Source organism: Culex quinquefasciatus, chromosome 2, assembly GCF_015732765.1.
Source record: "Culex quinquefasciatus strain JHB chromosome 2, VPISU_Cqui_1.0_pri_paternal, whole genome shotgun sequence".
Taxonomy (NCBI): domain Eukaryota; kingdom Metazoa; phylum Arthropoda; class Insecta; order Diptera; family Culicidae; genus Culex; species Culex quinquefasciatus.
Genome location: NC_051862.1, coordinates 27,397,357 through 27,516,038, shown reverse-complemented (window position 1 = coordinate 27,516,038; position 118,682 = coordinate 27,397,357). Strand labels below are relative to the sequence as shown.

At 37.2% G+C, this 118,682-nt stretch overlaps 6 protein-coding genes and 1 long non-coding RNA gene across 11 annotated transcripts; 3 read left to right on the top strand and 4 right to left on the bottom strand.

Annotated features, from left to right (window-relative positions):
• Positions 1 to 28,570: 28,570 nt before the first annotated feature.
• LOC119767944 lies at positions 28,571 to 29,599 on the bottom strand. The gene is made up of 2 exons (XM_038258002.1): positions 29,273 to 29,599; positions 28,571 to 29,215 (listed from the first exon to the last, which is right to left on the bottom strand). The coding sequence occupies exons 1-2, from the start codon at positions 29,542 to 29,544 to the stop codon at positions 28,696 to 28,698; spliced, it is 792 nt and encodes a 263-aa protein (XP_038113930.1). The 5' UTR covers positions 29,545 to 29,599; the 3' UTR covers positions 28,571 to 28,695.
• Positions 29,600 to 30,140: 541 nt separating this feature from the next.
• LOC6048571 (syntaxin-7) lies at positions 30,141 to 36,201 on the top strand. 3 transcript variants are annotated; one of them, XM_001865435.2, is made up of 5 exons: positions 30,141 to 30,320; positions 34,496 to 34,785; positions 34,846 to 35,011; positions 35,067 to 35,331; positions 35,393 to 36,201. In XM_001865435.2, exons 2-5 carry the CDS (start codon positions 34,529 to 34,531, stop codon positions 35,569 to 35,571), a joined length of 867 nt encoding a protein of 288 aa, XP_001865470.2. In that variant the 5' UTR covers positions 30,141 to 30,320; positions 34,496 to 34,528; the 3' UTR covers positions 35,572 to 36,201. The 3 variants fall into 3 exon arrangements, with proteins under 3 accessions (XP_001865470.2, XP_038112054.1, XP_038112055.1); XM_038256126.1 differs by having other exon boundaries at positions 34,493 to 34,785; XM_038256127.1 differs by having other exon boundaries at positions 34,459 to 34,785.
• Positions 36,202 to 42,757: 6,556 nt separating this feature from the next.
• LOC6048567 lies at positions 42,758 to 44,855 on the bottom strand. The gene is made up of 2 exons (XM_001865436.2): positions 44,534 to 44,855; positions 42,758 to 44,468 (listed from the first exon to the last, which is right to left on the bottom strand). The coding sequence occupies exons 1-2, from the start codon at positions 44,561 to 44,563 to the stop codon at positions 42,888 to 42,890; spliced, it is 1,611 nt and encodes a 536-aa protein (XP_001865471.2). The 5' UTR covers positions 44,564 to 44,855; the 3' UTR covers positions 42,758 to 42,887.
• Positions 44,856 to 46,911: 2,056 nt separating this feature from the next.
• Positions 46,912 to 58,828, top strand: LOC6048568 (NADH dehydrogenase [ubiquinone] 1 alpha subcomplex subunit 9, mitochondrial). The gene is made up of 3 exons (XM_001865437.2): positions 46,912 to 47,125; positions 47,191 to 48,260; positions 58,607 to 58,828. Exons 1-3 carry the CDS (start codon positions 47,086 to 47,088, stop codon positions 58,700 to 58,702), a joined length of 1,206 nt encoding a protein of 401 aa, XP_001865472.1. The 5' UTR covers positions 46,912 to 47,085; the 3' UTR covers positions 58,703 to 58,828.
• Positions 58,829 to 58,909: 81 nt separating this feature from the next.
• Positions 58,910 to 61,085, bottom strand: LOC6048569 (synembryn). Its single transcript, XM_038253700.1, has 2 exons — positions 60,342 to 61,085; positions 58,910 to 60,285 (listed from the first exon to the last, which is right to left on the bottom strand). Exons 1-2 carry the CDS (start codon positions 60,972 to 60,974, stop codon positions 59,296 to 59,298), a joined length of 1,623 nt encoding a protein of 540 aa, XP_038109628.1. The 5' UTR covers positions 60,975 to 61,085; the 3' UTR covers positions 58,910 to 59,295.
• Positions 61,086 to 69,810: 8,725 nt separating this feature from the next.
• Positions 69,811 to 117,625, top strand: LOC6048570 (zinc transporter 10). Of its 3 annotated transcripts, none has more exons than XM_038252662.1 (6): positions 69,811 to 70,423; positions 95,783 to 96,197; positions 110,719 to 111,352; positions 111,418 to 111,549; positions 116,346 to 116,524; positions 116,592 to 117,625. In XM_038252662.1, the coding sequence occupies exons 2-6, from the start codon at positions 96,009 to 96,011 to the stop codon at positions 116,850 to 116,852; spliced, it is 1,395 nt and encodes a 464-aa protein (XP_038108590.1). In that variant the 5' UTR covers positions 69,811 to 70,423; positions 95,783 to 96,008; the 3' UTR covers positions 116,853 to 117,625. The 3 variants fall into 3 exon arrangements, with proteins under 3 accessions (XP_038108590.1, XP_038108592.1, XP_038108591.1); XM_038252664.1 differs by lacking the exon at positions 69,811 to 70,423 and adding an exon at positions 75,529 to 75,602; XM_038252663.1 differs by lacking the exon at positions 69,811 to 70,423 and adding an exon at positions 95,595 to 95,687.
• Positions 112,875 to 113,435, bottom strand: LOC119766801. The gene is made up of 2 exons (XR_005277140.1): positions 113,275 to 113,435; positions 112,875 to 113,200 (listed from the first exon to the last, which is right to left on the bottom strand). It is a non-coding gene; the product is annotated as an uncharacterized LOC119766801 (long non-coding RNA).
• Positions 117,626 to 118,682: the final 1,057 nt, after the last annotated feature.

Here is a 118,682-nt window from a genome sequence, read left to right as displayed (position 1 = left end):
GAGCGATTTTCTCTGTGTTTGACACATGTCCTAAAGCGTGAGCGTTTTCCTCTCTACACTCTGCTGTGAGTGATGCTGCCAACCAGGATTCGCACTCTTTTTCAAATTGATACAGCGTCGTCTTTTCGTTCTCAATCTGAAAAAGCTATCATAATTGGATGAATAATTCGCCTCATCAAGAAAACGGAACGTGCCACTCTCGTGAAAACGACATCAACTCCCAACAAAAAAAGAAACTGCAACTCGATGACAGAGACACGATGAATCCCGCTCAGTCATCGTGGCGCGACACTTGGACGAGACGACGGCTGTGAAGCTGGAAATGCAGCATGTCCGTCCAGATTGGAGTCAATAGAGTCAACTGATCGACGACATCGGCGCGGCACGGAGTTTTGTAGGTCAGTCCCCGGAGTCGTGACATAAAGTGTAAAAGTGTGCCTCCAGAGAAGTCAGGAAGTTTTGTGGCCAGACTGTGGTTTAGTTCCAGATTTTTTTGCTGGACGGTCGAGGAAATGTGATACCGATATGTACCACGAGACTGATGGCGGCGGTCAGCGCAACTAACAAGCAACTACCGTCCGATCGAGAGATTGAATGATTAATGATCTCCGCAAGCTGAGTTGTTCGAAAATAAGGCTTCAATTGTCATGCTGTTGATACGCGCGCGTACACAATTGACACTTAAAAACACAGACACGAACTTCAAATGGAAAACACTCCTTAAATCAGACCATCACTCGAAAGTGATTCTGAAACCCGCGACCAGGATCAGAGGCAGCAGGTTCCCGGGCCATGTGTGTGACAAGTCGATACGATGAATTGGCCATAAAACGTAAACCGTAAACGGCGAACGCGAACGGATATAAACGTTGGCCATGTGCCGTGGCCAAATTATTACTTTTGCGTGCCACAGCAGATACAACTGCTGGCGATGATGTCGAGTGCAAGCGAAACTCTTTTTTTGCATGTTGTTTATTTTTCTATTTATTTTTTTACCAATTTGATACCGAAGCAGTAACAGTTTGTTGACTTTATTTGATAATTAAAATAACGTATTGCCCAAATATATTTTAATTGTTACTGAAGATGGTCTCTAAGCTATGCAGAAATGTCCTGAACTGCAAAATCATCAAGGTTGTCGAACCAACATTACAATAGAATGAATATAATGAACTTCACATTATTAACCACTAATAAACATTTGTTCTGATTTTGGCAGAATTTTAGCAAAAAAAAACATGTATATGTCCTATTCTGAAAATATTTTTTTCAATGAACTGACAAAATATTTTATTAATTTTCATTTCTTTGCAATTATAATCGCACTATCAGTTGCTGGTATTAGAGCATTGCATAGTGTTGTATCAGAGATTTTTTTTTAAATTTTCATCTGAAATTTTTTAACAACTAAAAAAGTTCCGAAAAGCATAACCTCTTGATACAAGTACTAAAAAGTTGTCATTTTTGGTGATGTTTGTACTTTCAAAACGGATTTGAAAAAAATAAAGGTTTTTTGAGAGATCGGAAATTTTTACAGTGTCATTTTAACTGATTGAATAAACTTTAGTAATTATAAGATGTTTTAGGATGTGCGACAAAAGGTTGAAAGACATAAGGTCTAATGGAAAAAAAAGTGGACAAAAGGTCGAATGGACAAAACGTCGAAAGGACAAAACGTCGATTGTGAAAAAAATTAAACAAATAATTATAAACTTCTAAAAAATTCTTGAAAAAAATATTGTCTTCCAAACAAATTTGTTTTTTTTTCTGTGAGTTCATCCTCGCTTTATCCATCCTTTTACTAATGATCTATTTTTAATAAACATATAATAAACAAACAAACAATAACTTTCAAATCATTTTTTGAAAAGATTTTCATTCTTTTAATCATGAGCTGTTCTTCCAAAAAAAAGTTCGACTTCTAAAATATTTTTTTGCAATTCCGTCGTCAAACTACTTACTTTTCCTGTCATTCTTGAACGACGAAATAGCCTACTTTTCTGTACCAAAAATAGCAACACTTTTCAAAATAAATGCTGAAAAGTAACACTTTTCAACATTTTTTTTGATTTAAACGATTTATTGACAAAATACATGAAAATTTGACATAAAATTTTAACTCAGTGTGTGTTTTTTGGAATTGCAAAAAATTTTGTATGGAACTCGTTGCAAAACTTGATTTTTTCAGCACTCTTCGTATTTATCCAACTCGGTGAACCTCGTTGGATAAATGTACGACTCGTGCTGAAAAAATCCTCTTTTTGCAACTTGTTGCATAAACTACTATTTTACTTTTTATATTAATTTTAAAAACAAAATTTTCTTGTTTGTCGTAATATTTTTGTGAGTTTCTTTTTCCATTCTTTCAAGCATGAGTTCGATTTCTAAAATATTTTTAAGTTTTTATTTTTGAAACAACCTATTCTTGATTGTCAAAATATTATTGTGAGTTGAGCAGCGCTTTGAAAAAGTTCGACTTCTAAATTATTTTTAAGTCTTTATTTAATTTCTAAAAACAACCTATTCATGAATTTCAAAATATTTTTATGAGTTTTCCATTCTTTCAAATATGAGCAGTTCTTTTAAAAATGGTCGACTTCTATAATAATTTTAGCGTTTTCTAAATAAAACGACCTCTTCTTGACTGTCGTAATATTTTTGTGAGTTTTTACTTTCTGTCAAATTTAAATTAATACGAAAAAATAAAAATTCTTGCTTCTTTAATATTGTTTAAAGTTTTTTATGCTTTTTCAATCTATCTTTCATGGTCACAATAGATCCTAAGAAAAATCTTTCAGAAGACCTCTAAATTATTAAGAATACAGAAGTGAAATTAAATAAAAACAAATCATGCTGCTTTTCAGTATTTGTATTTAGGCACACATCAGAAGTTTTGTTTTGTAAAATGTTTTTTTTTTTCAATTCGACCTTTTGTCCTTTCGACGTATTGCCCATTGGACCTTTTGTCCATTATCGACCTTTTGTCCATTCGACCTTTCGGTATTCGACCTTTTTTATATTTTTAATAAAATGAGAAGGATAAATAATTTTCACTTTCTTCATTTTAATGAGATTTTCTTACGTTTGTTTCAACTTTGAAAATAAACAGAAATATCCGTCATTTTTATTTTCTATGCAAAATCACAACAATAAAAAACTCTAGATAAAGTATAAATCGTACATCAATTTAATAAAAGAACAACGTGACACTGACTTAACAAATGCTGTAGTCCTCAATTACAAATAATCTGTATCCAAAAATGCAATAAATTTCGCCGACTGCAAAAATAAAAAAAGTTCTTACACCTCAATCAGTTTAAAACGGCACTCCAAATTCATTCCAAGAAGTTACGTGACCCAAGCCGCGGTCACTTTTATCTGTATAATGCAACCAAGTCAGCATGACTGACTTGAAAGTGCACTGTCCAGTGGCAGTTGGCAAGCACCTGATCGAATTTGACACGCCTGTTATTTGCGCTTGAAATCCACACAGTAGCAGCAGCAAGTCTACATGATAGTCTTGCATCATGGCTTAATATACCGATCCAAACTCCAAGTCGCCGCGGTGAAACCCGAAACTCTCGTCAATTTTGAATTAAGTTTTTAATGTGCTTTTTAAAATCACATTCGTCAGTTTAATTGAAGTTGTTAAAGTGATTTATTTGCGTATACATGGAACCGCCGGCCGCCACGTGCGCGTGGCCATCAGTCGATGGCAAGTGGACATTCCGCGGAGAAAAGTCCATTTGTGTGAAAAGTTTGGTTTGTTTTGGATCGAAATGCGCCAAAGTTTGCGCGGAGTTTGAGATGGAGACGAGCCGCTCAAATTGCTGGCATTTGAGATGGTAATTGAAGGCGGTGTTGATCATGCAATTTTTCTATGTGAATTTGAGTTTTTTATAGAAATAAAAATCCTGTAAGTAAGCAAACATCATATTGAATCACAAAAGTTTAAGATTTTAAAGCTAAATGTGTAAAACTTTTAACTGTATCATAATGATGTGGGTGGGGAAAGTGCATCAAGTGATCACTGATAAATAAAAATGCAAATTTCTGTTTATAAAACGAGTATTTATCGACATAAAAAATTTACGACAAAACAAAATCTGAAATAAAAGTAAAAGCAGATCCACCCAATCTGCTTAAAATGTACAATAAAAACAATTTCATTACACCCATGCAAACATCGATTCCAACCCGTTTTGTTCATCCCCCTTCGGGTCTTCGTTCGTTTCGTTTGGCTTGCTGATTTTCCTCCGTTTTTAGACTATTAATAAAAATGGTTAAATTATCGGCCTTTGTACCTCGAAATCCACTCTAGTAACTCCCAACTTGAGCAGACCCAAAAAAATAAAAATAAAGTAAAATTAAAATCTCCATTCAACCAACATTTCGGGGGGAAGAATTCAGACCGTAAAGTGATTTAGATTTTCGATTACACACTGAGAGAGGAAAACGGGCAAAAAATCGCGAATTTCAGCAACAGGTGATGAACGATCATAATTTTGGCCACGGTTGAGCGCAAAACGATGATGATGATGCTTGCGAATCGGCCAAAAACAATCACCCTCTCTGCTCGAGGTGGACCAGCCCCAAATAAGAAATTGAGTCTAACCTATTTGGAAATTAGGCTACTTAGCCGATTGTTTCGGTTAGCTGCTTTATTGGTCAGTTTAGAGATATTTTTGGTTTGTGTTAAGCCTTAAATTTACAAACTAATGGCTTTGGGAAAAATATATTAGAGAGCTTTTCCCCCATCATGTTTTATACAGCAATTCCCCACGAAAGTTGCGTCTTTTAATTAGGAAAATTTTGGTACCCTAACATGTATACTGCCCCTGATCGCATAAATGTCCCATATGCATTTTCATCGATTTTCAGTTATTGATGCAGTTTGGTTCAAAATCGTGTGCTCTTTCAAAAGAGCCTATAACATCCAGTACTTTGTTCTAAAAATCAGGAGAAAATCCAGTTTTTTCGCGAAAACTTAACACGTAGCCTTATGTATGGGACAAACTTCAAATGCGTTTTTCTCAGCTTGCTGTTTTTGCATATGGGACATATATGCGAACATGGGCAGTATAGGTCATCGCTGAAATTTTAAAGTTATCGCAGTTTTAGTGAAAAAAGTCGATTTTTTCCCGTTTTCGTCATTTTCCCATTTTTGCGCGTGGCGCGTCAAAAAACCCAGTTTTTATTTTCAAAAAATCTTATCCCAGAGTATCGAAAACATAACTTCACCATTTTTTTATATGTTATGTGAAATTTTCCGAGGAATCCGATAAAAATATTTTCAGACATAGGCTCTTTGGTCCCGAGACCTTCAAAACAGCATTTTAAGTTTTCATACGACCTTTTCAAATGTTAAGCTAGATTTTTGAAACTTCTTACTATTTTTCCCAAATAGCCAAACTAATCACCTTTCTTTTGCGTCCAGGACAGTTAAAATCGGATGAAATGGCGCGGAGATATGACTTTTGAAAAAGTGGTTTTTGCGAAAATCGACGAAAATTGCCATTTTTCGGACCACCCTAACACGGCGTAGGTCACCCTAATGGCCAAACAAAAAAATACGGGTCTAATTATTTCGGCCAAGGATCCCCCAAAAAAAAATGAGCTGTTTTCGTGGGGAATTGCTGTATATACAACCATTATTGGTAGTGAAAGAGCTGTCCACAAGTGACGCAACAGTTTTTAACGGATTTTAATTTTGATTTTTTATTTTTTTTAATTATTATTATAGTGTTTAATTTCCTTTTATGATTTTTTTGGTTAAATAGGCTATAGTGTAGGTAAGCTTACATCAAATTCAAACAAATCATATCTCTACCCAATTCTAGAAATTTCAATAAATCAAACCCGTAACAATGGTCATCAACCCTTTAAAGTTGAACCTTAAGCATGGGCTACGACGTTACATCAGCCCTGTTACATAGACTCGGAAACATTCCTCAAACGAACCATTGAACCACATTTCCACATTTTTAACCCACTGCACTGACCAGTTGCAGACAACAACAAAAACGCAAAATTCCCATTCATGGAATTTGACACTCTCCGTTACACCGCGCCGCCGTCGCGTGACACCCCACACTTTCCTACAGACTTCAGGGCGGTGACGACCCGCGTCTTCCCGTAATTGGGCGCCGTAAAAAAGTGCAGTCAAGTCAATGAAAAACGGAAAACTATTCAGCCCTGGGTGGTGGGTGCCTTACCGGCTTATACCTCAACGGAAAAGCTCGCTCCATGCTGCTGCTGCTGTGACTTTCGATTTCTTTCTTTACGCACTCTCGGAGCCAACTCTGCTAATAGGTGGATTGTAACTAGGGGCGGGATGATGTAACACAGCAAAGGTAATTCAATATTGGATAATAATTTGCAGCTTTTGAAGGATAGACAGATAAAGAGGTGTATAGACAATTTGAGCAGTCACGAGATAAGTTCATGCTGGGTGTGATTAGAATTGGCCAAGAGACTGGCAATTAAGGCAACGAACGTTGACTCTGCTGAAACTCAACAGAAGGCATACTGCCCAATTACACGCCCTGACGCGAATCGTGGTCACCAAAATCAACCGCAATAATCTCATTTGCGTTGGCATTAGCGCCCATGTCCAGGCGAATGGCCGCTACAGCAGTCTTGTTCGATCCGTTCACCAATTGGACGCTTTAGTACGAAAAGCCAGTCTAATATTAGACAAAAATGGTTTTTGTACGCGGTGAAGGTTGCCGATCCAGGCAAAGTTCATGATCACACCACCGTGTCGTACACGGTCCTCCTCGTTATAATTTGCTGGTTCCAGCTGGTAGCTTGCCCAAGTCAGAACTGGACAATAAGGGGATTCTGACCGCAACTAGGAAGTAACGTCATGATTCGAAATCCGGACACTTAGTAACAATTCATTTTTGTTATAGCTGGCAAAAAATCATGTAATAAGTTGGAAATGTAGAAACATCATCAGGATGTAGTATAAACAGTCAGTTTCAAGAAAATGCATGCAAAATATGTCTTTTCTAACAATTTTTCATCAAAATTTGAAAATTAAAATGACTTGTTGTGCTTCGAATCCCGGACACTGATAAAGCTGATTCAAAATCCGGACACTTTAGCTTCGAATTCCGGACACTCGTTTTTGCTAATGAATTGCACAAATTTGGACTGAAATGTTAGTGAATGGCATTATTTAGGTCGCAAATAAGCTGTTAACATCAAAACAATCGATATTTTATATAAAAATTTGCTAGAATTTAAGGAAATCGAAACCATAAATTTCTACTTTGCCTTCCGGGTGCTTCGAACGCCCATGAAATATTTCAAGTGCAATGTTTCGCATTTTAGGTAAACTTATAATTTTATTGTATTAAATTGTTTTGGCATTAACTACAGCGTTCAAACAAACTTTAAATGAAAGTTGATGTTGGAATTCATCAAATAACACAGTTTTGACATTCATAATGCGAACTTATATCCAAATAATTGATAAAACCAGATGAAGTGTCCGGGTTTCGAAGCGTCCGGGAATTCGAATCATGACGTTACCTTCACTTTAGAATCGTTGAGGTTAATTGTCGTGGAATAAACAAACTGTTTTGATTAACTTAATCGATTTAAAAAAAATCTTAAATATTCTGGTAAAAAACCCGATTTAATATCACCAGAGGTGAAATAGAGCCTTTCTTACAACATGATAAAACTCCGAAAAATATATTGGTGCAATTAAGTTTTCAGAAACATAATGATACCACCCAGTGAGAATTTGACCTAAAGCTTCGAATCTTTTTAGACTAAACCTCGAATGCCATTTGTTTTAATTTCAGAGGTACATTCTGGGTCGCAAGATAATTATATTTAATTAAGAAAAACTTATTGGATTGACAGTCTTTAATGTTAGTCTATGATTAACTTGAAAAAAATAAATATCGATATTGGACTTTGTCGATCTATCATGAGAAGCCAGAAAGCATACTTCTGGAGTTTTGAAAGGTCAATAAACCAAATTTCCAGTTTTGCTTTTGGGTGTTTTTGAAACCGCCTTGAGTCAGGGTATTAAAAACACCCAAAAGCAAAAACTGAAAATTTGGTTTATTGACCTTTAAAAACTCCAGACTTTCACGCGTGTTATCTGTAAAATAGTCCAAAAATACCTCTAAAAATGGCTTTGACCACATTTACTGGTCAAAATTGTGAATCGAACAATAAAATGTTCGTCTCCGACCCCACGGCTACAGATCTGAAATATAAAAATTGTGGGTTTTACGAGCGGTTTTCCAATGATGGAAAACACAAATTCTAAGAGCGGATACAGACATCGCTCATGTATTTCAGAAAAGAGCTCTCAAAAATCAGACTTTGAATTCCGGGTTTCGGGCCAAAATTCAATCGAAAGAGCGCATCTAAACCTTCAATTTAGTAAGGATTTTTTTCCTGGGACGAATCCTCGCCGTGTACGATTTTTTTAAGATTTCTGAGAAAAGCGTTTTTTCAAAAGCAAAAAAGTTGGTCGTCATCGATCATGGCCATTCATGGTCACCCGCGACAGACACGGACGACGAAACAAAGAGAAACGCAAAAAGTAATTTTTTCAAAACTTTTTTTCGTAAAATCGCGATAACTCGTGATGTTTATAAGCCAACCCCTTATGTCTGCATATCAAAATTTTTGTAATTGTCTGCTCTACAACTTTGTAGAACATTGTTACACTCTAAAAAATAACCCTGCAAAGTTAGAAAAAACACGAAATTTTAAAATGAAAAATTTTGTTCTAAATGAAAAAATGACCCTTCTGGGACAATGTAGATTCGAAAAGTACATTAAATTTCCCATAAAATGACATGTTCCAAAATTTTTACAGTCGAGTAACGGAAAATGGGAGAATTTAAAAAATTAGTGTTTTTTTCGATGAAAAATACATTTATTCGGAATTCTGATTACGCCATCAAATCGGGCGTCTAATTTTACATAAAAGTCCCTTTGACACCAAATTTCTATCTCATCACCGTTTCAGGCTGCAAATTGTTGAAAAACACCTCTTTTTTCGCATGTTCAAAAATGGAAGGGGTCGTACCGCCCCTCCGTCACGAGATATCAAAAAACGGACCTCGGTTTCGTGATCGAAGAGGGGTCGGGGCAACTTTTCCCGATTTCGTGTGAGTTGGTAGAGAATTACCCTTTTGTGTTATTTTTGTGTTATTTCTTTTTATGTTTTTAATTTTTTAAATTATTTTGCTTATCCGAACTTTATATTTGTTTTGGTTCTTCAAAACAAAAAATTTCTTTTTTTTAAATCCAAGGAAAAAACTAATTATTAGATTGAAGGATGCATGCAAACTACATTTACTTAAAGGTTTAGAAAACATAGCCTGTACATAACACAACTACATAGATCGAGTTTTATATAGTTTGAAGTTTCAATAAGTAGTTAAAAAGTTATACTTAAAAATGTGTTTTCTCATATATTCGGATGTTAGATTAGTAGTCAGATATTGACCCATCATGTTACATATCGTTTGAAAGATCTGGCAACCCTGGCTCAACTTATGACCACTTATGTTATATTTAAATGCTTTTAAAACTGGATCTTATTTATCTATATGTAAACAATTTCCGATCCATCATCCAACATATCGTTGGACAGGTAACCAAGAAACCTTCTTAATAAGTTTAAAATTTTAAAGATCTGCCAAACCTCTCTCAAGTTAAGATCTTACTTATCTATATGGGTAATTCTCCGCAAACTCACGAGACCATCCACAAACCACGTGGACACTTTTTTGGAAATCCCTGGAAAAGCTGTTTTGAAAACTCTGCCACTTTTCGTTACTCAACTGTAATTTTTTTTTTTATGAGCATGTCATTTTAGGAGAAATTAATAGGGACCTACATAGGGAAATGAAATGTTCTGGGAGAAATTTCAAACACCCAAAGTCATTCCAATTTAAGGTTGAAAAACTTGAAGTTTTTCTTTCGAGCTGGCACTTTTCTTATACCGAACAAGCACAAACATGACATAAACTACCAGATTATTATCAACAACAGTTTTACAATACTTGTAATTGTTATAAGTCTCGTTTTTTGCCAAAACTATTTTAAATTGATTCCAACCTTGTTCTTGCATGATCTTGTTGCTCGATTGGAACCCCGATTTGACAGTTCCCTGACCCTGAGAGTGACATTTCGCCTCTCCATATAGGCTCTCTAGAAATTAAATGTTCATTTCGAATCTGCAATAGAGGACCATCCATAAACCACGTGGACAGGGGGCAATTGTCCACGCTCCATACAAAATGGACAATTGTCCGCGAGGGGGTTGAGATTTTTGGTTTGTGGACGGTCCCTAGCCTTCTGGGCTAGGTAATTTTATTCATTCAGAACAAAATTTTAATTTTGAAACTTCGTGTTTTTTGGTAACTTTGCAGGATATTTTTTTGAGTGTAACACTGTTCTACAAACTTGTAGAGCAGATAAATACACTCCAGACTCGATTATCCGAAGTTTCGATTATCCGAAGTTCGATTATCCGAAGGTTTGTATGGGACTTCGGATCATCGAATCACGAAAATTTTTCTTTTTTGTATTTCTTCATGTTCTTGTTTTAAACATCAAATTTTTGTTCTATGGCCTCATTTTAGTCAAATTTGAGATGTTGATTACCTATTAAAAATAAAATGCATTTTACAATATTGCATCACCGTAACTTTGGCCGCCATCTTGGATATAAAGATTCTAAATCTTTTAAGCGTAGTTTAGGGGTCATACCTAAGCTCGACAATAAAAAATTAGACAACGAAAAAAGAAAAATTTCGTGATTCGATTATCCGATGTTTCGATTATCCGATGTGACATTTTTCCGAGGTATTCAGATAATCGAGTCCGGACTGCACAAAAAAAAAAAAATGATATACCTATAATCATACGGGGTTTGCTTGTAACCATCCAGAGTTATCGCGATTTTACGAAAATAAGTTTTGAAAAAGTTACTTTTTTTAATCCATCCAAAATAATTATTTTATTGATATTTGGTAAATTTTAAACAGTAACACATCTGTTATATTGTATTAGGCTCGAATTTAGCTTTTTAGGTTATATAGAATTATAAAAGAAGTTTTATTACACCAACAAAAAGTAATCTGTGTATGAAGATATCATCTAGGTATACATATTCATCTATTATCAAACCAAATTTGAAGACATTGCCAAGATATAGCTATTTGAATCTAGAAATTTCAAAAAACAGGTGCCATGATATCTTAACACTGCCTTGACCAAATCGGCTCAAAATTTTAGTGAATACTCGTTAAATCGGTCCTGTGTGCATTACGAAGGCCGATTTTCAAAAAACTTATTTAAAAAAAAGATAAAAATATTTTTTGCGTTTTTCATAAAAAAAATGTAAGTTTTTGATATTTGTATTTTTCAAAATAGCAAAATTTCAAAATCGGGAAGCACACGGCATATGTTTTAAGAGTCTTCATCCAAATTTTGGCCGATTTGGTCCATCCCATCTTAAGATATCGTGGCACCCGTAAATCAACTCGGTGTTTCGAGAAAAACGCTCAAAAAGTTTGACAAAGCGGACTGCGAACGGCAAAATGTTGAGCTTAAAATCGTCTCTAACTCAGTTTAATCATGTAATATCGTCATGAAACTTTCAGCACTGATTGAAAATCATCTTTTTAGTGGATTCAATACATTTTCTGTAATATGAAATTTTGTGATCATCTACATGTATGTAATGTAATTATACCGAACAAGCACAAACATGACATAAACTACCAGATTATTATCAACAACAGTTTTACAATACTTGTAATTGTTATAAGTCTCGTTTTTTGCCAAAACTATTTTAAATTGATTCCAACCTTGTTCTTGCATGATCTTGTTGCTCGATTGGAACCCCGATTTGACAGTTCCCTGACCCTGAGAGTGACATTTCGCCTCTCCATATAGGCTCTCTAGAAATTAAATGTTCATTTCGAATCTGCAATAGAGGACCATCCATAAACCACGTGGACAGGGGCAATTGTCCACGCTCCATACAAAATGGACAATTGTCCGCGAGGGGGTTGAGATTTTTTTGGTTTGTGGACGGTCCCTAGCCTTCTGGGCTAGGTAATTTTATTCATTCAGAACAAAATTTTAATTTTGAAACTTCGTGTTTTTTGGTAACTTTGCAGGATATTTTTTTGAGTGTAACACTGTTCTACAAACTTGTAGAGCAGATAAATACACTCCAGACTCGATTATCCGAAGTTTCGATTATCCGAAGTTCGATTATCCGAAGGTTTGTATGGGACTTCGGATCATCGAATCACGAAAATTTTTCTTTTTTGTATTTCTTCATGTTCTTGTTTTAAACATCAAATTTTTGTTCTATGGCCTCATTTTAGTCAAATTTGAGATGTTGATTACCTATTAAAAAATAAAATGCATTTTTACAATATTGCATCACCGTAACTTTGGCCGCCATCTTGGATATAAAGATTCTAAATCTTTTAAGCGTAGTTTAGGGGTCATACCTAAGCTCGACAATAAAAAATTAGACAACGAAAAAAGAAAAATTTCGTGATTCGATTATCCGATGTTTCGATTATCCGATGTGACATTTTTCCGAGGTATTCAGATAATCGAGTCCGGACTGCACAAAAAAATGATGATACCTATAATCATACGGGGTTTGCTTGTAACCATCCAGAGTTATCGCGATTTTACGAAAATAAGTTTTGAAAAAGTTACTTTTTTTAATCCATCCAAAATAATTATTTTATTGATATTTGGTAAATTTTAAACAGTAACACATCTGTTATATTGTATTAGGCTCGAATTTAGCTTTTTAGGTTATATAGAATTATAAAAGAAGTTTTATTACACCAACAAAAAGTAATCTGTGTATGAAGATATCATCTAGGTATACATATTCATCTATTATCAAACCAAATTTGAAGACATTGCCAAGATATAGCTATTTGAATCTAGAAATTTCAAAAAACAGGTGCCATGATATCTTAACACTGCCTTGACCAAATCGGCTCAAAATTTTAGTGAATACTCGTTAAATCGGTCCTGTGTGCATTACGAAGGCCGATTTTCAAAAACTTATTTAAAAAAGATAAAAATATTTTTGCGTTTTTCATAAAAAAATGTAAGTTTTGATATTTGTATTTTCAAAATAGCAAAATTTCAAAATCGGGAAGCACACGGCATATGTTTTAAGAGTCTTCATCCAAATTTTGGCCGATTTGGTCCATCCCATCTTAAGATATCGTGGCACCCGTAAATCAACTCGGTGTTTCGAGAAAAACGCTCAAAAAGTTTGACAAAGCGGACTGCGAACGGCAAAATGTTGAGCTTAAAATCGTCTCTAACTCAGTTTAATCATGTAATATCGTCATGAAACTTTCAGCACTGATTGAAAATCATCTTTTTAGTGGATTCAATACATTTTCTGTAATATGAAATTTTGTGATCATCTACATGTATGTAATGTAATTTTTCAGTAAGGTTTCCTCGATAAAACAACATAAATCCATGAAGAAGTGAATAGAAAAATAGAAGGAAAGAGCACTTTAAAACTAATCTCCATGTTCAGACCACACATGTTTCTATTGACGGTACTAATAGTTCACTATAACTAATGGGTAGACAATTTATACAAGGCTCATTCATAAAATGCATAGTCTGCATCGCGTTGTAATCGATCTTCAAAGTCCATCCTAATCCCATAAAACCACTGCCGATGTTATAGCTAAGCCATCCTTAAGCCGACATGATTACTACCCAGTTCTGTTCCGCAGGGCTTCCTTCCACCCAAATCCCACCCACGCCGGTTAAAGCACAAACGACTTTAGAACAGCACTCACCTCAACTCCCTGTGCAGCAAACTCCAATCTTTAACGGTCAGTTGATGTCACTGGATCGCACTAGAACCACCTTTTTATTTTGTTTAAGCCAGTCTAATCCAGCTGTTTTCAAATTTCCTTTCGCTACAACACACAAACACTGCAATCTGTCACTTACTGCACGACCTCCCCTCGGGTGTGTGTTCGCTAAACCTGGAAAACGGACCGTTTAGATATCCAAAAAAACCCTTCACGAAATAATTCTTCGTTTTGATTATTTATGCTGTTTTTTTTCCTTCATCCGCGCTGCGCGCGCCAGCTTGACCCATTTCCACACATTTCCACGTGCAAACATCCAAAGACAAATATACACCACAAGTCGAGAAAATTCACACACTTTACTGTAATTTTCGGAGGTTGGGCCTTTCGTTACAGCGAGCGCTTATTAAACGCATTTTTTCCGTTAATTTTCAGAGGTCCAAGGGCCGTCACTACGCGGGGCAGGTCGCGGCCACCTTCGATGAGAGAGAGAGAGGCGGATTCACAAATCAAGGTGGCGCCCCGGCGAAGAAAAATGACCAAATTTGTAATGTTGTAATTATCCGGCATGGCCTGCTGCACGGACAGCTGCCAGGCTCTCTTGTACCGCGGACGTCGTAGAGACCAACACAAGACAAGAAGACGACGACGATGATGATGATGGTTCAAAGATCGATGGCCAAAAAGCCCGCGTCTTCCGACGTTGAACTCCGCACACGTACAGTGTGTGGTGTGCATGTGGTGCACACCAAACACACAAACGCACACAAACACGTGTGTGCTCAAATAGATGTGCACCGTGCGCGCAATTTACACACATAAATCCCGCGACGGTGAGCGAAACCTTCCCGAAGGGAACCCTCCGCGGGCGAAGAAGTTAAGAAAGAAACTCTAAAAGAAGCAATCGCGGTAAAGGTAAAGAAAGCAACAAGAAAAGCTGAACAAAAAAAAACCTAAGAAAAACTAAAACGAGATAAACTAAAATGCAAGTAATCGCTAAAACGCTGAAAAAGAACAACACAGAAATAAAAAGAACAGCAAACAAAAAGAAAAGAAACAAAACTCGCGAATCGTACCAACTAAAAAAAAACTAGTCAAAAAAAGACCCTTAAACGCGAATTTGCTGTGTGCTCGCGCGAACAGCACAACAACTGGACTAACGAGTTTGCCGCTGTGGCCAAGACTGACGGCCGGCGATCGTGCGCTCGAGACCGCGGACGGCGGACGGAGAATTGAATGAACGCCTGCAGCGGCAGACGGGCACTCAGGACCGGTTGGTTGGTGGGCCAAAGGTGTGCGTGTGGGGAACTCACGCGGTTTTGGGGCCGGTTTTTTTTTGGGGTGGAGAAACAAAACAGGCGAGACGGCGTTGAATGCAGTTTTCAGGTGATCGGTTCTGGGAAGAAGGACTGTGGGCTGAAAAAATATCGAGTTAAACAAAAATTACCCCTGAGATTTTCTAAGCATTTGTAATGCAAGATATCCTGATTCGTATGCAACTAGGTGCATAAAATTTGGCCTTTTCGTGTTTTTTTTTAATTTAATATACTTTATTGAACGTTTCTTATAATATTTACATTTGATTTACAAAACAAGTAGCTGTTGCTCTTCAGCTCTAGTTTGCTTTTCGTGATTTTTACACTGTTAATTTTCATAACTATAAAAGTTTATGATCTTTCTTGTATCACTAGGTACAGCCTTTTCGAGATACTTTTATATTAATATAACATTATTTCAAATCTAGAGTTTTTTTGAAATGGTCCTATAAGCTATTGCGTTTCATATATTCATAGGGCCTAATAAAAAAAAGTTTTACGAAAATAGTGATTTTTAGAACTCTAAAATTGCTGACTTTTCTCAAAAACTTTTTTTTAAACAAAGTTTCTTGGATTGGCATACCCAACAAGTTTCTAGAAGAGAAAAAAATCTCAATATTGTATCTGGAAAGTTATTTTAAACGCCCTAATCGTGAACTAGCCTAATTTTCAAACAAAAAAAATTATTCCTTCCCATTTGCAACTATTTTTCTGTAGACACCAAAACATGAAAACTTAACAATTTTTGGAAAACCTATCTTATGTTGCCCATGGCAAACATTTTTCAAAGTTTACGTTATTTGTCAGTTCAAATACTAAAAAAACAACTAAGAAAAGGTAAACTCATTTAAAAATGATTTTTGAAAACTCTTTTAGAATGCTTGAACATGTATTTACATGTATGTATTTCAAAAGTAATTTTTGTATCGTTGATCATACATTCACTCATAAAACAGCCATGATCAACACACTTCGTTTTTTAACCAAAATCAGTAGTTGAACAATTTTAACTTTTTAATAAACTTTGGTGAATATCCAAACATCCTTCAGAAAATAATTCATCGGATATTGGTATACCAATCAAGCACGAAGTGCCATGCGTCTCCACAAAAATGTACTGGGAACTGATTTTTATGGAGAAGCACGGTACTTTAAGTTCGATTGATTCACCCAAAACCGATGAATTATTTTCAAAAATCATATCTCCAAATCCTGTTAATGGGTATTACAAATGTTTGGTCCCCAAAAAATCACATCAAAAAGTAAAGTATTTATTTGACCTACATGTTTATTCAGGTGTGTATTTTACAAACTTCTTGGTATTTTACTTAAAAACTACAATCGGTTCAGCCAACCGGGAGATTTTGTTGGTTTTGGAGAGAAAAGATAATTTGTTGGACCATCCTAACTAAGCTAGGCTAGGAAAATCGTAACCGCCTCACAAAAAAGTACTTTTGATTTTTATTCTGCTGGATTGATGTGAAACAACGATTTGGTAAGCAATTGAAAAAATGGTAAAATTTAGCAAAGGTTGAAGAAAATATTCCCGGCATGTTTTTTGTTAATGCTCAGATTTGATAAGTTCATAAGGGACCATCCATAAACCACGTGGACACTTTAGGGGGTTATGGCGATTGTCCACGCTCCATACAAAAAGATTTTTTTGTATGGACAATTGTCCACGAAGGGGGTTCGAGATTCCCAAAAAAGTGTCCACGTGGTTTATGGATGGTCCCTAAATAATCAGGGTGGTATAAACAAAAAACAGTATTGAAAAAAAGTTTTTAAGTCGCCCCTTTGAAAATTTTCAAAAAAAGCTGAATACTCTTATTAATTATTTTTTTTAATTTTAAGGTAGGTAGGTCCACAAACCACGTGGACACTTTAGGGGGGCTGGGTATGGCGATTGTCCTATATGTGGCATCGGAAAGAGCATAAAATTTCTGATCTTTTGATACCCAAACAGCTAGGTTTTCTATACAACCTACTTTTTTAAATACCTACCTAGGTAAAAACATTGTTATGGTTTCGTTTGAGCAACCTGCCAAAAATTTATGGACTTCCGTAATTTTTGTTCTCGTGGATCAAACTTTCTTTTTGCTCAGGTATTTAAAAACGTGGGTTTTATAAAACATCTAGATGTTTGGGTATCAAAGGATCGGACATTTTATGCTCTTTCCCATGCCACATAGGTTGATTTTTGAATCGTGGACTGTAGAATAAAGAATTACCCTTCTCTGTGCCAGATATTGACAGATTTTGCAAGATTTTTCACTTTATGCCCATATTATACAAAAATTTGGATTAAAATGAACGTATTTAATTGAAAATCAAATAAAAGTAGAATATGTTTTACAAAAAGAATATGTAAATTCAACTTTTTTAAAGTCATAAAATCAGTTAGACCTGAATTCTGAATTGAATTCTACAAACTTTTAAATCAATTCATATCCTGTCTCCCCTTCGCCATTCACAATTGTAAAATTTTCATTTGCCAGATTTTTCCAGATTTTTCATCGATATTTTGCCAGATTTTTCAAATTTTGACCTGGTAACCCTGACTGTAGGGCGTCCAATTTTCCCGGGTTTTGAATTTCCCGGGATACGGGAAACATATTTTTTGAATCCCGGAAATTCCCGGAAATTGCTAAGCTCAAAACTGTTTATTGGTGATAAGCTAAACTTCAGTCTGAACAAGGGCAGCAGTCTTTAGATAGTTTAAAACATATTAAAAAAAAGTTTGATCTTTGATGTGCTTTGGAATTTTTAATGAACCACAATTTTGAATATATTTCTTTTATTTATTTATTTTAACAACATGACTACAAAAGTAATTTCATTGAAACTGTCCAAAACAGCAAGAAATAAAATTATACCAGACAATGTAACACTTTGGGTAAGTTTAAAATTTTATGTTTTATGTTTGAATATATTTAAGAATCTATTTCGAAGGCTTTTCAAAAAAATCTTCTCTGTCCAATTCGTTCTCCTTAGTACCAGTAAACTCTCTCCCCATTTCGAACAAATCAGCTGTTGAAAGGTAGTCCATATCTCAGCTCAGGATAACAACTGCACAAATGTAATTGATAAAGCAACCTAATAAATGAAATAAAAATATTTTAAGAATTAAATTTAAGTCACTACCGTCAACTGGGGATAATCGGGACAGCAGTCTGAATAGGTGCAATAAGTTTGGAAATGGCTGTATCCGAAATTAATCAAAACAATCGGAACGTTATTCAAAAAATAGCTTAAACAGCTGTCTTAATTCGTTACTTTTTCCTGATTTGCTCCAGATGCCGGTTTTAAATAACGAAATTTAATAGAAAATATCTAAAGCGCAAAGCATTTTGCGGATCTGTAAACTAAAATTTTGACAATTTTCGCTAATAAGCCAAATTAATGCTGCTATATGCCGAATACAAAATTTAATGCTTTAAAATTCTTATCGATTTGGACCACCCTTATTTACATTTTGTATTTCATGGTTCCATAGGCAATGTTGGCAAAATATTTGAGTTTCACTGATTATTTCAATACACTACTCTTGAAAACTCAATATCTTTTTTATGACGCACTTTAGCACCATGCTTTCTTTGGGAGAGTTGTTCAGGACATCCAGGGCAACACTGCTAAGGTGTTGGTTTCATATTATAATGAAACAGTACTTTTCAGTAGATGTGGGTCTCGTGGCGCAGGGGTAGCGGCTTCGGCTGCCGATCCCGATGATGCTATGAGACGCGGGTTCGATTCCCGCCTTATCCACTGAGCTTCTATCGGATGGTGAAGTAAAACGTCGGTCCCGGTTTCTCCTGTCTCGTCAGAGGCGCTGGAGCAGAAATCCCCCACGTTAGAGGAAGGCCATGCCCCGGGGGGCGTAGTGCCAATAGTTTCGTTTTCGTTAGGAATTTTGTAAATTCAAAAATGTGAAAATGCTAGTTTCCCCATAGTAATTTCCATACAAATTTCATTCGCTTTGCGCCAATCGTGGGCTTAACCAATCGCTACCAAATTTTGGGGGGTTTTGCTGATTGGATTTTAATCATTTTCAATTTTCCCATATAACTAGATTCCACGATTCCACCCTCGAGTGTCATCACGAAATGTGCATAGTGTTTAAGGGGTGTTAATACTTTTTTTACATACCGTAAACCGGGGTGACTTTGATAGGATTTAAATTTGTTTTTGGAATATTTTCCAACTGGTAAGGTTTTTCTCAAGATTATTATTTTTAAAACATGTACTGGGGTAGGCCAAACAAAGTCTATGCACTATTTTGTAAAAAAAGTTTTTTCAATAGTGTTAAGAAAAATAGTTACGTTAAAAATTCTTAGTTTAAATTCCGGGGTGACTTTGATAGTCATAGTTTTTCTTGATAATATCACATTTAAGATGTTAAAACTTTATTTGTACGTTTGTGTACTATCACTAAAGTAGCTGATATAGTTTTAAAAAAATATATGTTTATATTTAGTTAACTAAGTTTATAAACTTAATACAAATACATATAAATTTTAGGTAAAATTGTTAAAAGGTCGGAATTTGGCGTGAAATTTGTTAAAACTGGTTTTGTTTATAAAATTATTGATTTATTTTGTATTTTATACTGAATTCGAAGCACGAATCACAAGTTTTCACATTTTACATGAAATTTGTTCAACTGAAATTGCCTATAAATTTGGAGATTTTTCTAATTGTGTTTCAAAACAAAATATTATATATTATTTACAAACTTATTTACCGTTCTCCTAGTGGAAAATTGTCCAAAGAATCCGAAAATGAATTCCGTTTTTCGATTCAAAATCATGTTCATTGAGAAAATCATGACACTTTGAGAAGTTTAAAATAATGACATTCATCAACATTTTCTTAACTATAGTTAACTAACTTTTAAACTTTTCAAAATTTTATAAAAGTTCTTTTGAGGTACTTTGAACTCTTCTCTACCACGGTCAGTATGATTCTAAACAATTCCGTACGTATTTTGATTGTACTCTTCATTTTGCGGAAAAATAGCAAACCTATCAAAGTCACCCCGGCTATCAAAGTCACCCCGTTTTACGGTACTGTATATTTTTCTGTTTTACTTTTCGTACTTATAATATAAACTTTTAACAGCAAAATTCACAAAAATTCTAAAAAGAAATATTTTTTAGAAATTATTGTCTAAATTGAAATTATTTCCAATTCAATTTCAAACAAATGTTCTAAATCTACCTGCACGTGCCCGTTGCTGCAACGATAATACAAAGCGAAGAAAACAATCGCCTAGCGCTTCTTCTCTGTGCCCCTCGTACTATTCCAACCACATGTTCATCATTCAGCTGATCAAACAATCATTATGAATAAGCTCAAAGATAAGAACACGGTTAGCCGTATAAGAAAAAAAAACTGTATCATATTTACACATCTTAGCCAAGATCATTCTAAAGCAACCTAAATTAGCATAATTTCTCATTTCTCGTGATGAGTGACCACCAAACATTTGAGCATCTCACCTCTGCTGGGGAGCTCTCGCAACATCACTGGTGAGGCGTTCACTCGCTAAGTTCATTCATTTGCATGCACTCATTGAGAAAGAGAGTTTGTGTTTGAAGTCAGAGCCAGAGAATGAAGAAGATTGAGAAGTGTAGTGAAGTTCATGTGCGGGTAAGAAAGGGCAACTTCATTTCAGAGCGGATGTTTGAACAAGGTCAGATTGCAGTTGGTGAAGGTGTGTTTCTAGGAAATTACATTTCCGATTCAAGTTTATCTTTTGTAGGTATAATTTTTGGTTGTTTATAGATGGAATTCGAAGATTTTCTTAAATTGAATCTTGAATTGAATAACATCATTTTGATTTGTACTAAAACCAGTAACCACTAAATTCGTAAAAAATTCACTTTCGTTTGCCCAACAGAAGAAAAACCGAAAAAATATAATGTATGCATTCGGTAACGATGTTGCATCGCAGGGGAAAACATTTTCCCCAAAAGTAAACCAGCATGAAATGATATTTATTCATAAGTTTCAAAAAAATCTGCTCAACAAACCATCCCATCCTCACTAGATTTAACACGGCCTTTTTGGTGTGCCAAAATTAAAAACGAAATTGCTTCATTTTGGGAGCCATTTCTCGGGCCGAGGCCAAAATAAGGTGCGCGAAAATCTTTTCTGTACGAAACTCAATTAAGCTCGGAAGGAATTTTTAATTAGGAAAAGTAAAATTTTTACAGCTTGTTCCTCTCGTTTGACGCGATAATCGCAGACTCCCTCCCCTTCGAGTGGCCCCAAGTGGCCAAGGCCGGCGATCTCCGGGTTGATGACCGCCTAAACCCTCGGTTTGCGATGGAAGAGTGAGTTTTTTTGGTCTTGGTATATCCAACACCACCCCCCATTAGGGTCCCACCGGGCGGAACGGACAAAACACTTTTTAGAGGTTTCCGCGTCACGTGGAACGGTACTTTCGATCTCTGTGACGCACGCTTAAGGGGATGTCACTGTGGCGGAAAATGCGTGCGATTCGTTATTTTTCGACACTTTTCACTTTTGAATTGGTTTATCCATTCATGATAATCAGTTGGAACAGCTGATTAAATAGGAAGATGGAGTTGCGTCATAGCAAGTAATAAAATATAGCTGAGTTAATTGTTAAAAATCAGAATAATGGAAGCAAAAGTATATATTTTTTTATTGTGCATAAAACATACATTTCCTTTATATTAAATCTTTATAGAACGTTTATTTTTTAAACTAAGGATCGCAATCTCAGTCGCGAAATTTTCTAGCAGAACTGGTTCTGCCAGAATCCTTCTAGAATAGAGCAATTCTCTACGGAATCGGTCTTTTTTCTTCAATTTTAATTTTTGTTTTTTTTTTAAACCGACTGAAATTTTTTTGATGCCTTCGGTATGCCCAAAGAAGCCATTTTGCATCATTAGTTTGTCCATATAATGTTCCATACAAATTTGGCAGTTGTCCATACAAAAATGATGTATGAAAATTCTAAAATCTGTATCTTTTGAAGGAATTTTTAATCGATTTGGTGTCTCTGGCAAAGTTGTAGGTATGGATACGGACTACACTGGATAAAAATGATACACGGTAAAAAAATGTGGTGATTTTTTATTTAACTTTTATCACTAAAACTTGATTTGCAAAAACACTATTTTTTTATATGTTTTGCATTGCAACATTCAATATTACGCCCAATCAAAAAATTCCTTCAAAAGATACAGATTTTTGAATTTTCATACATCTTTTTTGTATGGACAGCTGCCAAATTTGTATGGAAAATTATATGGACAAACTAATGATGCAAAATGGCTTCTTTGGGCCTACCGAAGGCACCAAAAAGTTTCAGTCGGATTAAAAATACAAAAATCGAATGACCGAAATCCTAGAGAACTGCTCAATAGTGGAACATCTCTGCTAGAATTCTGTAAGAATATCCAGTTCTGTGAAAACTCTGTTAGAATCCAGCTAGAACGCTGTGACTTGGATACAGCTTTATTTGTATTTAATGCATTTTACAACCCATTTTTATCTTTTTTAACTTTGGCAAAGAAATTTTATCAACTAATTCAAATGTCAAAAGATTGCTATTTCAAAAATTTTGATTAGATTTTTTGTATTTATAACTCAAATAAAAACAAGTTTTCGGAATTGTTCTTTTTTATGCCTAAAACATTGTCGATGACACCAAATCGAACAGAAAATATTTTCTCTAGACAGTGATTTTAAAATATTTATTAGACTGGCTCGTCTTTATGGCAAATGTTTTTAATTATCAAATCAAACCAGAACATGTTCTGGGTGTTTTCAGTGTCTTTGGGTCTCAAAACAACCTGTTATATTTGACATGGATTAGTTTCTCACATTTGATTTCCACATTTTGCCAATTTCGTATTTATTTTGTATGTAAATTTATGTGGATCTGTTGAAAGAAGCAAGATAGCACCATACATCATTCGCAGGAATGGATTAATCGCAAAAAAAATCATTTTCGCTTGCAAACTTTTTTCACCTGCGAAAGAGAGAGGAGGCGATTCACGCAGAAGAAAATCGCTTCCGAACTTCTCGAAGAAAATCAATCAGCTGGAGATTTTTTGTGAATCTCCTTGATGGCAACGACCGAGCCACGTAGCCCAGTGGTAACGCTTCCGCCTAGTAAGCGGTAGATCGGGGTCCAAATCCCGGCTCGGACCAACACAACTGGTGATCTTTTCCCTTCTGGATTCGATTGCTTAGTAAAGGGAAGGTAGTGTATCGTCGCAAACTGGACCTTACCAAGACAACTTAGGAAGACAACCTGTGGAATGTTAACATTAACCTTAACATGTTAACATTAAGTTGATTAATAAACTGTCACTGAATCCGCTTTGTAAATGCCGGCCCCGATACTCTTCACGAATGTTCACCTTAGGAACAGGGAAAGATTTACTTACTTGATGGCAACACTTATATTAATTTATTTCGCTATGTTTACACACATTATCCATCTACAAAAAGTGACAGGGCATTTTCAATGTGTGACGTTATATCTGTAAGTCTTGAGTTTTTTTGAAAAGGTCCTATAAACCAAATTTTCAATTTTTGCTTTTTGGGTGTTTTTGAATACCCCTGACTCAAGGCGGTTCAGAAAACATCCAAAAAGCAAAAAATGAAAATTTGGTTTATAGGACCTTTCCAAAAACATCTCCAGAAGTGTAGTAGAGAAATAGATATTCCACCAAATAAGAAAGATGATGATTTTTTGAGTTTCTTTGTTCCGATTAGAGGTGGGCAAAAAAAGAGCAAGCCGCTTAAAGAGGCGGTTCACTAAAAAGAGCGAACGAATAAAAAAAATCAAACCATCCACATTAACGACCCCCGGGTCTTTTGTGGTCTCTATTGCAAGTTTCTGCTCGAACCTAGGAGTCCGAAGGCTTGAATGGGGAGAGCACCCAAACCTCTTTCTACTCCAAGGAACCTTCAACCCCAGTGTTTGAACTGACGACCTTCGGATTGCGAGTCCAACCGCCGCCAGCGATTCCACCGGAGTAGGCCTTGGTTTGGTGTGTTGTTTGTACTTATGGCATGGAGACGACTCCTACATCTGGAATGACTTAACGGCCTAACAACCAAGGCCGGGACCGACATTTTACTTCCTCATCCGATGGAAGGTTGCAGCAGATGGGAATCGAACCCAGAATCATCTGCTTACAAAGTGGACAGCGTAACCATTCGGCCACGCACTGCCACGAACGAATCATGGTTCATGAAAAAAGAGCCAAGGTTCTTTTTGAAACTCCGGTTTTTTTTATAGAACCATTCCAAGATGGAATAATGTTTAAGCCTTTCTATATTTTAAAGTTTATAAATATTATTAATTGTGTTTCCAACAATTTTTCAATGCTTATAAATTAGGGTCAAATTTGTCAGAATTGTGGACATGGTGTACTTTTTCATGTACTTAAATTACTTCAAAAGTGAATGATTTTCTAAACAAAATAAAATAACTTTTCATTGCACAACTGATCGTAAACAAACATTAAAGAGTTACTCGAGTACAAATAAGTGCCTCACTTGAAAAATTTTGCCGAAAAACTACCATCATCTGGGGCGAATCGGGACTACAGTCTGAATAAGGACAGCAGTGTTTTAACATTTAATGGCTTTAAATTTGGATATGGATGTACACATTTCGTTGGTCTGACTATGTTCTAATCGAAACCAGAATATTGTGCTCCTACATGGTTAAACTGCTGTCCCAATTCGCCCCATGTGTCCCGATTCTCCCCAGTTGGCGGTACTTAATAGCCATACACCTCTTGCCCGATAAAACTCTGGCATTTATTGACTTTTTTTACTTTTTTATCAGAATGTAGAGAAAAGTTCGCAGAATATTTTTTCAAAATAAAATACCAGAATTTGTTGATTTTAGCATAAATGAACACAATTTCGTAAAATTGATAGACATTTTCTTCAAAATCCTAGATTGAAGGTTGGGAGCTGCTCCCCATCAAATTATTCGAACGTTTAGACTTATGGTTCTCAAGCGAATCTTCTCGTGCTTCGTTTTTTTTTTTTCAATAGTGTAACGTCATGGTTCGAATTCCCGGACGCTTCGAAACCCGGAAACCTCATCTTGTTTTAGCAATTATTTGGATATAAATTCGTATTATAAATGTCAAAAATAGGTTATTTGATGAATTCTAACATCAATTTTCATTAAAAGTTTGTTTGAACGCTGTAGTTAATGTGAAAACAATTAAATAAAATAAAATTATAAGATTACCGATTGCGAAACATTTCAAGTGAAATATTTCATAGGCGTCCGAAGCACCGGGAAGGCAAAGCAGAAATTTATGGTTTTGATTTCCTTAAATTCAAGCAAATTTTTATATAAAATATCGATTGTTTTGAAGTTAACAGCTTATTTGAGACCTAAAGAATGCCATTCACTAACATTTCAGTCCAAATTTGTGCGATTCATTAGCAAAATCGAGTGTCCGCAATTCGAAGCAAAAGTGTCCGGATTTTGAATCAGCTTTTATCAGTGTCCGAGATTCGAAGCACAACAAGTCATTTTAATTTTCAACCGGGAAATCCCGAACCCCGGGATTTTTTATAATTTATCCCGGAAATTCCCGAAATTGAAAAAAAAAGATTATTTTGGTCTTGAAATTAAGATTTGGCTGTGGAAATAGATGGCAAGTTGAATTCTCAGCCTGGTACAAAGATTTTTAAAAGTGTTTGTAATTTTTGTGATATTGTGGTTCTAAAAATCAGGGGTGAAAAAAATAAAAGAGCAAATTTCAATTTGAATTGAAGTGCAATCAACTGAAATCAATTTTAAATGTATTCCCCTGCGTTTAGAAACATTTTGAGTACATTTGGGTTTATTAAAAACTGTTGAATTTTTGAAAATTTCCAATTTTTTTTACTAAAATGTTTGTTTTTATAAAATCAAACATTTAAAAAACTCTTATGATTGCAAAAAAACTGAACAAGTGTAAAATGCATTTTGAAACACTTTCAATTTTTTTTACGTATATTTAAGACTTTCATTTTTTTAATCATGCACCAGAATCTGGGGCAAATTAGGTCAAATGTGTCAAATGGATCATCCATAAACCACGTGGACATTTTAGTGTGTGTGTGGGGGGGGGGGGGTGTTATCGGTTGTCCATGCTTCAGTAACTTTTAGTAATTTACAGATAATTTGTAACATATGTTATTAGTTGTCGCTTTTTGTTTGTTTCAGACATCAAAAATAAAAAAAATCAATGTTTTCTAGTCACGTATCCTAACAAAATTTATAAAAGAAACATCCAAAGCACAATAGAACAAACAAAATGCATTTTCAATTTCTTTTAAGCTATTTAAAAACTGTCTTCCTTGTTTAGATTGAAGTGTACATTATCTCCAAATAATATCATTTAGCTTATTCTATGATTTTAGGCTTGAAAATCATATCAAATATAATGAAAACAAAGATTTTATGACTGTTTCAAAATTTCCCGGGATCCCGGGAATTCCCGGGATTCCAAATATATTTTTCCCGTTTCCCGGAAAATTCAGAACCCGGGAAAATTGGACGCCCTAGTTCCATGTCTTGAATTGAGTTGGGTTTTGAACATTTAATGGTTCAAATTATATCTAAACGTTTATTCTTAACAAAAAAGGGATAAACGTGTCAATTAATAAACTTTTTTTTATAATTGAAAAAAATTAAAAAATATTTTCTGTTATCAGAATATGCGTTTTCCAGGAGATGTATAATTCATTTTCTGTAATTTTTACTTTGAAACTGTAGAAAACTAATATTCAAAATTATGAAAAATTAAAACATGCTGATATATTAGCAAAGATTGTTATTATTCGTGAAAAAAGGCTGGCGGTTTAATTCTCACAGATTGTTTTGAACTAATAAAACCCAAACATTAATTTATTTGGACAGCAGTCCTGCTAAAAGCAACAAAATCCATCCTCCATGGAGTTCGTTTGCTCGCGACCGCGACAAAGACCAGCAAACCAAAAATAAACCTTTGCCAATCCAGCGCCGTCCAACGTGTGACCTATTTCGGGGCCAAAGATGCTGGACCAAAGCAAGACGTGAGTAAGCCAGTTTGTGAAGGGAGAGGTCCGAGTGCGAGATGATCGAGTCGAGTTATGGAAGGTCATCGGCGGCGCGATGTTGATGTGGATGGCGCGGGTGGCACTTGAAATCAACCTTTTGCGCAGAAAACGATTCACGTTTTATGAGGTGAGCGGAAAATGGGCACACGAACTGATTTATGGTGTCATCGGAAAAAGAAGGAAGTGAGTGCGAGTTAATCAGTAAACATTGATGTTTTGCGTTTATAGTGTATCCAGCTCTTTTGAATACACAAATTGAGATGAGAAGTTGAATGAGAAAAAAATATATTTATATATTTTATTAATTTATTGATTTCATGTGACAAGGATTTAAAATTTAACCAATATTTTTTGCAGAATGTTATCTCTGCTTATATTGAACCAAAACTGATACTATATTTTGTCACCGCTCTTTTGGCCGCCATCTTGGATTCAAAAATTATAGATCACCTTAGAGTAGTTTAGGAATCATACGAAGGTCCAACAATCAAAAATAAGACATCCAAAAAACATTTTTTTTTGTGATCTGAACTTTCGATTATCCGAAGTGAATTTTGCCAAGGTCTTCGGATAATCGAGTCTGTACTGTACAAAGAAAAGATTGATATTCATATTGGGGTTTTCAGCTCGGATTTTGAGGTAATTTCAAAGAAAGCAGTAAATTTAGTTCAAAAACTTATTACAGGATGTCAAATATTGATCAAATATGTTTAATTAGAGTCTCCCAAGGCATAATTATAAGAAATTTGAGTGATATCAACATAAATGTACCGATTTACAGCAACTTTTCTGAAGAAATGTCCCATAAAATCGAAAAAACGGGATTTTGGTATACTCCGCGAAATGTCGGTAAAGAGCCCTTCTTTCACGGTGCAAAATATCAAACATCCCGATGTTTTATCCTAATGTTCTCGAAAAAATACACCGTGCATTTCGCATTCGCCTGGAGATGGTGATCGCTAAGGGTTGCAGACTGGACTTCGTCATGTATAAGTGATAATCGTCTTGTCCAGGTAGCTTAGAAATTGATATGAAAACACGAAAAAAATCACCGTGCCTTTACAAATTCCCATAGAAAATTGAATCGCTTTGAGCAAAATGAGGACTAAGTCAATCGTTCCCAAACATTGGGAAGTTGTTTAGGACCCCAAAAGTATCTGTAAAATTGGTGTGCTGGAAAATCGATTTTGTCATTACACCCATATGCATTTTCATCACAATTTTATTAGTTTGCAAAAATATCTGTTAGTAGTTTGTTTAAAGAAATTTTAATCTGCGTTTAATTGTTTCATTTAATTTTATTCAGACTTACAATGTTTTATCAGCACAAAGTAACTCAATGTTTGTTTAGATATCTTAGGTAATTTAATTCAAATCAACGCATTTTCCTCCAAAACTTATCTCTACACGGTTTCCTCGTACTCCACCACACACTCTTCCCCCTCCTCGATGAAATCATCATCGTCGTCGGTAAAAGTAATCTCCTCGTTGGTCTCACCCGCTCCGGCCGGTGTGATTTCAATTCTCACAACCGAACCCGGCTCTTTGGTCTTGGCCGGCGCTCCCGAAGACTTGTCCTTCTCGACGCTCTGCTGGAACTTGTTATCGATGAGCTGCTCGACCCTCGTCATCTTTTCACGCAACCGTCGGTTCGCGGACCGCAGAGCCCGGATCGTTTTGTTGGCCTTTTCCAGCTTTGCCACCAGCTTCGGGACCATTATGACCGCCTCGTGCGAGGTCAGGGTGGACATATCAATATCACCGGCGTACCGGATGGACCTTTTGCGGGTCTTTTCACGCAACCGCTGCCGCTTGACTTCGGGTGGTGGGTCTTGGTAGTACAGCTGCTCGCTAGGTTGGGCGACTTCAACCTTCCCATCGGAAATTACGTAAAATTCCTGATAGTACGGGGTGTCGCAAACACTGGAATAATTAACAGAAATTGAAATGTATGTAAGTTTTACAATCAAGTAAATTTACCTGTCCACGAAGATAGCCGGAACCGCACTGGCCAGCAGTTCCCGCTTGTTGTCCGTGATGGTGAAGCTATCCCGGTGGAAGTGCTTCGAACAGAGCCGCACCGTTTCGTAATTTATCGTCTCCGGGTCGAGGTGACCCACGTTCGGGATGGCATCGAGCCACTTGAGCCGGCGTTCCGGATCCCGCGGGAAGCGGTGCTTGGACACCAGTCCGTCCGCGCACAGATTCCGCTTGTGGAAGTCGATTCCACACGACGGAACGAAGCACTTCATGTTTGTGTTTGCGGGGAATAAAACCAAAACAAGCGGATTTGTTTTGTTTTCGAATTTCGAACTGTCACTTTGACGTTTCCCAGAAGTGGCAGTTCGAAAAATCAGCTGACGATAAACTTTTTGTTTCTTTCACTCTTTCTTCTTCAACTGTTATCTTTCTGTTTCATTCGTTTATGTATTCGGTTTGGCAGAGTTGCTGGAAAATGTATTTTTCGACCAATCGAATTAAATGTTTCATAAAAATAGTGACCCTCCCCTTGTTCAATAAGAAAATATCCTAAGTGAAACTAAACTGAAATGTTTATGTAGTTGACTTTAACCTAAATATTTTTTTATAAAAGTTTGTGAAATGTAACCTTAGCACAATAAAAAAAAGCTTAATAATTTTTAAAAAAAAATCTAAAATGGCTTGAAAAAAAAATCTACTCCAGCTGATCTCACTGCCCTCGAAAGCAAAACAAAAACAAACCGTGTAAGTAAACACAAAAACCGAGCGAGACAACCGACGTCGACTGTCTTTCCCTCGCCACCACCCACCCCTCTTGTTTGCTTCACGTGCCACCCCCGACACTAGCAGCAGTGACGACTGATGTATTTTGACTTGAATTTCTGACACAAAATCCAGAGCCCGAGAGACAAAGTGATTGCTTTGGGGCGGACTCAATCGACGCGCTTTTCGGCTAATTTAGGCGTCAAAAGTGTAATTTCTTGTGCATTTCGTGAAGATCAAGGGACGGGCTATCCAGTGATACCTTACAAGTGCGGATTTGAAACAGGTAAGTGGAGTTTTTTGAGGTTTTAAGTCGCTCGATGACATATTTGGCGTAGTCGAAGTCTGAGTCATTGTTGTTCGATGTAAATTTGCACAGGAAACAACAATATTTATCAGCGTTACATTTGCTATGCAATTTAGTTTAATGCATGTGATGGTCGGTGGTTTCGGCATTTTTAATTTAAAATTAATTTTGACTTAACCGAAGACTTGGAAAGCTTTGCGGCGTATTAAGTTACACACTTTTACGCACTTCGTACTTATCCTTGAGATATGACATTGTATGGCTTTGCTGTTGCGACGTTTATGTTTAAGCCGTGCCTTCCAATTATGTTCATGTTCTGAGAGTTAAGTTGAATTGAGTTAATAACCTAGAGTGAAAAAGATAAACCTAATAATAAAATTTTACCATTTGTACATATCCCAAATTATTTCTTTTGTAAACTGTGATTTTTCCAATTGGGTACTAAAGCCATACGTAAATTTTTATGTACAACGGTAAATCGCACGATTAAAAACCATTTCTGATCACTTTTTTCATTTTAATGCAAAAAATAATGACAAGACAACATTTTTTCGATGGATCAACTATGGTCCCCTGGAACGAGCTGTCAAGTAGAAACTTTTCTGTCAAGAAGGAACGCGGGTTAATTTTTCAAAATTGATTTAAAAATCTATTTTAAACTCTTTGTGGCTGTACGGTTCAATGTACTCAGAAAAAAAAAGCTTTATCGCTGTAAAACATAATATCAGCAATCTACGCTTCATTTTAGGACCCAATTTAAGTCAATTTTCATCTATCGAAAACATGCTTTTATTATCTTATTTAGGTAGGGGAACTAAACCCTTTCTCAGCCTATTTCTATTATCGGCCTATCAGCACTTTGATCATGAATTACAGCTTAAATAAAAGGAAACCCATGGCGCATTGGTTGTTTTGAAAAAGTAATCTAGAATTATTTTGATTTTTTCAATTAATTTTCCCATCTGTGTTTGGGAAGTGCAGTAACAGAGGCAAATTTATGCCACTCTTATAGGGGGGTGGCGTCGCTATTATTAGACCACGTTTTCTATTTTTTCTCCATCGCAACCGACTACTTTATCGACTTTATTTTGCTGGACGAGATAAGACGCTTCTATTTTTAGACGATGACTCAACACTTTTCCACTCTTGCACTTAAAAAAACCCAGAAGGCAGCACGATGTAACGCCAAGTCCCTATGGGAAATTCCCTTGACGGAGATTTGGTGACAAATACTAAAACGAGTTTTTCTCGGCACACTTAATTTGGCATTAATGGAAGGTAAATTTTCGAAAATCTGTATCTTTCATATTAAAAGGTAAAAAAAAGTAAAAGGTATTGATGAGAAATACTTGACCGAAACGTCATGCTCATATCTGCGTTTATCCTGTTCGTTCTTCATCGTTCTGATGGCCGAGCGGGCTAAGGCGCCAGTCTTTACTGTAGGTGCTGAGTTCGAATCCCATTGGTTGCAATTTTTTTGTGTTTACAAAAATTGTACATAGTACATTATTTTGACGAAGGTGATGTGCATAGGGACGTGGCGTTACATCGTGCTGCCATCTGGTTTTTTTAAGTGCAAGAGTGGTGTTGGTGCTGAGTTCGAATCACATCGGTTGTAACTTTTTTGTGTTTGTGCTTTTGCATGCGATTTTACCATCGGATTTTTTGCGGTGTATGCAGCTTTTCCATTTTTTAGATTGTTCCCATGATCGATTATTTCTTAAATATTAAGTTTTCAAAGCCCAACAAATAAGTCCAAAAATAAAGTCATCAGAAAAAACGGCATTTTTGAAGTTGATGTCAGTAAACGCTTAATTTTGGTCATTTTGATCATTTTGGCCAATTCGGTCATTTTGATCATTTTAGTCATTTTGGCCATTTTGCTCATTTCGGTCATTTTGGTAATTTTGGTCATTTAAGGCATTTTGGTCATTTCGGTAATTTTTCTCATTTCGGTCATTTTGATCATTTTGATAATTTTGGTAATTTTGCTCATTTCAGTCATTTCGGTCATTTTGGTCATTTTAGTCATTTCGGTCATTTTGACAATTTGGTCATTTTGCTCATTTCGGTCTATTCGGCCATTTCGGTCATTTTGGTCATTTCGGTCAATTTGGTCATTTTGGTGATTTTGCTCATTTTGGTCATTTTGGTAATTTTGCTCATTTTGGTAAATTTGCTCATTTCGGTCAATTCGGTAATTTTGGTCATTTTGGTCATTTTAACAATTTGGTCATTTCGGTCAATTCGGTAATTTCGGTAATTTTGGTCAATTCGGTAATTTTTGGTCATTTTGACAATTTGGTCATTTGGGTCATTTTGGTTGTTTTGGTCAGTTCGGTAATTTTGGTAATTTTGGTCATTTCGGTCAATTCGGCCATTTCGGTCATTTTGGTCCTTTTGGTACTTTCGGTCATTTTGGTCAATTTGGAAATTTTGGTCAATTCGGTCATTTTATCAATTTGGTCATTTCGGTCAATTCGGGTATTTCGGTAATTTTGGTCATTTTGACAATTTGGTCATTTGGGTCATTTTGCTCATTTCGGTCTATTCGACCAATTCGGTCAATTTGGTCATTTTGGTCATTTCGGGAATTTTGGTCATTTTGGTGATTTTGCTCATTTTGGTCATTTTGGTCATTTTGCTCATTTTGGTAATTTTGCTCATTTCGGTCAATTCGGTAATTTTGGTCATTTTGGTAATTTCGGTAATTTTTGGTCATTTTGGTCATTTCGGTCATTTTAACAATTTGGTCATTTCGGTAATTTTTGGTCATTTTGACAATTTGGTCATTTGGGTCATTTTGGTTGTTTTGGTCAGTTCGGTAATTTTGGTCATTTCGGCCATTTCGGTCATTTTGGTCATTTTGGTCATTTTGGTCATTTTGAGCATCTTGCTCATTTTGGTCATTTCGGTCATTTTGCTCATTTTGGTAATTTTGGTCAATTCGGTTATTTTGGTCATTTTGGTAATTTCGGTCATTTTGGTCAATTTGGTCATTTTGGTCATTTCGGTCATTTTAACAATTTGGTCATTTCGGTCAATTCGGTCATTTCGGTAATTTTTGGTCATTTTGACAATTTTGTCATTTGGGTCATTCGGTCATTTTGGTTGTTTGGTCATTTTGGTCATTTTGGTGATGTTGGTCATTTTGGTCATTTTGGTCATTTTGGTCTTTTTGGTCTTTTTGGTCATTTTGGTCATTTTGCTCATTTTGGTCATTTTGGTCATTTCGGTCGTTTTGGTCATTTCGGTCATTTTGGTCATTTTGGACTTTTTGGTCGTTTTGGTCATTTTGGTCATTTTGGTCATTTCATACATTTTATAACGTTTTTTCACACTTTTTATAAAACAAAACACTGTTTTGATTGTTTACACAATGGAAAAGATAAAAAAAACGTTTAAACAAAATGTTTTTTTTAAATATTTTTTTAGATATTTGGATAATTAGATTAACATAAAAATACACGTTAGAATTAATCAAGAGTTTCAGAAAGAATATTATTAAAATTCAAGTTTATTTTTTTATTGTTATTGGTTGATTTCTGTTAAACTTTTTAAAAACTGTTTGCCCTTAAAATCGTAAACATAAAATCGTAAATGGTTTGATTCTGTAAAAGTAATGTAAAATCTGTAAATGCAAAGTAGAAAGTCATCTAAATATAAGATTTTTCATTCAAATTGAAGTTATGATTTCATATCATTGCATGTAAAGCTGCATTATTTGTAGGGATAATTTCTAATAATAAATTTTATGTGTAATTTGTTGTTTGATTGTATTTTGAGTTAAAATCAAAACTTGAAATCCATTTTTTTCTCAGCCATAAACGACAGACTCAAAACAGCGCCGTCTTTTATCTCCTGACTAACACACACTTTATCTCTAAAAATACTTTCATTTTAATCTCACGCTTTCATTCCAATGCAACTAACTACATTTCTGTTGAGTAAACCCATTCATTCAACTGGTCTCGGCGGCGTCTTATCAGCACCCATTGAGACGACGGGGTACTTAAAAAACGCTCATCCCAAGTCAAAAAGCTATCACGTCTTAGAAATTCCTGCAGCTTCCGCGATTAGAATTATGTCACAAAATTCCTTCAATCTCAACTCTCAGTCTCGATTTCACGGTCGTCTCTAACCGTTATTAGCAGCAGCGGCTCCTGTAGGGGAACGATCACCAACACATGTCACGCGAGGGAACGGGCCTGTCCCGCACCGGATCTGGGAGTGGACCACGCGATTACGGTGCCACGAGTAGCAGCAGCGTCGGCATGGCCGATTCCAGCAACAACTTTGGCGGCTTTAGCCCGACCGAGTTCATCTCGCTGAGCGAATCGATCGCCGCGAACACAATCTTCGTGAAGCAGAGCTGGCAGTTTCTGGAGAAGGCCAATCGGACCATTGGGACCGCCAAGGACAACCAGACGCTGCGGGATAAGGTGTAAGTTGGGGGGTTGGGGTGGGTTGGAGTTGAAGGTCTTGATGGTTTGTTCAATTTTAGGCATGACCTGCAAGCTGGCACGAATCAGAGGGTCGCGACCACCAGCAAGGACTTGCAACGGTTAACGGTGGTCGTTCGGAGGGGCGACAAGCAGCAGAAGTTGCAGGTCGAGAAGCTCACGTCGGACTTTACCCACGTGGTGCAGATGTACTCGAAGAGTCAACAGGTAACGAATGGTCAAGCAACTCTGCTCCAGCAGCTACTGAACCCATTTCTTGCAGGTCATCGCGGCGAAAATGAAGCAAGTCTTCTTGGTGAGTGCCTCCCAGCAGGACGACATCAACCGGGACTCGTTCAGCGAGGGCAACCAGCAGGACCAGCTGCTCCAACGCCAGCAGCAAGCCGCTGCCCAAAGTCTCCAGTTTGAGCAGGACATGCTGCTCGAACGGGAGCAACGCTTTCGCCAGATCGAGGCCGACGTGCTGGACGTGAACCAGATCATGAAGGAACTCAGCAGTATCACCAACCAGCAGGCCGAGGTCATCGGTGAGTAGTCCCCGCAACATCCCTAACCAACAAGAATATCTTAAATCGTTTCCCGTCGTAGACACCATCGAGAACACGATCGAGCACACCGTGTCGAACGTGGAGTCGGGCGCGACGGAGCTGGCCAAGGCCGCTGAGTACCAGAACCGGTACCGCCGCAAGGTCCTCATCCTGCTCATCATCGCCATCGTGCTGGGCGTGATAGTCACCGGCATTATCGTGTCTAAGCTGAAGGGTTAAGCAGGGATTTCATCAACTCTTTACTTTCTTCTGTTATTATCTGTAATTTATCCTAAACAATATTTTTATATCCTTTAATGTGTTGTAGAACCTACCTGTAAAAAAATAAGCTAAATAAATTATTCGTACGGAAAATAAAATTGGTGCGAATCTAAGCAGAAAAACATCAAACAATAATCAAACGAAATACTAAACCCACAAAAGGAATGTATTATAGCCGAACACAATATTATACAATACTGACAAAACTGCAAAAACAGCAGCAAAAAAAGTGGCACGCCGTTTGGGTTTACGCTTATAGAACCATCTCGAACAAAACTGTAAAATCTTTGGAGCTAGGCTAGGCTATGCAAAAAAAAATGTAATAGATAATATTTCGCAGTTTTTCGCTTTCTTGTTTTCGAACAAGTACATAAAAGCAGCCGTTTACAAATATAAAAGATAAAAAATAAAAGACAAACGAACTGAATTGATAGAAATTCACACGAATCAAGAAGCAAGCGAAAGGGACTATTAAAAAAGCATAATCATTTTCGACGTGGTTTAAACATAACTAGTTTCGTAGTGAATATGTTATTGCAACCCAAAACAGTAAGTGGTAATAAAATTACAAAAATCTCAATAAAAAAATTGTTTTAATTCAAGGAAATTATTTTTTTTTGTGTTATATTCCTACTCGTCAGTCTTAATGCGTATTTAAAAAATTAAAACATTTTTTAAGTACAGTCCAGACTCGATAATACGAAGGCCTCGGACGAATTTCACTTCGGATAATCGAAACACGATTTTTTTTCATTGTCTTATTTTTGATTGTCGAGCTTAAGCATGACCCCTAAGCTACTCTCTAAAGTGATTCAGAATTTTTGAATCCAAGATGGTGGCCAAAATGGCGGTAATGAAATCTCGCATTGGTGGTTTTGAAAAAGTAATCTAGAAATTTAAAAAAAAAATCATTTTTTTTAATTTACAGGGCAATCAACTCTTCAAATTTGACTAAAATGAGGTTTAAGAACATAAAATTTGAGTTTAAACTAAAACGTTACTTAATCCACCATTAGGTGGTTGGTGCCTTCCTCACATTTTGAGTGTAATGCTAGGTAATATCTGAGATCCAGCCTCCACAAAGTTCATAAATAACACTTAAGTGCTTATAACTTTTGATAGGGCCGTCAGATCTTTAATCTACTGAAAGGTCTTTTGATTACCTATCTAACGACAGGTTGCATGATAGATCCGGACAACGTTTTTGTCAAAATATCTTAGATCCGGCCTATAAAAAGTTCATAATTAACACTTAAGTGCTTATAACTTTTGATAGGGTCGTCAGATCTTTAATCTACTGAACTCGTTGGAAAGGTCTTTTGATTACCTATCTAACGACAGGTCGCACGATAGATCCGGACAACGTTTTTGTCAAAATATCTTAGATCCGGCCTATAAAAAGTTCATAATTAACACTTAAGTGCTTATAACTTTTGATAGGGTCGTCAGATCTTTAATCTACTGAACTCGTTGGAAAGGTCTTTTGATTACCTATCTAACGACAGGTCGCACGATAGATCCGGACAACGTTTTCAATTAAATATCTGAGATCCGGCCTCCAAAAAGTTCATAAATAACACTTAAGGTAAGAAAAAGATTGTCCGTCAGGCCTGAACGCAAACGCAAAATTTTGCGCCTGTCATCATAGCCTGCCATTCATCGACCATTGAACAAAGCAACCCCTGCAGATTGTCCGACTGACAGTTGATGGAAAAATCGAACTGGCACAGCGTTCTGCGTTCACCACTGCGTCGAACGGACAATCTTGTTCTTAGCTTTAAGTGCTTATAACTTTTGATAGGGTCGTCAGATCTTCAATCTACTGATTTCGTTGGAAAGGTATTTTAATTACCTACCCAACGACAAGTCGCATGATAGATCCGGACAACGTTTTCATCGAAATATATGAGATCCGACCTCTAAAAGGTTCATACATAACACTTAAGTGCTTACAACTTTTGATAGGGTTGTCAGATCTTCAATCTTTTGAACTCGTTGGAAAGGTCTTTCGAATACCTTTCTAAAAATGTATATTATGACGAGGTTTCTTACAAAACCACCCTTTTTACAATCTTCCGGTCTTTTGTTAAATTCGTTTTTTAGCATAACTTTTGAAGTACTTAACTAAACTTTATCATTTTCAATAGCGACTTATGAGACCCCAAGACGGATCAAATGAGACCAAAACGGTCCAAATCGGGTCAGCCAGTGCCGAGATAACTCAGTGCAAATTTTTTCGATCAACATCCCACCACACACACAGACATTTGCTCAAAATTTGATTCTGAGTCGATATGTATACATGAAGGTGGGTCTAGGAGGTCAAATTAATTTCAATTTCAATAGTGTTTTTATTAGAATTTAACTGTTCTGCTCCAGGATGTTACATTTGCAATTCAGAGATTTGGAGAACCTTTCAACTGAGATCAATTCATAAGCCTTTGCAGGGAGGATACATATTTCTACGTTTAGATTTTGCTAACTGGGTGTTCTTTTAGGGAAAATATTTTTTGAGAAAAAAACCCTAGATCTATGTTTGGCTTAAAAACTAATATCACAGTTGTTGGCGGAGGAGTGCTTCGATGAGCGGATTCGTTGACATTCCACACGAAGTCCTGAAGGTTCTCGTTGCCCTTTCAATGCTTGCGTCGACGGTGTCGACGCCGGCCAGCTTGTGTAGGTCGTCGGTCGGGTACCACGGGTCCAGGTTGTGCACCATCTTGAGCAGCTTATTCTGCTTCACCTGGAGTCGCTTACGGTGCGATTTGGCGCAGTTGCCCCAGACCGCAGCAGCGTAGGTCAGCATTGGACGGATGATGCACTTGACCACTAGCGACTTGTTCTTGATGCTCAGCTTCGACCGCCGATTCAGCAGGGAGTAGAGCGCTTTGGTGGACCGATCCACCTTCCCGATGATGTAGTTCACGTGCTTGTCGTACTTTAGCTTCTTGTCATGCACCACTCCCAGGTACGTGACTTCGTCGTCCCACGTTGCAGGCTGGCCGTTGACGCTGATCGATCTGCGGGAAGGTGCCGAGCAGCACGCCTCCTGGTGAAGAAGATGGACTGGGTTTTCCCAGCGTTCAGCTTGATGCGCCACTTCCGCTGAAACTCCTCGAGGTTGTTCTGTGCCGCTTGTAGGTGGGTGACGACGATCTTCGGGTCCTTGTCCGATGCCAAGTATGCAGTGTCATCCGCAAAGAATGCGTACGACACTCCATCGATCATCGGCACGTCGGAGGTGAGGATGTTGTAGAGAGTCGGGCTCAGCACTGATCCTTGGGGCACGCCGAAGGGGATGTTGTGGACGGAAGAACGCTCGCCATTCACCGTCACCGTAAACGACCGATTTGTCAGGAACGACTCGACGATCTTGACCAGGAACGGCTGGAGGTTCGAGCGGAAGAGCTTGTAGACCACGGCGTCCTGCCACACGGAGTCGTAGGCCTTTTCGACGTCGAGAAGGATCATGCCGGTCGACTTCCCCGCCAGGAAACCGCGCTTCACCATCTCCGAGATACGGGCGAGTTGGTGCACCGTTGAGTGCCCCGGCTTGAAGCCGAACTGCTCGTGTGGAATGAGTTGCTCCGTCTCCAGGTGACGGTTTATCCGGACGAGGATCACCCGTTCCAGGAGTTTGCTCAGGCTGCTCAAAAGGCTGATCGGGCGGTAGTTACCTGGATTGGTTATATCCTTGTTCGCCTTTGGGATGGCGATCACACTCGCGTGTTTCCAGCCGGCCGGAAAGTAGCCCAAGGCCAGGCAAGCGTTGAAGATTTTGGTCAGGACGACCAACCCTTTCTTGGCAGCTGCTTGAGGCACGTATTCCGGATTCCGTCTTGCCCAGGAGACTTCCGGTTTTTGAGCGTGCGGATGATCGCCTTGACCTCTTTCGGCTTGACAAGGGCGGCCGGAGGCACGGGAGGAGTTGTCGCTCGGATGTGGCCAAGCGCGTTCTCCACAGCAGCCGATGTTTCGGGATCACCTGGTTGCTCGTTGTTGTGGGCAGCGGCGAATGCACTAGCGAGCGCTTCGGCTTTCGCTGAAGGGCTCGCTACGAGGTCTCCGTTGACGTTCAGCGGAGGACTGGAGGTCAAATTAAGAATTTAGTTTTTCGAGTGATTTTATAGCCTTTCCTCAGTAAGGTGAGGAAGGCAAAAATATGAAAAAATCGTAATCGAACGTCGCTTAATCAAAACTGTATTGAGAAATATTTCGCTAAATATTAAAACTATTGTATAAAATAGAATTAATAACACAAAACAAAATTAAAAAGTGAAAACATCTAAAAATTTCAAAATTTGGACAAACTAAAACAATTAAACAAATTAAAAAAAACATGTATTTTAATAGTTGTGTTATCGAGCGCCCAGTTAAAAAGCAGCCCAGTTAAACAACGCCCAGTTACCGAACAACTACTGTACCTGTCTTTTCATTACTTAGTATTTGATTATTCTGAAACAGTTATTTTCTAATGTTAGGAGTTTTGAAATTCCAGAATCTGCAATTATTCAAAATTCTCAAAATAGTAGAATCAAAATCAATTTTTTATTCAGTTTATCATGCAATTTACAGTTTCTGATCTGAATACTAAATAAATTCTCTGCTCGCTGGGATTTCTTTTAAATCATCAATGAGAACACACAGAGGCATCGAACTGTATAATCGTGAGTTCTGAAAATATCTACAAAAAATCTGCTTAAATCTCAAAATTTATACATTAAAAACTCACGACATACAAAAAAATTAAAAATAAAACTGAAAAAAGTCTATCTTTTACAATATGGGACTGCAAAAATTATAAACATACTGAGTCCTGCAATTTAAACATCTAAAATACCTGAATACTTTGGATTTTCAGGAATATTTATACAGTAGTTGTTCGGTAACTGGGCTGAGAACGTAGCCCAGTCACCGAATGTTGCTCGTTAACTGGGCTGAACAAAAAATAACGAGGGGACCATCGATGGAAAATATTTTCCAGATGAAGTATAAAAATAAAAGTAACTCAAATTTATTTACAATGCTTACTTTTCATATTTCTTTAATTGTAACTTGAAATCAAACAAAAGTTTGAAAAAAGTTTTTTTTATTTATTGAATATGATTTTTGCATCCATTAGCCCCTCGGCCATTTTGGTTTGTTCTGGTTTTTTGACGTTTGTCTGCTTTTTAACTGGGCTACGGCCCAGTTATCGAGCGCCCAGTTAAAAAGCAGCCCAGTTAAACAACGCCCAGTTACCGAACAACTTCTGTATTTCCAAATTGTAATAATGTTAAATAAAAAATGGATTTATATTTTTTTAATCCAAAAGTGTTAAAAGTAAAAGTCTATTTATTGTTGAATTTAAATTTAGTATCGATGCCTTTGTGCTCTCTTATGCTAACTAGATAGGAGTACCAGCAAGCCTAGTACAAGAGAGCACAGAGGCATCGATTTAATCAATTTACAGTTTGTTATCTAAACTTGAATGATTTGTCTTCAAATTGGCTACTTAAAAATTTTACTACTCAAATTTAATTATTTTTTTAAAGGCTAGGAAGGAAAGGGGCCAAGAAACAGCTTTACGAACAGCAGAACAAAGGAGAGGCAGCGTTTTCTTGGGGCTTTTCTTCACACTCTCTGGCTTGCTTTCGCTGCTGCCCATTTGATTTTTTTCTTGACAGATTCCTTCCGAAGTTCCGCTTAAAGCTTATTTTTTTGAATTTATAGAATCTTTATATGTTCACAATTCTCAAAAGTGTAAAATATTTTTTATCAAAATCTCAAAAATTTCATGTATTAAGTTTTGTTTAGTATGTAATCATTTAACTACAGTAGTTGTTCGGTAACTGGGCTGAGAACGTAGCCCAGTCACCGAATGTTGCTCGTTAACTGGGCTGAACAAAAAATAACGAGGGGACCATCGATGGAAAATATTTTCCAGATGAAGTATAAAAATAAAAGTAACTCAAATTTATTTACAATGCTTACTTTTCATATTTCTTTAATTGTAACTTGAAATCAAACAAAAGTTTGAAAAAAGTTTTTTTTATTTATTGAATATGATTTTTGCATCCATTAGCCCTCGGCCATTTTGGTTTGTTCTGGTTTTTTGACGTTTGTCTGCTTTTTAACTGGGCTACGGCCCAGTTATCGAGCGCCCAGTTAAAAAGCAGCCCAGTTAAACAACGCCCAGTTACCGAACAACTTCTGTATTTATTTAACTTAATATTCCCCCCAGCTCATGCCCGCATAGCGTGCGTGAGGGTGATAATTTTGACGACCGGACTTGAACTGACTTGATCATAGCTGTCCCACCTCGTCCGCAAAAAAAAATGAAATAAAAAAATAAAAAATAAAATGAAAAATAAAAAAACAATTCATTTAACTAAATATTCAACTTAATATTACTACTACGTTTATATAAAAAAAGGATGGAAATTATTCAAAAATCTCAAAGTCTAAAATTATTTTAAAAAAGTTTGAAAAATTTAAAATATTTTTAAAAAATTCTAAAATTTCTAAGAATTAATAAGTCTAAAATTCTTTTACAAAAATAGTTTGAAAAACTTGAAATATTTGTGAATACAAAGAGACGACACAGTAATGCATTCTGCTAAAACGCTCAACCAAACCACAATTGAAATATTTATTAAAAAATCTCCAACTCACATTAAATCGGAAAAAGTTGCACCTCATAGATTTGCGTGAAACTTTGTCTTAGGGGAAATTTTATCCCTGATCACGAATCCGAGGTCTATTTTTCGATATCTCGTGACAGAGGGGCGGTACGACCCCTTTTATTTTTGAACATTCGAGCAAAAAGTGTAGCCTAAATGGTTTGGAAATTTGGTGTCAAAGGAACTTTGATGTAAAATTGGACGCCCGATTTGATGGCGTAGGACTCAAAATTTGGAAAAAAAACGTATTCTTCATAGAAAAAAAAAAATAAATAAATTAAAGGTAGTTTTATAATTGTGGCTCCTGCACTACTTGTACGTGGGGATTTTTTCTAAGATAAAGAAACAAACCAGATCGACATAATAATATGGCTCACCATAAAAATATTTTTTCAGAAAAAGAGATCCCTCATTATTTCTTGATGATTGTATAATACTTGTTAATTACACCTTCAGTCATATATTTGAAGAAAACGGCCCCCTTAAGATTGCATCAACAAAATTTTATTAACGTTTTAAAAGTTTGAAATTTTGGTTTATCCTAAAATTAACCTTAACGCGTAGTTTTAATATAGCAAGGGGGTTTTAATAGAGAGACACCGCCACCGGGGCCTACAACTCATCCACGCCCCACTGCTGGGCGGCACTCCGATCCATCAACGTGACAAACTCACACTTCTCAAATCGGACATCCCGCAGCCGGGGAAACTTTTCGCGCAGTCCGTCAAAGTGCTGCGTGTCCAGGTGGCAACAGCTGAACACGATCTGCTCCAGTTTGCTGATCCCCGGCGGACACCGGCTGAAAACACTGCGCCGCAGATGGCCGTTGACCAGTTCGAGCCGGTGGAGTTGACCGAGGTAGGTCAGCTTGCGGAACGTTCTGGAGGGGACGTCTGCGTAATCGAGAAAGAAGAGCCGGAGTTCGCGCAGCTGCTGGATGTGCATCGAGATGACGTCGATGAGTTCGGGGGTTTGCGAGGTGTAGGAACCGATGGTGAGACGCTTTAAATTGACAAATTTGCTGAACGAGTGGGTGGAGTCTTTGAAGATTTTAAGGTGCAGAGCTTCCAGTTTTGGTAAGTAGACGTAGTGGAAGGATATTTCGTGCGACGAGTAGATATTTGGGAGGGTGAGTATTTTAAGGTTTTCGAGCAGGGACAGCTTGTCCAGTACGGTGCAGTTGACGACCTTGAGGTGGTCGATTTTGAGCTCGGTGAGGTTGCGCGATGTTTCGCAGATTGCGAGGAAGATGTTTTCCGCGGTGTACTTTTCCTCGAGGATGAGCCGTTCGAGTCGATCGAGGTGGCGGAAGAAGTGGAGCTTGAGTCCTGGGCGGTTGGAGCTGACCGGGATTGGGAAGCTGAACTCGTTCATGATTCCGCGGGTCAGTTTGAGCACCTTTAGCCGATCCAAGGTCAGTGAGTAGATCTCTTCTTCGCCACAGTTTGCCGATGTGCAGTCCAGGTGTAGGTGCAGCGTGGTCAAACTATCGGACACGCTCTGGATTAAGGTGGCAATTCCGGGCTGTAGACTCACGTCCAATGATTCCAGCTTGGGCAGCTGTATCTGCTCCGGTATGACCGACTTTAGCTCAATGTGCGTGATCGTTTGACTTTCGATGATCACGCACGGTCGCACGTGGTCTCCGCATTGAAGTCTCCGCTGGGGATCGTAGATCAGGTGGAAACTCTTCAGTCTTCCCATGTTTCTAATTGCACTGTTCAGAATCGTGACGAGCACGTTCAAATTTGACGACAGTATGATCTTCAAGATCTCAACGCGCTCCAGTCCGCTGGGCCTCAGCAAGTTCAAGATCACATTGAACACATTGTCCGTGAACTCGCTCCGGTTGTCGCACATGAACGTAATGTTACTGTAATGGCGACAGGATCTTCGCAGAACCAGCGACATCTGGCGGAGTTCGCACTTTGACTTTCCCTTGGCCGTTCGACATCGCTGGTAAAGCGAACAAGGAAAAGACGAAGGTAACCGGGATCGACTCGGGGATGATATCGATGCCGCGTTCGCCTTGACCGCCGCCAGCTTGGACTGATCGGACCGGTGCAGGTTGATCCGCAGCATGAACCGCCGGATGTAGCTGTCGGAGAAGATGATGTGGCACCAGCGGCGACACGTAAGGGAGGCATTCTTCAAATCCGACACACTCAAATAGTCAAAGATCATGCAACTTATCTGCAAAAAAGAAAAAAAAAAAACACCTTCATGAACCCGCCCCAAAACCATATGGAAACTCTCACCTCAAAGGGTAGAAACTCGAAACTGGACATATTCAACAGGAAGAGTGAGGGAGCAGCGAACCGATCCGCATCCTACACACGGAATTGATACGTGTTTCCACCGCGAGACAGAGAAACTATTACGTCCGGAAGTACGGACCGGGCCCCTGGCCGACGCTTCACATGTCTGAGGGCTTCATTCGCTAGCGCGGAAGTCGCTTTTCTGTTTTTTTGCAATTTCGCACACACCTCACGATACCACCCCACAAATCTTTTGGAGGTAAACAAACAGTTCGTGGTGCAGCAGCAGCAGCAGTGGAACTGCAGTCGTCGTTGCTTTGCGTGGGAGGCACCATCGTATGTGTGTGTACCTACGGCAAGAGTGACATTCCCGGAAGGACATGCGCAGTACGAGGGCACGTGCTTTTGCCGGAATCCATTGCGCGCGAAATTTGAATTTTGTGTTCGGTAACAAACGTACGGCTTTTAAGTTATTTTTCAAATCTTACATAAAATTGGCATGGCAGTGCGTGGCCGAATAGTTACGCTGTCCGCTTTGTAAGCGGATGATTCTGGGTTCGATTCTCATCTGCTGCAACCTTCCATCGGATGAGGAAGTAAAATGTCGGTCCCGGCCTTGGTTGTTAGGCCGTTAAGTCATTCCAGGTTTAGGAGTCATCTCCATGCCATAAGTATAAACAACACACCAAACCAAGCCTACTCCGGTGGAATCGCTGGCGGCGGTTGGACTCACAATCCAAAGGTCGTCAGTTCAAACACTGGGGTGGAAGGTTCCTTGGAGTAGAAAGAGGTTTGGGTGCCCTCCACATTCAAGCCTTCGGACTCCTAGGTTCGAGCAGAAACTTGTCTGTGATAAAACATTGGTCTTCAACTTGGTCTTCAATTATCAAAACAAAAAGCTAATCTTTCTAATTCAAAACAAAATAAACCTTTTATCAATTTCACATGAAAACTTCAAGCAAACATATACAGTCATCCCACATATTCGGAACACCCACAAATTCGGAACACTTTTGTGGTAATTTGTCAATAACATGCCAAATTCAGCTTTTCTGTCGACCTTACTATTTTTAGGACCTTCATTTGGACATTATCTTGCTATTTCACTAGTAAAAGTAGTACTTTTTGAACAAAAAACCTCTTTTCAATGCTATTTTATCCAGAGCAGCAAAACACTGCCTCCAAATTGCCCGTTTCATAATTGTGGGATGTTATTGTGCCTCCCACAATTGTGGAACACCTGAATTTAACTGATATTTTCACAAAAAAAGTTATCAGACCATTCATAAAACATAACTAAGCATGAGTTTCGTTGGTTTCAGTGCCTGAAGTCATTATTTTGTAAAAATTATGCACTCTTGGAGAGAACCAAAGTTTGTTTACATCCGTAAGAAAAAAGTGTTCCGAATTTGTGGATTTCAAGGGTCAAAGTTTTTCTTCAAAAACTTGATATAAAAGTTAAAATTTGCAGTTGTTCGATATACCATTCGAAAGATCGCAAGAAAAGCTTTCAAATGAAGATAAAAGCGAATCATTAAGTTCAATCATTCATTTTCTATGATTTTTTGAACATTGGCGGATCTGTAAACTGTTCCGAATATGAGGGATGACTGTACCTGCTTCAAAGCACAGGCAAAACAACAAAGCTAAACTTTGGACCTTCATCCTGCCATGTAAACAAAACCATGTAATTTCACAGCACAACAATTCAAGCATAACAAATAATCTTTCATGAATTAAAAGGGTTCCACTTACCGGACCGTGCCATTGTCGTGATCGGGGACTTTCGTTTATAATAAAAACAAAGATATTTTGCAATTAACAAACAACACGTCTTATTTCTTACAAATTAACCACAAAACTGATTTGGCAATCTTCATTCTCCCTTTCGGCAGCCGCGCGCTTTCTGCTGTTTTCTCGCTCTTTGTACTCGTTCGCTAGCGCACTCTCGCGCTCAATGCGCAATCTGTCAATCTAAGGCAATATTTTTAAGGGTGCGCCCTTTTTGTGGCGCTTTGAATGTTTGTAATGTTTATAATAAATACACATAGCTTATTACATATTATTAATCCTGCAACCCATAATCCCTATCGAGAAATTCATATAAGAGAGATGTGAGCCGGTAACATGGAGTGAAACATTCCCAGCTGCCATGGAATACTTCACAGCAGCTTGACAGAAACTTTAACACCATGTTGCATTAAATTTTTTTTAATTTTTCGATACAGCACGAACCCTAAAACAGATTGTAAGAACATTAGTAATCAAACAACTTACTTAACCTCTGTACTACTCTGTGACTTAACCAACTTTTCGACTCAGCTGACCCAATGCCCCGTTTTATAGCACAAACGCCAGAATCGACCATCAGCTGACGTTTCTTCCGTCAGACGCAACTCAACCGCGATCTGCCACCGCTGCTGCTGAAGGCAAGTCCGAATTTTCCCATCTTTTCTGTGGGGGAACTCGCCGAAGAAATTAAACGAAATTTAAGCCGCTTTTTCTGTCACCTGTGCCGAGTTCGTGCCATCGGAGGGCCACACTAGCTCGCAATGGCTTCGCTGATCCTGCTGAACGGCGCCCAGCTGGCCAGTGAGTAGCGCCAGATTCGGTCCGAGTGTGTTTTGTTATGTAATTTGTTTTGGGTCTTTTTGCAGAGCAACAATCCGGAGCGCTTGGAATCGTGTGTCTGCGGGCCAACTACAGCACCGATGGGCCGCGCAAGCTGAAGACGACGAACCTGGCCTCGCTCAAGCGTGGTACGGGTGGTAGATCCAGTTTCAACGGGGTTGTTGCGACTGTTTTCGGTGCGACCGGATTCCTCGGGCGGTACGTTTGCAACAAGCTGGGCAAGATCGGATCGCAGGTGATTATTCCGTACCGTGCGGACCATTACGAGGCGATGCGTTTGAAGCTGTGCGGTGACCTGGGACAGGTGCTGTTCCATCCGTACCATTTGTGCGACGAGGAATCGATCTACAAGGCGGTCAAGTACTCGAACGTGGTCATCAACCTGGTGGGTCGTGACTGGGAGACCAAGAACTTTGCCTTCCAGGATGTGCATGTGGAGGGAGCGCGGCGTTTGGCGCGCATTGCCAAGCAGGCCGGCGTGGAGAAGTTTATCCACATTTCGTCGTTGAACGCGACTCCCCACCCGGAACCGATTCTGACCAAGGAGGGAAGCAAGTTCTTGAAGAGCAAGTACGCCGGTGAGAAGGCCGTTCGTGAGGAGTTCCCCGATGCGATCGTGTTCCGCCCGTCGGACATCTACGGTCAGGAGGATCGCTTCCTGCGGTATTACGCGCACATCTGGCGCCGGCAGTTCCGTGGAATGCCGCTGTGGTACTCCGGAGAGCGCACCATCAAGCAGCCCGTGTACTGCGGAGATGTCGCCCAGGGCATCGTGAACGCCATCAAGGATTCGGACAGCCAGGGCCAGACGTACCAGGCGGTGGGTCCCCGTCGGTACAAGCTGTCGGAGCTGGTCGATTGGTTCCACCGGGAGATGCGCAAGGACAAGGAGTGGTGGGGCTACCAGCGGTACGATCTGCGCTACGATCCGACGTTCATGATTAAGGTCAAGCTGACGGAGTTTATCTGTCCGTCGTTCCCGGTGGGAGATTTGCACACGGAGCGCGTCGAGCGGGAGTACGTCACGGACGACGTGAAGAAGGGAGTGCCGACGCTGGAGGATTTGGGCGTGAACCTGACGATGATGGAGGATCAGGTGAGTTGGTTTACTGTTTTCTATTTGTGTCAGTGTGATCTGAGTTAATGTTAAAAATGATGATAAACACATGGGAATGTATTTTAAAATGTTTTTTTTTTTTGCAATTTCGTCGTAAAACTAAATTCCCGTCATTCTTGAACGACGAAAAAGCCTACCAAAAATAACAGAATCGAAAAGCAACACTTTTCAAAATAAATGCTGAAAAGTTCTACTTTTCAGCACTCAAATGGGTGCTGAAAGTTGAACTTTTCAGCCCTTGTTTCGAAAAGTAACACTTTTCAACATTTTTTTTGATTTAAACGATTTATTGACAAAATACATGAAAATTTTACATAAAATTTCACTCAGTGTGTGTTTTTTGGAATTGCAAAAAATTTTGTATGGAACTCGTTGCAAAACTTGTTTTTTTCAGCACTCTTCGTATTTATCCAACTCGGTGAACCTCGTTGGATAAATGTACGACTCGTGTTGAAAAAATGCTCTTTTTGCAACTTGTTGCATAAACTACTTTTAGCTGATAGTACTCAAAATTTAATAAATATTTGAAGCTTTTTGAAAAAAAAATTGTTTTCTTGATTTTTCAGACTGGTTTTGAAAAATATTTGCACACGCCTTAGTGTAAAAAAACTATGTGGAATCTCACTAAAAAGTTGTTGTTTATTTTATTAACGTGACCTTAACCTAGATAGGTCATACGTCACTTTCACTAAAAAGTTGTTACAGGACATTGCCCATCACGGTATCACTTGAAAAAGCTAACGCGAAGTCAAACTGATATCTGTAGGCTCTGTGACTGTGAAGTGGAAACTTCAAGGCACTTACTGTGTGAGTGTGGTGCACTGATTGCAAAAAGAATTAAATTTTTCAATAAAGATTTTAACTCCCTCAGAAATTTATTCAGAAAATCCCACTTCGGTTGTTGACTTCATTCTCGAAGCAATGCCAAACTGGGGTATATCGCATCCTCAGTCAGTGGCGGTCACCCTAAATGGTGACTTGTCACCCTGAAAATATGCGACAGTAATTAGGGGTACACTACAATAGATCAACTAAATGGTCGCAGTAGTCTTAAATCCCACAAAAAAAAGTTGTTATTGTTTATTTTATTAACGTGACTTTAACCTATTCACTAAAAAGAGCTGGGCAAAATTTCCTTACATAATTGACCAATACTTTCCAAAAATTTAACGAAATTAGATGAAATTTGCCTTAAATTTTTGATTTATCGATAGGTCATTTTTGGCTGAAAACGTACCTCAATTTTCAACAAATGCCAAATTAAAGGTTTGTGCGATTTTTTTGTCAGGTTTCCTTAAATTGCAAAAATCGTAAAAAAATACTTTGATCCTATTTCTAAATTTAAAATTTAAAAAATTCATGCGCTCAGAAATGTGAAAATCTTATTTTTAAACATTCTAAAATTTCAAAAATTTCTAAACTTTTAAGTTTTAAATTAAAAAAAAATCTAAAATTTTAAAATTCCTAAAATTTAAAACTAAAAATATCTGAATATGTTAAAAAATAGAAATAAATTCATAATTCATAAAAACCCTAAAAATTTCAAGTAAAAATTTTATAAATAATTATTAAATTTAAGATTTTTTTTTAAACTCATAAATTTTATAATTAGTAATTCTAAAATAAAAAAACGCATCAAAACATAAAAAGAATAAAATGTTTAAAAAATCTAAAGTTTTAAAATATTTAATAAATTTCTAAAATTATAGATTTAAAACAAAAATCTAAACAATCTAAAAGGAAAAAATTCCGTCAATACCTCGATATTTTAAAAACTAATTATTGGAAAGCAATTGTACGGCTGTAAAAGCATTTTAAAACACTTTTTTTATCCAAATGTTGAAACCTAGGCTTGTAATTTCATTTTTTTTTTATTATTACGATTATAATTTGGAAAATATTTATTTCAGAAATTAAATAATTATGATGAAACAATGGATTTGAATTTGAAAACGTGTTTTAATCATATTGAATGGAAACTCACGCATCTTTAGCAGGTTTCTGTCCTATTTACAATTTGCATATTCTTATGACCTAATTGTTCAAGCATTAGAACATTAAAGACAACCCGTTATTACTCGCAATAAAAACACCCTATCTTAAAATTAAATGAATTAAGCTACATAACAAGTTACAATGAAAAAAGGTTCTAAATTTTACGCAGAGCTTATGTTCAAATATTATTAAACAATCAAGAAATTTTAAAGGGAGATTATAGCTTGTAACTTGGTGTGAAACTTTCTCATCTGTCATGTTAAACTTTACAGTTGCTTGACAAAAAGTTCAACTACATGTTGCACTTTAAAAACAATGTAAAATTTGAAAACAAAATCTTTGTTTGACTACCAGGGTGCCTTTGATAGTCATAGTTTGTCTTGTTAAAAGCAGATTTGAGGTTTTCAAACATTATTTTTACTTCGAACTTACCATCACTTAGGTTGTTGATATAATTTTTAAGAAAATCATTTATGTCAATACTTAGTTAATTATGTTTATAAACTTTTTAATATGATACATATAAATTTTAGGTAATATTGTTAAAAATTCAGAACTTTGCCTGAAATTCGTTGAAACTAGTTTTGTTTATTGAATTATGGATTTGAATTACATGTATAACTGAATTTAAAGAATGAATCAAAAGTTTTCACATTTTATATGAAATTTGTTTTACAGGAAATGCCTTTAAATTATTTTTTCAAGTTATGTATCAAAAACAAATAATATTTAATAATATTTATATTACTTATTTTACCTTTTCCTAGTACCCTTTTCCTAGTAGAAGATTGTCCGAAGAATCCGAAAATGCATTCCGTTTTACGATTCAAAATCAAATCATGTTCATTGAAAAAATCATGACACGTTGAGAAGATGAAAATAATGCTTTTTATCAACATTTTCTAAGTTATAGTTAACTAACTTTTTAAACTTTTCAAAATTTCATGAAAAGTTCTTCATGAGGTACTTTGAGCACTTCTCTACCACGGTCAGTATGATTCCATACCATTCCGTACGTATTCAAATTTTACTCTTCATTTTGCGGAAAAATATCAAACCTATGAAAGTCACTGTCTGTCTCAAATCATAAAATTCATAATGTTAACATCGCATTAACCTCTTATGCTTATTTTTTCGAAGATTTTATTTTTTTAGCTGGTTTAATTGTGTTTCTAACATGATTGACACGGTAAAATTTAAAAGTGTAATTTATTATAAACCAACGCTGCCAATTGTGAAAAAAATCGTTATACCTGTATTTTTAAAAATTATATAAAGATAAATATGCCAAAAATCATATATATTTTCCATGTGTATATTTCTCTGATTAGTTAGCCAGAAAAGCCATCACGATCTCCGACACATTTTTGATTTTTTTTTTTCTGAACCAAACCAAATTTTGTTTGTTTTCCAGTAAAGAGCATTTAGAAGACGTGCAGATGATAATTCAAAGCATTTTTTATTTATAATTCGTAAATTGATCGAGAACTAATCGAAAAATTTATTTGTTTACAACTAGCACTTAGGATCTTTTTAAAACTAACTCAAGATTTTTTTTTAAATTTAATTCATACGACTTTTTCAAAAACCACTTTTAAGCGATGTTGACAGCTCCTGTCACGGTGACAGCTGACGATTTAATGAACTAGACCCTTAAGGTTTTTCAATCGTTTCCCCTTCAATTCCAACAGGGTAGCCAGTTTGCATTTTTTGAAGCAAAAATTAAAAATATATGCGGCTAAATTGGTGATAATGATGTTAAGACAAAAATAAATCAACATCAGTTCAAATTTTGGGATACTTTGCAATCGGTCCTAACAATCATCTAAATCTCTAGCTTCAATTTGCATTTTTATCGTTTAAAAAACATATTTTCATTGTTTCTGTTAATCATTTGCTTTTTAAAGCTTCGATTTCATTCAAATAATTACAGTAAAGAAATTCAATTCAAAATAATAAATTAAAAAATTTCAATCAATTTCAATGAAATATCGAAATAAATTGATAAACAAAACTGGCAACACCTTGTTATGCATGTGTTGGTGATAGCCTTGAACCGACGGCAAAGTAGCTCCAAAAACTGATCCAACGCGGCTGATTTGAAAAAATATTTTGAAATGAGTTTTTTTCAATAATAGAATAGTTATTTCAATGGTTTAGTGACGGAAAACAAGAAATAATTAAATAAGCAACAGTTACATTGCTCGGAAACCGGATGAAATTGCTTGGTGTCAGTGCAAAACAGAAAAAATCATCAAGGTGTCGCGAGCCAAATCTGATAAGCAACGAGGCTGGAATTTTTGGACCTAATCGATGTGCTAGGAAAATGAAAGGTAGTTCGAATGGCGTTGGAAAAAGTGGCTGAAAAAGCGGAAATAATCAAAAATGTTAACATTTTTGGAAGAGGTAAGATACAAAACGATCCTGCCTACACTTTCTGTTGGTTGGATTCAGTGAATTCGTACTTTAAAAGCCTGAACTACCTCGATTAATAAAAATAGGTCCAAAATAGGTACTAGGTCCAAAATAGGATCATATACCCTATTAGAATTTTAAAACATATAATTTGTTTTTTTTTTGTATTTCAATATTCAAAAGAAAAAATCTTAAATTTTAAAATGGGTAATTCTCCGCCAACTCACACAGCAGTTGCCCCGACCCCTCTTCGATTTGCGTGAAACTTTGTCCTAAGGGGTAACTTTTGTCCCTGATCACGAATCCGAGGTCCGTTTTTGATATCTCGTGACGGAGGGCGGTACGACCCTTCCATTTTGAACATGCGAAAAAGAGTTTTTCAATAATTTGCAGCCTGAAACGGTGATGAGATAGAAATTTGGTGTCAAAGGGACTTTTATGTAAAATTAGACGCCCGATTTGATGGCGTACTCAGAATTCGAAAAACGTATTTTCATCGAAAAAACACTAAAAAGTTTTAAAAATTCTCCCATTTTCCGTTACTCGATTGTAAAAAATTTTGGAACATTTCATTTTATGGGAAATTTAATGTACTTTTCGAATCTACATTGTCCCAGAAGGGTCATTTTTTCATTTAGAACAAAATTTTTCATTTTAAAATTTCGTGTTTTTCTAACTTTGCAGGGTTATTTTTTAGAGTGTAACAATGTTCTACAAAGTTGTAGAGCAGACAATTACAAAATTTTTGATATATATACATAAGGGTTTGCTTATAAACATCACAAGTTATCACGATTTTACGAAAAAAGTTTTAAAAAAGTCGTCATCGATCATGGCCGTTCATGGTCACCCGCGACAGACACGGACGACGAAACAAAGAGAAACGCAAAAAGTAACTTTTTCAAAACTTTTTTTCGTAAAATCGCGATAACTTGTGATGTTTATAAGCAAACCCCTTATGTCTATATATCAAAATTTTTGTAATTGTCTGCTCTACAACTTTGTACAACATTGTTACACTCTAAAAACAACCCTGCAAAGTTAGAAAAACACGAAATTTTAAAATAAAAATTTTGTTCTAAATGAAAAATGACCTTCTGGGACAATGTAGATTCGAAAAGTACATTAAATTTCCCATAAAATGACATGTTCCAAAATTTTTACAATCGAGTAACGGAAAATGGGAGAATTTTAAAACTTTTTAGTGTTTTTCGATGAAAAATACGTTTTTCGAATTCTGAGTACGCCATCAAATCGGGCGTCTAATTTTACATAAAAGTCCCTTTGACACCAAATTTCTATCTCATCACCGTTTCAGGCTGCAAATTATTGAAAACACCTCTTTTTCGCATGTTCAAAATGGAAGGGTCGTACCGCCCTCCGTCACGAGATATCAAAAAACGGACCTCGAATTCGTGATCAGGGACAAAAGTTACCCCTTAGGACAAAGTTTCACGCAAATCGAAGAGGGGTCGGGGCAACTTTTTCCGATTTCGTGTGAGTTGGTAGAGAATTACCCAAATAGAATTATTCCAAAGTTTAATCCCTGGGCCTTGTAAAGTCAAGGGGCATGATTTGATCCTAGTGCATTAGTTAAAATTTGGGTATACATTCTTTTTTATAAGCACTATGGACACCACTTCATGCTACGAGAACTCGCTTTGCCGCAGCCCCAGGGCTTAAGCGTTGACCGATAAGCTGTCTTCGTGAACTAGGTAGTTCTCCGATAGTGAAAATATCACAATTGCACAAGACACCGCTGCTTCTGTGACTTTTTCACTATCACAATGTGGGATTTAGGTGGGACTTTTTGATAGTACAATTGATTTGTTGCTTAGCATTAGCATTTAAAATAAATCTGTATGCTTTCCAAATCTATTTGATGATAAATTTAGTTGCAATTGTTAAGTTAGAGTAATGCTGTCAATAAACTTTGATTGATGTAGAATACTAGGCATTCTTTTATGTCAAATTGTCCATAGAATCTCGATCAATCAATAATGTAATGATATCGGACAAAATTCGTTGATCTGTTGAACTAACGGTTTTCGGATTATGGTTGTATTGACCATTGTTGCGAATCGAGGAACTACGGATCTTTTGACGTAAATGGTCATTTCTTTTTCAAATCGCGATTTCTATCCTATTTGTATATCAGTTCACACATTTTTATTGTTTTTATAGAAGTAGTACTACAACAGTTAAAGGAACGTTTAGTTTTGAACATTAAGTTTAGAGGATTTTAGATTAAAATTTAGATTTTCAATCCAAAGTAGTTAGCAAATGAATATTTGGACATAAATGAATAATTGAATTAGTTGGACTTATGAATAACACACAACTGTGCATTTATTCTAGAGTCAGATCCATACAGCGTCAGTGTTTATTTGGTCGAAGTGTACTAATTCATTGGCAGATCTGATTCTAGTTGTAATGTACGACAAGACTACTGACGGACGTGACAGGACGAGGGCCCAGTTTAGAGGTTTCAACATCAACGATGTGCGGCTGGATCACCCTCCAAAAAAAAAAAAAAAATAAATAAATAAATAAATGACTGAGAAGTTACGATGTTATGGACAGGAATTAAATAATCACGTTGAATTAACATTCATTGCCATGCTTCACGAGCAAAATTACTAAGCGGAAGTCTTATCACGGGACACGACTAGTCGAGTTGTAAGGTGATGTATATCTAGCGCGTAATTTAAAACGAATCTTCTTATTAAACAATTACATAAAATAAAGAAACCCGGCTGTAATGTGTATCTCGACAAACTAGAAAAACGATCGCGACATTTCAACAACAACATCTACCCGGGTAGAAAATTAAATTTAATAGGCTGAAAGAAACGTAGATAAGATTGACTAAAAATATTTCAAAATCATTCGAGTAGAATGTTCCTTAAAGGAACGAGCTCACCAATTCAGTGTCTGCTTGTCTCTGGAATCCATACGATCCCGAAAAACACCAAAATATTCCGACGACGAACGCGAAAATCAAGCGACCCGACGGAACGACGCTCCAAATCGAACTGGCGAACTGGTTGTCATCGAAGCAACCAGAGACAGCCGCAGACGCACGCGCACACGCACACCCGAAAAACACCAAAATATTCCGACGACGAACGCGAAAAATCTAGCGACCCGACGGAACGACGCTCCAAATCGAACTGGCAAACTGGTTGTCATCGAAGCAACCAGATCCAGCCGCAGACGCACACGCACACACTCACCCGAAAAACACCAAAATATTCCGACGACGAACGCGAAAAATCAAGTGACCCGACGGAACGACGCTCCAAATCGAACTGTCAAACTGGTTGTCATCGAAGCAACCAGATCCAGCCGCAGACGCACACGCACACACTCACCCGAAAAACACCAAAATATTCCGACGACGAACGCTAAAAAATCAAACGACCCGATGGAACGACGCTCCAAATCGAACTGGCGAACTGGTTGTCATCGAAGCAACCAGAGCCAGCCGCAGACGCACGCGCACACGCACATCCGAAAAACACCAAAATATTCCGACGACGAACGCGAAAAATCAAGCGACCCGACGGAACGACGCTCCAAATCGAACTGGCAAACTGGTTGTCATCGAAATAACCAGAGCCAGCCGCAGACGTACACGGAAAAAAGTGTGCGAGAAATCGTGAATTTCGATTCATGAATTCTTGAATAATTTTGTGCATGATTTCGTGATACCTTTCATGATTTTATGAATTTTATTCATGAAATCATGCATAAAAATGCACGAATTTATGAATTTTATTCATGGCAAAAATATTTTTACGAATATTCATGAATTTTCCTTCATGAAATCATGCACATCACTATTCATGATTTCATGACTGATTTTCATGAAGTCATGACTAAACTTCATGGATTTATGAAAAATATTCATGATTTTACGATTATTTATGCATGCGTAAATTTTACGTCGTAAAATTTTATTCGCAAATTTATGAATCATGTTTTCATCCCTCCGCATGGCTGGGACCCCGAACCCATCGAAAAGTGGGATGGTCGGAGGGCTTGAGACTGCCCTTTATCAATTCGGAAAGGGCAAATACGAGCGCCAGCTTAGGATACTGTACATTGATCTTGGCTAATTTGTGTGTGAATGTATTAATGTTTCTTTTTAGTTATGAATAGAATATTTTCAGCACCTGGATTTGAAGAAAGGGTTATTCAAGTGATAAGAAAAAATTTATAAAATAAAATAAAATAAACATGAGATTGTACGAACGATGGACATAAAAAGACAATAATCAAACCATAACTCGAACTACACACACTAATAAAAGAAGTGGGATATCAGGAATGAGGTAAGACCGGGGCCAACATTTACTTCCCCGTCCGACGGAAGGCGTGGTCAGGCAAATCTCGTCTCGAAAAATGCCACCGGGACCGTCTGGGATCGAACCCAGGCCGACTGGGTGAGAGGCAACCACGCTTACCTCTACACCTCGGTCCTGGCTTGGTATGTTGGGTGTCATATTTCAACACGATAAATTGAAGAACTACAAATAAATCTGGAGTTTACTCAGTCGTAATGCTAAAGGGGTAAAGGGCATCTTTTTGGGTTAACAAAATCTTTAGGTTTTCAGCAAATTGATATGTGTCAAGAAAAATTTGTTAAACAAATGTACAGATGATGGTGAAATAGTAGAAAGATGTATAAATCATTTATAATTAAAAAAAGCATTCAGACGACCACTTTTCAAGCATGTGTAGAAATTTAAGATTTTTGTTGCTTGGGGTTCGATTTATAAATGGCGTTTTCTCCCCGCATGCGGGAGATTCGGCCGATGTCATTTGTATGGGGAGGGTAAACATTTTGGGGAGGGCGAACGCTGATGGGATACAACATCCTCACCAAAGTGTTCTAGAAGGAAACTAGAAGGAAGAATTATTCCAAAGTTTAATAGTGTCAAATTATGGAAATACAAAAAATGGAGATTAAAAAATTAAGAAATTTAAAAATAAAGTTAATCAATACAAAATTCCAAAAAATAGAACCCTGAAAATTAGGAAATCTGGAAATCAAAAAAAGTTTGATAATTTATTAAAAACAACAAAAAAATTAAAATTTCAAATTAAAAAAATGTTAAATCGTTAAAGTGTTACAATTTTCAAATGTGTAAATTTTAAAATTCCAGATGCAAAAATAGATAAAATCATGAGTTTTTTAAAAAGTCCAACCAAATTTCCACTTTTTGCTTGTTGGGTGTCTTTGAAACCGCCTTGAGTCAGGGGTATTCAAAAAGCAAAAACTGAAAATTTGGTTTATTGAACCTTTTTCAAAAAAAAAAAAAAAACTCCAGAAATCTCAAAAAATCTTAAGGGACCATCCATGGACACCTTAGAGGGGGTTGAGATTTCCAAAAAAGTGTCCACGTGGTTTATGGATGGTCCCTAATTAAGAAATCACATTTAAAAAAAATATTCTAAATTGAAGTAGGTACCTATCAGAGATTTTAAAAATTTAAATGCATTTCGTTCTTGATTATCCGAAGTCTTCGCCAAAATTTCACTCCGGATATCAAGTCACGATTTTCTTTTTCTGAAAATTTAGGTACTAAAGTATTACTCCAAAAATCATCAAAAGTTATCTGATTTTCTGTAAATTAAAATGACGGTGGTTTATAAAATTTCAATTTAATTTTTAAATTTTTGCATTTGAGTTTTTAAATATTTGAATTTTTATACATATTTTGAATTCTGTATTTTTTTCTGTTTCAATATTTTTATTTGTGTTTAACCAAGATTCTAAATCACATGCAAGTTGGCCAAAAATTTATTTAACATTTGTTTAAGGAGTCTATTTTTAGAAGCAACATTAAATTTTCAATCAAAAAGTAATTTAAAAAAAATAACAATTTCCCCCTCTCCACTCCTTCCAGGTCCCGTGGGAGCTGAGACCGTACCGGGCCGCCCTGTACTACGACGCCGAGCTGGGCGAGTTTGAGAAGCCGGCGCCGCCCCAGTTTCTGCACTAAAGTAGCAAGCGAGAGGTAACTATGTAATTCGAACCCAACTTTTTTTTTTCTCGTAAATCCAGCAAATCTTCGTGTGTCCATCAGAACCGGTTGCAGAATAAACACACACTAATTGAAAGTTAGCAAGACGGTGTTGTTGGCTTGATTGATGAGAGAGTATTGGGAAATGTCCTTTCTTTTCGGAAAATTGAAAAAAGTCAATTGGTTGATGGAACGTCTAAAAGCATCTATTTCCTCTCCGAATAGACGGACAAAACTGATAAAATAAAGGTTCTACTTATTTTTTTTGTTTGCGGGATATAAATAGTAATTTTTATAAGTAGTTTTTTTAGTAAACACGGCTAGAGACACGACTTTTAGCTGAAAAGAGGGGAGCGAATTTGCTGCGATTGCACACACACCGAAATGAGATCGAACTGGCGCTCTCTAGTAAACACTTTGAAGACTATATAGAAGGAGCGGCCAATTCGCCCCGGGGAGGGGATCTACAGATAAACACGGTGCACGATATTTATAGATATATAGATATTGCATTCTTCTACTGTTTGTTTTTTGGAATCGAATGGCACCTCCGGAAGTCGCGCCTGCGGCGTCTAGGTCTTCCGCTTGTGGTCTCGCTGCTGTTCGGGAATTTCGTCTTGGAGTTCTAGGATGTGGTCAACCGGCTGGGGTCGGCCGTCTTCGCCGATCTTGCACGCCTGGACGATGCCCTGCCGCTGGAGTTGGTCCATGAGCGCGACCAGCTGCATCGCTTCGTACTCTTTCTGCTCGTCGGACATGCCCTCGAGCGGGTTTGGCTTGGGTGGTTCGTAACAACCGAGCACCGGGTTGATGCCGTGCTGCATTTGCTTGTACTCTTCGGTGTCGCTGTCCTCCGAGTCGGACGAATACTCTTGCGTGTTGCCCTGGCGTCCTCCAAGGAGACCTCGGTTCGCGAAGAGGCCGGCGGCGTTCCCGTAGCCGGTGTACTTGATCATGCGGCCAACGTTTTCCTTGCACAGGACGAACAGCAGTTCGGCGGACAGATCGGCGATTTGAGTGCACGGACTTGTGAGCAAGGAACAAAGATAGTTTCGCAGCTCCGTGCCAATCTCCGGTCGTTCCTTGACGTCCACCAGCGGAGGAAGAATGACCGACCGGACGTACCGTCGATTCAACCCGGAAGCACGAATCACCTTGATCAACACGGTCAAGATCGGCGACAGCAGCTCAAACTGGTCCGACTTCTTCTCGGATTTGTGAAACTGCCTGCCCAAAAAGTCCACGAGAACCTGCAGGACGTACACGTTCCGCTCCTCGAACGGAACCACGGTTTTGCTGTCCGGATCGCACAGATTCAGCGGCGAAACCAGCTCCGTGTAGCAGCTAACCGGTACGCTGGTCAGCAGGTTGATGATGTTCGACTGCAGGGAGACAATTTTGTCACGGTTCAACGTGCGATAGAAGAACAGATCGTGGATGACCATCGCCAACCGGTGGAACTGGTTCGCTTCGTCCTCCTCCGGAACGGCATTCAACGGCGTCCGCACAGTCAAGTTGAACAGCACCTTGAGCACTTCGTTCACCAGCTCCAAATCTTTGTCCTAGAATTAAACCAAATTAATAACTCAACCAAAAGAAGAACCTCCAAAATCCTCACATTAAACTCCTTGTTCTCCGCGGCCTCCCCCATAAACAAATCCAAAGTCTCCACCAAATACGTCAACCCGTGCAGATCGTCCCGCACCTTGCTCCGAATATCACAGTTGATCGCCGTCAGCAAAAACAGCAGCTTCATGTCGAAGAACCGGATGTCGTAGCACACGTTCCCGTCCTTGTACATCTTGACCCGCCGCAGAATCCCCTCCGTCGACGCGTTCCCCAAGCAAAACTCCTGGCACTTTTTGCTCTGAAAAATCAAATTGCTCAAACACTTGAGCGCCTCGACCTGGACCTCCTCCGTCGCGTCCCAAACCCCGCCGCCACCACCCGCAACCTCCCCAATCCCGGCCAACCCCAGCAAACAGTCCAGCTGGTCGACCGCGACCGTCTCGTTCAAATACGTCCGATCCCGACTGAGCAACTTTATCGCCACCAAACAGTCCTCCCGGTACTCAGCCATCTCCGGATCGGTCAGATAGTCGAAGAATCGATTCCACAGCAGCGTCCACTGGCCGCTCGTCGTCAAGTGCGTAAAGTTGAAGCATTGCTGGTGCTGCTTGTTGAACTGGACCAGCGCTTCCTTCAGTTCCGGCTGGTTGCCGAGCAGCCGATTTAGCGTTTCGTTGTCCATGCCACCACACACTGCTTAATTTAATTAATTTTGATTAACAAAGTTCTTTCAGGTGAAAAATTTGCGCTGCTGCTGCGGTCGTGCGAAAATTACTTTTGTTGTTTTGTTCGCAATCTGTCAAGTTCTGTTTGATCGAATGTTGACAGCGCTGGCGGGCGGGGGAAAATCGATTTTATGGCAAAGCGAGAGGAGTTGGAATTGGGCGTCGAAAAGAAGTGCCATAATTGTGTTAGACTTTTCTACTGATTTGTTGTACACTCAACCCCCGGTGGTTGGTCACTTTTTCGTTTGACACTTTTTTAGTTTGTACCCCGTTGGTTGGTCAAAGTCAAACTAAAAAGTGACAAACTGTCACTTTTTATACAGCGCTCACGCACACTATCACAACAATCGTTTGGTAGTGTGTGTGAACTCCGTGTAAAAGGGGTGTCAAACTAAAAAGTGACCCCGTTCGTTTGACAACAGTTGGTGTGAAATTTGTTTTTTTGTTTTTACAATTTTTCAATAGTTTTATATGAAAAGGCACTTTGAATATCAAGAAACTAGTAGCCTGAATGAAAAAATGCCCAAGAAACGGAAAATGACGTTTGACGTATCTCCGCGTGGTGCTAGTTTGCAATATGTTCTAATGAAAAGACTAATAATTTAGATTTGCAAGGGGTTAGACTCTCTACACGGTTTTCTGAACAAGCGTTTGTGTTCATGGTGCGATTGGGTGCGCGATGGTGCTGGCGGTGTGCGCGCACTCAATTGACGCGCGGAACTGTCATAGAATTTTCTCTGCCAAACTGGCACCACTTCATTTTGAAATGTCAAAATCGAAGAATGTTTACCGTGTTTACGAAGCTTTCTCGAACGGAAAAAGCCAGGAAGGACTCAAAACATGGTCTAGTTTTACGATGAGGCCCTGAAAGCGGTGCAGCGGTATGTCTTCCGGAACGGTCATCTGCAGCGGTTCGAGCACCTGCTGGCCGAGTCGTTGGAGGACGGTAAATTTCAGCAAGGAAAATGAACTAATCGCGAGCAGCTGTTTTGACCGGTTTCGAAGACCGTCGGAGAAGACTCAACCTGATCATCGCGAGCAAGTCGGTTACTTCTTCGTCCGTTCTGCGCCAACTCCATCCACATGCTGTCCTCAAGTCGCATGCTGTCTTCTTCAGTGGTAACCGGGACGGGTTCATCATCCAATCGTTTTGATTCAGGCACCCTGCAAAACTTCCTTGCCTCTTCCTGTGTCGGTCGGACTCCGAGAATGTGGTAACTCCCTGCGTTTCACGAAGCCGGATATGCTCGGCTAGATGCAGATAATCCTGCGGCGCTGGTCAGGCTGGTAGGTTGGCAGGTTAATTCTTGAAGATTTTAGGATTTTGACTTAATTTTCATTGCAGAGTGTTCTGAGGCGGGACGCCGGTGGCGGAACGTGGGATTAGTGGGTTGATCAGCGGAGTGTGCGCATCCATCGCGGAGGAGATTCGCAGTACGGTCAAGTTGCTCGTGTATCGGTGGGGAAGGTCGAGGGCATGCCGCCAACTCAGAAAGTTGTTCTTGCTGAACATTTCGCTGATCCCGGAGGAGAAGCAACCAGCAGCATAAAGGTTTGACGACCTGCGGGTGGAGATTCCTGATAGGAAAATCGTCGAATCGGGTCGTCATAAATTATGGTTTGTTTCGATGCCGTACTTGATGCCGCCGACGTCGATGAAGCACAATCTTAAATCAAGCGATATGTTTAAAAGTAGTTCGAATTTCAGGAAACAGGAAATTAACAAATAATGTATCAAATAAAAAAAATACATGAATTAGAAAAAACTCCCTTCCTTTTCCAAAAGTTTTATTTGATATCTGCCGTGTGCAATGTTTTACTATGAAGATTTTCGAGATTTTGCGAGCTGTTTTCGGCTTTGAGTCACAAAAAAACATTTTTATCAAAATATCCAAAGATATGTCCGGATCTTGACTCATTTTCAATGTTTTGTCTCGTTTTTGATGGGAATGAGCTCGTTGGAATCTAAAGATACTTCCCGGAACTAAAAGCGGCACAGTTTGAGCACCTTGGAAGAATGCCCTTTCGGCATCACCTCCTCAATAAGCACCCGAAAGGTTGCCGGGTCAATATATGAACGGCACAGGCTTTCATTTGAACCTTGGCCTTTTCGTGATCCCGGGTAAACAACAAAGTCCTCGCCCTTGCGGTGGGCCATGTGCTTCGGGTCGAGCTTTCGGGACATCATGACGTGCGTCTCGCCGCAGTACGTTGTTGCCAGAGTTTGGTGGGATTTGGGGAAGTCGGCGATGGCTAGGGTTTCTTGGGCGTTCGGCAGATTGGAAATCGATAAAGGTGCCCTCGAGGGTGACGGCGTTTCGCAGTCAGAGCAAAACAAACTCCAATGTGGTGTCGGGATGGCCGCTGATTGGACTTCGGTGCGACAGGCTGCTTCCGGCGCTGGGTACAATCTGCGTCATGTTCCAAGCAAATCGCGAAATCAACATCCCCTGAAGACCGTTTGCCTTCTTGGGCAGTCCCGGCAGCAGATGAACAGTCAATATTCCGGTCTTTCTCTGCATAAAATCGTTCAGCTGGTGTCATGCCATTATGGCGGTCGCCTGGTCCGCCTCCGGATGATTTAACGTGTTAATCTCCCCTACCAGTTCTGTGATATGGAAATTCGTCCTGCGGAAGTGGTCGCAAGGCCAAGGCACGATTGTGGATGACCGGGTACGCCTGCGTCTTTAGCAGCTTCTGTGACGTCTGCAGAAAACTCCGGAATGCCGGACCATTCCGTTCCGCAAGGACCTCCACAAACGCCGGGTGTTCGTTACGTTAAAAAAGAACCCCGAAGTTTGTTTGTAAACATAAATCATTATGACGTTTCTAGAAGTGTTGCCATGATTTTAGGATTTTTTTTCTCCAAATGGGTGCGTGAGGTGCGTGATGGTGCGCGAGGGTGCTGGAGGTGTGCGCGACTGTTTTAACTCAGTGCACGCACCGCGTGCTAAGTGTCCAACTCCTGTAGATTTGCTTATTTGAATGCGACTGGAAATTACAAACGTATCAATACTTTGAAAATTCTTAACTTCTTTATTATTCCGAATCTCAAAATCCACAATCTTAATATTAAGGGACGGATTTTGTTTATTGCTCGAAAATACCAAAACTAGAAGGAAAGCCAACAGTTATCATAAAAATAACTGACAGAAAAATTAAAAATTATTTTTTTCAATTTTCAATTTCAATTATGTTTTTATTAGAATTTAACAGTTCTGCTCCAGGATGTTAGGGAGCGTTCTTTTATTACGTAACGCAGTTAGGGGGGAGGGGATGTCGTTGTCTGTTACGAAATGTTACGAAAATAAGGGGAAGGGGGAGTGCTGAAAAATTCTGTTAGGTAACGCAAAATTTTCATATAAGAATTCTTAAAAAAAAAGCAAAAAGACCTTGCGTTACGCGTTACTGGGGGGTAGGGGGAGTCGCTCATCTGTTACGATTTGTTATGAAGGGGAGGGGGGATAAAAAATCCCAAATTTTGCGTTACGTAATAAAAGAATGCTCCCTTACATTTGCAATTCAAAGATTTAGAGAACCTTTCAGCTGAGATCAATTCATAAGCCTTTGCAGGGAGGGTACATATTTTTACGTTTAGATTTTGCTAACTGGGTGTTCTTTTAGGGAAAATAAATTTAAAAAAAACCCTACATAATTAAAAATCAAAAAATATAAAAAGATAAACAAATATTTCGAAATTCCGATATTTAGACATTTTTTATTCAAAAATAAAAAAAAACAGAAATTTATAAAATCAAAAATTCTAACAATAACATACCCTAAATAAAATAAATTAAAAATAACAAAAAAAAAATAAAAAAATCAAAAAACGAAAATTTTAAAATTAATTATTCAAAATATTCAAGAACACAATCTGAAATTTAAAAAAAAATCAAAGACCCAAACATTTTAAGTTAAAAATTAATTCAAACAATAACATACCCTTTAATAATATAAATTAAAAATATCAAAAAATAGAAGAATCAAAAAATCGAAAATCTTAAAATTTATTATTCAAAATATTTAAAAACACAATCTGAAATTTAAAAAAAAATCAAGGACCCAAACATTTTTAGGTTAAAAATAAAAAAAATAAGTCGAACATAAAAAATGCGGAAAGTTCAGAACATCAAAATTAAAATATTTAATAAAGCTACAATTCCAATAATAAAAAATCCTTGATATCAAGGAATATATTTTTGATAATAATGACTTTAAAATGTATGATTTTTTTCCGGCATTTCATAATTTAACTAAAACTTTCTAAATTAAATAATTTAGGTAATTAATAATTTAAGGATTTGTAGACATTAAGATTAAACATTAGAATGATAAAACTTAAGAATCTTAGAGTTTTAGATTTTTTTTTAATAAAAGAATTTTAGTTTTTTGATATTTTTCCTTTTTTGTAGTTTTTATCAATTCTTAAATTTTTGGACTCTGTGAGTTATTTGGCCAAAATAATCAGACTAAAATAAACATACAAAAAATAAGTTTTTCCAGAAACATTGTATGTATTACTGTGACAAAGCATCGCGTTTAAATATAAAATCATTGAAACAAAAAATAAAAAAAAAGATTGTTTCAGCAGAAGTGTAAAAAGTCCTTTGGCCCTCCAGCATAGAAGCAAAGGATCACTGAGCAAACATAAAAAAACTCCTTTCTTTATATGCTTCTTCTTATGCGTTTAGATTTTCAATTTTTTGCTGCGTCATAGATAATGTGAAAAGAAAGAACGAAAACTAATGTTGCTTTTTTCGTGTTCCTTTTTGCGTTCTATGTTTATGATACTGTGTTAGCCAGCATCGCAGCATAGATTTGTTGCGCAAAACAAGCATCAGTACAACGTTGGATGGTGGAAGAGCAGGAGGCACATATAGTGGCAGTGAGGGTGGAAAGTAAAAGTTGTTGGGAGATGATTCAGTGATGTCATTCGAACTTGATTCAATTGTAAGTACTTATCAAACATAGAGTTATTCAATTGCTGTATCGTAAAACAACAATAAGCAACCATCACTATTTTATCATCAGTCCATGCATTTGCTTGCACTTAACATAGAAAACTACGCAGAAACAGATAGTGGGTAATGTTTGTTTTAAAATTGATTTAACAGATATCATTTTTTTTGTTGAAATAAGTCTAAGTTAGATCAATTTTTTTTTTTTGAAAATATGTCATTGGGAAGAAAAAGGCACAGTAAGTTTCCATGTGCACAACAGACAGTACAAACTCTCATTATTTAAAAAAAGATTGCCTCAATTATCCAGGGCTGAGCTGTAGGTTAGTCGAGGTTAGTCGTCGACTTACAAGTTCTTTACAAAAAATGTCGCCCTTTTTAAACAACTTGGCTCCCTCAGCAGGGCCCAAGAGAATCTTTGCATTTTGCAAATTTGCCAAGTTGCCGATTTGTGCTGCACCTCAGGAAGCCCTTAAAAAGTTATGCTCCGGAAGTCCGGAAGATTGTAAAAAGGGTGATTTTTGTAAGGAAACCCGTCATGTTTAGAAAAATATTTGAAAGACCTTTCCAACGCGTCCAAAATGTTGAAGATCTGAGATTCCTATAAAAAATTATTATACGCTGTCCGCTTTGTAAGCGGATGAGTCTGGGTTCGATTCCCATCTGTTGCAACCTTCCATCGGATGAGGAAGTAAAATGTCGGTCCCGGCCTTGGTTGTTAGGCCGTTAAGTCATTCCAGGTGTAGGAGTCGTCTCCATGCCATAAGTACAAACAACACACCAAACCAAGCCTACTCCGGTGGAATCGCTGGCGGCGGCACAATCCAAAGGTCGTCAGTTCAAACACTGGGGTGGAAGGTTCCTTGGAGTAGAAAGAGGTTTGGGTGCTCTCCCCATTCAAGCCTTCGGACTCCTAGGTTCGAGCAGAAACTTGCAATAGAGACCACAAAAGACCCGGGGTCGTTAATGTGGATGGTTTGATAAAAATTATGGTCACTTAAAAACCTTTCCAACGATTCCAAAAATTGAAGATCTGTCAACGCTATCAAAAGTTATGAGCAATTGTGCTAAAACCCAATTTTGACAGAAACAAAAAAAGGGTGAAAATTGCAAAAAAAAATCGGCTGGTGCAGCACTAAGCTTTATGAAATCAGCCTCGTTAGCCCAAGCTTTCTTCATGTTATGGCTTTTTATGGCAGAAACGTAAGTAACACTTTTATAGCACTTTGTTTGCATGTATTTGGACGAATTTGAGCAATTCTCTACGAAATCGGTCTTTTTTCTTAAATTTTAATTTTTGTATTTTTTAATCCGACTGAAACTTTGTTGGTGCCTTCGGTGTGCCCAAAGAAGCCATTTTGCATCATTAGTTTGTCAATATAATTTTCCATACAAATTTGGCAGCTGGCCATACGAAAATGATGTATGAAAATTCAAAAATCTGTATCTTTTGAAGGAATTTTTTAATCGATTTGGTGTCTTGGACAAAGTTGTAGGTATAGATATGGACTACACTGAAAAAAATGATACACGGTAAAAAAAATTGGTAATTTTTTATTTAACTTTTTGTCACTAAAACTTGAATTGCAAAAAAACACTTTTTTTAATTTTTTTTATTTTTTGATATGTTTTAAAGGACATTAATTGCCAACTTTTCAGAAATTTCCAGGTTGTGCAAAAAATCTTTGAGCGAGTTATGAATTTTGGAATCAATACTAATTTTTTCAACAAATCGAAAAATTGATCGCAAAATCTTTTCAACTTCATTTTTCGATGTAAAATCAAATTTGCAATCAAAAAGTACTCTAGTGAAATTTTGATAAAGTGCACCGTTTCAAGTTAAATCTATTTTTAGGTGATTTTTTTGAAAATAGTCGCAGTTTTTATTTTAAATTAGTGCCCATGTTTGCCCACTTTTGAAAAAAATATTTTTGAAAAACTGAGAAAATTCTCTATATTTTGCTTTTTTGGACTTTGTTGATACGACCCATAGTTGCTGAGATATTGCCATGCAAAGGTTAAAAAACAGAAAAATTGATGTTTTCTTAGTCTCACCCAAACAACACACCATTTTCTAATGTCGATATCTCAGCAACTAATGGTCCGATTAACAATGTTGAAATATTAAATATTCGTGAAATTTTCCGACCTTTCGAAAAAAATATTTTCAAATTTTTTAAACCAAGACTAACATTTCTAAAGGGCGAAACATTCAATATTACGGCCCTTTTAAAATGTTAGTCTTGTTTTAAAAATTTTGAAAATATTTTTTTCGAAGAGATCAAAAAATTTCACGAATGTTTCATAGTTTAACATTGTAAATCGGGCCATTAGTTGCTGAGATATCGACAATGGAAAATGGTGGGTTGTTTGGGTGAGACTTAGAAAACATCAATTTTCCTGTTTTTAAACACATGCATGGCAATATCTCAGCAACTAAGGGTCGTATCAACAAAGTTCAATAAAGCAAAATATAGAGAATTTTCTCAGCTTTTCAAAAATATTTTATTTCAAAAGAGGGCACAGTGCACTTATTAAAAAAAGGAAAAACTGCGACTATTTTCAAAAAAGTCACCAAATGGATTTAACTTGAAAACGGTGCACTTTATCAAAATTTCACTTAAGTACTTTTTGATTGCAAATTTAATTTTTCATCGAAAAATGAAGTCAAAAAATTTTTGCGACCGATTTTTCGATTTTTTGAAAAAATCAGTATTGATTCAAAAATTCATAACGCGCTCAAAGATTTTTTGCACAACCTGGAAATTTCTGAAAAGTTGGCATTTGATGTCCTCTAAAACATATAAAAAATAGTGTTTTTTTTTTGCAAATCAAGTTTTAGTGACAAAAAGTTAAATAATAAGTCACCAATTTTCCTAGCAAGTTTAGTAAGTTTTTTTTTTCTTAATTTTTCTTACTCTTGGCAGCACCATTATTTACAAGCAATAACTGTTCCAAAATGGATTATGATGTAACACACAGCTGAAAGGAACTCCAAAACTCTGTTTTGTACCTCAAAAGAACTTATTGTATCTGATTATTCACCAATAAAACCGAATTTGAAATTTGAAAATCATCATTTTTTTTCCGTGTATCATTTTTTTCCAGTGTAGTCCGTATCCATACCTACAACTTTGCCGAAGACACCAAATTGATAAAAAAAAATCCTTCAAAAGATACAGATTTTTGAATTTTCATACATCATTTTTGTTTTGATTCTGTTTTTAATAAATATTAGAAACATACCATTCTCACAAAAGTGTAACTAACGAGCCTGTTTCTAACACTTTTATAGGGTAACCTCCCATCATGACTCCATGACCCGTCGCAAGCTAGCCATACAAAATCACACAAAAAACAACGTGCATCTGCGCACGTGAATCCACTTATTTAATATCACCGGCATGCACCCTATAGTTAGTATCGCTTTTCACGCTAAGATGTTTAACTAAGTTCATAATCCCTCGGATTACTTTTTTTTGTTCCTTTAAATTATTTTTTGTTAAAAGATTTTGGTTTAATTTTCAAATTTAAATTTAATATTATATTTTTTTTGTTTGTATTTTTTGAACTTTATTTTAAGGCCTTATTTATTTTTTCTGCGCATCATTATCTAATCCTGTCAGGTAAACTTCAAAAAACAAAAGTACTGTTATCATCTGTTATTCTAGCTCGAACTAATCAAGACAGATTGTGCAAAACACACCAACAAACACCACTCACCTGATAAGCTTGCTCGCGAGAGAGTGTTCCACTCTCTTCGCTCAAGTCCGCGTTCGAGCACATGTTCGCGATTCCTGCGCCGAAAGGCAACTCAGCAGTCGTCGGCGCCGGCGTCGTCAGTCTTGCTGCAACAAGTGTCGCGTCCAGAGTTGTTTTCGCGGCCTACTGAGCTGGCTCGCGCTTGAGGCGTCTACACGTGGCTTGAGGCGCGCGCAACTTTGTGTGCGATCGCTCGTTCTAATATTAGAATAAAACACACTGAAGAGTTTAAATTTAGTGATTCTTTTTTGTTTTGCTGGTGAAATTTCGGCGCCGCAATTTGTGTTTCGGTGGTGCGAGGGTGTGTGTGTTTTTTCAGTATTCGTGCAAAACCCGCAGCTGTTTTTGCCAAAGTGTGTTTTTCGACGCCGGTTTGCTAGCAAGATTCGTCTATTTTTTTCGGAAGACATTGTCGCGTTAAAAAAACACACAACGAACTGTTTTGTGCTATCTGGCGTTGGAAAAGGAAAGTGATGTGTTCAAAACGCTAAAGTAAACTTAGCAAAAAAAGCCGCACCCAGCTGATGATAAGACCGGCAACTAATCCAACTCCACCCGGCCCGAGTTCAATTGCTGCTGATGGTCGTATGTAGTAGCAGCAGTAAACAACGACCCCGAAAGTCAGTATAATATTCAATTAGAGGAGAAAAGTGACCGGACCAACGCGAAGCGACGAATCGGGCAAAGTAAGATGGGTTGTTGATAATGCGTGTGTGAGTGTGGAAGTAATTAAATTTGATATTATTATTTTTATTGTTATATCGGCGGAGGTTTGTGCGGTTGACGAGTGGAAGCTCAAGTCGTGTCACTCCAGTTTTGATGTGAGGTTTAATTGAAGACGTTTAATTAATTTTGTGGTTTGTGCGTTCGGAATCAGGCTTATCAGATGGGTTGTGCAACGATTTAAGTGAATTTTTGATTTATTTTAATCGTGTTAACTTTAAAGGCGATTTAAAAGCAACGTTTATTAAAAATAATCTGTGTTTGTTCCGTTGCTTTTGCTAAAATATTAAAAATTCAATCAGATTTTATAACAATAATGAAGGTGAAAGTGATGTTATTTCAAGAACCTCTTCATTTTCCAATACATTTGGAATGTGCTCCATTTTGTGTGCTTCCAATCCAACTCCAACACCCACAGGGCTGGCTGAGAAATTATGGGAAAGTATAGACTGTATCAGACTTGGTTCATGCTGATACAAGTTGATAGTCAGACCCGGGTATTGGGTGGTGTTAGCTAACGCAGGGGTCTCGTGGCGCAGGGGTAGCGGTTTCGGCTGCCGATCCCGATGATGCTATGAGACGCGGGTTCGATTCCCGCCTTATCCACTGAGCTTCTATCGGATGGTGAAGTAAAACGTCGGTCCCGGTTTCTCCTGTCTCGTCAGAGGCGCTGGAGCAGAAATCCCACGTTAGAGGAAGGCCATGCCCCGGGGGGCGTAGTGCCAATAGTTTCATAGTTTCGTTTAGCTAACGCGCTGCTCCAACGACCTATTTAAGAATGACAAAGAGCCTGCAAGGGCCAGAAGAAACCTCAATCTATTTTCAGATTTCCAATAATCCTTACCGTTCCAGACCAATCCAATGATGCGAATTTGAATCTCATTTTTTTTTTATTTCAATACATTTGGGTTTAGTATTAAATATGTTGAATACTATAGTATGAAAATAGTACCGCACAATGGGGTGACTTGGATATGTTTAAGATTTTGTTGCAAACGAATAATACGAAATAAATACAAACGGAATGGTATGGAACCATACTTAACTTAGTTTAAAAGTGAAATTATTCAAACAAAAATTGTTTTGTGAATTTTCCAAATGAAACATTCCAAGTAATCTTGGCATTGATCATGTTGTCATAAAAAATTCAGTATGCACACTTTTATGCTCCAATTTGTAAGAAAAGAGTGACTATCAATGTCACCCCGGATTTAAAATAAAAATTTCAAAGGAAACTAGTTTTTAAATCACGATTTTTGTTAAAAAGGTACATGGACATTGTGCGGCTCATCTCATCTCATATTTTAAAAATATCAATCTTGAGACAAGTTATACTGTTCAAATAATATTTGAAAAATACTTGTTTTTAAAGCATTTTTCATTCTAATTTCATATGGCTGGTACAAATATTTTCAAAAGTTTTTGAACTACTATTTCAAGAAAAAAAAAGAAAATTTAAAATGTTTTAAAATATTCAACACAGTTGAAAAATGATTTAAATACAACATATAGGAATGGTGGCAGATTTTGTGTAAAAAAATATGTAGTTATAGATCAGGATAATTTTCATCAGTTTCTGCAGATTTCCATACTTTTACACATTGTTTTAGCAAAATTACTCAAAAACAGGTAGAAGATAGAGGATTTAGAATCCAACAATTTCTAAATCAATTAAGTTCAATTTAATTTAATTTATGCAAATAATTTATTGTTTTTGTTTTTTTCAAAAATAAACATTTTTGATTATATTTGCTGATATGGAAAAAAACTTTTTAACATCGTGAATCTTTATGTTGTTGGAAACAGAAAAATTTCAAAACAACTTAATAAATTCTCGTTTATTTTATTTATCATTATTTGACAATTATGGTATTTACATTCTAATGAATGATATGAGACATGATCATATAACCTTAAGAGCGAGTCTACGAACAAGGCATACCCCTTTGTATGGGACGTCGTTTGGACCTCACCAATCTGCCTGAAATTTTCAGGGTTGTTTGTACATATAAAACTAGCATCTGGCCAAAATATAAGCACTCTAGGTCAACGGGAAGTGGGGCAAATCGGGACACAAAGTTTGAAGGTTCAAAAACATCAAAATCTTAAAAGGCTATAATTTAGGCTAAATACAATTTATTTTCAAAATTCAAAATGCATCGGAAAGGGGTTAAAACATGCAACAAAATGCAGGGTAGAGCATCCCAATTGGTTAAATCTAAAGGGAGTTATTGGCATTTTAGTGAAAAAATAGCATGTTTTTCAAACTCAAATAAAAAAGTGTTCCATCCAGATATCAACTCGGTTCGACCTGCAGCTTGTAGGAGACACCTGGAACTACCATCTGAGACTGAGAACGCTTTGGGTAAGGCAGTTTCACATATTAAATAGACACTTTTACTTTTAGTGAATTTTTGGTTGTAAATTTTTGCTCGGGGACCCCTTATATCCCATTTTCTAGTGATAATTTTATCATATTCGTGTTCCTGAGACAATTTCACAATAGAAACATGCATAAAATGTTTATTTTGATCCATTTTAACCCTTTAAAAAATAAAAGTTAAAAAAAATTACTAAGCTGCTTTTTTCTGGTGTCATCTAGTATCCTTGGAAACGAGTTTGATTTTCAATAAATGTGAATCGAAGATTTTTTTTAACTTTTATTTTTTAAAGGGTTAAAATGGAAGGCAGTTTACCCAAAGCGTTCTCAGTCTCAGATGGTAGTCCTAGATGTCCCCTACAAGCTGCAGGTCGAACCGAGTTGATATCTGGATGGAACACTTTTTTATTTGAGTTTGAAAAATATGCTATTTTTTCACTAAAATGCCAATAACTCCCTTTAGATTTAACCAATTGGGATGCTCTACCCTGCATTTTGTTGCATTTTTTAACCCCTTTCAGATGTATTTTGAATTTTGAAAATAAATTGTATTTAGCCTAAATTATAGCCTTTTTAAGATTTTTGACGTTTTTGAACCTTCAAACTTTGTGCCCCGATTTGCCCCACTTCCCGTTGACCTAGAGTGCTCATATTTTGGCCAGATGCTAGTTTTATATGTACAAACAACCCCTGAAAAGTTCAGGCAGATTGGTGAGGTCGATGCGAGATGGGTATGCTTTGCTCGTGGACTCGCTCTTAAAAATCTATGAATAAAAACGTAAATCAATCCACCTTTAGGTGGTTGGTGCCTTCCTTGCATTCATAAAGTGAATACACTACACAGCCTCATAAATGTGTATTAATAACAGTTATTTCCATTATTTGCTGAGATATGGTCATTAGAAAATGATGGGTTGTTTTGGTGAGATTAAGAAAACTTCAATTTTCGTGTTTCTTTTTCTTAAAGCGGCTATCTCAGCAACCCGAGGTCCAATCTTTTTATTATTATTATTATTATTACTTTATTGAATTCAATCAAATCTTTACATTCGGCTTACACTACCCTATTGAACTTTTGTTCTTTTAAAGGGGAGTGAGATAATGCGATTCAAAACTTTAAAATTACTTCAACGGGGTAGAAAGTTGTTAATATCACTGCGAATTTTCAGTACCATTTCTTGCTTGAGTTTAGTCAGCGTTGTTGCTTCCTTGATACTTCCAGGTAATCTGTTGAAGACGTTCGGGCCACAAACCGGGAATCTATTTCGGGAATCTTCAATGTCTCTTAGACAATATTATAGTAAATTTTCTGAACTTTTCAAAAAATATATAAACGGTCACTCATGGTCACTATTTTCAAAAATTGAAAAACAGCAAATATTTTGCTAAAATCAAACTATCGGTGGCTATTTCTTGAAAACGGAGCCCTTTATCAAAAATATGTAAAGTACTTTTCGATTGCAAATTCAATTTTGCATAAAAAAATAATGTCAAACTTGTTTTTGCATGAAACTTCGATTTTTTTTTCAAAAAATCACTATTTTTCCAAAAAATTCATAACTCGGCGGCAGATTTTTTGACCATGTTTCGCTATGGCTCAAAAGTTGCGGATTTTTGTACCCTTAAACATATCAAAAAATCTCGAAAATCAAAAAATACGTATTTTGGGAAATTGAGTCTTAGTTAAAAAAAAGTTGATAAAAAATCTGCAATTTTTTTCCGTGTACCTATTTTTTCTCAAAAGTCCTCAACAATACCTACAACTTTGCCGAAGACACCAAATTGATCAGAAAATTCACTCAAAAGTTACAGCTGTTTGAATATTTACATACCATTTTTGTATGGACAGCAGCCAAAATTGTTAGGAGACTTGTATTGGTCAACCAATGACACAAAATACCTTTTTTTGGTCATAAGGCCCCCACAAAGTTTGAGCCAAATCAAAAAATACAAATAAAATCCATTTCCGGTTTTGGTAGAGAATTGCTCTAATAACTTTTGATAAGATTGTCAGTTCTTCAATCTTTTGGGCTTGTTGGAAAGGTCTTTTGTTTACCTATCCAACGATAAATCGCATGATAGATCTGGACACCTTTTTCATCAAAATATTTGAGATCCAGCCTCCAAAAAAGTGTATAAATAACACTTAAGTGCTGATAACTTTTCATAGGGTTGTCAGATCTTCAATCTTTTGAACGCGTTGGAAAGGTCTTTATACCTTTCAAAAAATGTGTAGCAAGACGGGGTTTCTTACAAAACCATCATTTTTACAATCTTTCAAAGTTAAGCTAAAATTGTTTTTAAGCATAACTTTTGAAGTACTTTTCTAAACTTCATAATATTAACTAGGGTCTTGTGGAACGGTCCAAATCGGTTCAGCCAGTCCGGAAAAATCGTGTGCATATTTTTCGGTGCACGGACTCACATCCAGACACACGCACAGACATTTGTTCAGAATTTGATTCTGAGTCGATATGTATACATGAAGGTGGGTCTACGAGGTCGAATAAAGAATTTAATTTTTCGAGTGATTTTATAGCCTTTCCTCATTGAGGTGAGGAAGGCAAAATATAGAGTTACGAGAACTTCCCATTCTCCCATTTCTCAATAATATTTTGAATATTTTTAAACTTTATGTAATTTCGTGTTATTACATTAATAAAAGTATTTTATATTTGAAATCCTTTTAAAGTGAGGAATGTTGACCCTTTTTTAAAAAAAAATAAAAAATGCTATATATTCCTGGAAAAGTCTGGAACAAGGTGAGAATTCTAAAATGGGATTTGAGTGTCCAACTAACAATTGAACCAACAAAAAAAACATTCGCACGCTTCATAACTAGGGAACGAATTGTAATTGATCCTTTACGATAATATCGTCTCACTGCACGGTTCCAAAGCCGATACATATTTACGACATAATTAAAGACCATCAAACAGCCGACACTTTTTTTTCTCATAGCAAAATCACCCCATCAAAATCGCCAATCGACACGGTGTGCGGTTACTATGGTGATTAAGTAATGTGTCCGTCCAAACAAGATTCCACCTGAGATGCGGTCATATGTAAATTTAAAGAGTCTTTTCCTTCACGCCGCTGCTGGCGGTGGCCCTCCAAATCGATTGGCCGCGGCAGGATTTGACGCGTCGTAAGCGAATTAAACCTTTCAAGTCTTGATTTTTCTGTGGTTTTTTAGATTATAGGCTAGGTTCGGATATTTTGATTTTTGCAGGCCTAAAAAGGTTACGCAAAGATTTGACCACCGTGTGGTTGGCACTTTTTCACTAAGGGCAACATTGATCACAGCATACCATGATGTTACAGCACAGAAAAAAAGGCACCGAGAAAGATCGCCATTAAAATTAACGCATAACGGTTTCTACGATTTTTGCCACTTTTTCAGTCAAAATCTCACGCCCATGTGCGTAACATGCGTCGAAGGGGGAAATTAAAATTTTAAATTTTTCGCGCCGCCCAATTCAGCATGTTGTCGTGGTCGTGCTACCTTGACGCACGTGCATTTTTATGGAAATTTAAATAGCAAAAGTTGTTCCGATCAGAAAAGGTTATTTGGCAAAGTTGGCAAGTGTCACAAAATTATCGCATTTTTTTATGGAACTTTATTGGATACTGTTTGTGACAAGACAGCACGATCCCGCCGAAGTGTGAGTGATATAAACCACAATCTTCCAACAAAGTTGCTATCGCGAATCATAAACTGTACGATTAGCATAAGACGCAATGCAATGTTTTCAAATCTGCGCTGGTGTGAGAGCTGACATTTCCCAAACAAAGCCCTCTTTTGTTCACTGTTCAATGAGCATGTCTCAAGGGGTTAAGATAAATGAGCTCCGCGACATTAGTTGTTGCGTCACTTTTGCTTCTCATTCTGTACATGGTTGCTAAGATAAAATATGATTAAAACGACACAACGCCATAATGCCGGCTGCTACACTCAAAATATTGTTCACCACAATGCTGCATGAAAATATAGGTGATTTTTTTCCATCTGTATGTTCATGTCAAATCTACGTGAAACTCAGGAGGCTAAGCTTCATCAATTTCCAAGCGAACCAATACAACCATACGCCACATCACAAGAAATTCACGTCAAAGTTGCAACAAATGCACGCAGGTTCTACCTTCTCGGAATGTTATTAACTCATGATTTTCTAGTGGATTTGAAAGTACGGGGCGTTGGGGGTGAGGGATTTTGTGCTATTTTTGTTTTCAGGGATTTCCGAAGAATTAAAACAGATCTTGTTCTTTTCACATTTTATTTTCAAATTTGACTTTTTTCATTGATACTAACACACATTGTTAATCACGTCACAACACATCAAACACTCTTTATCACAAAACACAATAATTTCCTTTGCATTAAATTGTCCTGCCTTTTCCTTTTTCCGTTCGCGGCCAGCGCCTTCTTCGCAGCGATGTTGAACATTTGCGCATCTCCGGCATCATGCGATTGCCCTGGAATTTCTGGTTCCATTGCGTAGACAATAAGAACATAATCACCGCAGTCAACAAGTTCAGCTGCCGGGAGAAGATCGATGAAACTTAGAGGTGCTGAAATTCTGGCTCTTTTTGGTGGATTCGTCCGTTGCTGCTCCTGCACCCGACGGGGAGACTTTTGTGGTGCTTGTCCTGATCGCTCATGATCGTGTAGGCCGGCATGTTCCAGAATTGTGATGTCTTGTCGGATGAAGTCGCCTGAAAAACATAAACGCACAAGTTAGCGCTGAATTATTTTTTTAAATTTCAAAATACATACCCTCCGTTACGAAATATGTAATAATGTGCATTTTCGAACTCCTTTCTACGCTCTTCGAAAAAACTAAACTGAACAGAGCGCACTTCATGCTTGGTCAAGCACCGGGAAGAAACTGATGATTGGAAACCTCCAGCAAGCGAGCCGAAATTTTCAGACATGAAAGTCATGCAACCTTCCCCCACTCACTCACCCTCATATTTTTTCACCACAATGTGGCATGAAAAGGCACATGGATTTTTTCCATACCAGTTCCCATGCGGATGTTGCATGATTATCATGCAAACTACCCATCAGCTGACTGCAAGCCACGCCTCCAAATTTTCAGGCATGAATTTCTTGTGACATTTATTTGTGTGAGTATAAGCTGCGTGAAAATCATTCAGAATTGACTTGAACACATGGCGGAAGTTGCATGACTCATGTAAAACGTTGTTTTGGACCAAAAACTGGCAGCCACCGGAATTTTCAAGCAACTTTGTGGTGAAAGGTTTTTTGAGTGTATAAATTTCTGCTCGTCGTGCCTCAAATAGAACAAGCGAAAGTGACATTTCTGATTCGTATTCTACCCCGCAAACTAAGTTATTCGGAATAGAAAACAGTTTCTAGCTTAAATATTGCCAAAAATTAACGGCACCAGCGGTGACGTAAGGTTTGTTTTGTTTACACGAGTGACACATAAATAAAATCGTCGATGTGATTGACCTTTCAGCCAGATGGGGTTATTTGTCGAAAATGGAACATTTTTGTTATGATTTGATGAAAGTGGTTAAATTGCAAATTGATATTTTAAAAAAATTGTAGCAAACTCAACTTTTTTTTTAAACGCCTCACCAAAAATGGTCACCAAAATAAAACCGCAACCAAAACCAGGTGTCGCTGACCAGGCGTTTTACCCAGGTTTGGGTGCGCGCGGCGCGGTGTGACGAAAATTAAGCGAAAAACAAAATGTAAGCAAAACAACACGATTGTTTGCCGTCACACCTTGGCTTGATTGCGTTTTGATTTGGGGAGTTTTAAAATCAAAAGCTTTGTCACGACGGCGAAATTTAAACCGCGGCGGTCATGCAACTCTACTGCGCCGGCAATGCTAATTCGGGATTGGATTGGGTTGACTTTGGGTGGAGGACCTTGAACTTCCTTTGTTTGTATCTTTTTGTTGACAAATGTCGTTTTTGAATTTTAAACAGTTGTGCTGGAAAATAGTATTTTCTAAATTTCGTATTTTTTTGACAAAGTCAATAAAATCAAAAGTAAATTTAAAAAATATCTTATGATTGAAATTTCAAAAATATAGTTTCATCGCAGCTATTAAAAAGTAAGCCGTGATAAAGATTATAAGGGCATTTCACAACAAATAAGTAAAACTGCTCAAATATAATTACATCAGGGGTGATAAATTTACACCCCCAGAGCGACAAACAGTACCAACAGCTTTGGAGGTCTTCGGGCTTATCGTAATTTAAACACCTCAGACTGCCTTGGAGCACAAGACAAGCGCCCCCGAAGAGCGTCCTCAACGCAGAATGAATGCTAATTCTGTTACTGTGAATGGAGGTGAATTGATTGCGATATGAAAACAAATATTGGGACATTTTGTAAACGTGTATTAATTGAGTATTAAGAAGCCATTACACTACGGCAATCAAACTAGCACTTTTTGACAGTTTGGCGGATTGCCTGGATTTGTTTGCACAAACGTCAACCTGCATAAATTTTGCCTTGTTTGCGTGCTTGGCAAACTGTCAAACACGAAAAAGTGCGAATTTGTTTGTTTGTTTGCGGTAGTGTAATGGCTCCTTTACTAATATAAAAAGATAAATAAATTTAACGATTCAGAAACCCTGATTTTCCCCATTTTAATGATTATACTTTCCCATAATTTCGCTGCCGGCCGGCGGATCATTTTTTAGAAGATAAAAATTATGGCTAAATTGCCCTGTCACGCCACGTGACGGTGACTCACAAAAGAAGGCGACGTGATTGTAGCGTGAGCGCACGCGCAGCTAGTTTCAACTATTATCGCACAGCAAATGACAGTTTTCCAGGGCACAAAATTGCGGGTACCATCATCGGCAGGTAGTGGCAATTTGTGCAAATTTACGACCTAGTATAGTGGACCACCGATTATGGCAATTAAGTTTTGATAGGAGTTGAAATTTATTTAAAATTATTTTTTCCTAAAAATTGCGGATATTTTTGCTTTTTATCACGATTTTCTGGTTATGATTTATTGGCAAAGATTACTATCAAGCTGAATCACGATTAAATGCTAATTGAAAGGGAGCGATTTGCCCACCCATCAAAAACCTTTCAAAAACTTCCCAACAAGATAGCAACATCTACGATATGATAACAACAATAGCATGACGACAGTACATTCATCAACCACTCACTTATCTCACTGTACTGAGGCCGAGTAATATGTCTACTATAAACGAGCAGCCAGATTAGATACATCTATAGCAACAAGACCTAAATTGTGCACAATCAACCCTGGGAAATCGCCATCCGAGTCTGAGCTGAACGTAGCTAAACACGCGGAAAATTTAGACATCACTCGCGATTCTTTGATAAAATGTATTAAGAGCTCTACAACTTGCCCTAAACGGCATGACAGCTGCGGAATCTGCAGATAGAATTCGCTCAAGTTTCTATCTTGTTACGAGAGCATGAGCATGAGCATGAGAGATCACCCATGGTTGCCCCTCCGTTGCTGAACAGAACCGTAATATCCTTTCAGCACTACTGATTATAGGCTTCGACGATCTAGTGGTGTTTCCCTTATCAACAGCATGTATGAATGCGCTGAAAAGATAAAACACCATGATTGCTAAAGCTAGATCAGTTGCGAATAGGTAACAGTCATTGGCCACCAACGGCGCCCGCCATGTCAGTTTGTAGACCTCGATTTTAAGGGACGGGAATGTTAGTTAGCGCAGGTTGCTACTAGGGCAGCTGATTTACTCTGTGCTTACACCCCACGAGCGCCAGGAACCTGAAAACTTGTTAGTAGGATAGGGTGTTTGGTCAGGATTCATCATAGAAGATGATGATGCGACCCAAAATCATAGTGTTTGTTGAACGGTATTTTGTATTATTCTCAAGGCAAGCAATCGGAGGCTGCGGATGAGACATTTCCGTTTATCTGTTGTTAAATTTTAAATGAAATGGTCTAGTCTTAGACAGCCGGCTGTGGAAAGATAGAACCAAAATCATTTGTAATTAAAACTGAAGGGTTAAACAGTGTAATTTTTAACTTGAGATGATTTCACGAGTTTTGAATGATTGATGTTTAGTGAGGTACTGATTAACTTTGCGAACGACGAGTTACGATGTATCGAGATGAAATGGTATAATAGGGTTTTGTTGTTGTTGCACATCGACAACGGACGCGAAAAATTTACCGACCCGACGAAAAGGCATCGCAAATCGAACTGACTGTCATCGGGACAGTCAAAGCCAGCCGCACCTTCACACGCACACACGCACGCGAAAAAAAACGAAAAACACACTGCGACGGACGCGAAAAATTTTGCGACCCAACGAAAAGGCATCGCAAATCGAACTGGCTAACTGTCATCGGGACAGTCAAAGCCAGCCGCACCTTCACACGCACACACGCACGCGAAAAAAAACGAAAAACACACTGCGACGGACGCGAAAAATTTTGCGACCCAACGAAAAGGCATCGCAAATCGAACTGGCTAACTGTCATCGGGACAGTCAAAGCCAGCCGCACCTTCACACGCACACACGCACGCGAAAAAAAACGAAAAACACACTGCGACGGACGCGAAAAATTTTGCGACCCAACGAAAAGGCATCGCAAATCGAACTGGCTAACTGTCATCGGGACAGTCAAAGCCAGCCGCACCTTCACACGCACACACGCACGCGAAAAAAAACGAAAAACACACTGCGACGGACGCGAAAAATTTTGCGACCCGACGAAAAGGCATCGCAAATCGAACTGGCTAACTGTCATCGGGACAGCCAAAGCCAGCCGCACCTTCACACGCACACACGCACGCGAAAAAAAAACGAAAAACACACTGCGACGGACGCGAAAAATTTTGCGACCCGACGAAAAGGCATCGCAAATCGAACTCGCTCAAGTTTCTATCTTGTTACGAGAATTTGCAAACCCCCCGCATGATAACGAATCAAGTGCTGCTTTTATTAGCCCATTATAGCACAATTAAGGCTAATTTGCTCAATCCGGCGTGGTCGCAGTAGCGCAATGAGACTCAGACTTTCCCCTTCTCGATTGACGTGAGAATTCGTGCGGCAAAAACCGGGTTTTGCGTCTGATAACCCACTGACCTTTAGGGGAACGTCACCCACGCGCCATAATGGCGGAGGCGCATCTGCCTGCCTGTTTTATGGCATGCACGGTGAAGGTGAAGACGCCGTCGCGTCGAAACAAATGTAAACAAGTCTTGAGATTGGGGCAGACCGTCGACGTTGTGCTCTTTTGTCACCGTAACTTTTGTTTTAAATCAGAAATTTTGCTATAAAAAGTAATCGGAAAACTTCAAACTCAACCTTAAGTTGTTTAAAGGCAATTGCGTCAAGATACCACTCAGTGATATGACAGCGACTTTTTTATCGCATGGTCAATTGGTCACCCATATGACATGCGTGCAGCGCGATCAGCTGCATTTAAAGTCGTTTTTGGGGCCATCACCTTGGCCTGCGATCGGTGATCGAAGACGAGTTGGCGCTTGATCCCAAAACAAGAATCGACAATCTCGTTCCGATGATAAACGTAGTTTTAAAGCCGATTTGACGTCACTGCTGTTGATCGTGCACGTTGCCATAAAATTCGCTCGTTTGACAGCTAACGCGCCATAATGGCGCTCTAAAACGCCGCATGCGCGCTCCGTCATTAGAATTCCCATTTCGTCTCAATTTTGATGGAGGTTATAAAATATAAACGTTTGTTTGTTTTTTTTTCGTGTTGTTAACACCGATTGTGCGATCTTGCGTCGTTGTCTACGTGCAACAAGTGGGCATTCTGGCACACTTGTGTCGGGTGTTGTCCTCTTCAAAACTGGATTTTGAATAACCAATGAGACCCTGGCGGTGTCATCGTCTTGCGATAGACGCGTGCGGCCTTGAAAAGCTGCTCAAGAATTGAACACTTGTGCACTTTTTGTACATTTTACGCGTTTTGAATAAGTTATGGTTTGCTGACCTATATAGCAATTATGTTTAGTCTGTATATTTTGATGTGAAAAGTCTGTGCGAAATTTGTAAATCACCCCCCGCTACCACGCGAACGTCAACGTTGCTTGTTTGACAGACAAGATTGTCTGGCCGCTGTGCACTCACACAGCCGTGCGCGCTCACTTCCGCTGAAAAGGAAAGCTCATTCAGTGTTCGCCAACGTGAGGAGCGGTCGTGCGGTGGAAGAAGTTCCACGCAAACCGTGTGCGCAGTTGTTCTGCTCCGCGAAAAGTGCTCGCCCCGCCGTAAAGTTGTGAAGTCCCGCAGGAGGACGCCCGAAGTTAACGTCCTCAGAAGCATCTACCGTGGCTGGCCCTCGTCGGGAAGAAAAACCGGCACCGTCCGCCGGCGAGGTAATGAAATCTACTGCACGTGGGCATCTTTTGCACCTTTGCTCACGGAAACGAAAATTGTAGGGCCAAAATGACGGACGACGATATTTGCACCGAAGGGACGAATCGGCACCGGAGCCGGCCTGCTGCCTTGGATCACTGGACGAAACACGCCGGCGCGCGCGGCATGTTGGGAGTGAACAATCTCCGCAAGATCAACGCAGGCGGGGAGAAAGTTTGGACGACGGCGGAGGCACGTGGAATCCGCTTGCTCCGCGGCGGTGCTCGTAAGTGGAAATGTTGGCCGGTCGGGCCTAGGTGAAGAATCCCGCGCGGACGCGGGCAAGGGCGGCTCGCCACGCGGCAATTGGCGATCGTAGGGTGAGCAAGTGAGAGAGCAAGAGGAGGAGGCAAAGTGAGAAGAGCCGGGAAGGAAAAAGAAGGAGGAAGAAGAAAACGGAAAAATGCTAGATGCCGAAAGGGCGCGTGGAGCACGAAAGAAGAAGAAAAGAGAGAGCAAGAAGAAGAGCATCAGGAAGATGTTGTACGCACACACACACACACACACACTCACACTCACACCATCAATCGGTTCAATACACATGTTAAAAGACGAATTTTGTGCTTGTTTTTCTTATTACTTGAGCTCAAGGAGTAGCCGGCAAAGAATTATTGTAACATGGCGCCCAACAAAACGAACCCAATCAGGAAATTTAGCTAGTTTTTGTTAAATGTGTGTACTTTAGAGTCTGCTACAGTGAACAAGCTATGACAGCAGTAGGAGTAGGCTGTGAACAAGAAGAAAACAAAAAACGCTAGGCGGTAACAGTGAGGAGTTGAAGCCAGTTGTAGGCAATTGGCTGTCAGGCTCAGGAGAGGTAGCCATTGTGGGAGTTAAGCTGGAGACGTTTTGGGTCATGCAGGAGATGACCATCTGACCACCTGTCTGAGCAGATTACGCTGCTGTGTATCGTTAGTACCGTTATGTTTCGATCAACACGATCTGGGGAGCCTTGGGCTTCCGCACTTTAGTATTTTTGAGTTTGGTCTAGTTTAAGTATGTGACGTAGGTCACGGGTCAGACGGTCTCCAGCAAGCTTTCTGGCGGAAGTTGTTTTGAGAATTTTCCGTGTGGGACTGTCATCCCACACGGAAAATTCTTCCCAAATGGCAGGGTTGTATAGCAATTATGTTTAGTCTGTATATTTTGATGTGAAAAGTCTGTGCGAAATTTGTAAATCACCCCCCGCTACCACGCGAACGTCAACGTTGCTTGTTTGACAGACAAGATTGTCTGGCCGCTGTGCACTCACACAGCCGTGCGCGCTCACTTCCGCTGAAAAGGAAAGCTCATTCAGTGTTCGCCAACGTGAGGAGCGGTCGTGCGGTGGAAGAAGTTCCACGCAAACCGTGTGCGCAGTTGTTCTGCTCCGCGAAAAGTGCTCGCCCCGCCGTAAAGTTGTGAAGTCCCGCAGGAGGACGCCCGAAGTTAACGTCCTCAGAAGCATCTACCGTGGCTGGCCCTCGTCGGGAAGAAAAACCGGCACCGTCCGCCGGCGAGGTAATGAAATCTACTGCACGTGGGCATCTTTTGCACCTTTGCTCACGGAAACGAAAATTGTAGGGCCAAAAATGACGGACGACGATATTTGCACCGAAGGGACGAATCGGCACCGGAGCCGGCCTGCTGCCTTGGATCACTGGACGAAACACGCCGGCGCGCGCGGCATGTTGGGAGTGAACAATCTCCGCAAGATCAACGCAGGCGGGGAGAAAGTTTGGACGACGGCGGAGGCACGTGGAATCCGCTTGCTCCGCGGCGGTGCTCGTAAGTGGAAATGTTGGCCGGTCGGGCCTAGGTGAAGAATCCCGCGCGGACGCGGGCAAAGGGCGGCTCGCCACGCGGCAATTGGCGATCGTAGGGTGAGCAAGTGAGAGAGCAAGAGGAGGAGGCAAAGTGAGAAGAGCCGGGGAAGGAAAAAGAAGGAGGAAGAAGAAAACGGAAAAATGCTAGATGCCGAAAGGGCGCGTGGAGCACGAAAGAAGAAGAAAAGAGAGAGCAAGAAGAAGAGCATCAGGAAGATGTTGTACGCACACACACACACACACACACTCACACTCACACCATCAATCGGTTCAATACACATGTTAAAAGACGAATTTTGTGCTTGTTTTTCTTATTACTTGAGCTCAAGGAGTAGCCGGCAAAGAATTATTGTAACACCTATTTTGATTTTTTTTTTAATTTTTGCTTGGTTTTTTTCGTCTTATCAATCTCAGAGTTAATTTTGTTATGAAACATTCGCATCTGTTTCTACCTTTTCTCAATTTGTTAATTAAAACGTTGATTAAAACGTTTGCTATAAGCCTTTCCTATGAAGATCTGTCTACTAAACTAGTTCGTGGCTGGATTCGCGTGTTTCGATTGAATTGCTTTCCCTCCCTCCACAAGCCATTTGGCCGACTGACTTACATAAGTCGCGGATGGAGAAGAAATGATTGGCGCGCGAAAAATTCAAAGCCACCGAGGTCTGATGACTTTATCTGCATTAAAAAACGAGCATGTGTTCAAATGCACGAGATGCGGCGACAATGCCGGGCATTTTTGTGCACTTTTTGTTCACTTCCGACGTTTGGAATTGCTTTGAGATGGAATGCTAAAAACCCTGGCCTGGCTAGAAAGATTGGCGCAGATTGAGCCGTCGATGCGCTTTGTTTCTGTGGCGATCCTGAGGTGGACTTTGTCACCATGGATGTACCCGTCAGTGAATTTACTTAGTTCGAAACAGATGTCTAGACTGTTTGAATAATGTGGAATTTAAATCTCTGAGACAGAAATTAAATTGAGGGCATTGAATATGGAAAATATCGTCCTGGAAATATTGAAACAATATAATAATTTTGAATTAAACGTTCACGTTAACATTTTTTTAAGTGCCAAGGTCAGCCGAAAATTTAATTTTGGTATAGTTGGTCAAATATACTGCCATTTTAAGATTTAAAAATGCAACTTTAAAACACAAATTTATTAAAAAAAACACCATGCCAAAATTGCACCTGGTGCATTTAAAAGGGCTTCGGCAAAGTTGTAGGTACTGATGAGGACTATTCAGAATAATGTAGGTACTAACATTTTTTTCACAAAAAATCGACTTTCCAAAATTCATTTTTTTGTATGCTTTTTTGAAAAAAAATGGTGATTTTTTTTACTTTCGTTTTGTCTTTCTCATCTTACTGAGGAAAGGCTATAAAATCACTCGAAAATGATCTTCCTAATTCGACCTCGTAGACCCACCTTCACGTATACCTATCGACTCATAACTGAACAATTGTCTGTGCGTGTGTTTGGATGTGAGTCCGTGCACCCAAACAAATGCGCTCAATAATCTCCGGACTGGCTGAACCGTTTTGGACCGTTTCGGTCTCATTCGATCCGTCTTGGGGTCCCGGAAGATCCTAGTTAATATAATGAAGATTAGGAAAGTATTTCAAAAGTTATGCTAAAAACCAATTTGGCTTATGTTTAAAAGATTGTAAAATATTTAGTTTTTGTAAGAAAATCCGTCTTGCTATACATTTTTAGAAGGGAATTTGGAAGACCTTTCCAATGAGCCTAACATCGAAGATCTGAAAATCCTATCAAAAGTTATTAGCACTTAAGTGTTATTTATACACTTTCTGGAGGCCGGATCACAGATATTTCAATCAAAATGATGTCCGGGTTCATCATGTGACACGTCGTAAGTTAGGTAATAATAGTCAAATGAGCCTAAAACATCAAAGATATCTGATAACCCCATCGAAAGTTATGAGCACTTAAGTATTGTTTATGCACTCTTTTGAAGCCGGATCTCAGACATTTCGATGGAAACGATGTCAGGATCAATCATGCGACCTATCGTTGGATGCGTAATCCTATCAAACGAGTCCAATGATTAAAGATCTGACAACTCTATCGAGTTATGAGTTTATGAAGTTTTATTAAGAGAAAATTTGTAGGTTAGACATTTTTATTTTACAAAAAAAAACTTTATATTTATGTGAGGAAGGCAGATTACGGTTGATTAAGGAACTTTTTCGATATAATAATACCTCAATATAGGCTGAAAAAGACTGAGTAAATTTACATTTTTTTTCTGACCTATAAGCAAGGGTCCTGATTGCTCAAAATCAACCACTCCATTCCCGAGCACAAATAGCAAGCGACGCAATACTGCCCTGATGAATTCCTACCGTTTGTCACTCTATCACCATTCGCTCCCGAACACTCTCTTTTCTACTCTTCTCTCTCTCTCTGATCGGCTCAGTCTCCGAACGGTTCAGACAGGCCGATCGTCTCCGATCACTCTGAACTGAAAACATTTTTTCTCTGATGCGCTGCGTTATACTCATTGATTTGGGTTGCCTAAAATCAATGTTATCAATTAAATTGTGCATTTATTTTGATTTCATAACATTATAGATACCATTCAAAGAAACTTCCACCAAGAAAAAATCAAATTGATTGCAATCTGAGGGCGTGAAGACAAAAAGACTACCGCGCTGACATTTTGTGAGAGTGGCTCTTCGCTGAGCATGGTAGTGTGTGAGCAGAGCCGTACCTTGGGTCCACGGCGCCCTTGGCGAAGCATCAATTTGGCGCCCCTCCCAAATTTACAAGAAATTTGAAATTGAGGTTAATTTTCAATGATTGCTTCAATGAGTTTTGATTTTATAATTGCAATTGGAGACCTTAATATGGTTAAATTCAGAAACACAGTTATTTATAAATTTTTATGTTTAATTTTTAAATAATATTAGACAGGTTGATTTGAAAATTCATTGTGGGAATTGCGTTGGCTGAATCTTTCTCAGATTTCATAACACGATAATGAAAGCTAGGTTTTGTTTTTTATTAATTTATTTTTCAGATAAATGCACAGAATTGAACTATAAATGTTGCTTTAATTTGTGGGCAAATTTGAATTTTTTTCTAAGCCTGTATCAATCTGATCTAGTATTAAATTTATTGTATAAGCAAAGAACTTTACCGGATTCGTAAAATAATTAGTTGATTTGGCTTTGGATTTCATTTTGGTGCAATTAGAAAAAAGAAAAAAATCTTCTTCAAAATAAAAAAAATAATTAGTCGATGCCCGTGTCCTCTTTTGTTTTATCTAGATAGGAATCCCAGCAAGCTTAGTACAAAAGAGCAAACCGGCATCGAAGTATAATTTTTCAACATGCAGCGGCAGAACCATATTTCGTCAAAATCAATTAAAGATCATTCAAAATCCAGCGCAATTCATGATGAAACTTATTTGGGCAAAATATCAAGATAAGAAATTTTTATTCATTTTAAGTGATTCGCCCATACGAGGCTTGAGAATATTTATCATAATTTTATATTTATAATTATATTTTGCATTGATTTTTTTGATCGGTATATTTTTAATTCGTGATATTAAATTTTATGTTTCAGAAAATTATTTTTTTAAGCAAAGCTATATCAATGTTTTCAAACCTTGAAAAAATATATTTTTTTTTGTTTTTAACTGAAAAAAAAAATTGAATCGTTTCTCATTACCAAAGCTTTTTAGACGATTAAAAAAGTAAACAACACCGGTTAAGCTGAAACTGAAAAAGTGATGTTTAGATCATTTTGTGTGCCCTGAAAAATATTTTTTTTCTAGAAAAAATAATGTTGGTCTTATAAGTGAAAATTTAAAGCAGTTTTCCTATTTCAAAACAGTAGTATTTAAAAAAAAGCGTAGGCAAATTTCAATGCACGAATTTGCATTTAAAAGCGGTGTATGCACTTCGAAAGGAATCGGTCAAGAAAAATTTCAAATGACCGATTCTTAGCGAAGCTACACCAAAATGTCACAGTTTTCAATTTTCAATATGATTTTTAATATGAAAAAAATCATTTTTGTTATGATGCAATAATTGCAATCAGCTTTAAATTCGTTTTCTTACCTTAAAAGTCAAGAACATTGACCAAAAGTGGTCTGCAAGCCATTGTACGGGAGAGGAGTTTTTTCACAAATCTGCTCCTTTCGTTGTCCCGTCACGAAAAGAAATGGCTGGCAAAAACTCAAATTTCATCCAATTCTTTCAGTTCAAGGAGCAAAAGATTCGTTTTTTAATTTGTGATAATGTGTAGAAGAGCAAAAGTTTTTAAAAATCAAACTGGCAAAACTATAGCGATTTTTGTAGTGTGCCTTTTCAAAGTCCAGTTTTACGATGTTGTCCCGTCACGCTACATTTTTATTTCAGGGGAAGCACAGGTACTATATGGTTCATTCTGCATGATATTTCTTTGTAGGAAAATCAATTATCTTTCCAAATATGTAATAACATTGGGGGGTTTCTTCTTTTATTTTGCCACTACAGCCAAAACGCTGAAAAAAACTTGGAATTTTTTTGAAAAGGAGCCGAAGAATCGGTCAAATGGGCAGCAGCGGCAGCGAAAGCAAGCCAGAGAGGGTGAATAAGAGCCCAAAAAAAACGCTCCCTTTCCTTTGTTCTGCTGTTCGTAAAGCTGAGGGGGGGCGACATAAACTTTGAAAAATATTTGCAACGGCCTAAAATGTAAAAATAATTCCAATTTCAAAGAAGCTCGAAATATGACCATCATTTTTGGCTGATTGTGATTTACATCCAAATTAAAATAACATATAGTTGTAAATTTTTGTAGTCTGGAAGGTATTACTTAAACTTCTTTATACAATGTTCCAAACTTTAATGCTGTATTCATTTTGAGAAGCTCTTTTAGAACTCCTTGAACTTTCTGCCACTTGAGCGCCCCTTCTTTGATAAAAAAATAAATTTTCAAAAACACTTCGGTAGAAATATTCATATTATTGATTTTAACGCACCCAAATCATATTTTTTTTTATATTTTAAACCAAATTATCTAGTTATTTATAGTTCTACTTTATAATTTAGCACCCATTCTGTTGCAAATACCTAATGAGAATGTTATAGCTGACATGAAAATTTTGTACTATCATCGATTTCGGCGCCCTCCAAGGGCTGGCGCCCTTGGCGGTCGCCAACTGCGCCAACCCCTAGGTACGGCGCTGTGTGTGAGTGTCGTCGAGCGACGGAGCAGGCAAATATTTTCACGATGTATTTGTTCGCTGAGTGAATAGTTCGGGCCACTCGCTGGCTGCTTGCGAGACTCATTCGCTCATGAATGCTAGCGGGTTGGAATAGAGGAGAAAATCGTGACGTCAGAAATGAACACAAATCACTCAAAGTTCATTTTGTGAGTGACTTTAACATTTTGGCCTAGTTTGACAGCTATCTCGTTCCCAGGTTTTCTGTGGGAGAGAAAAGGAGGCGAATACTTTATGAAAATCATAACTGTCAAAATTCCTAGCCTCCAAATTTTGTCGCGAGTTGCTTTTCTCCTCTATAGGCGACGAATGGATAGGCGATGGTTTCTGTTCATTGAACCGAAAATCAGGACCTTTGCCTATAGACAAATTCAGCGAAAGCTCAACGCTGCTTTTTGATGGTGAGAGATTTGACAGCTCCCATACTAAATGTCTGGATTTTCATACTTTTTGTTAATTTTCTTTTAAAATAAAATACTTAACATATGAAAACTATATATTTTTGGTGCCCAAAATTCCTGCTGAATCGAATGGTGTACTTATCTCGATTGCAAATTTTCCGAACAGTTTTTATTTTAATAATATTCTAGACACATTTTGTGCACCTAATCAATCAATACTTTTATCATAAATAATCATTTTATTGCTTAAAAATTGAGTTTTCCTGAGCTCCCATATTCAAATACATGGAAGCTGTCATTTCTAACACCATTGGCCACCTAGCGGCCATTTCAAACTGGATTCGTCTATAAGAACACCCACACTGAAAGAAAGGCACATAGTAACATCACATGTTTTGCGCATGAATCCGCCCCATTCAACTTCGCATGTGAATGTCATGTGTAAATCACATACAAAATTTTCATAGCACCACATGCTAAATTCAAATGAAAAACACGTTAGCTTCATGTGACGACGCACATGAATTTGGAAAGCTTTTCTCATGAATTTGCAATGATTTTTTAGTGGAAAACAAATGGTTTTCTAGTCGTTTTTAGGTGTCTTAAAAAATAAAAGGAAATTTCTTCAAATAAATTTATTTCACGAATTCCTTTAAATACAACTTTTATTACTATCATCATTTTATTTTTTTTAAATATTTGTATCACATAACAGAGCACATTTCGCTTCACTGATATTAAACGTTAGGCCCGATTAAAAGGTTACAAGCGGAACTTGTACTTGATCGTCTTGGATCATTTTTGCTCGATCAGCTTGAACCCTCTGGAAACGACTTGACTGTAGCGGTTCACCGGTCCAGCAGGGCATAATATTTGAGCGCCTCGATGATAATGTATGGCCAAAACTTGCGCCACTTGTGAGAAATCCTCGGGTAGATCCGCATAACACCATCGGAACCGAGCTCCGCTTGCAACCTTGTAGCTCCAGATCAGGAGCAGATTCCAAAGATGACCGCTATCCGGAATTTGCTCTTCTGAAAAAAAAAAGTTTAACCTGCATTAATTTGGAAAAACTTACCTGTTTCCTTTCTTTTCTCTTACCACCAGCGTTAAAGCTCAAGTTCAAACCACAATATTTAAACTAACTCAAGAAATTTGTTTCCTGAATAAAATTTTCAATACCGAACGCAAATTTTGAACCACCATCGTCCGTGGCCCTCTTACTAATGAAGAATTTTTCGCCAAACACATTCTAAAACCAAAGCATTTCATTCTAACGTGATTTTCACTTCGAAATCAAAGGAAATGTCGAATGGGGCCAATCGATGTGAAATTCATTTGAACCTGAGGTGAAATTCATGCGAAAAAAGAGTGGAAGTTTTCTCGCTAACGATCAGCTGGTTTTAAATTATTTTCACATCCATTTAAAATGTAAAACATGTGAGAGCCATGGGAAAAGCACGTGAATTTATCGTGTTGATTTTTGGAGACTCTCACGTGAAAAATCACTTGAGATTACTATGCTGGTTTCTTTCAGTGCAAAGCGATCTGCAGTACTCACCAACACATACAATAGGGACGTGGCGTTACATCGTGCTGCCATCTGTTTTTTTTTAAGCGCAAGAGTGGAAAAGTGCTGAGTCATCGTCTAAAAATAGACGGCGTCCTTTCTCGCCCAGCAAAATGAAGTCGATAAAGTAGTCGGTTTCGATGGAGAAAAAGTGGAAAATGTGGTCTAAAAATAGCGACGCCATCCCCCTATGCCGGCGCGTCCCCGAGCAACACTTCAAAGAGAAAAATATGTTGGTGCTCTGTCCCTCACAATTCATCAAGCGTCCATGGCGCGGTGTTAGCGTGTCGGATCAACAACCAAGGAGTTGTTGGTTCAATCCTCGTTCTGTTAAGGTTTTTTTTTTCTCGCAATACCAGCAAACAGCAGTCGGTAATGTCGATAATTGTCGGTAACGGGTAAAAATATCATACCTATGTATCGCAAAAAAAAATCATGAGGACAGATTTCATGCAGTATCTGGTATACTTATTATAAGTTGTGTACATCATAAGCTTTACCACTGATAGTCCTGTTTGTTTTTTATTTGGAAAACTATATGCAAATTTTAAGCAACTTTTGTTCTTCGAAAAAAATATAGCTCTTTTTAAAGTTTTGTTGCTTTTATGTTTGATTATTTTGTTTCCATTATTTTTGTTTATTTTCTCCTGATGTTATCATACTTTTTTCTACATACAGTCGACTCTCGATCTTGTTGCTATCAATATTGCTCCACCTGTCCATCAATTTTTCAGTCCCTCAAAAGCATGCTTTAATATTTTCGTTCTATAATTTGATACCTCTAACCTCGAAGGCCCCTTCAATATCGACACAGAGAGAGTCCACTGTATTTTAAAATTTGCCCACACAACTTAAAATAAAAACAATGCAGGATGATTGAATTATGTTTAGATTAGTGTACTTTTCATATTTTTTTTTCTTTAAATACGCCAAATATGTTTTGTAATAATTTATTGGAAGTGAAATATATGATAAAGCGAGTCTCCTACGAAAGGCCGAATCTCAAAAGGCCGAAATTCAAAAGGCCGAATTACTCGAAAGGCAGAATTCTCATAAGGCCGAATCCCAAAAGGCCGAATGCTCAAAAGGCCGATTCTCATAAGGCAAACAGCGCCCAAAAAGGCGGAAACGCATTCCAAATTTCGTTTGGCATGCGTTTCCGCCTTTTCGGGCGCGGATTGCTATTATTATTTTTAAAAACCATAGTTATTTTTTTTTTTGAGAGGGGGTTAAGCCCTGAGACTGCGTCAAAGTGGGTTCTCGTAGTATGAAGTGGTGTCCATGTGTAAAAATGTAAGCTTCAGTATTATACTGAAATCGTCGATTTCAATTCCTTGCCAAACAAGCATCAAACCTATGATACTCATTATGACAAAGCCCAGGGATTATTTTTATAAATCATAGTTATGTAACGAAAAATGGTATCGAAATAAAGAAGGCATAACTTTCTAGCATTGCTGCTAACTTAATTTTTAAAGTTTCTATTTGAATTGAATTCATTTAAGTACTTGGTGACGGATGATCAAATTTCGGTTATCGTCACCATAGTTCAATAAACAATAAGATTGAAACACTTTTGAAATGCTTTAATTAATTCTACTCTACTCACTTGCATGCTTGGTAACAATATCGGTAAAGATAAACAGAATGTACTCATTATGTACACAGAAAAAAATATGTAAATTTACACAGCACGTAATTGCTGTTTCTGATGTAAACTCACTCAATGTAATGTTGAGATATGATGTAAAGAGCAAAAAGTCATGGAAATTACTCTAATGTAAATCTAAATCTAATGTAATTCATGAATCTAATGGAAACGTTGAGCATGGAACCTTAAATCTGATGAATTTCTACCCGGGTTCAGCTTCCTGTAAATTCTCATTTAATGTAAATCATATATCCAATGTATTTCTGCCAAACATTGACTTCAAAACTACCCGAACTAAAAATAGTAATATTTGGTTCTCTTTCTATCGCTCTCATACTTCGCTGGCCCACTGCCTGAGTCCGACCTGAACAAGTTGATGCTTTAGCCGCTCGTTTATAAAATGCGAAGATGTCTCAGTCGGCAGCGGGTAGCAGCAGTAACACCGAACATCCTACCCGTCGTCCGTTCGATTCCAGTCCAGCGTTATTCCATTTGGCCGTCGACGAGAAAGCGTCCGTCCCTTACCTGTGAAACAACTTTTTAAAATCCGAATTTCATTTTGCTGCCCGCTTCAATAATTTTAAAATAGAACATAGGCCACACCCTTTTCCTACTACAATCCAAGTCGAGCTTCTCATTCCCATTGGCCAATCAGAATTAGTTGATTTGAACTAATGTAAATTCCAAAAGTAATGTAAATTCCAAAACTAATGTAAATTTTCAAAACTAATGTAAATTTCCAATGAATCTAATGTAAATTTCCAATGAACCTAATGTAAATATACATCATTTATCATGATACCTTTTGGTACATGATAAATAATGTAAATTTACAGAAATATTTTTTTCTGTGTACTTATTTCGCTTTGAATTACAAAAAACTCAGTTTGTTAGTTTACTGTATCTCTGAACATCATAATCAATGAAAATCGTGAAAATATGAACAAAATTCTAGATTCCATAATCATTCTACCTTTCAAGACATTCGGCCTTATGAGACGTTCTGCCTTCTGAGCTAAAGACAAAATTTGGCATTTTGAATTTCGGCCTTCCGAGATTCTGCCATTTGAGTTTCGACCTTTTGAGGCAATCCCGATAATGCGGTGTTAAAAACCCATTATAATTAAAATTAGGGAAAAAATAGACAAATTCGACAACGAGAATTCAACTTCCACGTACTAATGACACCACATTTGTGACAATTGTCAGGGTTAATGTTCCATTCGTGAGGTTTTACACCAGCACAACATATCATCATTAACTTCCATTTCGCACGCTAATTTGCAATAATGAACCTTCAACTTGTCATGTTAATCCTCCATATGTATCATTGCTGTCTCACCAGAAAAAAAAAAAACAGATGATTCTTATTCACCCCCCAAGTTCACTCGACCATGAAATTAATCCCCAAAAACATGACCAAAAATTCCAGGCCCTCTCGCAGCGGGAGGGATTATTCCGTGTGCGTCAGTATTCCAAATTTTATTTGTAGTCTTGCTTCTTTGCATGTACCAAACGAGGAATTTCTTCCAAGAATTTCATAATTTTTTTTCGCAATCATTACTCACTTGAAAGCCAATAAAAAAAAATAACAGATTTAGCACGAAGAGGGCAAAGGGCTTCAATCTCATCGTCGCCATCAACATCATCTTTCCGTACCTGCTGGCGATAAGCCTGCTCGAAACCGGCTTATCTTATCAGTCAGCTAGTGGCAGTCTACCTAAGCTGACTAGCTGGCTAGAGGAACTTTGAAAACATTCAGCCGTGGACAGGCTCGCTGGCAGGTAGTACCTCAACTAGTCATAACTTATGAACTGTGATAAGGTTTTTTGCTGCTTCTTCTAATCTAACAAATCCATTTTTGTTGTTGTTGTTGCAGATCTTCCACGTGCTCCAGATGATTGGGACCAACGACGCCATTCGTGCGCTGGAGCTGAAAGTGTTTGGAAGCAGGAGCAGCAGCTCGTCGAACGATGTGTTAACAGTGTTCAAACAGTGATTTTTTTGTTTTTACTTAAGTCAAAGGAATATCATAACCAGTGCCAAAAAGTTACTCGAAAGTGTGTGTGTTCTAACAAAGAGCGAAGAATTTTGCGGGAGGAAAAATGCCGATGAAGGAGTGGATTTACCGGCTTCAGCCGGTCCAGCTGTACATCGTGCTGGTGCTTTCGATCGTGTACTTCCTGGTACAGCTGTTCCTGAGTCACATTTCGCATGCCCTGGTTCTGCTGGTGGATTCCTACCACATGCTGTGCAATATCATTGCCCTGAGCGGGTGCATTCTGACGATTAAGGTGAGTTTAGACATTTTTATTGTAGAATTGTAAGTCTTAGCTAAGTTATTTCGGAATACTTAAAGCTGAATCGGAAGTCCAACTAATTCCACGACCAGACGATTAGCACGATGGATCGTCGTCCGTTTAAAGTGCCTCCATTTAAGTGGACAATTATAAGTTACAAACCAATTTCAAACCGCTACCGCCCTCTGCCGTCAACTATATGGACCGGTTTCGGCTTGGCTCGTGACTGTATGCCGTGGCGTAAGTCCAATCGTAGATCAATTAAATTGAAATGTGACTTGGCGTACGCCCGATCGGTAACTGACCGTTTGTAACATTGAACTTGAAACGCAGCACATTAAGGCGCTGACATTGTGTGCATATCATTTTCATTTGGTTTGCATATCAATTCGGATTGCCGCAAATCACGGTGGCACGTTCCTGTTGGAAGTGATTGGTATCCGGGATGGATGGTTTGCCTTTTTTTTCTTCTTCTCAATTTCTAGACGTAATAATGAAGCCTGATTGAGAGATGAGTTGATATAAATCCAGACGCTTAGATGAGGGTAACTACATTCTGTCTGTAGTGATAATGCAAATTTATTGCCTCTCTTTCAACAGGATCCGGGCAGTTTTCATTCATTACATTTTTTCAAGGTTAGTTTATTTCTAACTGCTCATTAAAGTGTCTGGCACACTTCTAGAGAGTGAATGTAATTCGAAACCTCAAAAAATCTATGATACCGTCATCTAGGGCGAATCGGGAAACATACAGAAGTTGTAGTCATATTTTTGTTAATAGATTGATATTTTTGATTGATTTCGATTAGATCAAACACAAAAAAATAGTGCATCGATTTTCAAATTTGAACCTTTTATGTGCTCTAAAACTGCTGTCCATATTTAGACTGTAGTCCTAAAACTCCCCAGTTAAAATTCTGAGCCTCAGAATAATTTCGGAAAATGCTTTAGGCTTGATGATGCCAAGGTTTCTTAATTTTATAATTTACAGTAACGCGATACTGATAATAGTTATCTCAAAATTTCTACAAATTCACAAAAATTGTAGATTTTTCAAGTGTTCTAATCTTTTTTTTTGTATTGCTCTTCTTAAATGTCGTACTCGAGTGCAACTGCCTCCATGTACACAAAAGTGGTTTATTTGAGCTAAGGAAAACATATCTACAAAGTTCAATTGCTATAGGAGAGGTTGGAATAAAAAAGTACAAGAAAAAATCCAGTTTTGAGCTGTAATTGCTCTTATAAATTTTTAAAGTTATGTTTTTTTAGGGCAGGCGGGTTTTGAAAATCCTCGAAAAAAGCTACGTCTTGGATGGCGCCTAACAGTAATTATCTTCAACAATGTAAATCAAAAATACATAATGATTAGTTTCCGTAGAAAAAGCCTAGTGCGAAAAAATCTGATCGATTTAGTGTCTTAGGCAAAGTTTGAGGTACTGATTAGAACTTTAGTAAAAAGCCGCATTTTAAATAAATACAAATAAAATTGGATAAAATTGTTAAAATTAAAAAAAAGTTACTTAATCCCCCTTTAGGTGGTTGGTGCCTTCCTCTCATTTATAGTGATTCCAACCCCCCTAAGGTGTCCACATGTTTATGGATCTCCCCTAACGATCGCAGCACCTAAGAGGTCCTAATAAAAATAAGTGATGAGTAAAAAAACACACTACCTACAGACATTTTGTCAAGATTATACACACACGGCCTTTGAGGAAAATGGCATCTCTCTACACGGCTTTTTCGTGGCGATCAGACCCGTCCAGTTGAGGTTATGTAAATTCAGACCATTTTTTAAACTGCTTGTTATTTAAGATAGGTAAGTCAGATATTGAAAATTCTTACTCCACCTAAAAGGTCTTCTCATATGCATTCTAAAAATATATAACATGTGAGGGTCTCATGAAAAAAAAAACACCCTTTTTACCATAATTTTAATTTAATATGAAACAGTTTTTTTAACATAACTTTTTAAATACATGATAAAACTGCATGAATTTAAATAGCAACTTAGGGGACGTTAAGACGGATCGATTAAAACCATTCCAGCCAAAATCGGTTAAGCCTGTGACGAGATATTCCAGTAACATTGATTTGGTACACATGTCTACATACAGCCAAACACACAGACATTTGCTCAGCTGGTGATTCTGATTCGATATGTACAAATGAAAGTAGGTCTGGGAGGTTAATTAAAAAGTTCATTTTCCGAGTGATTTCATAGCCTTTCCTCAGTAAGGTGAGGAAGGCAAAAAGTGTGGATCAGAAAATTTCACGAAAGATTCACTTTTTGATATTGACAAGCAGAGGAATCGTTTCTAAGATATGATCATTGAAAATTGATTGCTATGTTGACACTTCAAAAACTGCCATGTTATTGGTTCTTTATAGGGGAAGGTGGGGCAAGACGACCATATGGGGCAAGAGGAACAATCGCTCGTACGGCCGTGATTTTTACAATTTTGATTATTTCCAGTATGAGAAATTGTTGCTAGCAATGCCATTAGCTGATTCTACTACATAACCGACAAAACGACGTAAACGCCACGGGGCATAAGATTTAACGAAGTTTTTTTCAAAACCTTTGTTTACTTATAATATTTGGAGTGTACAAAATAAGGCTTAGGGTTCGTTTTAAGGCTCATTTTATCAAAATGCTATTTTCCCTAGATTAGTAGTGTCCCTACCAATGACATGCACCTATTACAAAGTATGATTTAACTTTTGGTTAGTTTTGCTGAGAGCTTTTAAAAAATCTTCTTCAGGTGGGGCAAGTGTACCATATAGATTTTTAGTGTGGAAAAAAATACGAATTGCTGCAACAACATATTTTATTTGGAAATAAATACATTAAAGTACTTAAAAACTGATAAACAATTGTTAACAAAAAATGTCCATGCAAAATATAGTGGGGTAATTCTCTACCAACTCACACAGCAGTTGCCACGACCCCTCTTCGATTTGCGTGAAACTTTGTCCTAAGGGGTAACTTTTGTCCCTGATCACGAATCCGAGGTCCGTTTTTGATATCTGGGTACGACCCCTTCCATTTTGAACATGTAAAAGAGGTGTTTTTCAATTTTGCAGCCTGAAACGGAGAGATTTTTGTGTAAAATTAGACGCCCGATTTGATGGCGTACTCAGAATTCCAAATAAACGTATTTTTCATCGAAAAACACTAAAAGTTTTAAAATTCTCCCATTTTCCGTTACTCGACTGTAAAATTTTGAACATGTCATTTTATGGGAAATTTAATGTACTTCGAATTACATTGTCCCAGAAGGGTCATTTTTCATTTAGAACAAAATTTTTCATTTTAAAATTTCGTGTTTTTCTAACTTTGCAGGGTTATTTTTTAGAGTGTAACAATGTTCTACAAAGTTGTAGAGCAGACAATTATAAAAATTTGATATAAAGACATAAGGGTTTGCTTATAAACATCACGAGTTATCGCGATTTTACGAAAAAGGTTTTGAAAAAGTTGGTCGTCATCGATCATGGCCATTCATGGTCACCCGCGACAGACACGGACGACGAAACAAAGAGAAACGCAAAAAGTAACTTTTTCAAAACTTTTTTTCGTAAAATCGCGATAACTCGTGATGTTTATAAGCAAATCCTTTATGTCTATATATCAAAATTTTTGTAATTGTCTGCTCTACAACTTTGTAGAACATTGTTACACTCTAAAAAATAACCCTGCAAAGTTAGAAAAAACACGAAATTTTAAAATGAAAAATTTTGTTCTAAATGAAAAATGACCCTTCTGGGACAATGTAGATTCGAAAAGTACATTAAATTTCCCATAAAATGACATGTTCCAAAATTTTTACAGTCGAGTAACGGAAAATGGGAGAATTTTTAAAACTTTTTAGTGTTTTTCGATGAAAATACGTTTATTCGGAATTCTGAGTACGCCATCAAATCGGGCGTCTAATTTTACATAAAAGTCCCTTTGACACCAAATTTCTATCTCATCACCGTTCCAGGCTGCAAATTGTTGAAAACGCCTCTTTTTCGCATGTTCAAAATGGAAGGGGTCGTACCGCCCTCCGTCACGAGATATCAAAAAACGGACCTCGGATTCGTGATCAGGGACAAAAGTTACCCCTTAAGACAAAGTTTCACGCAAATCGAAGAGGGGTCGGGGCAACTTTTCCCGATTTCGTGTGAGTTGGTAGAGAATTACCCAGTGATATTATGCAAATTTCCTTTTTTCATCAAAGTAATAATTTGTTTTCGTAAAAACGATCAAATTTTTAGTAAAATATTATTATTCAACCTAGAAATGAAAGAAACGTTTCAAATACATTCTAATCTGATGTATCTGAGTGATAACAGTTCAATTGTTAGCAAATTAACATGTTGCTTCATGCATTGTTCCTCTTGCCCCAACGGGTTGTTCGTCTTGCCCCACTATTTGAGAAGAACGTACAGAAAATCAAAATACATAAAAAAACAGATTTTTTTTAAACTTGTTCTATCAAAGTCTTAGTCAAGACCTGGAATAAGATGATTATAAAAAAATTCGACAGATTTTTCAACGTTTTTGATGGGTTATAACGAGCATTTCCTTAGCTTGTTACACTTGCCCCACTTTCCCCTACTTGAGTGGCTGTGTCTTAGGAACGAAAAGACTAATCTTGCATGTGTCTTAGACGAATTTCTATGGGTTTTCTCAACTTAAAATAAAAGTAAGTAAATCTTTCCCTGTTCCTGAGGGCAATACCCGTGAAGAGTATCGGGACCGGCATTTACAAAGCATCTCGGGTAGACGGTAGTAACAAAATTCATGCCATTTTAATAACAAATACTGTTAAAATAACAGAAAATGTTATAGAGCAACTCTCAACTAAATCGTCCGTTTTTGACCATTTTTATTTTTTGTATTTTTTTGTTTTACTCAAACTTTGTGGGGGCCTTTCCTATGATCAAAGAAGCTATTTGGTGTCATTGGTTCACCCATACAAGTCTCCATACAATTTTGGCAGCTGTCCATACAAAAATGGTACGTAAATATTCGAATATCTGTAACTTTTGAATGAATTTTCTGATCATATTGGTGTCTTGGGCAAAGTTGTAGGAATAGGTACACGGAAAAAAATTTGCCGATTTTTTTTTTTATCAAATTGACCATGAGTGACCATTTCTAAAAAAAATGTTAGTCTTGCTTGATTTATTTTGTTCAAAATATTTTTTTCGAAAAGATCGGAAAATTTTACGAATGTTTCATGTATTAACATTGAAAATCGGACCATTAGTTACTGAGATATCGTCATTAGAAAATGGTGGGTTGTTTTGGTGAGATTTAGAAAACTTCAATTTTCGTGTTTATTTTTCTTAAAGCGGCTCTATCTCAGCAACCCGAGGTCCAATCTTCAAAGTTTATTAGACAATTTTATAGCAAATTTACTTAACTTTAAAAAAAAGATATTTTCAGAAATGGTCACTCATGGTTATTATTATTATTTATCATTATTAATGAGCTCATGGTCACTATTTTTTAAAATTGAAAAACTGCAAATATTTCGCTAAAATCAAACTTTCGGTTGCTATATCTTGAAAACGGAATAAAGTACTTTTTGATTGCAAATTCAATTTTGCATTAAAAAATAATGTCAAACTTGTTTTTGCATAAAACTTCGATTTTTCCAAAAATCACTATTTTTCAAAAAAAATCTCGAAAATAAAAAAATACGTATTTTGAGAAATTGAGTTTTAGTGAAAAAAAATTTGATTAAAATCTGCAAATTTCTTTTTCCATGTACCTATTTTTTCTCAAAAGTCCTCAACAATACCTACAACTTTGCCGAAGACACCAGATGAGAAAATTCAGTCAAAAGTTACAGCTGTTTGAATATTTACGTACCATTTTTGTATGGACAGCAGCCAAAATTGTATGGAGACATGTATGGGTGAACCAATGACGCAAAATAGCTTATTTGGTCATAGGGAAAGGCCCCCACAAAGTTTGAGTCAAATAAAAAAATACAAAAAATAAAAATGGTTGAAATCGGCCGATTTCGTAAAGAGTTGCTCAACTGTAAAATTTTATGGTCAAAATGGCTTCTTTGGTTATAGGGTTACCGCCTGGACAAGTCACATGTTTTTTTTTAGTTTTTATCATAAAATTAAAAAGTCTTAGCAAAAATATTGTAAAATGCTTGAAAATAAAAAAAACGACATTTGCGGCAGCGGCAAAAAATTGTATTATAGCTTAATCGATACTTTTTCTAGCAGTGCTTCCCAATCAAATGCTGCAAGAATCATTTAAATCGATTAAGGTTGTGCATATTTATGCGTGTTTTTATCGTTGACTTCAACAAAAAAATCAAGTAAACTTTTCTATCAAAATACGTAACAGGGAAAAGCAAAATGGGATAACCAACCTAAAAAAATGTAGTAAAATTTGATCAGGGGGAGTCCTAGAACGACGTAATTATGAACTTTTTGTTACTGATATTTTACCTTAATCAAACAAGTTTACATAGGTCCTGTTAATCAAACGGATACACGATGATTAATCTAAATTTACAGAATGCTTGACAGACTTGGAATTGATAGCACGGTGTTGCATAAATGAATATCCAGTTGCATTAATCGCTTTTTGCTAGTTACAACACGCGATCACTTACGGCCGATCCCTGCGGTGGCAGTAGCACGTTTTAATTAAAGCACCTATTGATCAATGGTGGGATGAAACTGAATTTAATTAGATGCCATTGCTTGGGATTACTTTATAATTTACTTTGTTGGTTTTGCAAATGATGCTAGAATATCAAACAGTCGAAACCGATTGCAGTTTTATGCATCAAAATGCCATCTTTGTAATAAATCTCACAGCTGATGGAATCTGACCAACCCACCTGACGCGAGAGGGGAGGCCATAAATAATAAGGCACTTGAACCTGTGCTGGATAGTAAGGGAAAAATGTTTGCCGGTGCATGCATCACAGGTATTTGACGTTATGGTCATTATATAATTTCCCTCTCGATGAAGTGCTGTGAAAAGTATGTTCATTTAGTACCCAGCAAATAACAACAGTCAGTGGCATTGCAGTGGTGAACACGGAGGAAATTGTTACCACGTGTGTAGCCCAATGACCCAATGAGTACGTGCATAGGTTATCAGATTGAAAACTGAACCATTTTTATAGACGCACAGATAGTTTTTAAAGTTTAAGTCTACTTGTCTGTGCGTGTTGATGAGTGCTCCAAAGTGCAACACTTTTGTTGAGCGTCAAGTACTATGTTTATCATCGCATATCTAGCAGAGGTAATTGCGGCACAAGGTTCAAAACAAATTTTGGCATATTACATGAAAACCCTCGATAAAATAAAACAGGTTAAAAGATGCAAACGGCAGATGATTAATCGTAACCGGCGTTGTAAGAGCGGTTAGCAAACGCGTGCGTTGCATGTGTTATTGTTATTACAGTTTTAAAGTGGCACTCTGTTGTCGATGATTTTATCAAACGAGGAAGGAAGATTTGTTGTTTAGCGGCACGCAACTCTTGTTGAGAGTACACAGGATTGATTCAGTTTTTGTACCTTTACTGCGCATTATTTATGTTGATTTTATATCGTTGATTACGCAAACAGGAATTTTGTTAAAAACATTTGTTATCATTTGAACAAAATATCAATATAAAGCAAAAGTAAAAATGTAGATATTCCTACTTTTCTGTTAATGAATAACAAAATATTTATCTTAATTTAAATTTGACCATAATAGGGAGTTTTCATAAAGTATGCAGAGCTCATAATACCGTAAACCGGGGTGACTTTGATAGGATTTCAATTTGTTTTTAGAATATTTTTCAACAGGTAAGGTTTTTCTCAAGATTATTATTTTTTAAACATGTACTGGGGTAGACTACACAAAGTCCATGCACTGTTTCGGAAAAAAAAGTTTTTTCAATAATGTTTAGAAAAAAAGTTACGTTAAAAATTCTTAGTTTTAATGCTGGGGTGACTTTGATAGTCATAGTTTTTCTTGTTAAAATCATAATTAAGATATTCAAACTTTATTTGTACGCTAAATGTACCATCACTAAAGTAGCTGATATAGTTTTTAAGAAAAAATCAATGTTTATATTTAGTTAACTAAGTGTATAATCTTTTTAGCAAAATACATGTAAATTTTAGGTAAAATTGTTAAAAAGTCGGAATTTTGCCTGAAATTTGTTAAAACTAGTTTTGTTTATAAAATTATCGATTTATATTGCATTTTATACTAAATTCAAAGCCCGAATCACAAGTTTTCACATTTTACATGAAATTTGTTCAACTGAAATTGCCGATAAATTTGGAGATTTTTTTTAATTGTGTTTCAAAAACACATATTATTTATTATTTTCAAACTTTTTTAACCTTCTTCTAGTGGAAAATTCTCCAAAGAATCCGAAAATGCATTCCGTTTTCCGATTGAAAATCATGTTCATTGAGAAAATCATGACACTTTGAGAAGTTTAAAAAAATGACTTCCATCAACATTTTTTTAACTAAAGTTAACTAACTTTTTAAACTTGTCAAAACTTTATGAAAAGTTCTTCTTGAGGTACTTTGAACACTTCTCTACCACGGTCAGTATGTTTCTAAACCATTCCTTGAGTATTTTAATTGTACTCTTCATTTTGCGGAAAAATCGCAAACCTATCAAAGTCACCCCGTTTTACGGTATTAGAGAAATCAAATGCTTTTATATAAACACAGTAAAAAATAATGTAAAGTTGGAAGCTGTCATTTCGGAAGGTTGAATATTACCTCTTTTATGATGTAATTTTCCCTCAATTTAGACTGAAAAAGTGACATTACACCAGAATAGTGGTAAAATTACAAATTTTCAGAGGTAAAATTACACATTTTTTCTAACATAAATGATTTTCTTTTCTGTGTGGTCTAGACTCGAATATCCGAAGGCCTCAGATAAATTTTACTCCGGCTAATCAAAATTTCGGATAATCGAATCACGAGAAACGCCAATATGGCGGGGACGAAATATGGGAAAAATGCATTTTCTTACTACTATTCAAATTTGACTGAAATGGGTTCGCAGAACTAGAATTCGATGTTAAAAACAGACGTTCATCGGCACTCAATATCACTTCACCACATTTTGAGATGATTGCCTTCGTAAACCGGCAGAGTGAATCTTTGCTCACTATGCATCAAAACAAGCTTTAGTTTGATGCTTTTAATAATCGTTGTGCACTATGCAATATTGATTAGCAAAAAATGAATAGTGATTTGAATATCACAAAAATTTCAAGTGCTAAATGTGCTCAAATAGCACTTCATCACTAAAACTAGCGAATAAGTGAAGATAAAGGTTTCGGTCCCTCAGAGTGCATTGCAAAAAACATACTTTAGGCACAAAACAAATTGATATGGTGCCTTTTCCAAGCCACGGCCTTAGAAAAACTGTCAAGTGCTATTGAGTGCCGATGCACGTCTGGTTAAAAACAAGAAAATGAAAACCTTCGAAAAAATTCACTTCGGATAATTGAAACTTAGAATAATCGAATCTGAAATAATGAAATAATGAAATCCATCTTTTTTATTAACAACAATCAATAAATCTTAAGAGATAAAAACTCAAACATTCAAATTCTTATAACTAGAAATTCCAAGCGTCAAAAAATGTAAATGCATTAAGATTACAAAAAACTAATAATTTTAAAATAACTATGAAATCTAACACTAATTTAAAAAAAAATAATTTAGAAAATCTTGCAAATAACAAAAAGTTTAAAAAATGTGAAATTTTAATGAACTAGAATTCCAAAGATTAAAAAAATTAAAAAAACAAAAATAAGTTCGAGATTGTGGTCAAATCATTTAAAATTTTGTATTAGGCCGATGCAAATATTTTTCAACGTTTTTGTCCCTCAGCTCTGGCCGATGAATAATATTTAAGTTCGGGAATGATTTTGGTATCAAACGAGACATATTTCGAAAAAAAAGTTGCATGACGTTGCAACGCCGGAATGTGTCAATAATAATAAAAAATTAGGGAATCCAAAAAAAAAGCTGGTTTTAAAATGTTTAAACATGTATCAAATTCATGGAATTCATATTATCCAAAAATCCAACCATCTAGATTCTCATAACCATTAAGTATTCAATTCATCAAATTAAAAAAAAAATATTCTAAAAATTCATTTTTTTTTTTAAATAAAGAATTTAACAATTTTTCTCATTTGAAGAAATTTCAGAAAATAATTAATCACAAAAAATTATAAAACTTTAAAAACCTAACATTTCTTGAAACGCCCTAGGTTACGCAATATTTCAATATTTTATCATCAAAAAAAAGACATTTTTTAGAATTTTGGAAGGTTGAAATTTCAGAATTTACATTTTTAGAATTCAGAATTTCAATGTATCCAATAAAATTATAGATTTTTGGAATTTCAGGATTGGAGCCTAACATTTAGCTTAAATTGCTGATATCATGTTTACAACGATAAAGCTTGTTCACCAGTACACGGTGGGTAAGAAGGGGATTATTATGCAACTTGCATGCACCTCGGAAATTCTTTCTGGAGGTTGTTGAGGGGACTATTCTGAGTCAGAAAAATCAACTCCTAAAATATTCTGTCGGTGAAAACTGATTTTATCTTGATTTGAAGTTAAAAAATCTAATATATCACCTAAAAACTCAAAAATACATCTAAAAACTCTGTCTATCTCTGGGCAAAGATGTATATTTTCATCTAGATATCAATTTTAGCTCACAAAATATATTCCTGACATAGTACACCTTAAATCGATCCATTACTTGAGTCCCAGCGTCATAAGGAGGTATAAAGTAGTGCAATTTATAAAAAAAAGTATTTTAATTTGCTCTGGTAAATAAACTGTCATGTCTGAATTCAAAAACTAATGTTGTAGCATTGTTGCAAACAAAATGAAGAACAATTTTGTAAAAAAAGTATGACATCTCATCCATTTTCAGTAAAGTTATGTTTATTTTAGTGGGAAAATTGCTGCCAATTTTCAAAATTCTTCGATATTTAACTCACTGCTGTTATAAACAGCTACTATGATCATACTCAGTAGGATGCAACAAAAATTAAATTTTGGCGGTGATTCATGGGCTGGTTACGGCTGGTTACTGAGCTCAAATTCCAAATATGAGCTCGATTGAACTTAACAGGAGCTGGCGCTTTGCATTTGAATTTTTAATGGGATTTTACCAGTATTTTTTTTCAAAGATGTAGATTTTTTAGTCACTTTGGCCGCTGAAGCATTTTTTCAACATCATTGGCGCGTAGGACAGATCCTTGCAGATGTTTAGGTATATAGAACATTGAATTGAAGCACTCTGGAGCTCTCTACAGGTCTTCAAAATTTTATTTTTTTTTTTTAGAAAAAACGTCTCAGCAGAAAAGATATGCATCGCGCCATTTAATTTTGCTCAAAACTTCAATGTTATATAGATTAAAAAATCCGCAAGGATCTGTCCTACACGCCAAAGATGTTTAAAATAAACGCTTCAGTGGCCAAAGTGACTAAAAAATCTACATTTTTTGAAAAAAGTGTTTTCTACGGGTTAAATCTCATTAAAAATTCAAATGCAAAACGCCAGCTCCTGTTAAGTTCAATCGAGCTCATATTTGGAATTTGAGTTATTATGCCCACCGTAACCAGCCCCTGAATCACCGCCAAAATTTAATTTTTGTTGCATCCTACAGAGTATGATCACAGTAGCTGTTTATAACAGCAGTGAGTTAAATATCGAAGAATTTTGAAAATTGGCAGCAATTTTCCCACTAAAATAAACATAACTTTACTGAAAATGGATAAGATGTCATACTTTTTTCTGCAAAATTGTTCTTCATTTTGTTTGCAACAATGCTACAACATTAGTTTTTGAATTCAGACATGACAGTTTATTTACCAGAGCAAATTAAAATACTTTTTTTATAAATTGCACTACTTTATACCTCCTTATGACGCTGGGACTCAAGTAATGGATCGATTTAAGGTGTACTATGTCAGGAATATATTTTGTGAGCTAAAATTTGATATCTAGATGAAAATATACATCTTTGCCCACAGATAGACAGAGTTTTTAAACGTATTTTTGAGTTTTTAGGTGATATATTAGGTTTTTTAACTTCAAATCAAGATAAAATCAGTTTTCACCGACAGCATATTTTAGGAGTTGATTTTTCTGACTCAGAATAGTCCCCCCAACAACTTCCAGAAAGAATTTCCGAGGTGCATGCAAGTTGCATAATAATCCCCTTCTTACCCACCGTGCAGTACACTGCCCCTGATCGCATAAATGTCCCATATGCATTTTCATCGCTTATGAGTTATTGATGCAGTTTGATTCAAAACCGTGCGCTCTTTCACAACATCCAGTGCTTTATTTAAGAAATCAGAAGGAAATCTTATGGAAATTTGGGTAAGCTTTCTGGTAAAAATATTTTCAATCCATTGTACAAAAGCCAAAAACCATCAAAAACCCTCCTTTTTCAACATTTTTATTTTATTTTTAAAACTGCTGTTCAAAAGGATTGGACAAAGGATAATGGTCAATATGAAGACTTTTATGTAAAATTGTCTGGGGAATCGATTCCCACTATCGGGCCAGAAAATTTAGACATTTAGACCACTTTTCAAAAAAAAAGTTTTAGTAAATGATTTTTGCAATTTAAATGATTTTTTATTTTAAAAGAAACATACCATCCTGCATTTTTCGTGAGTCTTTTTGTAACATCTTAGACTATTTCTAAATAAAAAAAAATTATCAAAAAAGAATCGTGACATCACCTTAATATTGAACTTTTAAACTTAAAAATTAAAAAATGTCATCGAAGTGGCGTGTATTTTTCTTACAGTGTGTTTTTTCCAGAAAGCCCGTCCAATTTCCTACAAGTTTGTTTTTGAACACTTTTTGATACGATTCAACGGCTTCGAGATACAGTAATTTTTGATTTACAAATACATAAATATTTAAATAAGTTATCACAGCTAAAAAAGTAGTAATCCAGCTGCATGTAAAAGGCCTGGGTGTAAAATAAATATTGCATTATTTTATGCAATTTTATGTAATTTTACACCCTTAAATATGTAGCCCATCAGTATGGGAAACCTACTTGACCGAAATGTCAAGCTCATATATGCGTTTATCCTTACAGCTTTTTATCGGTCTAATGGCCGAGTGGGCTAAGGCGCCAGTCCTTACTGTTGGTGCTGGGTTTGAATCCCGTCGGTTGTAATTTTTTTTGTGTTTGCAAAAATTGTACATGCAGTATGTAATATCAAGTGTTTATTTTGACGGAAGTGATGTGCATGCGATTTTACCATCGGATTTTGTGCTGTGAACGCTCTTAGCAAATTTTTGATTACAATTGGCTCCATGTATACAAAAATGGCGTATATAGGCCTAGGATTATACTGCCGTTCTACGCATAATTGTCCCATGTCATTTTTGGACGATTTTGACTTTTTAACATTTTTAAGTTTAGTTTGTCGTAAACTTTAAGAAAAACTTATAAAATCTGGTACTTTGTTTGGAAACTCATTGAAAACAACATCAAGTCTGTTTGTCCCATCGTTAAACTTCTACGCATAATTGTCCCACCAAGTATTTTCTTATACGGAATCATCAGTTTTATGGGGCATTATGTCGTGTTTACCTGTTGTTTAGCAAGAGGATCACAAATAAGAGTGATACACTGCTAACTGGGGCAATTAGGGACACATAGGGCGAATAGGAACCCACGGGACAATTATGCGTAGAAACACAGAAATCGATCGAAAAATTTCAATCGCGTTTTTCTCAGTTGCACTTTTTTGAACATGGGACAATTATGCGTAGAACGGCAGTTATATGTCTAAAAAGTTTCATTAAAATCGGAGAGGGTCGGTACAATAGTATCAGCAAAATTCCTGATTTGAGCTGGAATTGCTCAAAAGTTAGATATCACCAGTTGTAAATTTGTGAATTCATAGCTGAAGGAACGCCAAACCCTTATTTGAACCCATAAGAGTAAATTACTGTTTATTGATAGTGATAGGAATAAAACTGAATTGAAAATTGTTCACATTTAAAAGTGTTTAGGAGGTGACCTCTCAAGTCATCTATTCAAAAAATCTAAAACTTAAATAAGTAAAAAAAATCAGAGAATCGCCAATTAAATATTTCTAATCATAAGTATATTTAATAATCTCCACCTTCAGGAATGCCGTTATAGCTCTCCTGATATTGATAAACGATTTTGCCAATTGTAGACATCACACCAAAAGTGTGATATTTTCACCCGCACAAGCAAATAAATAGCCCATCATCGCCCAATTTTGCCTCCCACCCCCGCACACAACACAAGTCCATAATCGATACCATTTGAATGGGAAATTAAAGATTAGAGGCCATTCCAATTTAGAGAGATATATTTTCCCCCCGACCACACTAAAGCCACGGGTTCATAATTGCCTCGACATTGATCAATCAATCGACGTTATCTTCTCTCTTTTTTTCTCTCTCTACTCAACTCCACAGCACAGCAAAAAGTCCCCACCGGCTTCGTCGGAGGCATGTCGGCCACATCGGTCCGTCTCGCAGAACTCGCTGGCCGATGGCAGCGAAGATCACCGCTTCATGGAGGTTCCCGTTCCGGCGGTGGGCGTTCTGGAGGCGCCAGCCGGCGTGGGAAAAGACGTCGACCTCAGTCCGGCGGTCGTGAAGGCCGGCGTCAAGGTGAAGGGCCAACAGCAGCGCGAAAACAGCCTCCGGAACACGTTCGGTTGGGCGCGCATCGACGTGCTGACCATGCTGGTCGTGTGCATCTTCCTGGCCTCGTTCTGCTTCTCGGCGGTCGTCGAAGCGCTGCAGACGTTGTCCCACATTCACCACCAGGACGCGATGCACTTTCCGATTCCGGTGTTGATCTTGGGCGCGCTGGGGATCGTCCTGAACGGGTTCTGCTACCTGTTGATCGGAGGGTACACGTACCACCAGGGCAGCTTCCTGTACATAACTTCCAGTGGGAACGTCGTGCTGGACCGGGTGGTGTCCGGCGATGGCATTAGAAAAGGCGAGCGGCGGCTGTCCGGGTCGCGAAAGCACGTGGCCGGCATGAACTACGATGTGCCCAAGCGACAGAGCGTCCGCGAGATGATGCGAGATGTGTGCAGTGAGTTTAAAACTGCGAAAACAAAAACAGTGTCTAAGAAATTCCTTTTTGCTTGTCTTCCATAGGTACGGTCTTTGTGATTATCTGCTCGATGATTGTGCACTACACCAACGAGGACGAGGACACGTCCAAGTTTGTCGATCCGCTGTGCTCGATTCTGTCCTGCGTGGTGCTGATGACGCTGAGCTATCCGTACAGTAAGTTTTGTTTATTTCCTCTATGACAACACCGTTTTATCGGAATAATATTTAGCGTACTTTCCTCGTCTTGCTTGAGTTTCTTGCTTGGATTTGCATTGAAGTCACTCACATTGAGTAACCATGCGTCTCCATTAAATTATTGCCATCAGAATTTGTTCTATGGAGTCACTTGGTGGCTTAGCCGTAAAGTACTTGGTAATAAGACTTGGAAAAGAAGATTTTCTCGGCATTACTTTAGATTTGCACAATTGTTTTAGTTGATTGTATTACACAAGCTCTTGTAACATATTTTCTGGAGAAGACTTGTCAAACCAGATAAAACAAATATTAAAAAAAAAAATAAAGTCGTCTATTCTTTATTATTTAATTTAAAAAGACAAATCTTAAAATCGGGCTTCGTCAGTGACATGAAATCATTTTTTAGTGGATTATTTTTTTCTGTAATGTGACATTTTTAGATTTTATACAAGGGGTGGGTAAAAAAACTAAAAACCTTTCGTAATTTCTGAATAACAAAAACAATTTAAATAACATTGTAAAACTTTTAACGTAGAATTGTTCTTAGATAGTTTCCCAACATTTTCCCAAAATATATGTGTGTGTGTGTGTGGTCCAATCCAATACCCGCTAGCCAGTAGCGATATTATGAGAAAGTATAGTTTGTATCAGGCCCAACATTTTCCCAAAATATGGTACTAAAAATGATGCTCAAAACATTATGCGGCTAGGTGTTTTGATTTTCCTACAGTCATGCCTCGGTTTAGCATCGCATTTGGGGATGCAAAACTGAGGCGTGCATAACTGAAGCACAAAGCTTATGGGATTTGGCTATAATCCTAAGAAAAATAATCCAAACTTTAAAAACAATGTGTTTTCGAATCGGGATGATATCAGCTATCCATTGCAACTATAATTACATGAAAATTTTCACAACAATACATATTTTTCCTGTATTTATAAAATGCATTTTTTTTTTGAAAAAAAAACATCTCAAGATCATTGTTTTTGCAATATGGGTATCAAATGATCGGGATTTTTTTCATACAGTTCGGAAGATTTTTTTTTAAATGCGCAAAAAATAAAAATATATAAAAATTGAAATTACAAGCCTACAAACTACGAAAAAACGTGTAATTTTCGGTCAAATTTGATGCATCAAATAACTGGAGCGTCAAATTAGACGTATAATTGTGTCAAAAAACCCGGGAAATTACACGACCCAAAATTATCCAAGGTCGTGTAAAATTACATTAAACGCCGTTTGGTTGAAACTTATTCTTATAGGAATCTTAAAATTTCTTATTGGATGAATAAAAACGTGGTTATATTATCTAAAATCAATATTTATTTTTATTGAAGCACATTTCAATTAATCACATCATTTTCACTAACAGCGCAAAATTTTCATCTTTTGTTTTTGTCCTGTCTGCCTTGTGGTTTTTGTCCACTGCCATTCTTTCGGAATGCCTTTTGTACCGAGGCGATCATCTCGCGGGAGGAATCATCAAGGTGTCAGCTGAAGGGAACTCACTATTTGTTTTAGCATGTTTTCACTATTTGCTCACTATCCACTCCGGAAACATCGGAACAGCAGCTTGCCGGAAATTTTTTACTTAGCTCTTCGCGGCGGTTTTGCGAATTCCACAACCTAAATCAAACGAAACGGATAACGACAAAAATGTTTAAAGTCTGTCTCATCATATCAAAAAAGATTAAACTTACCTCTAACAATGATTTGATGGCAAATTCTGACCAGAAAAGGTACAAAATTTATGAAAATTAACGAAAAATTCTACTGCGAAAATATTCTTTGCGGCAGCACACATGTTTTTCGTTTTGACGTTTCTCCACTCTGACAAGCGTGTAGTGGGCAAGGCGCGTGGAATTGGGTTTCATTTGATGTACAATATTACATCAAAATTGATGCTCTAGTTATGTGCATCAGATTAAGCATAAAATTGGGTTATTTATGATGTAATTTTAGGTTTCGCATAATGTCAAATCCAATAGAAATTTTATCAATTTACGTCAAAATAAACATAATTTTACAGCGAAAACACGTTTACATGATTTAATAATAGGTGCAATCAAGGATTACGCCAAATGTAAAATTCATTTTTTTTAGTGTGTAGGTTTCAACATTTGGATAAAAAAGTGTTTTAAAATGCTTTTACAGGCGTACAGTTGCTTTCCAATCATTAGTTTTGAAAATATCGAGGTATCGACGAATTTTTTTCCCAAAAAAATTTTTTTGTGGGACTGTACATTGGTATTTCATGAAAATTTAAAATGTTTCAAAGGAGTTCAAACATGCTAAATATGATTATAAACGCGGGAGAATGCATTTTAACTGGTTTTCAGCTGGTTAAACTTTAACATTTTGAAGTTTTTCGAAAAATATTTTTGCCTCTAATTTTTCAGGCCAACTTTGAAGGGGGGGGGGGGCGACATAAAATTTGAAAAATATTTGCAACGGCCTAAGTACTTTCGAAAAAATTATCAAAATTTCAGTTTTTTTACAATATGGGTGTCAAATGATCGGGATTTTTTCATACATTTCTATAATAATAACTAGGCTTAGTGATTTTTCACGCTCGAAAATTGCAAATTTCACGGGGACCACAATTTCAAAACACCAAATTTCACGCAAATTTCGCGGAACTTTAAAAATGTTCAAATGACTCTGAAAATCCTATGTCTAATATTCTCCTAATTTTCAAAAAAAATCCTCCTGGTTTAGGTGGGGCTCTACACATATTTTGAAACAAAATGTAGGGCACGCGTATTCTCATTTGCTGAACTGCCCTTTTAATATTCGACTAATAAAGCTTAAATGTTTTCGCTAATTTGCTTCTGTTATATCATTTTACTTTTTATTGAATTTAATATCAAAGCAAAGTTTTACAATCTTCTATGGTCAAAATGAATAAAATAATTTAAATTTTCTGTGACATTTAGCCAATTAAACATATTTTTTAAGGGGTTTATCTCACTTTTCAAAAACTAAATTTAACAATTTGTAAAAATAATATCATGTTTAACAAAATTTAAATTTTTATTCTAAATGAGAAAGGAAAACAAAAAAAAATATTTTTTAACTTTCACGAATCCACCGAAATAAACAAATAGTGTTAAAATTAAACAGGCCCAAAATGAAAATTTGATATGTTTTTAAAATATGATTCCAAAGAAAAAAAAAAGAATTAAGCTTAAAATAAAAGGAAATTTTAAGCCTAATTCTTTTAATTTCTTCCAAAACTCAACCATTCAAATAAAATAGTAGTAAAATTTTTAATACAACGAATGAAAATAAATTTTGCTGGTTTAAAAAACTCAAATACTGAATATTTCTTCAAATAGTTCGTATCAACTTGACATACATGTATATTCAAGCTTTTTAATTGAAAACTAACAATATTTAATGAAATTGTCTCTGAAATATTGGATGAAATATTTATTAAGTTATTGTTGGTATTTAAAAAAAAGGATTTGAGAAAATTGATAAATTTCACGAAATCGTCAAAAATTACTAACCCTATATTAGTATACTATAGGCAATCAACCATTCAAATTTGATTAAAATGGGCAGTGTTGGAATTCGAGCGAAAAGAAGGTAAGCATTTCTCGCTCGCGAGCAAGGGAGCGAACTTGTAGTACTTTTCTCTTCTCGCTCGCGCTCGCATTTTCGTTCGCGTTCTCGCTCTCGCCGCGAGCGCCTCGTGCTAGCCGTTCGTCCCAAGCTAGCAATTTGTTTATCAGGCTTATGAAGGCGAACCAGGCGATGGTATAGAGGTGTGACTTCAATCGATGTGTTGTTTTTTTTTCGTTTCTAACACGTTTAACTTCTCGCGAACGGGCAATTCTGGCTCGCGAGCTCTCTCGAGAGGAATTTTCTCGCGAGCGTGGAAACACCAACACTGAAAATGGGGTCGCAGAAAATAAAATTTGATGTTAAAAGTGAGAAAATAATGTTTTTTTTTTTTCAATTATCCGAAGGTCCATACAAACATATTTTTTTCTAAAATACGTAGTTTTGTGAAAATTTTGAGTGTTTAAAAAAAATATTACTTTTAAAATGTATGAAAAAATCCGGATACCCATATTGGAATAACAATAATTTTTGATATATTTTTTTTTGAGAATCATTGCATTTTCATCAACATACTGGAAAAATACGTATTATGTGAAAATTTTCATGTAATTATAGCTGCAATGGACAGCTGACATAGATGTTTAGTTTAATAATAAGTCTGTTATGCTCTTTAGCTCAAAAGTTGGCATTTTTCTTCACCAAAAAAATTTAAAATAATCAAAGGGGGTAAAGTTTGTTGAAATGTACAGAAAAAAAAAAGATTTTTTTTAAACGGGGCAACTAAAAAAATGAAGTTAAATAAAAATGTACATTTTACTTAAAGGTTTTACTCGTTTTGGCTGATTGTTAGAAAGATATGAAAACAAATTTTGAATCATATTTGACTTATCAGATGAGTGATGAGCTTAATTAGAAATATCTGTAATTTTGAGTTTTGAACGATGGAGCTTGATGAGTGATGTTCAATCCTTCTCCATTTAAAATAGATACACTGAAATACATAAAAGTATCAAATTCCTAAATTCTAGGAATTTTGCCTCCTTTTCTTATTGAGTAATCCAAAAAACCCAATTACTAAATAAGGAAAGGAGCCAAAATTCCTAGAATTTAGGAATTTGGTACTTTTTTTTTATTTCAGTGTAGAATTTATTGTATTTTATTGAGATTATAATAACAAAATACATTATTTCTTGTCTTCCAGTGAAGGAATCTGGCATGATCCTGCTGCAGACCATCCCGGACACGATCGACATCGAGATCTTCGAGCGCACGATGCTCAAAACCTTCCCGGACATCGTGAGCGTGCACGATCTGCACATCTGGCAGCTCAGCTCGAACAAGTACGTCTCGACGGCGCACGTGATCTTCGAGAACCCCAAGGTTAGGGGATGTTCTGCTGGTTTAAACTTTGAAAAACCATGCTAATTTCTTGATGTTTCCTTTCCAGGTCTACTCCGTGATTAACGACCAGCTGATTGACTTTTTCCACGACATGGGCATCAACCAGGTCACGATCCAGCCGGAATTCGCCTCCAAGCAGCCGGTTCTGCCTCTGTTGGCCGCTCCCCCGGTGAGTGCGACCAGCGCCCAGGACACCGCCGCGGTCAAGGACACGTGTCTGATGCAGTGCCGCGGTGCGGGTTGTCTCGATCGGCACTGCTGCAATCGTATCGTGGACAAGGACCAAGCGAAAAGTCCGACCAGTTGACGGCCGTCGTGACGAGTGGTCACTCGTCCTGCCATGGCCACTCCCACTCCCACCCGGAAGGATCGGAGCAGATTCCGATGGAAGTGCAGAAGCCGGCTCCGGATGTTCCCCCAACCGACTCAGTGTTAAAAGAGAGCAAGGAAGAAGAATCAAGCCCAGCTGAAATCCACGTGACCTCCTCCTCCTGCGCCACCACAAGCGAATGTGGCCACACCCACTAGAGTGAACTCTGCCCCCAGGTTTGAAAGCAAAACACAGGGTTGTCTCCTAGTACAAAATCAGCAAGACTGAACGCAATGCTTTTCGAAAAGCTAAATTTTACCCCTCCCCCCACAAAGTCCACTTGTTAACGGTCAGTCGAGATTTTACGAAGTGTGTTTCGTAGAAAGTCAAACGTTAAAATTTAAACGCTTAACGATTAAAAAATTTGTAAGAGACGAGTGTTGTTAAGAAAAAAACCAATAATAAATTGTGATAACTTTTACTTTCGCCAGCCGGAAGTAAGCCATATTACAACTACCCGCAAAACTACCAATACCATACTGCTTGAGTGTCGACGAGTAAGAAAAATACATTAATATTACGTTACGTTACGTTTTTTCTTTGAGTGAATATAACAAGCGATTAATTTTAACGCAAAGATTCTAATCGAGTTGATTACGATTGTACGAACGATTTTAACAAAAAAAGTCTTTATGTTTTGCATTTCTTCCAGCAGTAACATAGTGAGTAAGTTAAAGTGAAAATAAAAAATAAATAAATGCATGCAAAAATTTACACGTAGTTATTCAATTTGGTAGAATTGAAAGAAAATTAATATTATAATGTAAATATATGTATAGGAACCACTTTTAACATTTACACATATTCTTTTCTTTTATAATTTTGACAAAAATGGCATTTGAAATATTTTCAGCATATAGCCACTTCGTGCATTTAAATTTTCCTACGCTTTTTTCGGAATACTAGAGTTTTGGAAAGGAAAACTACTGGTTTTTTTCAACAAGTGTTGTTTCGCCAAATTGCCAAAATCCTCTAAATTAAATCGTCTAAATGGCTTTGGTAATGAGAAACTATTGAAACTTTTATTTTCTGAAAGATTAGTTTCAGTTAAAAACAAATAATATTTGATCAAGGTTTAAGAATATTCATATAGCTTTGTATAACATAATAATGTACCTGAGCATCGCAGAACGGGGTTTCTCTTCTTTCCATTTCAGCTAACAGCTATCTTCTGTTTATTTTGTTGCACTGATTTTCTAAAACGGCTTCTGTTTACTATCCTCCATTTGATTTCGATTTTACTCATTTGATTCTTTTATTTCTCAACGCTTTTCCACTCTATTTTACCAATTGATGCTGCTGTAACAAACTGTCTGCTTTCTTTTAATTTGGCAGCGATGTCAATTTTGTTTATCATGTGCCTTTTCTTTATCAGTTTTATGGGGCATTATGTCGTGTTTACCTGTTGTTTAGCAAGAGGATCACAAATAAGAGTGATACACTGCTAACTGGGGCAATTAGGGACACATAGGGCGAATAGGAACCCACGGGACAATTATGCGTAGAAACACAGAAATCGATCGAAAAATTTCAATCGCGTTTTTCTCAGTTGCACTTTTTTGAACATGGGACAATTATGCGTAGAACGGCAGTTATATGTCTAAAAAGTTTCATTAAAATCGGAGAGGGTCGGTACAATAGTATCAGCAAAATTCCTGATTTGAGCTGGAATTGCTCAAAAGTTAGATATCACCAGTTGTAAATTTGTGAATTCATAGCTGAAGGAACGCCAAACCCTTATTTGAACCCATAAGAGTAAATTACTGT

Excerpts from the sequence above, each read along its gene's own strand:
- LOC119767944 (XM_038258002.1), bottom strand. The coding sequence starts at position 29,544 with ATGAAGTGCTTCGTTCCGTCGTGTGGAATCGACTTCCACAAGCGGAAT. Across the intron at positions 29,216-29,272 it reads CCGGCTATCTTCGTGGACAG|TGTTTGCGACACCCCGTACT; the intron begins GTAAATTTACTT and ends TAATTATTCCAG.
- LOC6048571 (XM_001865435.2), top strand. The coding sequence starts at position 34,529 with ATGTCACGCGAGGGAACGGGCCTGTCCCGCACCGGATCTGGGAGTGGA. Across the intron at positions 34,786-34,845 it reads CAGACGCTGCGGGATAAGGT|GCATGACCTGCAAGCTGGCA; the intron begins GTAAGTTGGGGG and ends GTTCAATTTTAG. Across the intron at positions 35,332-35,392 it reads CCAGCAGGCCGAGGTCATCG|ACACCATCGAGAACACGATC; the intron begins GTGAGTAGTCCC and ends TTCCCGTCGTAG.
- LOC6048567 (XM_001865436.2), bottom strand. The coding sequence starts at position 44,563 with ATGTCCAGTTTCGAGTTTCTACCCTTTGAG. Across the intron at positions 44,469-44,533 it reads TCGAGTTTCTACCCTTTGAG|ATAAGTTGCATGATCTTTGA; the intron begins GTGAGAGTTTCC and ends TCTTTTTTGCAG.
- LOC6048568 (XM_001865437.2), top strand. The coding sequence starts at position 47,086 with ATGGCTTCGCTGATCCTGCTGAACGGCGCCCAGCTGGCCA. Across the intron at positions 47,126-47,190 it reads GAACGGCGCCCAGCTGGCCA|AGCAACAATCCGGAGCGCTT; the intron begins GTGAGTAGCGCC and ends GTCTTTTTGCAG. Across the intron at positions 48,261-58,606 it reads TGACGATGATGGAGGATCAG|GTCCCGTGGGAGCTGAGACC; the intron begins GTGAGTTGGTTT and ends CACTCCTTCCAG.
- LOC6048569 (XM_038253700.1), bottom strand. The coding sequence starts at position 60,974 with ATGGACAACGAAACGCTAAATCGGCTGCTCGGCAACCAGCCGGAACTG. Across the intron at positions 60,286-60,341 it reads CGGAGAACAAGGAGTTTAAT|GACAAAGATTTGGAGCTGGT; the intron begins GTGAGGATTTTG and ends GTTTAATTCTAG.
- LOC6048570 (XM_038252662.1), top strand. The coding sequence starts at position 96,009 with ATGCCGATGAAGGAGTGGATTTACCGGCTTCAGCCGGTCCAGCTGTAC. Across the intron at positions 96,198-110,718 it reads GGTGCATTCTGACGATTAAG|CACAGCAAAAAGTCCCCACC; the intron begins GTGAGTTTAGAC and ends TCAACTCCACAG. Across the intron at positions 111,550-116,345 it reads GACGCTGAGCTATCCGTACA|TGAAGGAATCTGGCATGATC; the intron begins GTAAGTTTTGTT and ends CTTGTCTTCCAG.